Below are 116324 nucleotides of genomic sequence, written 5' to 3' on the forward strand. Positions count from 1 at the left end.
CAACAAAGGAGTTCTGAGACTAACTAAATCAAGTGCATTTAATTCGTTACAAATACAGCAATAATCTAAATCATATCCATCCAATACCCAGTCACAGAATTTTGTATTGAGCCAAATTGCAAATGTAGTGAGTTTTAGCAGTCTAGTAAATGCACACAAAAAATATACCATAAAAAGCGGCTCAAAGGCCAAACGTCTAAGACCAGTAGAATTGTATAACCAATAATTTCATTGAAACATGATTAATGCAACCCTAAATAAGACCATGGTATAATGTGACAAAAATCATGAAAACAAAAAATCATAATTTGCAGAACTGAGGCCTAAACTACACACCATTAAAACTTTTTCCCACCCGAACTAAGTCCTGTACTTTCCCCCAAAACTGCTCAATTTGTCGACAATGTCTCGTCTTCTCAATATTCTCAACGGTTTATTAAACTCCGCAATTCCACGCTTGTAACCTGTTTTCCTTCTCGCAATCCTACCTCGATATTCTGTGCATTCAGCCGAAGCTCAAACTCATTCGCCAGTCGAAGCATAACTTCGATACCGAATTCACAGAAAACTCAATGCCAATTAAAACCAAAACACACAGTTACATAATCAATCACCTAAAACAAATTGAGCCAGCAGAAGCTAAATTCCCAAATCATTCACGATATAAAGTACACGAACGTAAAAACCAAAGAATAATGATAATAAATGTGAAACCGTCGCGCAAATTAATTAACCCGATCACAAGGCTAAGCATTCCAACGAGGTCTGGACCTAAACTAACTTTCCATAAGATGCACAATTATTTTTTTTACATAATCGATATTAATAAATAATGGAAGAAATCGAAAATGGAAGAGTGGAACGAAGAATGAAGTCCGAACCTCGATCAGCTATGAATGTGCGACACTGTTATGTACTTGTTTGTGTTTTCCACCGCTGAAGCTTCAACAGAGAGAGCTTTTCTCTCCCAAAGAGAGAGTGAAGGGAGAAAGAAGAGAGTGAGGAATGTTGCAAATGTAAATGGGTTTCGATTTTATTGTGGCAGGTTATTTGACTTGGTTCGGGTTTTTCAATCGAGGGCAAAATTGTCTTTTCATTGCAAAGATAAACCTTCACAGCTGGCTTTGAAAGCTTGTTGCCTTATTTACCGCGTTACCGTTTTATGATCAATTTAACACGTTTCATTATTACCTTTTAATTGCAACTTTTTTGCTTAGAATCTGTTAGGAGGGTTTAACAGCTTTCTAGTAGAATATCCTTTTTCATTTTACTTTTTACTTTATTTTTTCTTGAACCTCTTGATTACTATTCTTCTAGATACAACACTAACTATATACATTTCCTCCATCCCAATCTTGTCTAATGTATTAGAGGAGAATAATCCAATTCAAATTTTTATTACTGAACTAATCTATTATCCATTACTACTATTTGCTAATATAAAGAAGGTTTTGTTGTCTAAGCTCATGTCATGTAGTACTTACCTTTCGAGATATTTAAATTTTTGCTTACATCTTTTTCAATTTTCACACATTTTTTAATAAAATAATAATAATATATAATTACATTAGCTTTGGTATATATTATGATAGTTGAGGGATCATCTTATATTAGTGTCACATTGGGTGAAAGTTAATTAAGAAATTGTTCTATAACTCAAGCAGGGGATTATGGGTTTTGTTCATGACCTTTATTTGGCCACAAGGTTTTGGGTTTACTCACAACATTGTTGAGTTGGCTTCTTCAGCAATCATTGACCTTTTTCAGAGAGGTTGTTCAACTAGGCATAAACGTTTCTCCATTGTTAACAAAATTTGTCTTCTTGCATCGACCATTGATGGGTTGGCTAGACAGTTTTAATTTGTCATTGCCTTTTGATGTTTTAACTTTTCTTCTTAACTTTATTGTCTAAACATTTTAGGTAACCAATTCAAGAAGACTTTTTTGCATGGATTATAGTCTAGTTGTAAATTCCTTTTTCTCGTAAAAAAAAAACAACTATATATCAACTCATACTATCAACAATTTTGTATAAAATGTGATTTTCAACTTTTGGATGTTAAATTTAACTGCATATTATTAGGTTTTTTTTGTACTAACCATATTAATGACTAATATTTGTCAATAAATCTAACCAATTATTTCCAGTTTGATGTAATTTTTAACCATATTTTTTTTTCATCATGAGAATTAAATCCAAGGAATTATTTAATGAAATCAATTTCATTACCATTTAGACCAATAACTTTTTTGGTTAAATTATTTGTGTCAAAAATTGAACATAATTAAGGAAAAAAAAAGACTTAGATAATTCTTATTTCCATATATTTCAAAAGTACAAACTACATTAATTTCAATGCACATTAACAAAGTATTAATTAATTTTGAGTTAATTAATTTCAATGCACATTAATAAAGTATTAATTAATTTTGAATTAATTTGAACTTACGCATGCATCATCTACATGACAAAAACTTTCAAATCAGTGAATTTAGATGGTAAAATTATTTATTAAAAACTAACACACCATTATAGTTGCATTGAAAATTGTAACATCAATAACTATAAAAAACTTAACTAGTTTAATTATATTTTTAGTTGTTTATATTTAGAGTAATTATTTTTTTCCTTTAAATTTAAAATTTATTTTTTAATTCTTATAATTTTAAAAATATAATTTTAATTTTTACATATATTTTTTGTCTTTCAAATTTAAAACATGTATTTTAAATCTCTAAAATATAAAAATTATTATTTTAGTCTTTATAAATTTTTTTATTTCTCTTCTACTTCGCCGTAAAATTTCCATGTAATTTTCTCACATTCTTTTAAGTTAATATCTATTGTATTATCCATTTTTTTATTGTTTTTTAAATAAGCTCTTTGTCCCTGTATTTTTTTTTTATATAAACAAAACGAATTTTATGAATATAAACGCTTGCCTGAGCCCAAGATATGCTAACCGCAAGGTAAGCAACAGAAAGGCAAGCATAAAATGCTTAAGAGCATCTCTAATAGGTTGTTTATAAGTAACTTTCTGAGTCACATTACTGTTACATCAGTTCTTTATAAATTGCTTAAATTTTAACTGAGTTAATTATTGCTTAATAATACACCACTAGCATTAATCGGTGGGAGTTAGGAATACTCATGAATACATTGTACTAATGACCTACATGACGTACCACATTTTCAGAGAATTCGTACAATTGTCAACGTACCTATGACCTACACGACGTACCACAATTTAAAATTTCACAAAATCCCTCACACCAATGTTAAGTACCATTATCAGAGAGTCTGTCAAAAACTTGCACTAGCAAAGTCCACAATTAATACAGTATATTCAAACCCTAAACCCTATGCTTTTAGTCCCATGTTGCACCATCTATTGCCTCGTTTCAACCTGCTATCTATTTATTCCAGCCCCACACCTATATATGTAAGTTCTTCAAAATCGAATCAACCTTACAAAAAAATCGAAAACTAATCTAAAAATATCACAAACTGATAAAAAGTCGTAAACTCGTTATTTAGTTGATAAAATATACTAAATAAAAGTTTTCACTTAAATAATAAAATAAGAATGAATACTAAATATATTATTAAGTGATCGAACATTTTTATATATTTGTATATTTTTTATATATATGATTCTTAAATAAATAACATAATATTATATAATTTTAGTTAAATTTTAAAGTCATAAAAATCAAATTAAATCAAACCGTCAAAAATTAATTTGATTTGATTAAAATACATTTAGATCAAATTAAACTAAATTACACTTAATTTTATTATTTGATTCAAGTGACATTTAAGTAAAAAAACTGAACTAAATGAAGATACAGACATTTTTACATATATGTCATAAAGAACTTTTAATTCAACATGAATGATGTGATAAAATCATGTTATATAAAATTATTAATGGTATATTTTTATAAGTTGTAGTGTTGTATAGTTTCTCCTCCCTCTCTGTAAAGAAAGAGGAGGAATTAACTTGTTTAAAAAGTAATTTTTGTTAAAGTTAGTGATGGATTGTGTTTTTTAAAATTTGTGCAATACATTAATGTGTAAGTATGAACCAAAAGATAAAAATAGTAAAAGCATAGATTGAAAGAAAAAATAATATGTATAGAAACAAAATTATAAAGCCTTACGTGAGTGCACCGTATCATCAATTATGAACAATCTTAAGTTTTATTAATAACAGGAATATATATATATATATATATATATATAAATTAATGATTCTCGTATAAAATAAACCAGATGATTTTAAGTGTAGGAACTAATATGTAAAATTGTACATAACTAAATGGGTAATTAAAACTATGGAGACTTTTGTTCATATCGAAAACAATTAAATAATAACTCATATTATTTTATAAAACTAGAGACCTTGTTTTAAACTAAAATTATTACTCTCATCATTCTTATATATACTAGAGAGGTCAAAATATTTCGTACATTTAATAGTTATACATAAATAAAATATTAAAAAGTTATATATATGTAGTTATTTAAAAAGTATAATAGTCCATTAAATAAATTAGAAGAATCGAAACATTTCCTAATTTTAATAGTATATTAATTGTTTATTTTTTATATCCTTAATTCATGATTTTTTTTAAATGAAATGCACATTTATTTTTCATGCAAGGAAATATATTTATTATTCCATTAATGATGTAGGTCATATTTTCTTTTGACAGCATATTGTAGGTCATACTTATTGAAAGGGAAAAATATTTCTTAAATTACGTATAATGTTATTAAACTAACTAATAATTAAATTGTTTATTATATAATTTTTTTAAAATAAAATTTAAATTATGAAATTACTATTTAAAATCACTATTTTACTTATTTTTATTAATTTTGATGAACTCGTTATTTTTTATTCAACGTGGCCATTATAACGTGCGCTTAGACACGACTAGAATATCTGTTAAAAAAAATTTGAAAAAATGATAGATAGTACGAAATGACGTTCTGAAAATCATTCTTAGTCATTAAAAAAATTAATTCAAATTATGAAATATTAAAGTAATAATTAATTTATAATAAATATATTAAAAAAATCAATATTTTAATGTTTTCGAATTTATAAACCATTTAGGATATCGAAATCCTCAAAAAAATATAAAAAGGCACAAGTTCCGAGGTCTCAAAAACGAAAAATTAAAATGCGTGTTTGGTTTCACGTTTGAAACGTGAAAAATCACGTTTAACATGAAAGCTACACATTACGTTAAACGTGATTTTTCACGTTTCAAACGTGAAACCAAACAAAGGCAAAGTTTCCTGTCTGCTGAAGCTCGGAATTTTAATCCTGCGGTTATTTATTGCCTTTTTATTTTTTTTATTTATCTATATTGTCTTTTCAATGTTTGCCAACATGCGTAATAAAGCAATTATAAAAAAAATATTAAACCATTAAATTAATTTAAAAATATGTGACGGTTATAATTCCATACATAGAAGATTAAAAATTGAAAAGAAAAGAAAAATTCTCAAATAGTTTTAATTAAAAGTTATTGTCTGTGAACTTATATATAAATTAAAAAAAATTGAGATAAAATATAAATAAATTTTAATTAAGTTAACCTTATTTAATGCTTTTACTTAAAAAATATTCTTATGATAATAAATGATACTATTGTCTATCTTTAATGTGAGACATTTTAAAAATTAGTGTATATTTTATGTTAAATTATAAAAATTAAATGTGTTGAATAATTTTTTTCAATTTTATGAAATTAGTTATTTTTGTTTATATGTAAATTTGGAGGAGATATTTTATAGGTGGATAGAAGTTACTAGTCATTGTGTCATATTAATATTCATTATGTGATCAAGTGAATTAACACATCACAAATACTAAATTAAAATATTATTATCTTACATGAATAATATTGAAAAATTGTTTATCCTACTTAAAACATTGAAAAATATCACTTTGAAAGTGACAATCTTCTAAATGATTACATTGACAATAACACCACAAATGATGAGTAATTTAAACAATTTTTAGAAATTGATCTCTATGACATGACAATTCACATGAATACATAACGAATGTTGATGTGACATTTAGTGTGTCGTGTTAACTAGATTAACATTATTTATTATAAGTTATTTTTAAAAACTTTATTTTGTTCTTGTAGTTTTTCATCTTTTGTGGACCAAATTATAAAAATCATGTATTTTGACGGACCAATTTGATAGTTCAACCTAAAAATAAATACTTCCCATCTCATTCATTTAATATTTGACATGAGATAAAGAGGAAAAACAATAAGAGAGAAATGAGAATATAAGTAATTTGTATTTTTTCTAATCACTATTTTGTTAGTGTAAACTAACCCTATTCATGACCAATCTTTATAAAAAAAAAATAGTTAAAACTATCTTTTACCGAGTATTTTCTTCCAATCATTTTTTTTTGTTTTCTATAAATTTTGAACTCATTATCTTATTTAAGAGTTTTGAGTTGATTTTTATTTAGATTTTGTTTGAATACAAATTTAAAAATGCATTTGAATGTTTTTTTACTAAAAAATACTCTTTATTTATAGTAGAGAAATTTTTTAAAACATTTTTAACTTATATTCAAATAGACATTTAGACTAATAACTTATTGACAAAATCAATGCTTTTAATGATGAAAAATAAGAGAAATAAATAAATAAATAAATAAGTGTGAGACAATTAATTATTTTGGCTCTATTTATAATTATTTTAATTCACTTATTTTGTTTCTTCCTTTTTTTTTAATAAATCAATATCATTATTTTTCTTTATTTCTCAACTTTTTTCACCATCTTCCGTTAAATAAGATATAGTTAATTAGTATCTAATTATATTTTAGGCTACACCCAAAATTTCTCATTAATTTCATTATTTTTTAAATTGTTTGGTAAATCCACAATTTATTATTATTATTTTTAAAATTTCGGGACAAGAGTTGGTACAGCCAGAATTTCTCATTTTCTTAGCAGACTTCAAAACAGGACCGTACACAAAATAAACCAATCCAATGACATCTCATTTGACGTGGCAGCACTAAATCCACATTCATGTATCATTTATTTATTTTCTTTATACTATATAATAGAAAGCAAATGTTTCTGATACCTTAAAATTAAATAATTAGTTTTCATCTCTACATTTGTTAAATTATTGTATCATTAAGTTATAAGTAAAAAATATATAATTGTTATTGTTTTTTTTGTCCTATTGTTTTTTATTTTTTAAAATAAATATTAACTCACACATAATGTCTTTTTTTATTATATGTAAATAATAAAAAACAAAATTCTTATATTCTATAGAAAAGAAATTTAGAAACATACTTACTCATGCACTCTTTTGAAAATATTATTTTTAATTAGTTAAAATTTATTGAAAAGACATAAAATTGGTTAATGACATATATTATTTCATGTCTTTCTATCCTAATTTTGTGATTTTAATAAATTATGATCAATATAAAATACTTCCTCTAAATTTATATATAAATAAAAACAACTAATTTCACATATATTAAAAAAGTTCATTAAATATATTTAATTTTTACAATTTCTCATAAAATATACACTACATTTCTCAAAATATCATTTTCTACATTCATGATATTTTTAAATTGAAAATATTAAATAAAGTTGACTTAATTAAAATTTACTTAAGAATTTTTTTCTTATATATAAGTAGGAATAGTATATTAAGAATAATATATTAAAATATGTTAGAATATATTATTTACACTCTTCTCAATAAAAATATATTTATTTAAATCATCTTTCATCCCTGTATTTACTAAACTATTATATTTTTAAGTTATTAAGAAAAAATTAAAAATATTTTTATAATAGCTAATTAATTACTTCATCTGATCTTTATTATAAAACAAATAAATAATTCATCAAAATTAGAAAAGTTAATTTGACTAGATCAAATTAGTAAACATGTCTTAATTTTTTTTTCATTTTTTTGACACCATATTTTTTTTTCTTTTTAAAACTACTCCTAAATTGAGGATACACGTTTTCTAAGTTTTTACATTTCAAGAAAAAAATGAGACTATTTATATTTGGAATAAATAAGTTTTACTTAATTTTTTTAACTCAATAAATACATTTAATAAGGATATAAAAAATAAATTAATGCTTGAGTCTCATAAAAAAAATAAACTAATTTAAAAATTTTGATCTTATCATAAAAATTAGAAAGAGTATTTCTTTTAATAATCATCTAATTTATTATTTATTAAAAAATATTAAGAGGCACAAAAGAGAGGCTTTTTTTTTTTTTTTTTACGAAGTATAATGAAAATAAGAAACATGCAACGGATATTAAATGTCAATTCTTATTTATTAAATGTCCATGAGTGAAATAAATTAAGAAATTATGTGAAACACAGGCAGAACAGAGAACCAACCACGTTCCCAGTTGCTTCTAGTCAAAGCTTAACTCAAAAGCACTGTCACTGACACCAAACAGTGAGTTTTCGTAACCGAAAGGAACATCTTTTTCCCTTTAATTTCAACTTTGCCACTCCGCTCCTCACGCTCCCATGACTTTACATTACAAAATTGAAGCTGAAGATCTGAACCAACAAAAAAGATTCTTACGCCACCATTATTATTACTATTGTTTTTCTTATCATTGTATTTCAAACACCTTTTTTCACTCCTAATAACACAGTGTTCAATCATTGAAAATAACAAACTCGATCAACTCCTTGGGGGAGTTGAAAAATCAAAATCCGTGCTTGCTTTGTGTCTTTTGAATTTTGATCCCACTTCTTCTTCTTCAAACAGTTCCCTTTTTTTTTTTTTTTTTTTTCATTTTTACTTGTTTTTTTGGGTTTATGGTTTACGCTTCGTGAATCATGGCAAATGTTTCTTTCTTCTACATTACATTACAGTTTCATTATAAGGCGTGTTTCATTGAGGTTAAGGGGTTTAATCTATAGCGAGTGTTTAGAAGCTTCGCCTCGTTTATCGCTGTTTTTTTTTTGTTTCTCGGTTGAATTGCGTTTTTAGCTAATAGGAACAAAAAATAAATAAATAAAAAGAAAAGAAGAGATCTCTGTGTAGTACTAGGTAGCAGTGATAGCTTTCATTACTTTCCAATCCGAGTCTTATATAAGGTTTTTCTAGGTTACCGTACTAGGTGGCTTGGTTGCGTTTCATGTTCTTAGTTGGTGAATGAAAAAATGCCTGTTCCTAACGGAGAAGAGCAGAATCTGTTGTTGCCTTCAGAAAATGCAAGTGAGGTTTCAAAGTCAGATTCAGGTGATGGGTCCCCACTTGTTTCCACCGATTACACTGATGTGGGTGTCGTGCCAGAACACCAAAGGAACGAGCTTGACCACTTGATATCCAATTTAGAAAGTATGAATAAATTAAGTCAAACCCTTTTTTTTTTTGGACTATGGATTTAAATCTGGGAAAGAAATGTTGCTATTGTTTTTGGCTTGTGCTGAATTGAATGTTTGTGTAGGAGAAATTGAGGAGCTGAGGGTCAATCAGAAGAATTTGGATAAAAAGAGGAGAGAAGCATTGAGCAAGATATTGGACATCAAAGGTAGGAATAGACTAGTAGTATATGGACTTAAAAGCATTATTTGTAAGGTTAATATTAATTGTTTACGAATTGTTGAAGAATTGCAACTTGCTATCCAGGGAGCATTCGATTATTTTGTAGAATTCGACCAAATCTGATTGAGGAGAAGAGAAGAATTTCTGAACCGGTATCAACTGGACCAGAGAAAATTCGGGTAAAGTTGGGGGGAACAAGGAAAGATTTTGAGTTTGATAAGGTTTTTACTCAAGAAGCAAGCCAAGGCTAGTATTAAATGTCGTTTTGTTTCCCAATTTTGATTATCCGATTGTAGTTCCAAGTTTTACTTAAGAGGGGTGTGTGCCCTTGTTTGAACATCTGCAGAAAGTGTTTTTGTTGAGGTTGAGCCAATTCTGAGATCTGCAATGGACGGACACAATGTGTGTGTTTTTGCCTACGGCCAAACAGGCACAGGCAAGACATTCACCATGGTTAGTCAATTCAACATTTTGTTGCTATTTGTGTGCATGTGCTAGACATTCTTATCATTCTGTATATGTGGAAGCATTGCTAGTGTATGATGCCATGCAATAATTGTTTCTAGGATGGTACAAACGAGCAGCCAGGAATTATTCCGCGCGCTCTTGAAGAGCTCTTTCGTCAAGCCTCTTTGGATAATTCATCTTCTTTTTCATTTTCAATGAGCATGCTGGAAGTTTATATGGGCAATCTCAGGGATCTGCTAGTTCCAAGACCATCTAGTAAACCACATGAATCTTCAACAAAGTGGTAACATTTTTTGTGCCTTTCTTTTCACTCTAAAATGTCGAAGATTGAATTCCAAATGATAATATGTGACTGAGACTTTTGCTCACTAACCCCTTTTATAGCAATCTCAACATCCAAACAGATCCAAAGGGATTGATTGAAATTGAGGGTCTCTCAGAAGTGCAAATCAGTGATTATGCTAAAGCCAAATGGTGGTACAACAAGGGCAGACGGTTCAGGTCCACCTCATGGACTAATGTGAATGAGGCATCAAGCAGGTCCCACTGGTGGGTTGTAGGTCTAATTAGATAATTCAAAGCATTTTAATCGGTTTCTCAGCTTGATAGTTACGTTATCTGTTTAGCTTCATATATCTAGCTTGACGAGGATAATCATATATCGACGTGGGGATGCTTTGGAAGCCAAGAGCGAAATAAGTAAATTGTGGATGATTGATCTTGGAGGCAGTGAACGGTTGCTTAAAACTGGAGCCAGAGGACTAACACTTGATGAGGGCCGAGCCATTAATCTTTCTCTTTCAGCTTTAGCTGATGTTGTTGCAGCTTTGAAGAGGAAGAGGGGACATGTGCCTTACAGGCAAGTATTCTGTTAGATGTTTGAAAAAGCAATTTAGCTACATAGTTGAGTCCTTTTTAGTTTTACTCTGCTAGTTTTTTTCTACTATCATTGTTTCTTGCTGAACAATCAAAGTATCTATAGTTAGTGATTTTATGCTACTTTGCTTGCAGAAATAGCAAGCTGACTCAAATACTGAAAGATTCTCTTGGTATGACACTATTTCTTCTCTAGATTGCATACACTACCAACTTTTGCACAGGAAATATAGTGATAAATTTTGGGTGTTTAGCTTATTTTGACTAGAGTAAGAACAGGGAGACACAAATCCGTTTTTCTTGCTAATATGTCAACATCAGTATGAACTGTGCATGTTTCATGATTTATGTACAGATTCTTTTGTTGTTTCTTATCTAAAGTACAAATGTCTAATCTTTATAATCAAATACTTAAGGGTATGGCTCCAAAGTCTTGATGCTCGTGCATATAAGCCCTTCTGAAGAAGACGTCTGTGAGACAATTTGTTCCTTGAACTTTGCAAAGAGAGCAAGAGCAATAGAGTCCAATAAAGAAGTGCCAGTGGTAATTTTACTGAACATTTTTCTTAAGCAAGTTCCTCAGTGGAAACTGTTTGGAGATTGCTAACTACATGCATATATTGTAGAAAGTGAAGAAGCAAAGGGAGAAAAAGATTATGGAGCTAGAGGAAGACATCAAGGAAGCTGAAAAACAGCGCCAGGTTTTAAGGGAACAAATACAGAAGATTGAGTTGAAGTTAAGTGATAGTAAGAAGCTTTTATCAACCACATACAGTATAGTGGAAAGTGATGACATGGAAACCTCAATTAGCCCCAAAGATGGTGTGAAAGAGGTCATTGAAACCCCTAAAGCATCCAAGAAGTCCATCAAAAGAAATTTCTCCAATTCAATGCCTCGATTCATGACTTCAACTGTTGCAAGTCGCCAAAGGCAAAGTGCGGCAGAACGAGACATTGGTGTGAGATTGAAAAGTTTAAGATCAATGGTCTCTAGAAGTTCCATCCATTTTTCATATTCCCAATCATTGAGTTATTCAGATATTCGCATCAAAGCAATACTGCGAAGTTCAACTGGAAAATCTCGGCATGCTGAGACAGATAGTGTTCCAATTCCAAATACTGTTCTCACGGAAAAGCCTAAATGCAATGATTTGGAATCGAAAGTCCCAACACCTCGAAGCAAGATGGTTACATCTTCAGATCCAAACTTGAGAGTTTCATTGTGTCGTCATAGAAGAAGGATGTCTGATCTGATCTAAGGGTTGAAAGACATTGGTTGCAGATTTTTTAATGTGGTGAAGTGATTGCATGTTTAACATTTTTCATTTTATATTTGTCTATAACAACTTGTATTGTAGCGGGTGGTATATTAATAGGTGTGTTTTCTTGGTGTGTTGCGGGTTTGGATCTGTTAATTAATTCATTAACATGATCATTCTCTGTTTTTGAGCTTGCTGGGCCCTATAGTCATTTATTTATGTGATTCGTGTAACTATTTGTTTTGGGGCGACTAACTCTCATTGAAGTTTGTCTTCATGACCTTTATATGAATACAACAGTTATGTATTTAGCCTTGACTAGCGGGAGTATAGATCATTTATAGAAAAACTTTTAAACAAATAGGGAAACAATTTTCTACTATTCCTATTTTCTCTCGCAACAAATGACTAAATACACATTTAGGTATAGGTATATCTCTTCTTATAGAGTTTAAAAAAATATTTTAACCTTTTCTTTTTTAATCATTCGTTTACAATAATTTATGCATCATGTGCAGCTAATTATTCAATTAGTTTTAATCGATTAATTAATTTATGCACGAAGGGATAGTACTGAAATGACGTGGAGAGGGATTTGTTTTTCTTCGGTTCAGCTTGTGAAAAGGAATAGTTGGATACTTTCTTCCCTGAGATTTTTACTTTTTTATATTTTATAATAATCCAGTGTGTATTATAATAAGCTCCTGATGGATCTAAGGGTATGTGCAGTGATAAGATAATTTTGTTTTAGGCTTTGAGAGGCCTAAGGGTAGGTGTAGGGATAGGATAATTTTATTCTAGGCTAAGGTATGGTTTACTATTTACAAGTATATAATACTAATGTTGTACTTGAGTGTTAACTTTGGTAAGAAGAAAGTTAGTCACATTGCTTTTAACACTCTTTCTAATGTTTACTCTACTATTGACCTTGAAAACAACAAAATTTAGTCAATCTTGTATTTTATTTAACAAGTCTTTTTCTTCTGTCTTTTTTTTTTTTTTCCTTTTCTTTTTCTTGAGAAGTATGGATATATCTCTTAATAGTTGGAGACCAATTCATTTTTAGGGGTAAATATTATTAGAGTGGGTTTTGCTTCTCCCAAAAGAATAATCTATTTTTTTATATTTAATATTAAAATTCATTAAAATTTGTGTTTTTTTTATTAAATTTTAACAAATAGTAAAGATTGTGCAAAAAAGGAAAATATTGAAGAAAATGTTACTAGTATTTCTCACTTTGGTTAATATTATTGGGCCTCAAGTCTAGTTTAAAAAAATGACAAGGTCAATCACTAATTTAGTAAATCAAAACAGGTAAATCAACTAGTTATATCATGCCCACATTTAATCTAGAAACATCTTAGTAAACAAGTTTTTTTTTATACATTTGGTAGGTTGCATCATCATTGTTGACAAGAGTGTCACATTAGTTGATATGTCATTGTTGGAGTTTTTTTGCGACTTGGATTGATGCCTCAAGTATGCATGGGGTGATTTTTCTTTGGCATATTTATTCAATTAGTTTAGTACAACCAACATGCATCATATAAAGTAGTTTGGAGGATATATGACTCTCATACAGATACTAATTATTTTATTTGACTTTCACATTTTCTGGATTTACAACAATTAATCATCTTAATGATCACAAGCTTAAATCTTTGGTCATTTTTTGACTATTGACTATTTGTCAATTAGTTGATGAATATATTGAGCAGTCTTTCTGTGCCTATTAATGGGAGGTTGTGAGGGCTCTAATAACATGTTCACCATTCTATATTTCTATTGCACTAGATGTGTTGCACCCAAAGGAAGTCATCTAAATGCCTTGTGGAGTCCATAAAGAGGAGTGAATTTTCTAGGACATCTCAAACTTCTTAGGCTTCATTATATTAGGTTCAATTGGAAATGGTGCTATGGCCCATGTATAGGGGAATCCTTGCTCACCATGTGCCATCATTACTTGTGTCCATCATCAAGGAATATGATGAGAGATTTCTTTAGTATATTTATCACATTATAGACAATATCACTAAAGGAGCATGTGTAACTAATCCAACTCACCAAATGGATGAATACATTCCTTAGTTTCATCGCATTTCCCATCCATACATCATACCCACGTGAGAAGGATATCCCTCAAGAAGCTCTTTAAGACTAACTGTTAAACATAGGTAGTCAAGTAGTGTTTAGTTCAAGTAACTTCCATGTTTTTCTGGTAAGCATATGTTTGTGTTTATTATGTATTGAATAACAAGCTTTCATGGTACTTGATTATGTCAAATTACTTTTTGTAGGAACAAATTAAGAGAATTTTTGAGTTATTGTTGATTATACTTAATCAGAGAATGCTTATTAATAGAATTGACGCATGAAATTTTATACAAAACACGTTGAGTCACATTAGATAATATTGGAATAAGATTACAAATAAAGAGAAAGATTCACAAATGATCATCATTTTTTTATATATATTTTATTTCTATTGTATCATTTTATATTTGACTTATGTATTATATTTAATTTTTTTTTACTTATTTTAATGTCTAATATCTTCACTCTATATTTTAATAGATTTAATGTTCTTGCATTATTGACCAATGGAAAAACATTATTGGTATGAATCATAAATAATTATTGTAAAAGTTTACAAGCTAACTATAAAAAATAACTTGTAATTAGATAATATTGTAAAATTATTTTACACGGCTAGTTTTATTTTTCTATTTAATCGTCAAGTTATTCACCTTATAAAGTTATTTAAAATAAATACAATTAAACGTAAAAGGGAACTAAATTAAATTCATTGACGTTGATATTTTATATATCAAGTTATAGAACTCAAAAATTATTATTTGTCCAAAAAATAAATGAAACATATACATTAACTAATATATGAATAATAAATTCAGATGTAAATATTAAAATGTTAAAAACTTAATAGTAGTATAAACTCATGTACTCTACCAAAAACGATGTAAATATCACAGTTTCACTCACATGATACAAGTTTGGACAAGGAATTTTTTCAAGTGCGAATGTCAATACAAGTTTTGAGAACCATATGGCAGAATTGGACTATCAACAACGGTGCTAGATAAACACGGTTGAGGTGAGCGATCATACAGGATCCTATTTTTAAAAGTGCACCAATTTATTTTATTTTAATTAATAAAATAATTTTAAAAAATTACACAATTAAATTATATAAAAATACTATAAAAAATAAATTAATCAATTAATATGTAATATTTCTATTTCTCAATGAAACTTAATTGTAATTTTGAGAAAATAAATTGAAGATATTAATTATAAAGACGAAAATGTGATACATAATATAATATATTATTAATTTATTTCTTTTAATTTATCCTATTCTATGTGTATTTTATTGTTAATAAATAAGGACCATCTTAAAATTTCTCTCTTTCTTCTTTATATATATATATATATATATATATATATATATATAATTCCTTAATTATCTCTATATTCTCTTAATCATAATCCCTTATATTCTATTAAAATCTTAAAATCAAATTAAAAATGTATATTTATTAGTCACTATAAATTTCTTGATAACATGACACCATTATTAATTTTTTTCTTCTTGATAACATGACACCATTATTAATTTTTTTCTTCTATTACAATAAATTGAAAGTGAAGGTTTACAAATAAGCAATAAAATACTATTATTTCATCGCATTATCATTTATTCATTAAAATGCATAATATAAATCATAGATTGTCATATAATTTTTTTATCTATACTTATCTAATTATTTGAATTTGAACATGTTACAAAAAGCAACCTTCTAAATTCTAATCATATAAAATGAAAAATAAATAAAAAAATTAAAATTAATAATGATTCTCAAAATAGTACTTTGATAAATTTTTTTTTTGTTAAACATCCTATAATTTTTTTTCTTCGCAAATCTAAATAATTTAGATCCCAAAACTAAAACTTTTGAGAATGAAAAATTATATAATTAACATATAGTTAAAAATAGTACAAATAAAGATTATCATGATAAAATTGAATATATTAATAATAAAAATTAGCATATTCATACTAAATAATCTAATCAATATAATTCATTAGACATTTATAATCTAATAACATGAAATAATATTATAAATGATTCATAAGATAAATGACTAAAAAATAATAATGAATGAGATATATATATATTGTAAATGATCCTAACAATACTTTTAATATCTTAATAGTTTTGCAATAAGAAATACAAGAACAATAGTTAAATAAATAAAGGCATTATATTTTTAACTCGTCTAGAACCTTTAAAAAACTCAGAACCGACCAAGACCAACGTTATACCGCAACGAAGTCTAATATGCTTTTGTCGCCGCAGAGAAGGAGGGTCCCCTTATGGTCATTGAAAGGGATGGGATTTTTGGGGAGGTATTGAGAAAAAAAATGCGTATGGCTAATTATTGTAAGTTGCTAACAGAAAACTCCTGATATAAATATTTACCACGAAGAAACATAAAAAGCTTGTGCCAAAATACTTATTTCTTCATGGTAACCTAACCTTGACTGAAAAAATGTTGAAGGCCTTTCCTGTAGTATACAATTACAAGCTACGTCACCACATTAAGCCTTGAGCACACACTCTTTAGCAAGTATAGATTAATAGATATTGCTGCTTGTGAAGTACAGTAATTTACACATTACCGAGTTTTGGTTCCTCGGACAAGCTATCACCACAATACAAAATGGCTCTGCAGTTGTTTGGCTGCAGTAGCAGTTGATATTTTTCTCAACACAAACATTTGCCGTTACAAGTTTTGATATGATTTTTTTTCCCTTTTATTTGTTCTTGTTACCTTTATACGCACATAACTATGCAGAATGCCTACTTATTCACACTTGAAGCGAGACATTTCATGGAGAGGAATTTACAGAAATTTCCTGCGACACAGGTGGAGCTACCTGATCTTGATGAGATGGAATAACCAGTCGCTGCAGAGGCTTTAGAGCCGATGTGAGTTGTCCAAACGAGGGCCGCAAATTTGGATCCCTGAAAAGGGGAGGGGGCAAAAAAACATTCATAAACCAGAAAATCTGAAGTCAAGTTGCAAAATTTCCAGAAATCATTATCATTTAATGGTATGTGGAAGAAAAAATCAAACTTTAAGTTAGTTGAAAATGCATACTGTTGCCAACACTCCCAGATTATTCTTGCAACTATAGGATCGACTTCCTTAGGAATATCAAGTCTACGGTTTTGGAAACCAACGGCACCAACAACTTGCATAGGATTCATTCCACTCCACGGCAACTTTAAAGTGGCAAGCTCCCATAGGATGACTCCAAAACTATAGACATCGCATCTGTATTTGAAATGATGATTATAGTTAGAGATGCACTCACTCGATAGACACAGCACAGTTATTTTGGCATTGCAAGAAAAGTAGAAACTAGCACATTTTGAATCTAAGTATAGTTCATATGTTCAATTGCCAATGTTTATAAATTTCAAGCATTGTGCTTCTCAAACTGCTGTAACCTAGTCTGCCAAGCATAATTTTTTTACCACGTGCAAATAAAAATAAAAATCCTTTTATGATTGGAGAAAAAGAAATTTGATAATAGCACACACCAATGAAATAGGGTTAACTATTAATTACCAAATGATAAAAAAAATGTTGGCAATTTACGAGCCTATTTTACTTGGGGTATGAATTTGATGCAAGTATTGTTTTAACAGGAGCAGGTCAGCTGCTGTGACTAGCTCAATACCATCCACATTTTTAGAGATCTGGTAGAGTTAAGCAATTACAGACAAAATGACAATGAATAACAATATTAAAAAACTTTATCTTAAATTAATAACTCACTTCTCATTTGAGGGTTCATTACGGAGAACCTCAGGAGCCATCCATTCCGGCTAACAAATTGAACAAATCATGTCAGTGAAATGGAGAGAAGGCAGTTGAGACACATGCTGCATGTGCCTAGACAAATGAGCTACATAATAAGACATTTTCTCAAGTTCTCACCGTTCCAGCAGTTGACTTGGATGACAAAAAAGTGTTGTGCTTCAAGCGTGACAACCCAAAATCACACACCTGTAGAAAAAGTGGCTTACTTTTAACTAACATGCAGCAAAAACATAATTTATGTATAAAATACACATAGCTAAGAAATTGACGTATACATATTTCAAAAATATGTTCAGAAAAATAAAAAAAGAAAAAACCACAAAAATATCCTTCACATAGGAGACACACATTTGCCAAGTGATTACAACTGTTCAAAGCCAAAGCATGCATGACCAAAAATTGGCCATTTAGGTGAATGTCAACTTCTGCATCTGAATCTCTCCAAGTTCACAGAAAGTTACAGTCAGCAGCAAAAACATAATGCAGTAACCCGTGTTTACATCATCATTTGTATGATATACCAAGACCAGGCATACAAAATATCATGAAAATAAAAGTTTTAAGTAAATCATGATCAGAAATGAAATTCAACAAAATATGGATATGCAAGTTGCACAAAAAAGCAGATAACCATATTCAACACCATGTTTTTCAAAATCAACCTGGCTTACTTCACTAAACTAACAAATATATACATTTAATGTAGAAGAAAAAGAATTCAGCAGCCTGTATAAATGAAAGAAATTACAAATGATGCATGTGACAGCATGAGTTTTCAATCATATACCTTTACATTCCAGTTCTTATCAACCAAAAGATTTGGAGACTTTAAATCGCGGTGAACAATTGTAGGTGAGCTGGTGTGTAAGCAATTCATGCCCCTAGCCTGTAAATTGGAGTGTTCAAAATGTAAAGTTTATTGATATTATAGAATTGCTGAGAAAATGCGTTTTTAATACCCCTATTTATAATGAATAAGGATACAAAATATGGAAATAAAAAATAACAGATAATAATGAGTAGAATCTCTAATTTCCACTATACAAGTTTCTCTAATTACAAATGAATAAATCATATATTTAACAGATATAAATGGTTAAAAAGGAAGAAGTGTAATTATTTCATACCACATCCTGAGCCATTTTTATTCTTCGTTTCTCATCGATCAGACAATTAGGGCGATGAAGAATTCGGTACAAGCTTCCTCTGTAAAATGTTACATCAGTAAAGCCAGTGAGACACAAATATTAAAAAAGCATCATGGAACAGAGACAAGTTGCAAAGATCAATATGGCTGACAAGAAGTTATCATTATTTTGTGAAAATAATAATGAAAAAAGGGAAATTGCTATATACCTTGGTAGATACTCTGAAATGATTGAGAGATTGGGAGGACGGGTAACAGCACCCATAAAAAGAACAATATTTGGATGACGAAGCCTACGCATTATCCGTACCTTGTAGCACAAGGATGAAAAACAGATTAATTTTGGCCTTTAAGAAAGTAACGATGGTGGACCCTTACCCATGAAACAACTGCCTATCAAGTTAGCTTATAATTTTTCCCCACTGGTACTTCTGCTTTCTGACCAAATCTTCTTAGCTTTAAAGTTTAAGTAACAAGATGAATTTGTTGAAATTCACAAGCTTACACCATTTCTTTCCATTTTTCTTATACAAATAAGAATAATAAATTGTTCTATATGCAAAAAATATATAAAAATTAATACTTACTTCTCTTTTGAATTCAGACAATGCAGCGCCTGAAAAGTCCTGATCCAAAAATTTCTTCACAGCAACCTCCTGATATTTCAACAGCAGATCATTGATAAGAAAATCAGAGACTAGAAATCCATGTATATTGGGTAAAACTTCTGAAACTAAGAAACTGAAAAATGAATTTGAAAAATTTACTAATCTAGTAAGAGATAATAAGCTTTTTCAACTTTATTTTCCCTTTCTTTTTCTTCAGAATTTTCTGGCAATTTAACAAGGGTGTAGTAAATAAATTCCCCAAACGCTTCAATTAGTAGGCTTGGTACACATTGAATCAACTAGTTATAATGTTATAGGCCCATAATAAGAGTAGGTTATCAAGTGTTATAGAAGGGTTTCATGGCTAGAGAACTTAAAAAAGGGCCTTCAAGACCTTCAACAGGCTAAAGCTTCCTGAGTGTTGATCTTGTGTTTCTCAGCTTTTACACGTCTTAAATTGAGTCATTAACAAATCAGCAATTATAGTAATTAGTAATGCCATCATTTTCATTAAATTATGATAATTGATGACACTATAAATGAAGACAAATTATATGAAAATAAAAAATTCCAACTTAATAATACTATATTAATTTTTAACACATTAATTGTATTAACCATTCATCTCACTTCACTAGAATGAAGAGTCAGTAGGCTCATTCACAACTATGAAGAATGCATAACATCTATCCAATCACGAAGAAGGTTATCCAAATGATCTGAACAGGAAATATCTTTGTATTATCATCATCATTTTTTACATTTGAATCGTGCAGATAGACAGAATTACAAGTACCATCACTCAGAATATTACAATATAAACATTTTCCAAATCAATCTACAACAATAATCTTCACAGCAAGTATGAAAAGGAATCAAAGAACTCACTGTGCCATTCCAGTCAGCCTGGTATACCTCGCCATATGAACCTGTTGAAAGAAAGCATGATCTTACATATTTAAAAAATAATAATGCTCCCGCAAATATATACAATCATGCAATACTTAAAATACACTAGGAGCCTCCCCGACTACCACTAAACATACTTTTGAATTCTTGAAAATATATATCACATGTAAAAATAAGAAATTTTGAATAGGTAAATGAAGTCAACACAACCTTGGGACCATTCTTGCACAAATAGAAATGAAAACTAATTTAATCAATTAAAAAATAAGGTAGAAATTAATGCTAGATAAAGGTCATTAATGATTGTTTGCATCTATGGTGAGCTCCACTAAATCTAATAGTAAATCAGGGCACTGACAACCTTTCAGTAAATATGAATCACGTTTCAACAAGAAAATAAAGACAAATCATGTACATTACCTATTCCAATTCTTTCACCAAGAACCAGATCCTCCCATGGAATCTCACATTCACCAACATCTACATCATCCAATATTTGATCAACCCTGTTTGTGATGGAATCAATTGATGAGCTAGGACTCTCTGGATCTTTTAATTTCAAATTGTTTCCCATGAATCTGTCATTTGTGCCCTTCCTCCAGTCATGATGCCGGATTTCAGAATTTCCTGGCTCTTTAACTGCCTCTACCATGATATTTTGAGAATTATCCAAATCCCCCTGGTTAAAATCAGCATTGAGATCCTCAGCCCTGTTCAATTCAGGTACTGAAGGTGGTGAAACTGAACCAGTAACTTGCGCCAAAATTCGAGCATTTACATCATTATTTATATTTGAATTATACAATGGTTTGGAACTACTAAGGTCAATATTTTCAGATGTAGATGAACCATTGGAAACAAATAAGGGAGGGTTGTACTCATTAGGGTTATGACTAGTTTTCCTGGGGTCTTGATTGTAAGCATGACGATTCTTCCACATCAATGGCACTGGGGGTCGACCAGAAACAGTATTGGTTTTAGCACTTTTAAGCTCAGGAAGCTTATTTTCCACAGGTTTGTTATGCACAGAGGCCTTCCCCATTCCTATTATTTGGAATGGATTAAGATCTGCAAAAAGGTTCCGAGAGTCGTTGGGGCTGTTATTATGAGTATATGGTACAACATTGACATTCAATCTTGTCCCATCACCAACTGTATTCATTCCAAGAGTCCCTTTGTACAGAGAAGTACCAGACAAGGCTGGCGAATTTTCTAGTTGGTTAGGAGTCCCTCTATTAGGAATTTTAGAAGGACCAACACCAGTGTCTCTGCTCAAACCTAAGTTTGAAGGCTCTGAATTCTCAAAATATGATTTTCCATTCCAGGGCGGTGAATGATCTTTTATCACAGAATTTTGACTACTACCTTCACCATGAGATGGTTGGATAGGTTTTGAGTAAGAAAATTCAGTATCATCAGTGGAAGGTAAACTTGGAAAAATCTTGGGATTGCACTTAAGGGCACTATCCTTGGTGCTTAAAATATCAGCTGGGATAAGTGTCCCTGGAGCAGCCATGAGATCAACCAAAAACTCCCTGAAAGCAGAATAGAAGAATCAGTACCACAGGACCTGAGCAGCAACATAAACCTTCCGAGCAAACATATGGTGACGTCCAATCATCACATTTAAGTTCAACCATTGCCTATACATAGGCATGCATATGAGATGCACTTGAACGCACAAATTAGCAAGTTAAGAAATACATGAAAAATATAAAGATGTAAAAGCCTTAACCTTTCACCCTCCAACTTTATAATGTTGACAGCATCATCCTCAACACCAGTGTAATGACTACCTTTTACAAGTCTACAAGGCATATTAATGTTGTCAGCTAATACCTGAATGCAGAAAAAACAAGTATATTACATAACCAATAGATCAATAAGAAAAGTTAAGCAAATCCTGATAAAATTCATAATTAACCTTAATAAGATATCTAAAAATGCACACAAATAATACTAAATTGAACTGGAAGGTCTATTCTGAAATCTCAATATGCAAAACTAGCTTTGCAACTACATCACAGCTAAAAATCCTAAGGTTAAAAACCTGCAGAAGTTTTACAAGTATTGATGAGCACAGTCAACCATAAGTTTGATGGCTCAATCTTGATAAATTTAGTAGAATTTCTCATTTTTCCAGTTAAGCACACTTGCATCAAATATATTTCTCAATGCAAGCCCAGGCAGATTACCAGGGAATATTTACTTGGCATGAATAATTCTGAAGAAAACTATCTGAATTACTTTTATTAATACTTTAATTAATGTATTGATAATTTCTTTTCAAAAATGTTTTCAAGTGATCTAAATATTTAATAGTTAATGCAGATATAATGTTACACTGTTTTTTTTTTTGTTTTTTTCTTATGTAGTTTTGTTTAAACTTTTAGTGAAGATTATAACTGGAGTAACCTAACAATAAATTACATTATGGCTAACAAGACTTTAATTACCAATAAAAGCCATAATACTAACCTTGAAAAGCAAAGCACGATGCCTAGAAAGCCCAATATTTAAGGATCCAAGAGGCAATACAATTGTGTGAAGTGATGTCCTTAACTCTGCTCTTGTTTCTGTCCATTTGGCTAACATAATATTAGCATCCCTTACAGGACCACCCATATGATTTGTAACAAGTTCAGCAAGCCTTTGTACTAAAATAGCGACAGGGCAGTCTAATGCAATACATTGTGCAATTTGTATCAATTCTTCCAAAGCAGGATCAATTGTTCGATTAGCAATGACCACCTCAGAGCCTCCAGGGTTTGCTTCAAGATCTGTTCGAGATGGCATCTTTCCTTGCATTACCGAATCATTATATTGCCCATATACATCATAAAAACCATCTACCACCTTCTCTTCATAGTCAAGCACATTATATTCCTGGTCAACAAAATAGAAATGCAAGATAATCAAAACAGGTATGGATCAAGAAGCGAGCAATAAATGGAAAAGGTGAAAAAAAATCAATGAAGTAGAAACAAGTGGTCAGCATTCCATTTTCAACAATAATAATAATAAAAAAAAGAAAATAATATCCACACAGAAAGCCAATCAATCACAGACACAGCAACTATAAAGCAATCAAACGCTGATTATGGCAGAAAATTCATCTCATCATATAGTAAAAACGTAAAACAGTCTTAACAAATGTTTGCCAGTGCACCAGTTTCACAATTCAGTCATAAGCATTTCATCTTGCTTTTTTTTTTTTCAACATCAAACAAGAACCCCTGATTCTAAGTGATCCACATTTCTAATTTCTAGGGATATATTGCACTTCCAAAAACGCACCTAAATCTTCAACATCGCATAACCTCAGTTTGCCCAATCAATCACTCCATACTATAAACAGAGAGATATTCACATAACTCTTAAGATCAAACTGGGCAAACAGCTTCTGCTAAGAGGCAATAAATCAAAATTGAGACTCTATTTGAGTTCCGTCTGCTTTCAGCATAAACCAAATTTTACCTAACTGATCAAAAGCCGATTTCGAACTTCACCCGAGTAGCTAGCCCTAGACACATATAAAGCCCCGAATCTAAGTTCCAAAACACAACTGAACTCACTACAAGCACAAATTAACAACAATTTAATGCAAAACACACTCTGCATAAACCTCTACAATTAACCACGACGAAAGAGCAACATTGCCAGAAGCGGAATTCAACAATTGAGCAAGGGCTTACCCAGTACTGCCTGGACAGCGCCTCCGCCACGTCATCCCTGTTCCTCGTCGAATCGATTCGGTGGCCTCCCAAACTCAACAGCGTCGCCGCGTGGATCTGATCCTTCTCAGGATCGTCGCGGAACTCCGAATTGGAGGCGCTAATAGCTAGGGCTAGCTGTACCTGAAACTCCTCCTCCGACGAGAAATAGTCCTGCCGATTCACCACCGGGCTGGCGCCGCCGCCGCCGCCGCCTCCTCCGGGAGTGACCACCGCGGTAGACGGCGACGAAGTCGAAGGACTCGGCGGAGCGGCGGAGGAAGAGCTCGGAGAGTGGTCGGCGGCGCATGACGGCGAGGGCACAGGCGGCGAAACCTCGTTGGATCGATGAGGATCGTGGTTGCCACCTATGTGAAGCTTCTTGAAGATGTTTTTCATCCTCTCCTTTTTCTCCGTTTGCTTTTCCTTCTTCACTCTCTCACTCATCAAAGCGAAATTGCAATCTGAATGAATGAATCTATTTGAGTGGTTCCTTTTCTCTTCAATTTTGTGTTCTCCCCTTTTTCTGTGCGGAGGGTCAAGGGAAGTGTTGCGAGGGAAAATAACTTGGCCGAGTAGAAGAAGCGTTGGAATGGCCGGTAAACAAATGCCCTCTCACTTTCGCTAAATAACGAAAATGCCACGCACACTTGGATACGCTACGATCACCGCGCTACATGAACGCGTCGATTCGATGTTGACATGGGAACCTACGTGTCTCATGAATAGTCTACGTGGAACTCATGTACACTTTTTTTCATCATCCATGATTTTCTCATTAACTTTCTTTTATCCATTACTTACTTAATTAATAATGCTTCAATTCTAATATTTAATTCTCTCTTTCAATAATAAATTATGTCCCTTATACCATAAATTTCTCTCAATTTCACAAACTTTTTTTTTAATTGTAATCACCTCTTTCAGGTTTAATTAAATGACTAATATCTTTCTTACAATAATATCTCTTCTTTAATTATTAAAAATCATTTATCTTTCTAAGAATAATAACATTAATTAAAGTGAGAGAGAAATAAAATAAAGTCAATTCATAGTCTATCAATCATACGTGTATCTATTTTTTCGATTGTGTACGATACTTTATTTTCTTTTTGAAAATTTTTATTATTATTCAATTTTGAAAATAATAATTTTTATATTTGTTCTTTGAAATTTTTTCTTGGAGTTAATATATTTTTTAAATTACAATATGCATGATATTTATAACATGTTTTGTGAGTTAAAATTGAGTAAGAGATTAAATCTCATTTAAATGTTGTCACTTGCATTAATAATTTGTTTTCTCTTAAATAATGTACAAATGATGTTATCTTATACAAAAGATTGTATGTGTCACTTAAATAAATAAATAAGAGAGATTAGTGCTTGCTAAAAATTAGAGGAGAGGAATGTGTCATTTGAAAAGACACTAAGGGAGATTAGTGTAATTTTTTTTTTTTTAATCTCTAATTCTAATTATGAACAATGTAAAATGTAATGATCTGTCATGATCCTTACACTGTCAACTCAATAACTAGCAGTTAAAAACAACTATTCATTTTGGGTTATATATTTGCAAATACCTAGATATATACCATATAACATGCATATAAATGTAAAACAACTATACAAATATAAAATATTATAAATATAATAATCCAGTAAATGTCTAATATACAACCTATGTTGTTAGTCAAGCAACATCTATACAAAGGCTACACAAAAGTAGTGCAAAAATAACATTAAATGCCACTATTTGTCAAATGGTCTTCTCTACACACCTCCTTATATATATTTCTACTTTGATCTCATGCTAGGTATGATCATCTCAATCTAATTACATGAAAACAAGCAAGGGTAAGCTAAAGCTTAAAGAGTTAACATATGCAACATAAACTATAAACAATAAATTGTATCATCATGTCTTAGGTTTAACTCAACAATCCAACTAAAATCCACATCATCATCATAACATACTTATCACACAACAAACCAAGTCAACCACATATGCACAACAATCTCTTGATCAAGTTTAAAATGAAGATCTTATTTGTTTTGATGATTACAAATGTATTATAAGTAACCTTTTGAGAAATAAAAGTGCAAGTTGTAATTTGTTGTATGTTTTACTTTGTGTATGTTTTATTTTGTACTTGGTTAAGTGCTAAATCATTATTAGTTTATGATTCTTCATTTATATTAATGGTTGATGTTTTATGTAAGGTTTAAAATTGATTTAAAAAAGATCTAATATGAAAAATCAAAGTGTAAAGCTTATATTCAAAATAATTTATTATCTCTAATAATCAATTAATTATTCTATTTTCTAGTAATTTGAAAATTGTTATAGTAATAATCAATTATCTAGTTAAATAATTAATTATTTCAAAAGTGACTTATAAAATAATCGATTATCCTAAAAAAATAATTGGTACATAATAAAGTTAAAGGACTAAAATAATTTTTAATAATGTAATAAAAGACCAAAAATATATTTTAATTAAAAAAGTACCAAAATGAGTATCATTATCATCGCAATACATGTTATCATACAAAACATAAATACTTTTTTAATAGTTAATAATTTATAATGTTACTTTGTAATAAAAATACACATCTTCTTTGATAGTTGAGAAAATAAAATGGTTTAAAAAAAATTAAACACTAGACATGTTTTTATTAAGAAAAAACAACCCACAAATATGTAATAAAAATGTATCTTTTACCCAAAGTTTAATTGACATTCTCAATATTTTCATAGTGAAATAGAGAAAATTTTTAAATTAAGACTAAATAAATTAAGAATAAAATGATATTTTAATTTTTAACCGAATATCACATTAATAAATATGTAATCTTCATGACAATGTACTTTAATCCATATGTAATCTTCATGGTAATTAAAACCAGATCAATTAAAGTTACTAATCGCATTAAAACAAATTTTATATCATTTTTTTTATTGTTAAAGAATATTCCTGTTAAACATATAAACTAATCTCTATAAAATTTGATAGACACCTAGAGTCAAAATTTGAACAGTAATCATTTAATTAAATAAAGTGATCTTTTTTTTGTAATATTGTCAACTCAAGTATGTGAATCTTATATCATATAACTTGTATAATGTATTTAGTATTCACCCAAAAATAAAACTACCAATGTGGACTAGCTCATCCCCTGTCAGGTCAACTCTTCTTCAACATATACGCAATACCCTGTGCTGTTTTAGATGAACATAATTACTTTAATATCAACGACTAAAATTATATTCTTCATTTTAGAAGAGGGTAGTCCTCTTCTACTACCTATATGTAACACCCGATCCTGATTTTACACTAATTTACCCCTTTTTCTTTAAGGTGTAAATGCAATTGACAGCGGAGCGAGAGGTAAAACTATTAGCTCTTCGTCGTCATCACTAATCCAGCCATAGCAGGGTTTACGCTTACGGTGACTACGCTTCGTCACTAGTTGTTGGGACTTTGATCCATGGTTTTCGACCAAAGACAAATTTCCTGCTGAATGACACTCTGCAAGACAGCAATACACAAGATAATTAATCACAATTACGTTTAATTATGTTCTGAACCTTTGCTTCTGACCGAACTTAGAGAAGGATTATATATATTTTTAAGTAGATGATCTTTTGTCAATATTTGTTTTTAATCTCTAAACCATTTTTTTAATATTAATTTTAGACTCTAAACATTTACTAATTTTAACTTGTCCTTAAATTTTTCTTTCCATTTGATCCTTTCGTCATATTTTTTTATTCATGAAGAAAAGTTTTAGAGACTAAAACTAAATAAAATTTGATCAAAAACTAAAAAAAAATGACAAAAGTTCAGGAAATAAAAAAAAAATGACAAACGTTTAGGGATTAAAAACATAATAAGGAAAATAGAAGTTGATAACCATATTCTTTTTCTTCTTTGATGGCAGCCTTGATAAAAGGTTAACTACCAAGGTCACTGGTTACTGATGAAATGTCTACAGACTTGAGGGGAAGTAGACTACCAAGTTCACTTGTTGCTGATACAGTTTCCACACCCTTGCTGGGGAGTTCAGTACCAAGTTCACTTGTTGCTGCTGATACAGTATACACACCGTTGCTGGAAAGTTCATAATCACTTTCACTGGCTGCCGATGCAGTGTCCATGGCCTGATTAGTTAATGGTGTATCATCAGAAATTTGTGTTTTAAAGCAAGGCATAAGGGCACTTTCTGAGCATCGGGCAGGTGTTACCTCATCGGGACCATCTCCTGGATTAGCCTCTATCATATTATCCTTCACACAGAACAATACAAGACCACAGAACTAGCCATTGTTAATACAAAATTTACAAGAATATATAAGCCATAAGAACAAAGATCCACCAGTGGATTTTCATAGAACTGCAGGCCATGCTTCCCAAAAGTTTTCATTGGATTACTCGGGAAAATTAAATGTCTCTCAATCATTATAAAAATATTATATGAATCTCTCAAAATTATAGCCCATGATCAACCATTTTTGGGGGATATTGAACTTTTAAACAAGGAAATATTCTAATTTACAAGTAGCATTAGAATTATAAAGAAGGAACCACGGAGGAATTTCAATATAGAATCCTATTATATTAACGAGTATCTTAAGGTCATTAGTTAGAGTGTAAAAAACTTTGATAATGTATTTAACAAATCAATAAAAGTACAATATTCAAATATTTAATACACTGAGAACTCGTAAAACATTACTTCTCAGTTCTCAATTAATACATACAATAAGAAATTATAATCTATGGCCTTTGCAAACGTGTATGTAGAACAAAATTTGCTCCAACAGGGGAAGTTGAATTACATAATAGGCAAATTTAAAGAACTATGAATAAATAATTTGAGTCTCAGGTCTTAATTCCATAAGGTAATATGCTTTTGGAGACACAGCAGCTCATTGCTGCCGATAACATCATCTTGAAATTGAAACAATATGGAATTTAGGAAGACATGACCCAATCAAAGCCGAAACAATGAAAAAGTGAAGAACATATATATTGTTTGAGTTAATCACCTATTCACTACCACTATAAAGTTTTTTTTACACTGGCAACCAATTATATCTCTTAATTGTGTCATGTCACTGTAAATATATTTACTTTTAACAGTGACATGACACAATTAAAAGATATAATTGGTTGCCAGTGTAAAAAAACTTTACACTGACAGTGTATAGGTAATTAACTCATATTGTTTTAGGTGAAACTGGAGTATCCCTAGCCATGAGTAAAAAACTAATCTTGAGGTAATTTTATTTATTTAAGGGGATAAACCAAGATTATCAATAACAGATAACGGTGGTGGTGAGCAAAATTTTGTCATGAACATATGGTGGATGGCGTGGTGGAGAAAAATAATATATAATATATATATATATAAATTAAAAACAAAAAAATTTAAAAATTAAAAATATTTTTAGGATGCATGACTTTAATGTTGGGTGCTTATTGCTTAATATTGTGCTATAAGTGAAGAAGAGTTGGGGACAACATTATAGGTTTAATAAAGAAGGAAGAGAACAACATAACCGAGAACATGATTATAAAATTCTAGAAACCAGAGAACAAAATTCCAAAATTTTGTAAAAAAAGAGCACAAAAACATTGAATAGATGAAGAACAAGAACAGTCGCACAGAGAATAAGAGAGAAAAAGTGATGAGGAGCATTTGAAGAAATGAAGAAAAGATTAAAAGCAAACAGAGATAAAGAAAGAAATTGAAGGAATAAGAAAAAACAAACATGAAGAAAAAAAACTACTGTGGGTCACCGGATTTGTTTCCTGAAAATATTTCCGGAGCTCAGGCAAACCATGGTTCAGGTTACCAATGAGGATGGTGGCCTGAGAAGGCTCGCCGGAGTTATTTGGTCGCAACTTAGGAGTTTCACAAGAGGGAAGACAAGAGAAGAAAAGAAAAGATGAGAAGTTCAGCCATGAGTGCCACAAAGTCATGGCAGATATGGCAGGTGCTATGGCGAATATGGCAGACGGTGCCACATAATGGAAAATAACGGGTAGCAAATGGCAAAAGGGTTAAAAAATGGCATGTAATACCTTTATTTGATAATATTGGGCTAAACTCTCCCTATAGATGTTATTCCATATATACGCGAGGATCCAACTCTTAACCACATGCATAAAAGGCATAATTATCTACCAACTACACCACACTATGTTGGTGAAGGACATATATAAAAACCAATTCATTGCTACCCATAACATCATCCAAAAAGATTGAATTTGGGAAAACATGATCTGCTATCTGTTTCTATTCTCTTTCAGCTAAGTAAACTTCAGTCTGAAACCCCCAATTGGTAGGTTAGTTCAATGAAAAGAAGCAAAAAGGAACTTTAAAACAGAAAAATATCAAGAAACATCATACGCTAAGAACTAATGAAGCTTACAAAAGGCAAAAATAAAAATGTAACTCTCCTGTGAAAGCCCCGACGTATTACATACCATTCAACTGTGGATTAAATGAACTAATGACTGAAACTGGGTGTTGGATATGCTCAAAGGTGTGTATGATAACACCAAGTACAAAACAAGGAATGTAAATGCTCAAGTTACTAACAACAAATGACACAAACAAAATAGGCCTTTTGGCCATGACAAATAAAAAATAAATAAAAATTACTGAAATAAATTAAAAAAAACAATTTACCAAAATAAATTATTTTAGACATGTCGGAGAGAGATAGATCAGAAGAAAACGTCAACACTAATGGCGAATTCGATGTACAATAAAAGACACCAATAGCATTAACGTCATTCATGCAAAAATTTTTAAACATAAAACATGAAACCAAATGCAAACAACATCACAACACGGAGCACATGCAGAGACACCGCACAACACATGCAGAGAGAACAGATATTGCGGAATGTGAGAGAGATGTATGCAAAACGTCCAAGTTATTGACGTTTTATGTTTAAATTTTTTTTGCATGAATGACGTTAATGCTATTGACGTCTTCTATTGCACATTGCATTCGCCATCGGTATTGACATTTTCTTCTGATTTATCTCTCTCCGACGTGTCCAAAATAATTTATTTTGGTAAATAGTTTTTTTTTTAAAATTTATTTCAGTAATTTTTATTTATTTTTTATTTATCATGGCCAAAAGGCCAACAAAATAATATAAAATTTATACTAGTTTTCTTCTTAATATTAATTAGCAGTTTCCTTATTTTAATAAGATGACATTACAATTGTGGTAATAGCGGGTGATAGTGGTGATGTTAACAACAATGATGATGATAGTAATGATGGTAGTTTCAAAAACGACGACATCAATAATGAAGGTTGCGGTGACGACACTAGTAATGGGGACTCAGGGTGTGTTTGTTTTATCATTTAAAGCGTGTTTGGAAAACCGTCTTTCTAACGAAAACATAAAAACAAACTTTCCAAAGCACTAAAATACAAAGTAACTATTTATATCTTTTCCGTTCAACGTACGTTCGTCAAATTTTAACAATAAAACAAACACACACTTAAACCTTCATTGCAGACATTCCTAGAAACAAAAAGTGACTGAAAAAGTTTGATAGGTTGACGTTCAAAGGAAATTGAGTGTGTACACAAACACACCCTTAGTAGTCATCGGTGGTGCGCAATGAGAAGGGTTTTTTTTCTTACTTTTGAGTATCTTGTACTTGGTCAAAATGTTGTTCTGTGATTTATTGAGTGACAAAAATTAGTTCTTTTGTCGTGTCTATCTTGTTATATGATATTTTGCTAAATCAAACACAGAACAATTGTACTTCTGTTGTCCCATTTTTTAGCGGACCTCAATTGTTTCTAGATAGAGAATAAATAAACATTTTAATTTCCAAGAGGCAGAGTGTGGTTAAATTTTCGTGAGGTCCGCTGGACAAAGTCTAACTCAGTTTATCACAGCAAGCAAGTCCAAAAAAAAAGCATAAAACACATCCAGATAAACCATAAACAATTGAAGCAATATAAAACGAGATAAGAACAGAAGCAAATGAAAATGCATAAAAATGGCAAAAATGATTTATGTGCGTCTTTGTTTGCGGCAGTTACTTGGAGGATAAGGAACAACAACAGTAGGTTACCCGGGGTGAAGAATTGGCTTGTTTCTCAAGAAGCGTGTCGATAAGGAGAGCGTAACCAGAGTCTTCGATGAAGACCCAGCCTTCGGTGCTGCCCCCATAAACCTGAACAAGTAAACATTAAATAGTATGGTAGCGTTAGGATCGAACGGAATGAAACAAAATTAGATGATTTAGGTTGAAAGGAAGGAACTTTGAGGAGGGTGTGAACGGTGCTTTGGATGAGGTTGCGAGAGAAGCCGAAGGGCTCCATGGCGTCGAGGGCTGCGTCCATTCGCGTTTCGCCTTTCTGTTAACGAGAAAGACACAACACAGAAGGATTGAGTTGAAGGAGTGGGGAGTGGGGAGTGGAGAGTGGAGAAGAAAGTGAAAGTGAGAAAAAGGGAAAGTGAAACGACCTTGATAGAGCGTCGTCTCGGAGCCATTGGAAAAGAAGAGGAATGTTGGTACGAGGGTTAGAAATTGGAATGCGGGAGCAGGAGGATCTGTTTAAATTTTATGTTTGCAAGCAGTTTCAGTGAAGCTGAGGGGAGAACAAATTGCATCATTTCAATTGGGCCCGAATGAGTCTACATAAAATTAGATAACAAGTTATTTTTTTATTTTATCTTTAACTTTGTCAATTTCGTAGTTATTTATTTATTTATCATAATCAAATTCCACAAGGTTTATAAATTAAATAATTTGACATTAGTTGTATCATTTTTTTATGTATAGAATGCGTGAAAAATCAGATTTAATTTTAAATTTTAACTCCTCTCAAATTTTTTTTAAAAATTTTAACCGGTAGAAGTGAAATGATTTAAGGGTTTGACAGAAATGATATCGGTAACGATTATCATGATCAAATTTGACCTAGAGCAAGATAGAAACATGTTACAAATAATGATCCTAAATAAATTTTGACCACTAGTTGACGGTGCAAACGTGGAGGTGGTATTGATATGCGTAACAATTATCATATCAAAATCAGACCAAATTTTCATTTACATCTACAAGTAAAGGGATACATTATTATAACTGTTTTTTTTTTATTCCCCGTTTACAAGTGGTACAGTTAACCTTATATTACAACCTTGAATATTGCTATGGTGGAAAGAATAACGAACATCCGATCTGCATTTTCTATTCGTGCTATCAAAGAAATTTGATATTTAGGAAATTATGTTCCAAATAACAAATGGCTAAGACCTTTAAGAAAATATAATAAAAATTGAGTATTGTGTGAACAAAGAATTGTGTTCTATATCTTCGGTTTCCACCCTCGCACAGCATGTTAAATATTAAGTTTGTTTTTGTTTTTTGATTGAAAGGTTTATATTTCAGTTTTTTTTAGTTATTCTTTATTTTGTGGTATCCTCAATTTGGGTGATACAAAATATATTTTTCTCTCAATCTCTATTGGGTGAGTGACTTTTAATACAACAAGCTTCATGAACCCATTTAGCTGCTTCAGCAATGTCATCAAGGGGTGGATAACTCTAATTTTTTTATATCTGAAAAATTAAGGAAATATATACCTATAAAAATATGAATACTTTTTCAGCTCCATCTTCTCCGTGCGACAAGCAATCTTTTCTGTAGGGTGAGGAGTGAACTACAGTATCACGTGGATAGTTCTTAACGTGAATACGTGATGGTCATCTACCAATCCCTATAGTAAAACACCTCTTCCTATCTCCATGTTTTAAATGATTTTATCTTTAAAATTTTAAATAATAAATTATAATATTAAAATTAATTATTTTTATCAAATTCAAAATTTAAATTTGAGATTTTAATATTTAAAGATCAATTACAATATTAATTAATTTAATAAATATTAATAATTTTTAAATATTTTTATTAAATAAAATATAAAGACATAAAATGTCTAAATTTCACTGGGAGACTATAACAAAAACGAATTTTTTTGTAGGGAAGTAAGTTCTTATTTCATCCACTATAATACGGACAATTTTTTGTAATAAATTCGTATCAAAATGCTTAGTGCAGAACACTTTTTTACAGTGTTTAAAAAACCGGACCGAACCGGCCGGTCGGACCGGTTGGACCGGGAACCGGTGGTCCAGCCGGTCCGAACCTTAAGTTGGATCGGTTATGCAGTCAACCCGTTTCAAACTAGATTGAACCGGTTAATTTTCCGGTTCAACCGGTGAACCGGTGGGTCAAACCGGTTCAACCACTTTTTTTATTTTTTATTTTTTTTTATTTTTTAAGGGACCATAAACCACAAAAATAATAATGAAAATTGAATCTTTTAATAGAAAAACAAAGATTCTTATTAAATATAACAATAACTACTTGTTCTAATGTATTTGTTTATATAATATACAACTTAAATAACTTTTATAGTATATTATTAATTTTATATTATATATTTAATAATATAATATATATGTAAATATTACATATATTATTTTGTGATATCAATTGCAAGCATATTATATATGTACATATTATTTATATTTTTAATTTGTATTAATATACAGTTTAATATGTAATTTTTTATATATTTTTTACAAAATAAAAATAAAAATTATTTTAAATAAAATAGAAAAATTGAAATTTAAAATAAGATATAAATTTATTAAAATTTATAAGTATAAAATATATTTAATATGAATATTTTTTTAATAAAAATAAATAAAAATCGAGTCATGCGGTTCAACTAGTGACCCACCGGTTCAACCTTTGACCCACTGACCCAGTACTTTAACCGGTTCGATGACCGGTCCGGTTTTTAAAACTATGCTTTTTTAAATCAGCTATAAAAAAAAAAAAAAATCAAAGTTAGAATTTCCCATGTCTTTAGAGGATAATGTAGTTGCAAATTTGGTTCATTTGTGATATTTTAGTTTACATTTACTTGATACACCTCCTAGAGATTGTGTTAAATGTGTATTTAACTAAAGATGTTATGGGGTTATCTAATGCCCCCGTAGTGTTGATTATTTAGTTTGTAGGGGTTGGGCTTAGCCCTCCTTCACCATAAAAATAAATGAAGACCAGTTGCTTGGAAGACGTAAAAGTTATAAAAACATAAATTTTGTCTCTTTCTTTAAAGTCTTCATTTTATAAACGATGATAACGTACTTAAAAAAAAAAAAAAACTCGTATCTTCCGATTGTATTGAAATTTAATGGAAAAAATAAATAAATTATACAATCTAATAAATTTTGAAAACTACTTAACCCATAAATAAATCAACTAAGTTAGATATCTCAAGATTGACTCCTTAAAAAAAGGGCATTTTAATTTTTTTAATGTCTCAAATTTGAATTTTAAATATATAATTACGTTAAATACGATGAAAAAGAATTGTACTATCATAATAAATAAATGATTAATAAAAAAATATTAGTCACACTTTCCTTAACACTTTTGTTAATATTAGTCATATTACTAAATAAAAAAAAACATATAAAACCTAAATTTCTTTTTTTATAGTTTTAATAAATTTAAGTTAATAATTAAAAAAATATTAAAATAGAATGTTGCTAATATTCCTCCAACCAATAATCCAAAGCCACCTAATAACCATGATATTAGTCAACTATTATGACTAGCTTGAGAATATATAATTTCTTTGCATAGAAATAATGTGAGCTACTCATCATGTGCCGTAAACAGCTACCCACAAATCCACAATCACCCATTAAATTATATTTCGTTAATTTTTCTTTTTTAATTCAGAGGCTTTAGCTCTTTACTATTAATAATAATAAATAAAAAAGGCAGATATATGAATAGACTCGGTCATCGCGGAGACGCTGTAAAGGACATTTGTCTTGGGTTTCTCAAAGAAACGTCAAAAACCAATTAATGGCGGAGTCGCAGCTAGTTTCACGCCAAGTGTTGCTCTCAAGCTCGCCATGTTTCTCTCTAACTCTGCCACGTGTCGACCCCATGCACTAACTCCATGCCCCCATGCACGCACGAATGTATCTTTAAACTTTGCACATCACATAAACAAAAAACAGAAGAATCGTTGGAAGAAGATGAGTCAGCAACAGTCTCAGAAGGAGGACCACCACGTGCTCAACAAGCAGGGGACTCTCACAAACAACAAAGTGGCGCCCGTCGACGCTGCCACCGTGCAGAAGGCGGAGACCCAAAAGCCCGCCGCCGCCGACGGTGGCGTGAGTGCCACTGAGACCGATAATGTTTCGGTGCAGGAGTCCGTTGGTGGACAGGTTCTCTATACATATATAAGCTTTTTCACCCTTTTTTTTTGGGATTGGCGTTTTCTTTTTGATTCTCATTTGGTTAATCGGTTTCGTAGGTTGTTCACAGACCAGACGAAAAGGAAAAGGAGAAGAAAGTTAATCAATTAGTTGAGGTATATTTATATTAAAGGCTGAAGAATTATATAATATGTATCCATATATCTTTTTCCTATATATAATTATTAAATTGTTACTTAGTCTTTTGATTTTAATCGGTGTTCTGTTCGAAAACTTAGATTTAGATTAATCTGATTCTGTCTGATATAAGTAAAGTGTGGTTAAAGATTATTTGTGATTGTGATAAGATTGAGATTCTGTTCGAACGGATTCGATATATTTGAATTTAATAGTAATTATTTGTGTTGAACATGAAATTATTACTCAGTCTCTATAGATTTGTTATTGAAAACTGGTTTAACCTAGCAAATATATATGAATATATAATACGAAGCGAATTACCGACAGGCGGTGGAGCAATTTAGCCAAAAGGCTGCACTGAATACGATGACGCCACCATCTCTCGTCCAAGACAAGGGCGCGGGAGGCGGAGGCGGCGGCGGGATCACCATAGGCGAAGCGCTGGAGGCGACGGTGTTGACGGCGGGAAAGAAGGCGGTGGAGTGGAGCGACGCGGCGGCGATTCAAGCGGCCGAAGTGAGAGCCACCGGACGCACGAACATCGTCCCCGGAGGCGTGGCGGCGGCGGCACAATCAGCGGCGACACTGAATGCTCGAGCGACGAAGGAGGAGGAGAAGACGAAACTGGGAGATATTCTGGCGGTAGGGAATTGGAAGCGAATTAAAGAGATTATATATAATAAATTTAGAGTTTAGAGAGAAATTAAGAGAGTGTTGTTGGAACTTGCATTGCAGGGTGCGACTTCGAAGTTACCGGCGGATAGAGCAGCGACACGGAGAGACGCTGAAGGAGTGACGGGTGCGGAAATGAGAAATGATCCGAATCTCACCACTCATCCCGGAGGCGTGTCCGCTTCCGTTGCTGCTGCTGCTAGGATTAACCAAACCCAAACCCATAATAATAACTGATTCTAACTCATACCAACCTCAACCTATATATATGTATATATATTAGTACTTTTTCGTGGACTCAACATGCCTCAGCCTCACCAACTGCCACTGCCACCATCACTTTACTATATATGTAATGCTTGTAGCTTCATCAAATTCTTATTTTAAAGATACACTTTCGAATTAATTCAAAAACAAGAAACATGCCTTAACTTAATTAATTTTCCCCCCCTTCTTTGACTAGAATAGTAATAAAAATGTTTAGTGATAAAAACAAGTCTTTTAACTAAGTTGTATGTAAAAATCAATTTGTATAAATTTTATGAATTTTGTTACTATGAAATAAAATAATTTTTCTTGTAAACATACAAGTGATATATAGTTTTACTATTATAATTCATGGAAATGTTCGATTGAGTGTATGTTTTCATCGTACACGGATTTTGGTAAACGTACTGCCTTTTACATGTAGTTTCTCATAGAATGGAGGGTTTCACATAAAATTCATGCTTGGACAGATATTCAGATGGGGTTTGACTTGATTTTTTTGGGTATGTTTTGTTTATCAATCTATTGATATCAAAAAGATATTTATGTTAAAATGTATCATTCTAACTATTATTATTGTAGATATAATGCTAATTTATTCGCTTGATGAACTCTAATATATAAAACGCAAATCCTATTTTACTGTAAGAATTTTTTTTACAAGAAGATTTTTTTAAAAAGTTTAATTTCATATCTAATTTAATTTGTATTAATAATAATTATTTATAAATTAAATTTTAATATTTTTAAAATAAAATATTAATAAATAAAATAATATTATGATAAAATATAATTTATATATCTAAAAATATCTACTTTTTCAAATTATATATATATATATATATATATATATATATAAATTAGTTATATATAATAAATATATAACTTATACATTCTCAAATCTAAAACACTAATTTTAAGTTAAAGAGAAATCTACACTAAAATACTAGTTTAAGTTAAAAAATAATTCATTTATTCGTGTTTGTCCCTTTAAACACAACCAAAATTAAGTTATTATTCATGTGTATTATATTTTGAAGTTCATTGGTTAAAATTCTTTATTATTCTAGAATTGTTATGATTAAATAGATTATGAAAATTTTTATAGGTAGAATAAAATTCGCTAAACATGTATGATGATGCAATAATAATCTGATATGACTTTACAAATACAGAGATATTAAAAAAAATGTTACATTTTGCAAAATGTAAACATGTATCTAGTCTTAAGGACTAAATTACAAAAAAAAAAATGAAAAGTTAAATGACTCAATTACAATTATTTTTAGTTTAGAGACCTAATTAAAAATTTCCAAGTAGTTCATAGAATAAATAATGCATTAAAGTTTTAATAGAAAATAAGATGCTTTATTGCATTAAAGGAATAACAAAGGTAACAATCTAAAACAGATATACTATATTTTTTTATTCAATTTACTTTTATACCATTATTTATTATAAATTATTATATAAATAATTTTAAGAATCAAAAGTAATGCATCTCCAAATTAGAAGGACAAAAATAAATTAAAAAATTAGAATCATATTTGAAATTTTTTAGAGAAATTAAAAACATATTTTATAAATGTAATACATAAAAAAATTAGCAATAAAGATAACAAGACATTGTAATTATATCATTTTATATTTAAATATAAAAAAGAATATATATATATATATAAATAATTTTTTTTTATACAAACTAAAATACTTTTTTTTATTTTAAATATGTTATATCTTTTCTTTTAATTGTCAATTTCCCCCTATTTTTTTTATCCATTTTATTTCCTAAAATACATAAATAAAAATAATTTCTAATTTCTCTATATTTATATTTTATTTTTCATAATTAATTATCTTATATAAATTACTTCTTATTTTTCTATTGTGAAAAATATCTATTACTTTCATTTCCCAAAAATTACATTTCCTATGTCTTTGATATTCTATTTTTTTTTTATAATTATTTTAACATATATACCAGAAATTTTTATTTATGTATTAAAAAATAAAAGAATAAAAATTTAACAATTGAAAGATGAATATATTTATTATCGTACTTATAATATTAGGTTAATTATCTATTTTATTGTATAAATATTTAAGTCATAATTATTTGATTAAAATAAAATTATGATAATATTTGAGAAATAAAGTGACATCAAATTAAAATTTTAAAAATTAAAATGACATTAAATTACAATTTTAAGAATTAAACTGAAATAATATTATGATTTCAGAGATTAAAATGATAGTATTATAATTATGTCATGTGGTACATATACATCATGTACCATATAATATACTAATGTGTCACTTCACATATATACTAAATTTATGTCACATAACACTATTGTGTCATATAGACACTTTCGTTTCAAAAAATGAAACTTATTTAATGAACAGACTTAAATGAATGAAAAATTTTATTTATGATTTTTTTAAAATTTTATTAAAATTGGAGGCTAAATTAAGAATAATATACAATTACAAAGACTAATTTAACCATTTACTCATTTTTAAATCCTAAATACTCATAAAAAAAATACATTTAACGACACTGAAAAGGCCTTTGTTTTAGCACACCCTAAATCTGACAATTTTTTTCTCCAACCATTGGCTTTGATTTTTTTCATTAACTTCTTCAGTTTTTTAATTAATTATTGAAAACCATCTTTATTAAGAAAACTGATATACTCCTTTAGTTTAATTTTCCTATATAATATAAGATTTAATAATAGTATATTATCAATGTCAAATAATTTTACAATCAATTTAAGATAACTATAACTTCAAATTATTTTACATTTTACACAATCAATTAGAGATCATTTAATGACTTTTAAGATAATATAAAAGTCAACAGGTTACGTTAAATGATTATAAAATTATTTTACACGGTCACTGACTAAATAAAATTATTTTCTACTGTCAATATATTACTTTTATTCTACATGAGCTAATGATAAGGAGCTAAACCCTAAACTGTCAATATATTACTTTTATTCTACATAGAATAACTTCTTAACAACCATAATTTATGAGTATTATGTTGGAAAATGTTTTTATTCTTCAAAAGTGACTAGGAACATAAATATACTTCTAAAATCACTGAGATAATATCTGCAGGCTCCGTTAGAACTAGCATGTCAAAAGTTTATAAGTTAACTATCTTCGTATCTGATTATTAAGGAGAATTTACTATGTATATAAATTACAATCACTATAAATAATAATGAGTGAGTATATAAAGAATAAAGAATTACAATTTCCCAAATACATTTTTTTGTTCTGCATTTACCAAATACTTTGATCTTTCCTCTCTTTAACACATTATTAAAAAAAAAAAAAAGTATAATTATTCTCCAAAAGATAACCATCTATATTCAAACGTCATTGTTTTGACATCTCAAATGTTTCTCAAACAAACAACGAATTTGAAAACAAATGTAGCGCTAAAGATACTAGCATTAAGAGGAATCCTGCAATAATTTTCTCAATAACAGCAATTAGGAATGCGGATGGGATTCAGACTATTTCTCCAGTAGACACGTTCAAATCTAATTCAAGAATTCCGTAATACAGTGCCCGTTTGTTTCAGTCTACAATCAATAAGATATTATACACATCATTGAGCATTTAAAGGAGCAAGAAAGGTTAGCATTAAGAAACCAAAAAAAAAAGGCCTGGACCCGAGTTAAAAAATTGGGCACAACGTCAGACTCATTTCAGTGTGATTTGGTACAACAAAATTGGCAAGGCAAGGGGCATATAAATCCTCCAGGACCATATAGGTTTCTTCCTCTTTCTTTGCTGTTCCTGCCTTCAGAATATCTGGGTGTGTAAACCACACAATTCTCTCAGCTGATCCATCGTTTTCCCCGAATTTATGGTTCTCCAAGTTTGGCCCCAAATAAGTACTAGTATTTGAGCTGGGGAATCTCAAATAACTTATAAATGGACTATGGAAAACTTTGATCTGTCGTAACAACTTGAGTTAGGCCAATCATGGCATGGGCACGTAGCAGATGGAGCTGAGAATGCATGGTTGACCATAATTTATGACAGGTAGTAGAAGAGAAGACTGGAAAAACCTCCTATAGGTGGTTCTAGTCTAATCTAGTCTACAGAAAAGAAAATATACAATCCTAGACAGGGTATCACACATCCTAAAAGATTTCCAAGTAGACAACTTATAAAATGGGCTTATCTGGAAGTATTCTTTTAACTCGCTAAGCTGAGCTTTTCCAGAGACAATTCCTTGCTGACTAATCGAAGCAGTATTTGCACTAGCTCCCGTATTCTTAATTCTCTGTCCATCAAAAGAACAAAATTTAGAAACAGAAAAGCAAGAAGAAATAGAAGAGGAAAAAGAGGGGAAAAAATTCCAGATTCCTTGGTGTTCTCTCATTTTTTTTCTAGAAATGAAGGTCCCTTCAATGATTATATAGTCTTCGTTTGGACAAAAACACTGGATACCATTAAGAAAAAGACATGTTGGACACAGGCCAAACTATGCTTTCTACCAGGCATTTATTTTACATCATGAAGTGGCCTAGCATATTTTAAGCTAGCTTGTGAAGTTTTGAGATTGTTTCAACTACTTTAGAGAAGATTTAGTGCTCGTTATGAAGTTTTTGTAAAAGGCTTGGATAGGATACAAACACGAGAGAACTGTGCACCTTTTGTTTATATTTGGTGTATATCAAGTTTCTGAGAAGTCTGTTTTCAATGCTTTTTGTGACTCGACTTTTGAGACATAGTTGTATCTTCACCTCCTTAAGGGTTAAAATTAATGACATCTTCTGGGGTTTTCTTCATTTGTTAGACTTTTTTAGTGGATGTATTTTTTTCCTTGCTATATTATTAGTATTTTGTGCTGTGCTTTACAGTTCCCGGAGAATATCTTTATTCAGCATCCTTTTAGTGTCTAATTTTTCCCACTCTTTTTTTTTTTTAAAAACGAGAGAAAAATAGAATTGCCGATGTTAAGAAAATAGAACATTAATGAATATTATGATATCTCATTTCAAATCTATTACAGATATTGTGGATACATATATTATGGTTATTATCCTCACTATCAATTAGGGATATGATTAGATTAGTTTCCATAATATAAGAGATTAGTATCTCTATCATTTATTGTATTCACTCTATAAATAAGATTGGTGTGTGTACAACAATACATACAATTCCTGAATCACAACATGGTATCTAGAGCTTAGGTTCTATTCCTTTAGATTTTTTTTTCTTCTTGCAGAGGCCTTAACCCACCGTCACCGGCTGCTGCCTCCGACCACCGGCCCCAACCTTCGCCGCCGCTTGCCGGCCGACCACCACCGCCGTCCGCCGGCTAACCACCGCCGATCACCGACCGCTGCCTGCCGATCGCCGCCGCTGGCCGCCACCGCCGATCGCCGCCCTCACCCACTCCGACCGTCGTCCATATCAACGACCTCCGGTCGCCACTGATATTCGTCTTTCATGGCTGCTTCTACTTCAACTACGACATTTACCAACATCCCTCCGATTCCGTGTGAAAAGTTGACCGGAGCAGCCAATTATACCACTTGGGCAGCTGCGGTTCAACTTTGGTTTCGTGGTCAAGGACGTGCCGACCACTTAACCACTCATTTTTCTGCAATTGCTACCGATAACCGTGAGCAGTGGCAACAAATTGATGTCTCACTGTGTACGGTTCTTTGGTTTTCTATTGCTCCGAACCTTCAACATTCTTATCAAGCATTCGACACATGTTACGATGTTTGGCACAAGGCCAAGAAAGTTTACGCTAATAATATTCAAAGTCTTTACAATGTCATCACCACTATGATGACCACTAAGTTTGAGAATAGGGACATACAGACATATTTGAGTAAGCTTGACCGTTTGATTGCTGATTACAATAATTTAATGCCTTACCCCTCTGATGTGGCGAGTTCTGAGAAACAGCGAAACCAGTTCTTCATGATTCTTGCACTTGCTGGTCTTCCTCCTAAGCTTGAGTCTATCCGTAATCAGATTTTGTCTGCCCCTATTATTCCTACATACGACATTGTTAGTGAACAATTGTTTCGTCTCTCCATCTCTCATATTGTGCCTACTCTTTCTGCAACTGCTGCAGACTCCTCTGCTCTTGTTTCTCACTCATCTAATCGTGGTAGTGGACGTAACGAAGGTCGTGGAAAACAGAATCGTCGTTGCAATTATTGCCACCTCTTTGGTCATCTTGAAGTCAACTGTCGCAAAAAGGCCCGAGAACAGTCATCATCAGCGAATGTTGCTCATGTGCCCAATACTACCTCCTCTGCCGGCTCTTCCTCTCTTACAGATGTCACTATTTCTGCCTCTGACTATCAAGATCTTCTTCAGCTTCGAGCAGCCCAACAATCTGCCTCGCCTGCCACTACCGTGGCTCACTCTGGTAATCCTGTAGCCTTTATGTCTCAGTCTCCTTCTCTTGGACCTTGGATTCTTGACTCCGGTGCATCTGATCATATGACTGGTAATCAATCTTATTTCTCTAAATTGTCTTTCTCCGACTCCTTGCCACCTGTTACTCTTGCCGATGGTTCTCAAATTAAAGTTCATGGCATTGGTCAAATTCACCCACTCCCTCACCTCCCTTTACACTCTGTTCTGTTTGTTCATGGTTGTCCTTTTAATTTAATTTCCATTAGCAAACTCACCAATACCCTTGATTTCTCTGTGTTGTTTGTTAATAATTATGTTCTTATTCAGGATCGGCGTACTGGACAGACGATTGAAGCAGGACATGAGTCTGGGGGATTGTATCGTCTCTCATCACCGATTGCGTGTGTTTCCACCTCTGCCGATCTTGCTCATCAACGTCTTGGTCATCCCAGTTTGGAGAAATTACGACTTTTAGTTCCTAGCCTTTCTACCGTTAAAAACATCCAGTGTGAGTCATGTCAATTAGGGAAACATGTCCATCAGTCTTATCAATCTAGTGTCCATAAATGTGTTGTGTCACCATTTACCCTGGTTCACTCCGATATTTGGGGACCTAGTCGAGTCTGTTCAACTTTAGGTTATTCTTATTTTGTTACCTTCATTGATGATTTTTCGCGTTGTACTTGGGTTTTCTTAATGAAACACCGTTTTGATGTTTTTCACATTTTTCAAAGTTTTTTCACTGAAATTACTTCTCAATTTGGTCAATCTATTAAAATCTTACGCACTGATAATGAAAAAGAGTATTTATCTTCAAAATTCTAGTCTTTTCTTTCCTCCCAAGGTATTCTTCATCAGACCTCTTGTGCTCACACACCACAGCAAAATGGTGTAGCTAAACGCAAAAATCGTTATTTGGTTGAGACAGCTCGTACTATTCTCCTTCATCAAAGTTCCAATTCGATTATGGGGTGATGCGATTCTTACTGCCTGTTACTTGATTAATCGCATGTCCTCCTCTGTTCTCAGCAATCAAATCCCATACACCATCTTGTATCCACAAAAAGATCTCTATCCTGTTCCACTTCGTGTCTTTGGTTGTACATGTTTTGTCCATGATCTCACTCCAGGTAAAGATAAATTTTCTACTAAGTCTCTCAAGTGTATATTTCTTGGTTATTCTAGACTCCAAAAAGGGTATCATTGTTTTTGTCCACAACTTCAACGCTATATTGTTTCCGCTGATGTTTCCTTCTTTGAGTCATCCTCTCCTTTCTTTTCTGAGGATATTACTAGTCATACTTCTTTGGATGATCAACCTACTATTCCAACTCCGGCTCCGGCTGTAGTAACTGATCCACCACCATTACTTGTCTATCAGCGTAGGACACGTCATCCACAGGTGGTTCCATCTACAACTCCCCTAGCTTCATCTTCTGCTCCAACCGACTCTCTGGCAACGCCTCCTGCACTTGAACATCCTTTGCCTAAGTTACCCATTGCCATTCATAAAGGTATTCGAACTACCCGCAATCCTCATCCTTTATATGCTTGTACTCTTTCCTGTCATCGATTGTCTCCTTCCTACTTTTCTTTTGTTTCCTCTTTGGATTCTGTGTCTATTCCCAAGTCTACAGGTGAAGCTATGGCTAATTCTCGGTGGAGACAGGCGATGCTGGATGAAATGGATGCTTTGCAGACTAGTGGCACGTTGGAGTTGGTACCTTTACCACCTGACAAGTCTACCGTTGGTTGTCGATGGGTGTACACAGTGAAAGTTGCACCAGATGGTAGCATTGACCGCTTTAAACCGAGATTGGTTGCAAAGGGCTATACTCAAATCTATGGCCTCGATCATGGGGATACTTTCTCCCCTGTCGCCAAGATGACGTCTGTTCGCTTGTTTCTTGCTATGGCTGCAATTCGTCATTGGTCACTACACCAATTGGATATTAAAAATGCCTTTTTAAATGGTGAATTGCAAGAAGAGGTTTATATGGATCAGCCCCCTGGCTTTATTGCTTCCGTTGAGACTCACCTTGTTTGTTGTCTTCGTCGTTCTCTTTATGGCTTGAAGCAATCTCCTCGTGCTTGGTTTGGACGCTTCAGCTCCGCCTTGATTGAGTTTGGTATGACTCGTTGTGAGGCTAACCACTCTGTTTTCTTCCTTCACTCCTCATCTGGAATTTGTATTTATTTAGTGGTATATGTTGATGACATTGTCATTACTGGTGATAACTCCGATGGTATTTGTCGCCTCAAATCTCATCTTCAACGCCAATTTCAGATGAAAGACCTTGGTCCACTTAGATATTTTTTGGGGATCGAGGTTGCTCACTCCACTTCTGGTATTGCAATTTATTAGAGAATAGAATAATAAACACCTTTATTAAGTGTACTGAAGTTAGTTAACTGATATAGTTAGTTAGAAGTTGGTTATGTCTATATATACGCTTATTGTAATCCTTGCAGATATCTTTTCATTCAATTAATAATACAATTTACTGAATTCTCTAAAACTCTCTTTCATCTCTCTCTCTCATATGGTATCATCGTGAGCTAGGGTCCGGATAGTCTTCTTGCATACGACGATTTGTTGTTCTTCGTACCTGCTTCCGCATCGCGCTACGACTGCGATTGATTGCAATTTTTGTTAGTTCATTGTTTCCGACGGCAAACCTTGGGCGTTTGTGTCGTCCTCTTTTTCTGTGTTCGGAATCGTTTCGTTGATGCTCGTTCATCGTGTTTTGGCTGATTCCTTGTTCCTAATTGCGCCGTTCTTGCTTGATCGTGTCGCGCTTGGCTGCGTCTCTTTTCCTCTCTTCGTCGTCTCTGTTCTTTGTTGATTCTTGAAGAATCTTGCGCGTTTGTCTCCATCTCTGTTTTCGTTTGTTCAATGGCTTCCGTTTCTGCTCAGGCTTCCTCAACTGTCTCGCACACTTTTTCTCAAAGTGTAACTTGTAAACTTGATGAGAAAAATTTCATGACCTGGCAGCAACAGGTCACAGCTGTAATTCGTGCTCATGACCTTGAGCGGTTTGTTGTTAATCCGAAAATTCCGATGAAATTCCTCACCAGTGAAGACCGTGATGCAAATAATGTTAACCCTGAATACACCACGTGGGATCGCAAGGACTCTCTTCTGTTCTCTTGGCTTTTGACTACCCTGTCTGATTCCATCCAAGCAAGAGTGGTCTCCTGTCGTCATTCATACCAGGTCTGGGATATGGTGTTTCAGCATTTTCACTCTCTCACCAAAATTAAAGCCACACAGCTCCGACTTGAACTTCGTACTATCAAGAAAGGCACCAGGACCTGTTCTGAGTATCTCCTTCGAATAAGCACTATAATTGAAATTCTTGCTTCAATTGGAAGTCCTATTTCTTCCAGAGAGCATGCTGAATGCATTCTTGGAGGTCTTCCAAGTGACTATGATTCGTTAATCTCCACAATCACAGCGTTTGTCAGTCGTGATGATGCCCTCTCCCCTGGTGAAATTGAAACCATGATTCTTGCTCAAGAAGCGCGGTTGGAACAAGTCAAAACATCTGTAATTCAAGAACCTTTGACAATAAATCTGGCTCAAACTACCTCAGCTGTCAATGGAACTCCAAGTGCGAATCTGGCATTCCAGCAGTCCCAAATGCCAAGCTCTCAGCAGAATATGTTTCAGAACCCAGCTTTTGATTCTCAGGGTGGCTACAATACGGGTTTGTCTGGTCAAAACCGTGATGGAGGACGTGGTCGTGGTGGTTCACGTGGTGGCAGAAACCGTGGATCATCAATTCAGTGTCAGATTTGTCATAAAAGAGGACATGAAGCTTCAACTTGCTATCAACGATTTGGTCCTAATGTTTCTCCTTTCACTTCTTTTGGATTTGGATCTCCGAATGGTTATGCTCCTCAGAATTTTGGCTTTGGTCTTGGACCTCAAACCGGCTATGGCTCTCACAACTTTGGCTTTCTTCCTAATACTGGAATTCAACCTTTTTCTGGATCTTCCAATGTTTTTGGACATCCAGGATCATCACAGTGGCCTACATATCCATCAGGTGGCTCTTTTGGGTCGACTTTTGGGTCGACTTTTCCCAATTCTGGCTTCATACCACCTGGTTTTGCATTTCAAGCTACTCCATCTGCCACTCAGCAAGCTCGTTCAAACTCTGCCTCTTCTTCACAGCGACCTGTTCCTGTCCTGAACACAGCCACAGCTTGGATTCCTGATTCAGGAGCATCACACCATGCTACTCCCGATCCACAACATTTACTTCAAAGTGCTCAATTTACTGGAGCTGAGCACATTGTTATGGCTAATGGCCAAGGTACATCCATTACCTCAATTGGTTCTAATGTGTTTCGGTCCCCTATTCGTTCCTCTACTCTTTTGTCCTTAAAAGATCTTCTCCTTGTTCCCAATTTAACCAAAAATCTAATGAGTGTTTCCAAATTTTCCAAAGACAATAATGTCTATTTTGTATTCTATCCTCACTATTGTGTTGTCAAATCACAGGATTTGAACGAGACTCTTCTTGAAGGAAAACTTGGTGAAGATGGGCTTTATCGGTTTCATCCATCTTTAGCAAAAAGTGAATCACCAAAAGATGATATTCCAGAAAATTCTATTTCCAGTGTTTCTAAACCTTGTATTTTTCTGTCTGAAACATGTAAAGGGGCTGTTCCCACAGTTTACAAACAATGGCACTTGCGGTTAGGGCATCCTCATCATGATGCACTAACTAAAGCTTTAAAATCTTGTAATATTCATGTTCCTCATATTAATAAAAATTCTGATTTTTGTGATTCATGTTGTGTTGCAAAATCTCATAGACTTCCATCTCAATCTTCAACAACTATCTATTCTAAACCGCTTGAACTTGTTTTTCTTGATGTTTGGGGACCTGCATCATTAGAATCTAGTTGTGGTTATTCTTATTTTTTAACGTGCGTGGATGCGTGTACACGTTATATGTGGATCTACCTTCTTCACAAGAAATCAGATGTGTTCTCTCATTTTCTGAATTTTAAGGCTCTTGCGGAAAAACAGTTTCAACATCCTTTGAAATCTGTCCAAACTGATGGTGGTGGTGAATTTCGTCCTATGGTTTCCTATCTTCAACAACAAGGGATTATTCATAGGCTCACATGTCCGTATGCTCATCACCAAAATGGCATGGTTGAGAGGAGACATAGACATGTTGTTGAACTTGGATTAGCTATGATTCATCATGCCTCACTTCCATTAAAATTTTGGGATCATGCATTTTTGACTGCTACCTATCTAATCAATAGGTTACCATCTTCCTCAATTGATTTTCAATCACCCTACCAAATGATTTACCACAAGAATCCTGATTACCAATTTCTCAAGATCTTTGGCTGCTCTTGTTTTCCCCTACTTAGACCTTATAATCAATACAAAATTCAACCTAGATCCGAGGAGTGTGTCTTTTTGGGATACTCTCCTAGTCACAAAGGTTATAAGTGCTTAAGTAAGTCTGACCGAATTTACATCAGCAAGGATGTTATTTTTAATGAAATGCGGTTTCCCTATCATGATCTGTTTTCTCTCAAGACCAAAATTACCAACCCTGCAACTTCGGTGTCAACAATTCCTTCTTTAATTGGTGCTCACAATCCTTCTTTGTCAATACCAACTCAGTCTGCATTCAACACCAACTCAGACTCCTCAAGTTTCAACACTTTGCATTCTGATTCGAGTGCTGGTACTGCTACCTCACCTTCACCTTCAGTTTCTCAGCACCAATCATCTGCTGCTCCTGCTTATCCCTTCAACTCATCTTCTGCCAGGCAGCTCAATGTTCATCCAATGATTACTCGCTCTAAGAATGGAATTGTTCAACCTCGAATCACTCCCACACTGTTACTGTCTAATGCAGAACCAAAGACAGTGAAAGCTGCTCTCACTGACCCTAACTGGTTAAATGCCATGAAAGCTGAAATTAAAGCTCTTCATGACAATCAAACATGGACTTTAGTTGATCTCCCTCCTGGAAGGAAACCCATTGGTTGCAAATGGGTTTTCCGAATTAAGGAAAATCCTGATGGTTCTATCAACAAATACAAAGCCAGACTTGTTGCAAAAGGTTTCCATCAACAACCTGGTATTGATTTTTCAGAGACTTTTTCTCCAGTTGTGAAACCAGTCACCATTCGGACTATTCTCTCTTTGGCAGTTTCCTTTCGATGGCCTCTTCGGCAACTGGACATTAACAATGCATTCCTCAATGGAGTGCTTGAGGAAGACATTTATATGTCTCAGCCTCCTGGTTTTGTTCAATCTGGAAACAAAACCCTTGTTTGTAAGTTAAAAAAGGCACTTTATGGTCTAAAGCAAGCCCCTCGTGCTTGGTTTGACAGACTAACCTCTGTTTTACTTCAATTGGGTTTTACCAAAAGCAAATGTGATCCAAGTCTGTTTATTCTCTCTCAGTCCACAGCCACTGTCTACATGTTAGTCTATGTAGATGATATCATTCTTACAGGTACTTCGTCAGACTTGTTGCAAAAATTGGTTAATGAGCTTCATGCCAATTTTTCTCTAAAGGATCTTGGTTCCTTGGACTATTTTTTGGGTATTGAAGTTAAAGCTACTCCTCAAGGTGGACTGTTGTTATCTCAAGACAAATATATTACGGATCTTCTCACTCGAGTTAAAATGGAGGATTGTAAAGGAATATCTACTCCTATGATTGGTGGTCAACAACTCTCTAAGGATGGCACTTTATTTGATGATCCAACCTTATACAGATCCATTGTTGGTGCTCTGCAATATGCCACAATTACAAGGCCAGAAATTGCTTTTAGTGTTAATAAAGTAAGTCAGTTTATGTGCTTACCAATGGAGGAGCATTGGAAAGTGGTTAAACGGATACTTCGATATCTCAAAGGCACTCTTGGTCATGGTCTGCTGTTCACACCTGCTACATCTATTAATTCCTTTAATCTCACTGCATTCACTGATGCTGACTGGGCAGCTGATCCTAATGATAGACGATCTACCTCAGCTGCGTGCATTTATCTTGGTCCTAATCTTGTATCTTGGTGGTCAAAGAAGCAACTACTTGTTGCACGATCAAGTACTGAAGCTGAATACAGAGCCTTGGCTCAAGCTGTTACGGAAGTTTTATGGCTTCAATCCCTTCTAAAGGAATTGCAAGTCAAATTTAATACTCCCAAAGTACTTTGTGACAATCAAAGTACTGTTTCTTTATCTCACAATCCTGTGCTACACTCAAGGTCTAAGCATATGGAACTTGACATCTTTTTTGTTCGAGAGAAGGTGTTAAGCAAAGCTCTTATTGTCTCCCACATACCTGCTCAGCATCAATATGCAGATGTTTTAACTAAAGCACTGTCGCCCAAGAGGTTCCTGTTTCTTAGGTCCAAGCTCAATGTGACTGACTCGTCCACTATCTTTCATCCCCCTTGAGCTTGTGGGGGGTATATTAGAGAATAGAATAATAAACACCTTTATTAAGTGTACTGAAGTTAGTTAACTGATATAGTTAGTTAGAAGTTGGTTATGTCTATATATACGCTTATTGTAATCCTTGCAGATATCTTTTCATTCAATTAATAATACAATTTACTGAATTCTCTAAAACTCTCTTTCATCTCTCTCTCTCATACAATTTCCCAAAGAAAATATGCTCTGGACATTCTCACCGAGACTGGTATGGTTGACTGCCGCCCTAGTGATACTCCGATGGATCCCAACATCAAGCTTCTTCCTGGTCAAGGGGAGCCATTGGATGACCCAGAAAGATATCGTAGACTTGTTGGCATTCTTAACTATCTTACTGTGGTAAGCCAATTCATTAACGATCCTCGTGATAGTCATTGGACTGCAGCAATGCGGATACTCAGATATATCAAGAAGGCACCGGGCCGAGGACTACTATACGAGGACAAAGGCAATTCTAAAATTGTCTTTTATTCAGATGCTGATTGGGCAGGATCACCATCAGACAGAAGGTCTACCTCTGGCTATTGTGTTCTAATTGAAGGCAACCTATTTCATGGAAAAGCAAGAAGCAAACTACAGTTGCTAGATCCACTGCGGAAGCTGAATATCATGCTATGGCAGCAGCTGCAAGTGAAGTTACATGGCTACAACAACTTCTCAAGCAACTTCAAATTGGAGACACTCAGGGAAATAAACTCATCTGTGATAATGAAACTGCTCTCTACATTGCCTCCAATCCAGTCTTCCATGAGCGGACTAAACACATAGAAATAGATTGTCATTTTATAAGAGAGAAAGTGCTCTCACGAGAAATCACCACTGAATTTGTCCACTCTAGTGACCAGTTAGTAGATGTGTTCACAAAATCTCTTAAAGGGCCTTGGGTTGATTATATTTGTAACAAGCTTGGTGCATATGATATATATGCTCCAGCTTGAGGGGGAGTGTTACAGATATTGTGAATATATTATAGATATTGTGGATACATATATTATGGTTATTATCCTCACTATCAATTAGGGATATGATTAGATTAGTTTCCATAATATAAGAGATTAGTATCTCTATCATTTATTGTATTCACTCTATAAATAAGATTGGTGTGTGTACAACAATACACACAATTCCTGAATCACAACAAAATCAACAACCAACCCAATTACATATACTTGCAAAAATATTCCACAAGTTTGCATGCCAAATATATAGCAAGTTTGCTAAAATTTATAATTACTTTACCTTGATGTAACAAGCTCACAAAATGAAGGTAATAGCACAAACAGATGGTGACGGTTGTCATGCTTATCCTTGTCCTCTGCTAGGCCTGTTCTCAACAATGGGCATAAAGGGAGGACGGATGCTGCATCTGGATGAATTACAAGATGTGCCAGTTCTTCGAGAACATAAATAATTTCTTCAAGTCTTGCTTTTGGTAATGGACAGTCCCCTGTAGGAAAAAGAAAACAGTTAAGTGGTAAAAAAGTGGGAGATGAAATGATTATGGATGTTGATTATCTTTCCTAAAAAAAGAAACACACCTAAGCCATTTTCATCTGTCAGAAACCTGCTCAAAATGTATTCACATCTGGTCATGAGCATAGTAATTGAAATTTTGCTGACTTCAGATCTTGTCAAATTCCAATTGACTTCACTAGAATAACTAACGACAATATATATAATTGGTCAACATAATGAGATGATATATAATAAAACTATAAAGCAAAGAGAGAATAAAATGACTTAGATCAAAGCTGGTTAAAATAAACAATGAAGTATAACAAGGGGGGAAGTATGACATTGATGGCAAAGTCAGATTAGTTATTTGCTAGGGTGAATTGATCAGATCTCATCAATGGAAATTTTAGGAATTGAATAATGCCTTTATTTAGGTCTCTATTACAATGACATAGCAGGAGTTACTAATCAGGCGTCTAAATAATTCATAATATTTTTCTTCTAATGTGACTACATAAATCATGAATTTGTGAGGAAAAAAAAATTCCAGAAAAAGTAGGCAATTGTACACAAAAATGCATGATAAAGATAGATTACTAGAAGCATCCATGATATTTATTCACCATTTCACAGATGAGAATTTAATGGAATTCTTCCCAAAGGCGTATTGCCATCAAGTAAAATACAGTTTATGCTCCGGTATGTTATAGAAAATTTACTAATAATTAAATAAGCTTTCAAAGGATGGCACCTGCTCAAAGAAAATAACTTCTGTAAACAAGTCAAGGAAAATCTGCTGCAGTGAGGAGGCATAAGCTCTACAGTCTCAACAGGTAATGAGCAGGTGCGTGATGCACAACGATCCAATGTGGATATAAGTCGCTGCAGAATCTGAGAACATGCACATTGTTAGAACATATGAAAATTATCCAGCTGGATCTTTAATTATTTTGAATATTTTAGAGCATCTAAGATTATCTCTTAAGATTAATTACCTGTTTCCTTGGTTTGAATATCCATATATTTCATGATTTGTTTCCTTATTTAATTAGGATTAGAGTCTAGTATTAGTATAAATTAAGGTTATTGCTTTATGTTTTGTATCTCATGTACAACACATTACAATAACTAGAGTATATTATTCAAAAACCCAACTTGGTCTGACAAATTCAATCACCAAAACCAGAGAGAGGTAAGTAGTCATATTCATGAGAAATCCTTAAATATTGCCTGTGATCCTAATCTTGATCTACTCATTGCCTCAAGAAAAGAAAAGAGAGCCCATGTCAAGTATCTGATATGACAATATGTGTCTACTAAGCAAATTTCTGTGCAGCACCAGAGTTTCACTTTAGGCATTGATTCCAATGGAATTCCTAAACACAAGAAGAGATGAAAACTGGATTCAAGACAAGAATGAAGAGATGAATGCATTTGAAAGATACGAGACATGGGAGATCATAGAAAGACCAAAACCAAAGAAGGAGACAGGTTGCAACTTGCAAGTGGATACACACAGTGAAATATCAGTCTGATGGTGCATTGAACTGGTATAACTTTATAAAGCAAGATTAGAGACAAAAGGATACACCCAAACTTATGGGATTGATTATGATGGGAGACATTTGCTCCCATAGAACATATGAATACACTTGAATATGAATAATTTCTTATTATTGAATCTGAATAGGTACAATAAAATAAATAGGCAGAAAACATAATCAATCCCTAAAGTTTAGGGATTTAGATAAAACTAACTAAAGAGAAGATAAACTAGTATATCTAAACTATATCTTATAGAATTATCTTAACACTCCCCCTCAAGCTGGAGCATATATATCATATGCATCTAGCTTGTTACATATATATGTTATCCTAGGACCATGTAAAGATTTAGTAAAGATATCTGCAAGTTGATCCTTGGAGCAAACTGAGGAGGTCTTGATGATACCGGAGAGGATCTTTTCTTTGATGAAATGGCAGTCAACCTCTATATGCTTTGTTCTCTCATGAAAAACTGGATTAGAGGAGAGGTATAAAGCTGACTGGTTATCACAAACTAGTTCCATATGACCAACCTTGCAAAAATGCAACTCTTGAATTAAGAATTTTAGCCACAAGAGCTCACATGTGGTGTGAGCCATAGCACGATATTCTGCTTCTGTACTTGATCGTGCAACAACACTTTGCTTTTTACTCTTCCATGAGACAAGATTACCACCCATGAAGACACAATAGCCTGATGTTGACCGCCTATCACTTGCATCACCTGCCCAATCTGCATCTGAATATCCAACAATGTTTGTATGTCCTCTATCATTGTAAACAAGTCCTTTTCCTGGTGATCTTTTGATGTATCTAAGGATTCGAACAACTGCAAGCCAATGACTCTCACAGGGAGAGTTAAGAAACTGACTTACAACGCTGACAGGAAAGGATATATCAGGTCTGGTCATGGTGAGATAATTCAATTTGCCCACTAATCTCCGATATCTCCCTGGGTCAGGATAAGGCTCCCCCTGATTAGGCATAAGCTTCACATTAGGATCCATGGGAGTGTCAACTGGCTTACAATCTGTAAGTCCGGTCTCTTCTAGAATATCAAGGGCATATTTTCTCTGAGAAATAGCAATACCGGACTTTGACTGAGCGACCTCAATCCCGAGGAAATAACGTAGGGGACCTAAATCCTTAGTTTGAAAGTGTTTAAATAAGTGTTGCTTCAGTGCCTTGATGCCCTCCTGATCATCACCTGTAATCACAATATCATCTACATAAACAACAAGATAGATAAATCTATGTGTCGATGAGCGTCTAAAGAAAACAGAGTGGTCTGTCTCGCAGCGGATCATTCCAAATTCCTGTATAACTTTGCTAAACCGACCAAACCAAGCACGAGGTGATTGTTTGAGGCCATACAAGGACTTTTGTAATTTACATACAAGACCAGACCCCCCTTGAGCAACAAACCCAGGAGGTTGATCCATATAAATCTCCTCCTCCAAATCACCATGTAAGAAGGCATTTTTGATGTCTAATTGAAACAAAGGCCAATGCCTCATAGCAGCCATAGCTAAGAAGAGACGAACTGAGGCCATCTTCGCAACTGGAGAGAAGGTGTCGCTGTAATCCAAACCATATACTTGCGTGTATCCCTTAGCCACAAGACGAGCTTTCAATCTATCCACCTGTCCATCAGGGCCCACTTTAACATTAAATACCCACCGACAACCAACAACAGATTTTCCAGGCGGAGGTGGGACAAGTACCCAAGTGTGATTGGAGTCTAAAGCTGTCATCTCATCAATCATTGCTTGACGCCATCCTGGATGGGTTAAGGCCTCCTGTACAGTCTTGGGAATGGTAATAGAGGAAATAGCAGAGACAAAAACATAATAGGTAGGAGACAAACGATGATATGAAAGAAAGTTATAAATAAGATGAGGATTACAAGTAGAACGACTACCTTTACGAAGAGCAATGGGCAAGTCAACTGAGGTAGGTGGGGCCGGAGTAGGTGAGGAGACTGAAGCAGGAATAGAATCACATGGCTCAATTGAAGAATCATTGGGAGGAACAACAGTATGTGATCGACGCTCATAAGTTATCCCAAATCGGTGTAGAGGATGGTCAGACCCTGGTAGTGCGGGAGGATCTGGTGCCTCTAAAGTAGCAGGTGTGGTAGGAGGCACACTATGATCAAAATGAGGAATAGGCAATACCTGAGAGAGGAGATCTGAGTCAACCGGAGAAACATTTGTGGCAATAAAATATGGTGTATCTTCAAAGAAAGTGACATCTGCACTGGTGTAAAATCGATGCGTAGCAGGAGAGTAACAACGATACCCCTTTTGAACACGGGAGTATCCTAAGAAAACACATTTGATGGCCCGAGCAGACAACTTAGCACGTCTTGAGAAAAGATCATGGACAAAACAGGTACAACCAAAGACACGAGGATGAACAGAATAAAGGGGATCCAATGGGTATAATAGGGAATGAGGTACTTGATCATTCAAGACAGACGATGGCATTCGATTTATTAAATACCCTGCAGTGAGGACAGCATCGGCCCACAACTTTGGGGGTGCATTGGCATTCAATAAAAGAGTACGAGCAGTGTCCACAATATGTCTATGTTTTCGCTCAGCTACACCATTTTGTTGAGGTGTATGAGGGCAACTAGATTGATGTAGAATGCCATGGGAAGCCATAAATGATTTGAAGCAATCTGAAAAATATTCTTTAGCATTATCACTTCGTAAAATCCGAATTACTTTGACAAATTGAGTTTTGATCTCCGAATAGAAACTTAGGAAAATATTGAATAACTCAGAACGATTTTTCATTAAAAATATCCAAGTACATCTAGAAAAATCATCAATAAAGGTGACGTAATACCTATGTCCTAAAAGAGAAGGAACGCGACTAGGACCCCAAACATCAGAATGAATAACATCAAAAGGAGACATAGCTCGACTATTAATACTATTAGGAAAAGAAGCTCTAACATGCTTCCCTAATTGACACGACTCACACTCTAAGGACTCCAACCGTGAGAGATGAGGTACCATTTTCTTTAATTTATTCAAGCTTGGATGACCCAGGCGACGATGAATTAAACCAGGAGACTCAATAGATGCACATATGGTAGAGGTAGAAGGCTGAAGGTAGTAGAGACCATGTGATTCAGATCCGGCTCCAATCGTCTGTCCCGTACTCCGGTCCTGTATCAAGAAAGAATCAGAAGTGAAGGTTATGACACAGTTTAGTGACCGAGTCAACTTACTTATAGAAATCAAATTAAAGGGACATCCAGGAACTAGTAAAACAGATTTTAATGGTAGTGATGGGAGAGGTGATATTTGACCAATACCAGTGGCTTGGACTTTTGACCCATCTGCAAGAGTGATATGGTGTGGAGTTCTAGGTGATGATAGGTTAGGGAAAAGGGAGACATTACCAGTTAGGTGATCAGAAGCACCGGAGTCCAAAACCCAAGGTCCAATAGATGTAGAATGAGAGAGACAGACTGTAGAATTACCAGTATGAGAAACAGTGATGGAAGAAGAGGCCTGTTTAGTTGCCTTGAATTGAAGATACTCTTGGTAATCATCGGTAGATAATGTGATTGGATGATTGCCCTCCGGTTCAATCTTGAGCTCTGGAGCTGAAGTTGGAGATTGAGTCACATTAGCTGTCTTGCTTGGAAAGCCATGCAAGGAATAACACCTATCTCATGTATGTCCATCTCTCTGACAGTAGGTACAATGGAGGTTTCCTCTACCCCCTTTACCGCGACCACGACCTCGACCACGCCCTCGACTTCCACGGTCAGCTGTGCTAGAGATAAAAGTAGAGGACTCAGATTCTGTGTGAGGATCTGCCTCTGGTGAAGGGACCCGAATCAATCGATCTATGAGTTCTACTGTAGGAATGACAGGATTTGTCAAGATTTGATCTCGAACAGATCCGTAATCTTTGTGGAGTCCTTGAAGGATAAACACCATGAACATATTATCAAGTTTGTTTATTATTTGTTGAGGATCATCACTAACCAACATTAGCTTGAGCTCATCAATAGTGGATTGAGCACGATTCAAATACGTTGGCAAATCATTATCAACCATACGAAGAGTTTCCAGACCATGAACAGACTCGTATATTCTTTGGATATCATTGGCATAGACATTTCGAGCCTTCTTCCAAATATCATAGCATGTCTTGTACGGACGAAAATGCACCATTAATTTAGGCTCAATGGACTGCCACAATAGAGATACAAGTTGATAATCTGTCCGTTGCCATTCATCTCTCACCTCTTTATCAACTTCAGACGCCCTTTTAGTAAGATGATCATAAAGACCCTGACCTAAAAACTACATTTCAACCGCAGTGGACCAATCCAAATAATTTTTACCATTAAGCTTTTCAGATGTAATAGTAGGTGATCCAGAAAAGGCAAAGGAGACCAGGCCCCTTTTGGAAGATTCAATTTTTGGGTTCTCCTTGGGAATCTCTGCCATGAGGAGAAAAAGAAGAAAAACACCAAACAATCAACCACGAACAGATACCAAACAGCCACAGAACTTCAAGACAGCAACCAAACAACACCAAACGACCACGAAACTCCGAGGCCGCAACCAAACGACCTCCAACAGACCACCTAGAGTGTGACCCACTACCTGAAAAGGGTCAAAACGAGAAGAGGGAGGGCCGACGAGTCCAACGGAAGAAACCGCGTCGCAAACGGAGGCTGGTAGGGCGGCGCGTGAAGCCCACGCGCCGGCGAGCTTCCTCAACGAGAACCGCGCGTGGGAGCGCGTGAGGCGGCGGATGACGGTGGGTCGCGACGGAGAGGCCGATCGGCGACCTCTGAGTGTGCAGGCGGTGTCAACTCCGGCAGCCGCAGACAAAATTCGAAAACCCTAGAAACCCTAAATGTTGGCGGCTGGATTAGGGTTCCTGGACCAGAGTGCTCTGGTACCAACTTGAATATGAATAATTTCTTATTATTGAATCTGAATAGGTACAATAAAATAAATAGGCAGAAAACATAATCAATCCCTAAAGTTTAGGGATTTAGATAAAACTAACTAAAGAGAAGATAAACTAGTATATCTAAACTATATCTTATAGAATTATCTTAACAAATACAATATGGATCATCTTCTCCTTAGCATTGGCAATGCATTGTGGTTGGGAAATGCACTAATTTGATGTTAAAAATGCTTTCTTGCATGGAAATTTGGAGCAAGAAGTCTATATGGAGATCTCACTTGGATATGGTACGACTATCGAAGAAAAGAAGGTTTGCAAATTAAAGAAAACCATGTATGGCCTCAAGCAATCCCCCTGGGATTAGTTTGGAAGGTTCATACAGGCTATGGTATTACTTGCGTTTCAGGCAAAGTCAAGAAAATTGTACCCTTTGGGTAAAGCATCCTCAGGAAAGCAAACTTATAGTGCTTTTGGTTTATGTCTTTATGTAGATGATATAACTATTGCAGGTGATAATGAGCTCCAAAAACAAATTCTAAGGGAGAAGTTAATTGCTTGAAAAAATTCTCAGAAGGTATACTTACAGTGCTCTTGGGAAGTTGAAGTACTTCCTTGGGACACAAGGTGCCATTTTACAAAACCAGTTTGGTGCCATTTTATAAAAATGGTTCGGTTAATCGAACCATTTTTATAAAATGGATCAGTTCAGTTTGGATATTTGAAAAATCCATCCATGAACAGCCCAAGGAATGATAAATATTCATTCACCAACTTAAAGGGGAGTGTTGTAGAGTATAATTATTATAACTGATAGAATTTAATTTTAGTCTAACAGATTATTAGGCTATTGAGAATTGTAAAGTTTTTGTCTCGAGGTTCCTGAATTAAACGTGATAAAATCTCCATATATGAGTGATTTTCTTCATCTGTAATCATCACATTAGAAATAAAATTACTTTTCAATTTCCTCTAAAATCCTTTCAGTTTCAAGTTTAATAATATTATCTATCGGTGATGAACTTACATCCGTAGGAGTGTCAACTGGCAACTTAAGGATTGAGTCACCAAGAATATTTAAGATAGACATCTCAAGGGACTCATCAGCCTCTAGCACCTTTGCTGAAAGGGAATTTGAAGGAAGAGCTCGTCCACAATATCCTATAAGGAATATTTCATAAACATCTGCAATTTCTTTCCATATTCGTGTTCTGACAGGCTTACTAATGCTTGAATCTGGGCCTCCATTGGTTAATTTGGTGACATAGTCTATAAGAACACGATTGAATGCTTCAACAGCTAACCTCCAAAGTGCACTATCTTGATTGTCTCTTCTTGTAGTCATACACCTGAAAAGTTAACATAAATAGGACTATAGTGCAATACTCGTGAATCTATTGACAAAATGGAAGACATTAAAACGTATCAAGCAGGTGAATATCTTCAATCCATTAGAGTTGCATCGTTTATGGCATAAAAAAATATCAGACCAAATGGTAAAAAAATTTACAGTTGTCAATTCCAAGTGTAAAGATGTAGCTTTATGAAGAGACACTTCAGAAGTTGTTGGTGAGTGAAATGGAGTGTATTTCTCCTTTTTCTTTACCACTCTTCCCATAATTTGCTTTCAAATCAACTACTATCTTTTTTATTGTTTTCTTCTTCACTTTGAATCCACAAATAGAAGAGTTAAGTGAAACAAAAAATCCAAAATCTTTTTCGCTCTTTGAAGGCACGCAGATTTAAAAATAACTCAGAATTTAGGTTTAGAACCTAACTCAACCTCACAAAACATATGAAAAGAACCTCCAGAGACACACAAGAGTAGCATTCATCTCAAGCACAACATGCCGGGTCATTTGTCTTCTCCTCAGTTTCCAATTAAAACATTTTCAAAATCCTGTTTCAAGGTTATCAATAAAGGATAATGGTCTATGGCAGTGAGCCAAAAGATCAGATCTTTGTAGCTATAGTAACCTATAAACTCTGGAACCCACTCTCCACAGAAATTCAGTATTTCCTGGCTAGAGCCTACAGTATACAAATCTTCCAACAATAAATTTTAAATAACTCTCAAAGACTCCAACCCTTATGTGAGTTACCTATCCTAACCCTCAACAGTGAGTATCAAAACAAAATCAACATTAAGAACAATTACTACCTTCCAAGGCTTTGAATAATTTCAGGGTATATAATACACTTTTCAACTGCAGGTGCCTGCAAGAAAAGATCTACCAGAACAGGAACTAGCTTTTCTGCAAATATGTAACTAGGAATGCCTGTTATGGCTGTAGTTGATCCAGAACCTGGAGATGCTGCTACTTTATTGGGTGATATTGGAGTAGTGCCATTAGGCGCATCATAGTTAACCTGAGAATCTGCAAACCAAGCATAAATTTTACACTTTTACTAAAATGAGAATTTGAAAACTAGCTTAGATACAGCCAAATACTTCCATAACTAAAATAAGGTCAGAACCTCTTGCTTGATCTATTTTACCCTCCTCATTCTGTAAATGAGAATCCTGTCTTGGAAGATACTGCAGGAACTCTCGAAGAAGAACAGGCCACATAGAAGAAATATGCTCTGTTGGACGTAACATTGGTAAGATTTCCAGTACAGTCCGTAGCACAGGTGGGACATTCCCCTAGAAAAATAGGTGCTTCAGAAGAAAGTTTCTACTGAAAATGACAACTCTACTACAACAACTACTAAATAGGTTCTTTGAATTAAGCCGCAAGATTCTTGTTAGATGTAAAGCCATTCATATTCTTTCACCTAACAGCTCAAGTGTTTTGGGTAATTGGTTGGCGACAATTTTTTCTTTAAAAGCAAAGCAAGGTTTAAAATACCAAATGATTTTGTAAAACAAGACTACAAAGAAGTCACTTGGGATGGGACAGCACATGCTCATAAATCCTAATATGATTTTCAGTGAAGATCACATAATAATTTTGTATTATTTTCTCCCACTGTGTTAAGAACTAAATATGAAACCAAAAATGAACCACAACCTAGTGGTAGGGATTGGGATATTATACATAAAGTCATTGGTTTTAACCTCGGTTCTACCATTGTACACCAAAAAAAATAAAATGAAACAATGTATGGGGATACTTCAAGTTACTACTCCAAAGAATGCCTGAAGAGTTTTTACAACAACTACCTATGCTGCTATGTTTGTATAAACTATAAAGCAATACTAAAGATGACAATAAAGTCAAAGGAAAAAAAATTGAATGTACAACAAAGCAATTACAAGTACAAAATCCATTTTCACAACTTACTGTAACCTGTGTAAAATTTAAGCCGTAGGAATAGCATAACAGTTACAATTTAGTGACAACAGTGTTTGATTGTGTATTTTATTTAATTTCTTTTCTTAGCACACAATATGTTAGGTTCACAACGTTGAAATAACACATACTTTGTAAGCAATATAAATGTGATAAATGTAATGTGTTGTGGGTTAATATATTTTTTGTGTTACATATAGGATATTTGCTTGCTTCATATTCCCCGGTATTGGTGGAAAAACTAATGAACATAATAATAACAGTTCCAAGTTCCATCTTACAAGAGAATAAGATAGATAAGAAAGTTATCAGAATATGGACTTACAAATTCCGTTTCAAAGTTATCATTAGTTAACATGGCATGCTTCACAGCCAAATCTATTATAGCTATCAACTGTGGGTATAAAACATCATTGAACAATCCTTGGGCCTGCACATAAAGCTCTCCTGATAGATGATCAAAATATTAAGTAAAATCAGTCTCATCTGAATAATACTATCTGAAGCTAACTTGACTATGGGCATATGGAAGAAATAGAAGCCTAAAGGAATGACTGTTAATTCATAAGCAATGTATACAGAAAAATAAAACCTTCTTTAAATGAAAATCGATATATTACCAAGACCATGCAAAATCTCCTGTTTCACCTTATCACCAGCATTGCCACGGTAACTGGAAGGCTTTCTCAGAACAAGCTCATAAACATCAATTACTGAAATAAAGTAAGGCATCGGCATATTTCCCTAATTCATAAAATTCTGTCAGTACTTAAATGAGTAATTTTAACTATTTATGCTTTCTTGATTCTTATATTTATTAATTGATTAAAAGCCAACATGACTAGTGTAAAAAATGGTTGAGAATAAATTCAGCTGCCTATTCATCTACAAACAGAAGATCAGCTCTAATTGATGCCATTATCCTTACCTTCAATGAATGGGAGTTAACAGTTGTCTGTAAACAAGTTATTGCTGCAAGTGCTACCTCCTTACTACCATTCAAAATGCTATTTTCAACAAACTGAAGCAATGATTCCCAGCCTACATAGAATGAAATTAAATCAGGACAACTTGTAAATTACACCAAATGAAAATACCACATACATCATCTTTTAATAATGAACCCACCAGACCAGAAGTTACTTAAGCTTGTGAAAAAGGGAAAGAACAACCGTAATATACGTGCTATTCCACCAAAAACAAGCACAAGAGTTTCATCCCACTGCTTCTGAGCTGTGTTACGGCTGCAAAATTCATTAGAATGTACAGATATATCAAGCGATTTTGGATAGCGTATGAGATTAATGAAATATTTAACTACAGTACACCTATAGTATAAGGTTTATGTAGTCATAGAATCTGAATAAACATAGGTATACAAGTATAGGAGTAAGTATTATATACACTGTTTTGGGGTTTTTCAATCCTACTGCTCTCTAGCTTCTCTCCCTATATCTCTAGAGCTGTTATACCCGCCTCCCACAGTTTCTCTGCTGGTCTTGTGCATCAAAAAAACATATTGAAGGTCCGTTTGTTTAAACTTAAAAAAAGTATTTCTAAACAAGTGCTTTAAAAAAAAACAAATCTTTAGAAAACAGATAGGAGTTGTTTTTAAAAAAAAAAAACAGAAAACTGTTTTTTTAAATAGTGTTCTAAGTTTAAAGAAATGGACCCTATATCTTGTCTTTCTTGTGATAATGTGATTTAACACATCAGCCGTCATCAATTGATTGCATTGCAAGTTGTGGTCTGCCGAGCTAGTTAAGTTGTCATTCATTGATCTCTCTACAAGTTCTTTGTTGAGTTTGTTAGTTTATTGCTAATTGGTCTTGAAGCTCCTCCACGTAGATACTTTTTAAATTGCAAGTCTGATTCATTGGTATTGGCAGAGTTTAAGTCTTCAATTTGTCAGGTTTGGTATATTCAAAAGAAATCGAAAGCTTATGTAGCTTCAGCTTAAGATAGAGTGTCGATCAATGTTGGTAAACTAAAGTGTGCAAGTGTCATAATTTAGTCATATTTTGAAATTACCATCAGTATATTTTACTTCTTTTAAATTTCAATATGCAAAACAAAAGGTGTAGATAGTTAGTAAATACAGGATCAAAACTTCAGGGATCAGCATTATGTACACTGTTCCAGTTCATTTTCAGTGATTTTTTCTCCCTTGCTTTTTTCTCCACCTTTCATGCTCCCCATCTTCTCAAACAAATGTATCATGAGGCTACAAATAAAACAAAATAAGTAATACAGAGTAAACTTCAATTTTACATACCTATGATGAATGAGCATGTGAACTGCTTTTCCTCCTCGAGTTCCAAGTTCTTTCCCTTGCCATTCATCTTTTGATGAAGTAGCAGCCTACTTATCAAAAATCAGATTGAACATCAGCTTATACTGAAGAGAAGCTCATTTCAGCTTCCAGTAGTTTCATCTTACCATATGAGAAGCACGATCCAGTGTAGGAAATACATAATTCCAAAGACAATCTTCCCACATGCTCTTTGAAAGCTTTTGCCCATGAGTTCCTAAAGTTTGGAACAGTGTCCTGACAGCAGAATTCCTCACCTGCAAAGCAAAACTTTCAGTGCCAGAAAGCTTTCACATCCAGCAGCATAATAGAGAGCAATTTTATTTAGGAGTTAATGGGTTTTGCTTTATTGTTGAAATTTGACTAATTGGTAAAGTAATAGTAGAGAGAAATGAAAGTTTGAAGGTCTATTTAATTGGTCACACGTTGTAACATTGTATTTAGGAAGAAGATCAGCTTAATGATTTATGGTGTCTTGGCTATGCAATGTAATCGAAACCCTGTTGTGATGCACAAGAGACGCAACAAATGATGCCTAGATTTCTGCTACTTTACTGAGATTTCTTTAATTTTGTCTTCAACACTCTCATTTACTATGGGAGACAGCACTAAAAATTCAACTCATCAAACAATAGTTGTTCCCTCCTTGAGCTTCCCCAAAACCCATCAAAATCAGAAACTTAATCATACAGATAATATTCACTGCTCCCAATTTGACACTCACCCCTACTCTCACAGGGACCCTCCTAACCTTTAATTCTAATTTCCCACCCCTTCCATTTCCAATCCAAGAACTCCAATACTTTAAAAGTACCTTCATCTTCACTGTTCACCTTCTATAAATGCATGGGAGAAAACAATTAGAAACCACATTCCTTCTGAATATTCGTGGTAGAGGCAATGAATTCAAGATATAACTATCACATCTAACTGTAACTACATTCTAAGCAGCTGGGATAAAAAGCAAAAAAAACAATCAAATGAGTGATTTAAAACTTTCAACGCAGAAGTCAAATTCTAAAGCTATATCAAGCTGGGAAAAATATAACTCTGAACAGTAATGCTAGTACAAGACATCTTCCTTCTCACTGAGCTCATAAAACCCACCAGTTCTCACAAAGGATTCTGAAATACTGCTTGTTCTCTTTCATACAAAGAAAATAAGCATCCCAAGTACCTAGCCCTAGATGAAGCATGCCATTATATAAGAAAATATAACACTGGCATTTAGAAATAACCATTCATGTGCTTTCACCCATTAACTTGAGCTTTTGGGGTAGCTAATTCAAGACATGGTCACAAGGTATTAGAGCCTCTGCGGCATGTATTCTAGAGTTCAATCCTTGTTGCACATTCTTCAAGATAAAAGTTAAATTTCTGCATAAGGTAAGATAGGCCTATATATTGTCCTTGCCTTGTGTCCAAAAGATTATTATGTCTAGGGACATGTCATATATAAAAGCTATCACATGATTTCCTCCAATAGATTGAACTTTTGTGATGGTTAGATCATGACAGGAATCTTCGAAGAACCATCCACCAGGCTTAGCTTATCTTATAAGAAGAAAAAAATCATATTCACATAAGCCAAGGGAAAGAGAGATAAAAAACCACTGTTAGTTTGTCATCTCTAAAAATTGCTTATGACAATCCTTCAACCAATGTTCCCATCAATGCTATTTGTAAGTTCTCTTTCAAAGTGTATCAAAAACAGAAATGAGTGATACCAGTTAAGATTCAATTAAGAGGGGAACAGTAAGAGAGGGAGATTCATATGCACATACCAGGTAAACTAAAGGAAACTCCATTGTTAAATAGCAAGATGGCAATAACAAGATATCCATCTTTACACATAAGAAATGTTTCAACTTTCAACTTACAGCAAGGAAGCCATTGGCTTCCATAAATTCTCTTTCAAAGTGTATCAAAAACTGAAATGAGTGGTGCCAATTAAGATTCAATTAAGAAGGGAACAGTAAGAGAGGGAGATGCATATGCACGTACCAGTTACACTAAATGAAACTAAATTGTTAAATAGCAAGATGGCAACAAGGCAACCCATCTTTACACATAAGAAATGTTTCAACTTTCAAGAAGTACCTTCTGGTAGAAAGCAAGAAAAGTAGGAGGGGGAAAGTGGAAAATTAGAAAGTAAAAAAGGATTAGAAATTTATTAATTGTAATTTGTACCTCTGGTCTCTCATCTGCCCCAAGGTTTTGAAGTAACGAGAAAATGTAGAATAGAAGCTTCTCATAATCAACACCATGTCCAGAAGAAGCCTGGTCTCTCACATGATGAGAAATACTGTGTGTTTGATCCTCCATCTTTTTGCTGTCTATCTGCCTCACAGTGGAACTAACACCTGAAAGGTAGAACCATCATAGAAGACTCATAAGATTTCAGAATAATGACAGGTTACAAACAGATGGCTTGACAACAAAATATGAACCTGTTTCCTTTTCTTCAAAAGGTCCATTGAGAAGTCCCTTTGCAATGAAATCAGTCATAGTCCACAGAAGTCCAACTGCTGTCAAGCTTATGTTCAATTCAGTCTTCTGAGCACTGTATGCTCCTGTCACATCAACACACCTGTAATATTTGTAATAATACATAATACATATTAGACAACAGAAGGAGCCCATCTAGGAGCTAATATATCTTCATATTCATGTGCACAGGTGACACATATATGCATGTCAGTATGTATGTGTAACATAAACACAACTTTTGAATTTGGGCTAGATCTAATTCAACCTCAAAAGACAGCTTATAAGAAGAGGATTGTTCAAGCCTTTATAAGCTTTTGATTAGCCATATCTATATTCTAAGAGAGATCTTAACACACCCATCACACCCAAGATTGAACATCTGAAGGTGGAGGTTTGCACTAGTAAAGTCGTGGGAGTCCAGACCAGGTAAATTTTTGGACAGTTAGGGTGGCCAATATCAGACCTATGATATCATCTTAAATTTGAGCTATGCCCAAGTCAACCACAAAAGTTAGTTCGTGAGATGAAGATCGCCCAAGCCGTCATAGGCTTTACTTTAGTTATATCTCTAATCAATGTCAGATCTCAACAATATATCAAGGAGGAAGTCAGAAGTTTTTTTTCTCTCAGGATTGCAGCTCACTATTGTCAGAAAATAAAAGAACTCGTATATACACATGTATGTATGCATGTAGGTAAGCTGGAACTAGAGATCTCACACTTGAAGGCAGCCTGTAGGTAAGGCAGACAGTCCATCGTTCATTATCACTCTAAGGTTCTAGAAAGAAACAAAAACAGGAAAATTAGTACATACAATAATGTTACAGAGAAAGGGTAATGCTAAAAACTTTTTAAAAAAAATGAAAGCATATGAATTATTAGATCAAATATGAAAATGAAACCACAGAAAGTCTTTGACAGAAAACTTAAAAAGTAAGCATAAAGCATCAAAAATTGAGATTCAAGAAATGGATACATGACTACGGAATAGAATAAATTCATAACTGATGCTATTTCAAAATGATTCCTAAGTTAACTTGTAGATTGTAAAGTAATGAGAACTGACATGTATCAAACACTTAATAGGCATGCACTGATCAAATGACAGTTTAGATTCGTGTTTTGAAAACTCCATATGTAACATGAATATTAAATTCATGCCTTGAAAATGACATATTACCAAAAAAACTCATGATTATGACACGTGTGCCCTTAATTTTTTTTGCTTCAAAAAACATCAGGGGAAAAAAAGATGAATCAAAAGTACACCAGAGTTTGGTGCAAGAGATATAAAAAGGAAAAAAAGAAAAAGTCCAAAAGAAAATAAAACCATACTTATCAGCTAGATCTGTATATAAACAGACTGAGGGGAGGAAATCCAACAGACACAAATCATGGCAGAACAGCTCTAAAGATGACATTTGTTTGATTTAGAAGTAGAATTCAGAATTCATAATCCTTTTTTGGTAATTTTAATTAATTAAATTTTCCTGAGTTATCTGTATCCGTAGATTAAAAAAAAGAAAAATCTACAGCACACCATCATCTTCAAAACCAACACCAAGCTTACTCATACACTTGAAGTTTATGAGAGAGAGAGTTGAGAGAAAATCAATAGACTGTATTATGATTAGAAAATAAGATAATGATATCTGTGGGATATCACTTACATATATAGACCTAACAATCTAGCCAACTTGATGAGTTGGTAACAGTAAACAGAAAAACAGAAAAACAGAAAAGATACAGAAAAGATATGCAATATTAAAACAGAACTAATAAAGGTATTTATTAATATAATCTCTTCTCTAATACACCCCCCACAAGCTCAAGGAGGATGAGACAGATCTGATGGATCAGCAACATTGAGCTTGGAACGCAGCGACAGAAAACGCTTGGGAGACAGTGCCTTGGTTAAAAGATCTGCATATTGATGCTGAGCAGGAATATGTGAGACAACCAGAGCTTTACTGATGACTTTTTCTCGAACAAAGAAGATGTCAAGTTCCATATGCTTAGATCTTGCGTGTAGAACAGGATTGTGAGACAGTGCTACTGTGCTTTGATTATCACAGAGCACTGTAGGAGTGTTTAGATGAACTTTCAGTTCCTTTAGAAGGGATTGGATCCACAAGACCTCAGTGACGGCTTGAGCTAAAGCACGATATTCAGCTTCAGTGCTTGACCTTGCAACAAGCAGTTGTTTCTTAGACCACCAAGACACCAGATTAGGGCCAAGATAAATGCAGGCAGCCGAGGTAGATCTCCTGTCATTGGGATCAGATGCCCAATCAGCATCAGTGAAGGCAGTAAGATTGAAGAAGGAGGATGACCGAGCAGGAGTAAAAACAAGACCATATTTAAGAGTCCCTTTGAGATACCTAAGTATCCTTTTGACCACTTTCCAATGCTCCTCCATTGGAGAGCACATGAACTGACTTACCTTATTGACACTAAAGGCAATTTCAGGTCGTGTAATTGTTGCATATTGCAATGCACCAACTACAGATCTATACAAAGTAGGATCATCAAACGAGATTCCTGTTTTAGCAAGTTGCTGACCACCAATCATAGGAGTGGAGATTCCCTTAGAGTCTTCCATTTTAACTCTGGTAAGAAGATCTGAAATGTATTTGTGTTGAGATAGTAGTAACTGCCCAGTAGAGAGTGTTTTAACTTCAATACCCAAGAAGTAGTCTAGACTACCAAGATCTTTGAGAGAGAAAGTTTCATTGAGATGATCAATGAACTTTTGCAACAAGGAGGGGGAATTGCCAGTGAGGATAATGTCATCCACGTAAACAAGCATGTAAATAGTGGCAGATGGAGTAGAAAAAATGAACAAGCTAGGATCACACTTACTCTTGTGAAAACCAAGCTTTAGCAAGACAGAAGTTAATCTGTCAAACCAGGCACGGGGGGCCTGTTTGAGACCATAGAGAGACTTTTGTAGTTTACAAACAAGATGCTTATTGCTGGGTTCAATGAAGCCGGGAGGCTGAGACATGTAAATGTCTTCTTCAAGCATTCCATTGAGGAATGCATTATTAATATCAAGTTGTCGAAGTGGCCACTGAAAGGTTACAGCAAGGGAGAGAACAATCCGGATGGTGACAGGCTTAACCACAGGAGAGAAGGTTTCAGAAAAATCAACACCAGGTTGCTGATGAAAGCCCTTGGCCACAAGTCTGGCCTTGTACTTGTTAATGGAGCCATCAGGATTCTCTTTAATACGAAAGACCCATCTGCAGCCTATGGGTTTTCGGCCAGGAGGTAACTCAACTAAGGTCCATGTACGGTTGGCATGTAGAGCAGTGATTTCAGCTTGCATGGCAGCAAGCCAATTGGGATCAGTAAGAGCAGTTTTGACAGTTTTTGGTTCAACATTGGACAGCAAAAGTGTAGGGTTAATTCTGGGTTGAACAATCCCATTTTTTGAGCGAGTAGTCATAGGGTGAACATTAAGAGTTGTGGCTGGAGGTGAATTTGAAGAGGATGAAACAGTAAGGGAAGTAGTGCTGTCAGGTGTAGAAGAGGGAAAAGAATTAGACTCAGAGGAACCAGAACTGGCAGAGATGGCAGGTGATATCACAGGAGAGGAAGGTGGGTTGTGTGAACAAACAAGAGAGGGAAGAATAGAGACAGAGGTGGCAGGGGTAGAGGTTTGATTTTTTGAAATAAAGAGATCAGTATAGGGAAATCTGTCTTCATTGAAGATCACATCTTTGCTGATATAGATTCGGCCAGATCTGCTTAAACACTTGTAACCTTTATGACTAGGTGAGTATCCTAAGAATAGACACTCTTCGGACCGGGGTTGAATTTTGTGTTGATTATAGGGTCTGAGTAATGGAAAACAGGAACAGCCGAAAACCTTGAGAAACTTATAGTCTGGATCCTTGTTATGAATCAATTTATAGGGTGATTGAAATTCAATAGAGGAGGAAGGTAGTCTGTTGATTAAGTAAGTAGCAGTTAAAAAGGCATGATCCCAAAATTTTAGTGGCAAGGCCGAATGATGAAGCATTGCCAATCCAAGTTCAACGACATGTCTGTGTCTTCGTTCAACAGTGCCGTTTTGATGATGAGCATAGGGACAAGTGAGTCTGTGAATAATGCCTTCTTGTTGAAGAAATGGAATTAGAGTGCGAAATTCACCTCCACCATCCGTTTGAACAGATTTGAGAGGTGTTTGGAATTGTTTCTCAGCCAGGACCTTAAAATTTTGAAAATTGGAATACACATCTGATTTTCTACGAAGGAGATAAATCCACATGTATTTGGTGCAGGCGTCTACACACGTTAGAAAATACAAATAACCACAACTAGATTCTAATGATGCAGGTCCCCAAACATCTAGAAAAACAAGTTCAAGTGGATTGGAATAAACAGTAGTAGATAGTTGAGAAGGAAGTCTATGAGACTTGGCAATACAGCATGAGTCACAAAAATCAGAAATTTTATTAATAGTTGGAAGATGAATATTACAAGTTTGTAAAGCTTTAGTTAGGGAATCATGATGAGGATGCCCTAACCGTAAGTGCCACTGTTTATAGGTATTTGAAACACCATGATTACATTTTGCAGAAAGAAAAATACAAGGATCAGATTTTGGAAAGGCTGAGTTCTGCTCAATGTCAACAGTGAAGGATTTCTTCTTTGCCAGATGCGGGTGAAAATGATAGAGACCATCTTCACCAAGTTTCCCTTCAAGAAGAGTCTCGTTCAAATCCTGTGATTTGACAAAACAGGAATGAGGATAGAAAACGAAGTAGACATTGTTGTCTTTAGCAAATTTTGAAACACTTATTAGATTTTTGGTTAAACTGGGAACAAGTAAAAGGTCTTTGAGGGACAAAATTTTGGAGGGATGCATAGGGGACTGAAACATATTAGAACCTATTGAGGCAATAGATGTACCTTGGCCATTGGCCATCGCAATGTGTTCTGCACCAGTGAATTGAGCGCTCTGTAGAAGGTATTGAGGGTCTGGGGTTGCATGGTGAGAAGCACCAGAATCTGGGATCCATGCGGTGGCAGTGTTAAGAGTTGGAGGAGCATGAACATGTTGAGCAGGAGGAGCAGTGCGTGAATGGCTAGACTGATTGGAGGTTACTGCAGGAAAGGTGAATCCAGGAGGTGGAATACCAGGACCAGAAAAGGAGCCACCCAAAGGATAAGAGGGCCATGGGACAGGACCAGACTGTCCAAGCATATTAACAGTTCCATAGTATGGAGCAGCACTAGGACCAGGGTGCTGAGGCACATACCCAGATTGAGAATTGGGACCATAGGTGGGGTAAGGAGTAAACAAAGAATGAAAAGGCAACCGAAAACCACCCATGGATAGACTATGGGAAAGCTGATAGCACGTGGAGGCTTCATGTCCACGTTTGTGACAAATTTGGCATTGAACAGTGGACCCACGATTTCGTCCTCCACGAGATCCACGACCACGTCCTCCATGATTATTGAAGCCAGCTTGGGGCTGAGGTGAAAAATTCTGAACAGTATTAGGTGAAAGGTTTGACATCTGGGGTTGCTGGAAAGCCAAATTGACGTTAGGAACACCAGTTGGGACAGAAGTGGCTTGAGCAAGATTGATGGATAGGGGTTCTTGGACGACAGCAGCTTTTGCTTGTTCAAGTCTTGCTTCCTGAGCAAGAATCATGTTCTCAATTTCAGTAGGAGAAAGGATGTCATCACGGCTGATAAACGCAGTGACAGTTGAAATCAGAGAGTCATATTCAGGTGGGAGACCACCAAGAATGCACTCAGCATGTTCTCTAGGCGAAACGGGACTGCCAATCGAAGCAAGAGTCTCAACAATAGTACTGATGCGAAGGAGATAATCTGAACATGATCTTGTGCCTTTCTTGATGGTGCGAAGCTCTAAACGTAACTGTGTGGCTTTGATTTTGGTGAGTGACTGAAAATGCTGAAACACCATGTCCCAAATCTGATATGAATGACGACATGAGACAACACGAGCCTGAATTGGTTCGGAGAGTGTTGTGAGAAGCCAGGAAAACAGCAGAGAATCCTTGCGATCCCAGACAGTGTATTCAGGATTGATGGCATTGGCATCACGATCCTCAGCAGTAAGAAACTTCAGCGGGATTTTGGGATTGACAACAAATCGTTCCAGATCGTGTGCGCGAATTACCGCGGTAACCTGTTGCTGCCAAGTTAAAAAATTCCTGTCATCTAGTTTGCATGTGACAGACTGCGAGAAGGTGTGCGAGACAGAATTGTTGGAGGTTGCGGAAGCGGAGGCCATTGGAGCAAATCAGAGAGAAAGATCACAAGAAGACGCGCAAGACCAGTGCGAGCAGAAATCAAACGAAGCAGCGCTGCGAAGTCGAACAGAGAGGACGCGAGCAAACAGGGAATCGCGCGAATCAGAAAACAGAACGCGCGAAGGAGGCGCGAGATATAGAGGCAGCGCGCAAAGAGGGCGCGAAAGGCAAAGCCACACAAACTGGGAGAGAAGAAACCCGGATCTCACCGTGCTCACGATGATACCATATGAAAGAGAGAGTTGAGAGAAAATCAATAGACTGTATTATGATTAGAAAATAAGATAATGATATCTGTGGGATATCACTTACATATATAGACCTAACAATCTAGCCAACTTGATGAGTTGGTAACAGTAAACAGAAAAACAGAAAAACAGAAAAGATACAGAAAAGATATGCAATATTAAAACAGAACTAATAAAGGTATTTATTAATATAATCTCTTCTCTAATAAAGTTTGTAAGAGTCTATTTGGATAAAAAATTTCAAAGGCACTTGTAAGAAAAAAATAAAATTAGCTTCTCCATAGTGGGTATAGACAAAATTAATTGTCTTGAAAAGGTCACCAATTAATAATGGGTATTTTTCACAATCAAGATCACAAGTAAATAGAGAAGTACTAATAATCAACTCAATATACCAATAGCCTCATTGTAACAACAAATACTGCAAATTAACTGAATATACCTGGAAGCCAAGGGTAACAAGATCCTTCTCCGAAACATCTGCTACAAACCTTACAGTATGACAAAGATACTAGATTAACCAAAGGATTACCAATAGAAAGGTGCATTACGGGCATAAGAAGGCCAACCTCAACATTTCAAGTATATTAGGCCAGCTGTAATGAAGTTTTTCTCCATATCTCTGGAAGAATTTATAAAAATTGATATCATGTAAGCAAACAATGAGGAAATAAAATTAAAAAACAAAAAAACAAAAAAAAAAAAACTTGACCAATCAGCAATAGCATTACCTCTAAGACATGCAAAAGAATTTTCAAAGATCCAACACGAACATCTACACTTTGAGTAGAAAAATAAAGAACCTTTAGAGGAGATATGACAGAACACTCGAGAGACCTCAACTTATCGATATTGACTTCCATCTGCATAACATGGTGTTGTAAATAAAAATATCTTAGAAGATTTGATATTATTTTAGGAGATTTGATATGATTTTTTCTTATTTCTTTTATATTTATTTATTTTCATAGTTACCTGTTTTAGGGACAAATGTATCTCTATAATAGGGGAAGAGGAGACTGTAATGAGCAAGATACAAATTAATAATATCCTCTCTTTCAACTCATGGACACACATTAAGTTCTCTTAATAAATTATGGGTTGTTACTTGTTAGTAAAGTATTTTAAATAAGGATATTTATTACTTGTAAAAATATGTTTGTACAAATTAGGAATTTAGATTGATTCTTTGTATCCATGATTGATTCTCTTGTGCCTGTTATGTGATTATAAATAGAGAGGATGTGTGTGGGAGTTTAGATATCCTTTTTCCACTCTGCTCTGCCACAAGTGGTCCCCATTAACGGCTGAACAATACATACAACCACTGTGCATCTCAATTCCCTTTCCATCATGAATCCTTTGTCCAAGGTGCCTAGCCAATTTGCATCACCGTTTTCAGACAATCACCACAATCACCTTGATCTGCCATTGCACACACTATCACACATTGCCAGTCTCCAATGCATGTGTATAGGCCGGCTGCACAGTTGAACAACCACATCTTAAAATGTGGGTTATGGGCCTAACTCAACCCTTTAAAACCTACTCATAAGACGAGGATTACCCCCCACTTATATACTTTTTGTTTGCCATATCTTTAGTCGATGTAAGACTTGGGTTTTTCCCAATATCACCAAATTGATGTGTGAGGCCTTTTCCACCAACACTTACCTCACAACAGCTGTTGAAGATCTCACATTCACTAAAGATATAATCAAAATATAGTATATAAATGGAGAGCAATTTTCATCTAACAATCCGATTTTATAGAGTTAAGTTAGGCCCAATTCTAAATTCTTAAGATGGTATGAGAACTATAAAAAATCCATTAAAAAGGTCACCTACTATTTGTACATGCACCAAGCCCAATAGTATTGAGCATATGAGGGGATGTATTGGAAAAAAAACCAATCCACATGAGCGTATCCTAGATCCATCAAAAGAGTCACTCATTATTTATCCACGCATCAAGTCTAATAGTACTAAGCGTGAGGGATGTATTGGAAAAAACTTAAGTCCCACATTGGCTAAATATATGGCCACAATAAAGTATATAAATAAGGACAATCCTTATCATACAAGTCAATTTCGTAGAGTTGAATTAGGCCCAATCCCAAATTTTGAGATGGTATCATAGTCAATCTTAGTGAGTGTCATGGCTTATCAAGCCACCCGTTATTGGACTGCTATCGAATAACCTGTAAATGTCCAATCCTACAAACTTCAAGTTCAAGAATCAAGATGTCTAGTCTTCGACGAGAGAGGAGTATGTTGGAGATCTCACACCAACTAGGGATATGGCTAAAATATAGTATATAAGTGGGGAGCAATTCTCAATTTATAATTTGGTTTTGTAAGGGTAAGCCTAAACTCACATTCTCAAAATAACCCTCCAGTTGTCTGCTCTCTTCAGCAATCCTTTCTGACCTTTTTTTTTTGTTGATTCCTCATGGCCTAGAAGGATCCTCCATAGACTTTGGTGCTTTCATGACCCTTGCTATTTCTACTGCTGATTATAATGATCTTCACCAATTGTATTTATTCCCAAGTCTATAAGTTAGCCATGGTTGTGTACCTAGCAATATTTAATGAGATGACAACTTTACACGCCAATGGGACTTAGCTTGTCCCAATAACTACAAACAAGATTATAGTTGGTTATCATTGGGTTTATATAGTTAAGATTGGACCAAGTGGTCATATTGATCGATTTAAAGCTCGCTTGGTAACTACAATCTATACGCAAATATTTGGTCTTGATTGTGGGAATACCTTTTCCATGTGGCCAAAAATACTTTTGTTCATCTCTTTCTCGCTATGGATGTCATACGTCATTGGTATCTTCACCAACTAGGATATTAAGAATGTTGAATTGCACAGTGAACTAGAGGAAGTTTATATCGATCAACCCCCAAGTTTTAATATCTTGTGACCTATGAAGCACGGATACTTCAATTTGCTTCACGTATCCATATCCAATACGTATCCGACATGATACTCTTGGATACTTCACCGATACGTGTCAATGAAGTATCCTACTTGTCATCCCGTCGTGATCCCGGTTACAACACTACTAGCCTTTAAAAATAGTATAAAATTTTATTCAATTTCGATACTTTCAGATACTTCACCGATACTTATTAGTGATACGTATCGATAAAGTGTTCAAATTTTTGAAAAATTATGAAATATCCATTACAGCTAAATAAGATATAGAAACATAGAACTATTGATCCTTGCTGAACTATAAATGAAAATTGTCTTCTATATAGATAATTTTAAGAAAGGAATGAAATTGGTAATATTAATTCTATTTGTAAATAATAAAAAGTAATTTATGATGAAATGATTTATAATTTATTTACTTTTAGTAATGTACAATAAGTATGTTTTTAATTTGGATTTGCAAAATAGTTATTATATATTTAGTGTTTATGAATTTTGATCAAAATTACAAGTACACATTTATTATATTGTATGAACATTGATATATATGATGACACGTATCTTACAAGTATCGTATCCTATATATTTTTAAATAATCGTATCGCCGGTATCGTATCGATGCATCATAGCAAGGTAATCTTAGACTTGTATATCAATTTTAATATGGATTTTAGGCTTGTATGTAATTTGGTAATACTTATTTCACTAATTTAATCTGTTTTCTTCTTTGCAGGCCTGCATAATGAATCTGGACGAAAATGAGGTTTTTAGGCAACTCATGGTTGCTAGATCTGGTCATCCTCCATATGACCAATATACATCTTGGAATGATAGAAATTTATGGCATGAAATTTCTAGGAAAATTTTTGAATCGAATTCTTATTCCCTTAAACCTTCATTTTCGGACATACTTGCAACTGTGCATAAATATCATGCTATCTATATAGAAGACCCGATGTTGAGCGGAATGCATGCTAGTTCCCTCAAGACATCTATTCAACTTGTGTTTGGGAGCTCATTATCAGACCACAAAGGCGCTTTAAAATTTCAAGACATAGAAACATTGGAAAATGATGTCTTTTTAACCTGTTCTGAAGCTTACATTGAACTTGAAGATGTTGGATTTGCTAAAAGCTTCAAAGTGCAACAATCGAGGCCCATTATTCCTCTCACAGCATGTGTCCAGGAAATGGAAAACTTGCAGAAGCAGATGGGTTATAGGGGGCCTTTAGCAGTCCAGTATGCTGAAGATTTGAAGCTTCTATCAACTACTGATGAACAAAAGTAGTGGTTGCTCCAACATCATGGCCCAACATCTAGTAGATATATTGCCGTATCAAATGAAGCACCAAAATTCAGAACAGGTTTTCTTCTTAGAGTTTTAAATGATAATACACAAAGTTCTCAACACTCTATCTCTTCAAGTAGCTCTCATAAAAGAAGAAAACAATGAGTAAGTGAAGGTACGCAAGTTACGCATTTCCTTTGCAATTTAAAAATTATTCACAACTAGTTCTAAAGCAAATTAATTTAGTGTGTACCTACTGTCACATATCCTTTAGATGTATGTGTAGAGTTGAGGACTAATATGCTTATACAATATAAAAATAGTGAAGACCGCTACCTAGGGTAACATATCCTTTAAATGTATGTGTAGAGATGGGGACTAATATGTTTATACAAAAATTTCAACTCAAATATCACCGGATGAAATTAGCTGTTCAGACTTAAATATGCTCATCTATTTTTTGACTTCATAGGTTATTGGATCAACATGATAATTTTAATATCAATAAACGATTATTCTACTTTACCTACTGTAACATATTCTTTAGATGTATGTGTAGAGTTGAGGACTAATATGCTTATACAATATAAAAATAGTGAAGACCGCTACCTAGTGTAACATATCCTTTAGATGTATGTGTAGAGATGGGGACTAATATGTTTATACAAAAATTTCAACTCAAATATCACAGGATGAAATTAGTTGTTCAGACTTAAAATATGCTCATCTATTTTTTGACTCCACAGGTTATTAGATCAACATGATAATTTTAATATCAGTAAACGATTATTCTACTTTATACTAATACAGATTGCTGCTGTCTCAGGTGCTGCTTCTCCACCTGCTGCCCCAACTTCCTACTATTGTTATTTTGTAAAGGATGTTTAATTATTATATGTTTGAATGTAACAATTATTATTTTGGATTAATATATTGAATTAATGATAATTAAACATCCTTTACAAAATAACAATAGTAGGAAGTTGGGGCAGCAGGTGGAGAAGTAACATCCTTTACACTAAATATATAATAACTATTTTGCAAATCCAAATTAAAAACATACTTATTGTGCATTACTAAAAGTAAATAAATTATAAATCATTTCATCATAAATTACTTTTTATTATTTACAAATAGAATTAATATTACCAATTTCATTCCTTTCTTAAAATTATCTATATAGAAGACAATTTTCATTTATAGTTCAGCAAGGATCAATAGTTCTATGTTTCTATATCTTATTTAGCTGTAATGGATATTTCATAATTTTTAAAAAATTTGAACACTTTATCGATATGTATCACTAATAAGTATCGGTGAAGTATCTGAAAGTATCGAAATTGAATAAAAATTTTATACTATTTTTAAAGGCTAGTAGTGTCGTAACCGGGATCACGACGGGATGACAAGTAGGATACTTCATTGACACGTATCGATGAAGTATCCAAGAGTATCGTGTCAGATACGTATTGGATACGGATACGTGAAGCAAATTGAAGTATCCGTGCTTCATAGCTTGTGACTTTTGCCTTGTTTGTTAGCTTTGTTCTCTCTATGGTTTGAAGTAGTCTCCCCATGCCTATTTTAGCTCTGGCTTGATAAGTTTTGGCATGACTCATTGCGAGGTTGATGACTATGTGTTTTTCATTAACTCTTTGTCTGGCGAATTCATTTATTTTTTTTGTCCATGTTGATGGCATTGTTATCACTAGTGATGACACGAATAATATTATGTAGCTAAAGTCCCACCTCTTGAGTTAGTTTCAAACGAAAGACTTGAGACCTCTTGAATACTTCTTAAGTATTGAAGTTTCACGATCCTCCTCTAGAATTGTCATTTCCCAACTAACTAAAATATGCTCTGGACATTATGAGTTTTGACTAAGATTGGTATGCTTGATTATTGTCCCCGTGATACTCCCATGTATCCCAATATCAAGCTTTTTCTGAGTTAGAGGGAACAATTAAAAAACCTGAATAGATATCAACGTCTTATGGGAAGACTTAACTATCTCATTGCACTAGATTTGACATAACGTTTGCAATTAACGCCAATGGGATGTTGTCAGACACATTCTTTGGTACTTGTAAAATGCACTAGGACATGGACAATAACATAAATGCAACACCAAAATCATTTGTTACTCTGATGCTAATTATGTAGGATCACCATTAGATAGGAGATCCACTTTTGGGTATTGATTTCTTATAGGAGGAATTATGATCTCATAGAGAAACAAGTAGAATATAGGTGTTGAAGTTGAATACCATACTATAGCAACAGCTACATGTGAGAGTAAATGGCTTAGGCAAATCCTCAAACAACTAAAATTTGGAGACATTCAAGATATTAAACTTATATGTGACAATCAAGCCACTCACCACAGTGCATCAAGTCTGATCATTCCATGAACGAATTGATGGAGTTGATTGTCACTTTGTAAAAGAGGTGTTGCCAGGGAAAATCACAATTGAATTTGTCAGCTCTAGTTACCATTTGGCTGACATGTTCACCTAGTCACTCAAAGGCTCTTGTGTAAACAATATTTATAACAAGCTTGGTTTATTGACGTACACACTTCAACTTGAGTGGAAGTGTTAGAAAAGTATTTTAAATAAGGACATTTATTATAGGTAAATGTGGAAATGTAGATTAGTATCAGTTAGGGATTTAGATTGATTTTTTGTATCAATGACCATGATTGATTCTCTTGTATCTATATTTGATTATAAAGAGCATGTGTGGTGTGGGTATAACACAACACTTAGTAAACACTTTCTATAGCTTTTCCAGCAATAAAAATGGTTAGAAGGTCTTACTACCTGTGATGGTTCAAGAGACTTGGATTGTTTGTAGTCTTGGAACTGATCAGAACCTAAGACCGCAGAAATAGACTGATCAAGCGCATCAAGTGCCATATTTTTCAAATGTGGATTAGAATTATCAGCTAGCTGCAAAATCATGGCAAAATATCAAGTGGGATGAAAAAGAAACTATCATTGCCACATAAAAGAAACAAAAAGAGAGAAAAGGAAACCTCAAGAAAGTGACTAACAACTTGATCCCAAAATGGCTCAACTCCTGTGGTGAAAAAGGATAACATAACAATTTAACACCTTCACTCAACCAAAATTTCAAGAATGAATATTCATAAAATCCAAACAAGTAAATAGAACCTAAATATCACAACTCACGAGTATCTACTCAGGAAAATATACGATGTGATAATGAACAATTAAACAACATCTAGCATAAATGATTTACTATCATGCTTATGAAGCTACATACGGTGAACATTATTCACAATGATGGATATCATTCTTTCCACTGAAAAGCTGATGCTTCCAATTTTTTGACTAGTTGTTGGTCCCAAACTGCTTGAAGTACCAGACATGCATTGATGTGAAAGTTGACATAATGCAGAGAGGAGAGACTTTACAGCAGATATATGCATAAGAGCGGAGCTTTCAAAGAGCTTTCAAACAGAAAATAATACCAGGTTAGATCAATTAGCTAATATATTCCCAACAGAAAAATGCAGAAAGAAACAGAATTAATGCTTAGGTTGCCACACAAAAATAATGAATGAAACAAAATAAAAACTTAGATGGCAATAAAATATAACTTTCATTCTCAACAAGAAAAAGGATTTCCAAGAAAAAAAGAGTTATAAGAAGGAAAACATATTTTGGAAAGGACACATCAGATGACAAACCCACGAGCACAAAAAGATTATCATTAGGACAATTTTAGTGACATTCATGCTCATCATAAGTTGGGTGTAGTACTTGAAAGACATCTTTTATGCTGACAACCTAATAAAACTAAAATTGGTTTGTTCACCTGAGAGTTCAAAGAAGAGAGTATATTGAAGTCGCTGTATTGGGCAGACAACTCCCTTGTGAACTTTGGAACAGGGGTGGAGACCTCCTGCAGATTTAATGGTCATGAACTCTGTAAATTTGCATACAAGACACGCCCAAAAGAAATTTCCAACAAACTATGCAGAATATGAAATTTAATTTGAAGAATATTTTAAGAAAAAGTCACATTAGATGTGAGAAGAAATAGAGTACGTGACAAGAGAAAACCTCTTTAGCAGATGCACAAAAAAAAGAAACAAACATATCAGAAAGAATAAAGATCTCAAATCCCTTCATGTATTATTTGCTAGGGACAAAAAGAGACCTTTTACCAAGCAGTAGAGAGGCCAAAAGGAAAATATGTCCCAAAACAGAGTTGTTACTTATTAGCTGAAAAGCCTCCTTGCCACTTCACAAAACAGCCCAGATAGCACATTATTATAAAGATATTCCATGTTGTACAAAATCCCTGAAGTTTAGCTTAGGAAACTGATCTGGATGGACCATGCAATAGGACAGCATCACATGGTATATGCAAAGAGAAAGAGCGAGCTTTGTAGGCCTCCTAATTTGAAGCAGATCATTAGAAAGTAGAGCCAGGGATATCAAGAGTCCACACTCATCTATCAAAGTTTGAGGACAAATGAAAAGATTCTAGTGTTAGCAGTGCCCATGCCTCCTTTAGGACAATTGTATCCAGCACCAAAAAGAAAGAGTTTAACCTGTAACTTCTCTATCACACAAATTCTTAAGGAAATAGAGATTCCAGGCATTGTTATTGTATTGGGAATTGACAAAGAAAGGAAAGGCTATAAAAGGCAATGGTGATGATGGAGGAATCCCTGATCCAACAGTCCTCACAATTTTATTCAAGAACAATCACCCATGAAAAAGATGAGCAGAATAAAAAAGGAACTTGTATTATGCTACTGCAAATACAAAGTTACAAACAGGCGCACTATATGAGGAAGTGAAAATCTAACACTAATTTGAGCTCATTACAAATATTTAATTTCAATATTGATAGCCAGTAGAGGGAAGTCAAAGCCAAAATCAAACTCCTAACCACTTGATTAAAAAACTCAAGAACCGATTATACAGAAAGCTTTGACCTATATGGAGAAGGGAATGACATGGTTTTGACCAATATCCGTAGCAACAAGCCAACAATGACAATGGGACTAAAAAGTTCTCTCTGTATTCTACTGTTACAGCTTTCTTGTCACTAATTCATGTTTTCTGCAAATATCTTGTGTGGCAATTGAATCCAATATTCACTGAATAATAGAATAGATAAAATTACCTGAGTAGTGGCATGTGGAGAATGAATTGCTCGATCTAAAGCTGACAGAGTTTCCAACACCTACAGGTATTAAACATAACCACTCATTCAGAAGGGAGGGAAATGTACATAATTACAGTCGATAAACGAAATAATAACATACCAAAACCCAGGACGGGCCCAGAACATTATGCAATCGATGAGCGATGTTGAAAAGAGTTCTCAAGGCCTAATTCACATGATCAGTGTGAATGAAATATGAGTAGTTGCAATGAGACAATGAAATATACAAATCCATGGAGAAAAATGAACAGGAAAAAAACAAAACTACAGTCAATGGGGAAAAACTACACATTGCCATACACAGAACCAGAAGGACCACCTGTACATTCTTGGGAGTAAGCACAATGCTATCCCTCTGGTCAATTGATAATTCTGACCGTTTTGATACAGGAGACGGCAAAGCACTGCTAAAACATCAGATTTAAGCCAAAGTTACAGTGCTGTAAGCTTGGATTCTCGAAAATCACCTTCATAAATGATAAATAGAAAGTACTAACAAAAGATAAAAAAAAGGTCATACCTCCTTTTTTCTGTTTCAACAGGAAAATTGATAGTAAATTTGCAAAGGGATGCAAGAAATGAGTTTAAAGGTTCTACAGCTTGAAGGATCCCACAAGCCTGAGAAATCATACAATCCATATATCATTATAATTTATAAGTTCAAAGTTGATTTCAAATGCCATGCAAATAAATACAGGGAGTTGAAGGTCAAAACTGAGTTACCTGAGTAAATGCCTGGTACCCCTTTAATATTTCCAACACAATGGCCTCTCCTTGTGACCTTCAAATTAACCACAAGTTAAACATTGAGGAGTATATTGAAATCATAGCAAACAACATAGGGTTAAGATTAATTGCACCAGTATAGTGCAAAAAAAATCTTAGATCACTGAACAATACTTTATAGAACAAATTACTCGCAAAATCCAGCAAATTATTAAAGCCCCACCATGCTGTTCAAATTCAAAGTTTCAGATTAATCAGAATCAGAAAGAAGTTTATGCTCTCAATCTGCATGACTCGATACTAACATAATACCAATCAGGCTTATTCATATCCAATTGTTCTAAGAATTAACAAGCAATATAAACATGATTACTTAATAATCAAAATGCTGAGATAGAAGAAAGCTAAATGCTATGATAGGTTATTGAATGGTGCAAAAGCCTTTCACCAGTGTCATTTTTTTATTTTTATAACGTGCATGTAGAAAAACAAACCTTGATAGAATAAGGGATAACGCATCAAGTATCGTCAACCACAGTGAGTCAACCATTGAGATGCAGAGAACTGTTGTTTTACCAGTCCATTTCACGGGCGGATCATTATCACATCTAGGAGACTCAAGCTGAATGGACATAAGATAATGCAGGCCATAAAGCAACATAACCAAAAGAAAATACAAAATGGAAATGGAAGAACAACGGAAAATATATAAATTACCTCTCCAATGTCTATGGCTTCATCTGTTAAAGTTGCAACAGTGAAGACAACCCCTAACAGGCCTTCCACTGCCAAAGTTATGGCATGTGCTTCGCTGGCAACCAAAACTGCAGCATTGGAGGCATCATTATCTAGACTCCATTCAACACCTGCAGGAGGAATAATATCTCATTCATGAGTCATTCAAATACCACCATGTCCCATACCACTGCTAAACTTAAATAACCACTAGGTTAAGACAGGACTACTGGTAACTTTCAAGGTTACAATGAGGTATTTGGTAACGGCAGAATTTTTGTATCTTTAAGGAGGTTACTTTGGCTCATTACTTGACTTCAAATATAATTAGACAGTCGCCATCTGTTTGGTGCAAAACACATGGGATCGGGAAGCTTTATTACATAGAAATTCCCTTTTTCCATGTTTGTTTTATGTTTTGCTTTTCTGTGCAGGAGAATTTTTTATCCTCCTTGCTTTTTAAAATTCTCTCTTACTAATATCATCTTTTATAAAAATAAAAATAAAAATACATTAACAAAAATACTGTTCCAGCAAACTAAACTAACCTAAAGGCAACCACATCTGATCTCTGAACCATTAGGTCAAATAAGTGTTGATAGCTTTATTAATTTTTCAAATATAAAATAAGAATTCAAAAGAATTGAAAGAGTAGAGAAATAGAGAAAAATGGCATCCTCCTTGAAGATGCCAAACAACAAATAATACAAAGAACAGAAAATATACAGCCCCAGCACATAAGAGCTATCAGCTAAAATGTGTTAAAGATACAAAACACCACAACTCTAAAATAAAACCTAAGGAACAGAAAAACCTAAGAGTTGGCACTTGGCATAATATCTTACAAGCCATTTATGGAAACAAGAAATGATATTAACAATCTATCACACAAAATAGACAGAACAAGATAAACCTGCCAGACTTCCCATCGAGTTCAATATGAAACTCTGGGTAAATAAGGGCGTCAAAACAAATATTTGACTTTGAAAAGTAGATGTAGATAACAAAAATGTACTTGTTCAACCTAAATTATGAAAATCAATACCTTTGGCTTTGCTACTAAACATTCCGGCAACAGCTGCCAGGCTCTCCTCACTTGATTCTTGAACCTACAGAATCATTTGAAGTTTCTTTTAACCATAAAAGTTATTTTCGAACGTAGACAAAAGATAGAGACCCCCCCTAAACCACAAGCATATGGATGTTATGCAAGAGTGGGATGAAAAGAAAAAGATGTACTAATTACTGTCTACTGAAGAAAGTGGCAATATTCAAAGCAAAACAATCAGAGTTATACCATTCAATTTTTCTTTGTAGCTTGTAACATGACCAAAAACATGAATCAGAATTCAGAAATGAATGGAAACATAGTAAAAATCATACCTGTACATTTGAAACAACCCTAGCAAGAGCTTTGACCATTCCCTCCACAACATTTGTATTCTTGGGGTGCCTATGATGCCAATGATAGCAGCAATGAATATATAATATAAGTTATGTTCTCGTAATCCATATATCTTTATTACACTAGAATTTTGTCAAATCCTATTATTATAAACATGGTAAACATGGCTTTATCAATGCTCAATCAGAATTTAAGGTTTGGATATGGTACTAAACTTCCAAAACATTTGCCCAGGATCAAATTTCCAGGACTGACTACAAATTTCAGAATACATGACAGAAAGCACAATTAAAGATTTACTGATGCCCATAGTACTGAATCTACTCTAATACTATATGAAAGTTTAATATGAATAAAGGTTCCTATAAGAATCATTCACTAATAAATTATTGATAAGTGATGAACTGCCAACAACTGGGCCTTCAATTTGGCATTTGCACTTACCCTAGAATGAATAAAGGGAGGGTCAGGGTTTGAAATGATAATGAGTCAAAAATGGTTCAGAAGGATTCTGTTGTGAAGGGTTGGGGTCTAACTGAATGCACACATGGCAGCTACGTTTGGTGGGGAAAGTGCTGGAATCTTGGTTTGGAATGTGCGGTGTTGGGGAGTAGAACATTAGAGCATCTGGGATGTTTGAGTGGCTTAGGCCATTCAGGAATAATAATAATAATAATAATAATAATAATGAGAAATAACAAGTGTAATAAAAACCAGCTCAGACTGGTTGGTCGGACTATTGGAACCAAGAGCCTAACCAGTCCAAGCTCTTAATTCGATGGTAGATGCTTTCAACTTGGTGTGAACCGGTGTGACCTAGCCGGTTTTCTGGACAAACCAGCAAACCCGATTTATTTAGTTTCTGTTTTTTAACGTTTGAATGTGCACGCGCTTCCATGTTTGTCCATTTCATGTCTTGTCAGCTGCTTTTCCATGTTCTTTCCCATGTGCACGTACGCCACACCCTTAAAATTTAAATGACGCCCATTTCAGAAAAATGAAAAAATGTTTGGCAGAGATGGAACTCAAACTTCAGCCTTTGGATATTTAAAGGTTTAGCAACCACTAAACCAAGATATCTAATTGATACTACCTTCGTTCCTATTTTATAAGACCCAACTTAGAACAATAATTTGTTTCTTTATATAAGACCCAATTCATAGTATCTAATGTATTAATTATTTTTATAGACTAAAACATGTTCTCTTAATTTGATAGAATACATAAGTATATACTCTTTAAAAGCCATACATTCTAATTGGTTAGGAGAGTAAGCAGTATTAATTATGAAAGAGAAGTAGTATAGAGCTTACACTCTAAATTGGTAAAGAGAAAGATGAGTATTAAGAGAGAAAAGTAGTACATGAGTAGTTTTGGAAAAAAAATATATATATAAAAATAGGACAAATTTATTGTTATCAACCGGATTAACTACTTTTCTTAATCTTAATGAATTAATTATTTGGGTCATATATATGGAAACAGAAGTAGTATAAATGTTGTTTAAATAATTTTTATAGTATATTTTTAGTTTAAAATTATATATTTTATTATACATCAATTTATGAGATTCAACTAGTGACTCACTCGTTCAATACCTTGACTGAGTCGATTACCGGTCTGAATTTTGTAACACTAATAACAAAAATAACAATGATATAAAATGGAGCAAGGCTGGCCAACCTCTCTATATGTCAGAAATGGTAACTCCTTCAAAACAACACCAAAGAAAAGCCAAACATATAATCTATCTCTTAATGCCATAACAATTATAGGGGCAAAAATATAACCATAAAGACTGGGTCCAATCATTCAACTCCAGTCACATGGACAAAAGAATTGCACAAACATTAAGCAGAACTTTGCCATGAAGGCTTCACAATGTACATTTCGTCATCTATGTATTGCACTCTTCTACAAAAGCTCTATCAGTTTTTACATAAACATGGTAGATACAGTTATATATCTTCTACAGAATCCCCAAATCTATATAAATCTACAAAGACAATTAAGCCTTTATCATTTGTAGGGATTGGTTACATAGATCACACAACACAATCAAATTTTATCCTATATAAAGTGCAAAGATAGACTTTTTACTTCTAAATCTCTCAAGGGTTTGACTTTGACCTATAATTGTCTTTGGTTCAGTTCAGTTATAATTTTCTTCTATCTTCCTCTACTCTACCTCTAACTATTGAACTATCTTCCATCTGGTCAACCCTCCTTACTGATGTATCTACGAGTCTTCTATACACAACTCAAAACCATGTAAGATAAGATTCTGTCATTTTTCTACAATGGGGGCTATCCCACTTTCTCTCTGATAACTGTATTCCTAATCTTATCTTGTCATGAGTACCCACTCGTCCACATTCTCATTTCTGCGACATCAAGCGTACTCTTTTAGCTGGCTCTTCACTGCCCAACATTGTCCCATATATATAGTATTGCATATCTTATAATTGTGCAGTAAAAATTTTGTCCCATATAAGCATTGCAGGTCTTATATAATAACTAGGCAGTAAATTCTTCCTTTGAGTGTTACTTTTCTATCACATATCACACCCCAAGCAATCTTCCATTTCATCCATGTTGCTTGATTCTTGGGTTGACATCACTCACTATGTCCCTGTTAATTTTATATAAATCTAAATCTTGAAATTTTCAATGGGGCCACTAAGCAATAAGCTATCTTGGCACAGTTCATAAGACACATACTATTTGGACAGAACACGAGAGTTATCAATTATAAGGCATACCAATACCAATGTGTCCTAGCATTATGCACTATATCATTATAATGAGGGAGGAATTTGAACTTACATATCAAAATTTTGGAAAAGAATCCGCATTGTACGTGCCTCAACACAAAACCCCTACAAACCACCATTTCAGGTTGTTAGGTTTAAGACTTGCTTAGTAAATCCACAACTAATGGAAAAAATTTAAAGAGAATAATACATACAACACAACTACATTACCCTCAAAATCTCAAGAACAAGAATACGATGCCATAGTGGCAAATCAAGAAAAGTAACCTTCAGTAACATACTGAGAAAAACCTGAAAATTAAAAGAAAAGGATTGACACCAAAGGTCAACACAATATAAGGTTGGAATCATAAATTATTAAAAAAAAATTAGCTGAGTTGGGAAGCAACTCTTCACATGTTTTATGCTTATTAGTTATTGAACATTACATCATGCTACAATTATCACATTATTAGTTATTGTACATTACATCATACTACAATTATCAAATTTATCTGTGACTCAACCCAAAAAAGAAATGTGCACCGTAAAGAAAATAGGAAACTTACCTCACATTCAGTTATAAGAGAAGAACTGTAAAGTCTTATAATATGAGCAACTGAACGCATGACCAAACGACGAAAGCTAGGTTCACCAGTTTCTCCTTCAAGCTAATTAACATATTAAAGAATTATTAAAATAATCATTTTTACATTTTCAATACAGGGAAAAAGAATCTAAATGGTGAAATAGCGTCATCATACTATGTGTTTCAGGGCACCACTTACCTCAGCATTGGTACGAAGTGAAGTCATAAGAAGTGAACAAATTTGCCTTCTTAAAGCCTGATCAATTTTGAACAAATATATTAACATAAAAGAATAAAAGATATGTTGGTATGTTACGATTCAAGCAAAGACCAGAAACAGCATTCAGAATTATAATGAACATATTCACCTGTTCATAGGGTAACAAGGTTCTGAAGACAGACACATAATTGGACAAAATGAACCTGCAAAAAATGTTTGGAATATTATAATGAAAATTGAATAGCATCGCAAACTCATGTATTGTTTCAGTACAACAATTAAATAGAATTCACCATACTGGTGAAGCCAATTCAAAAAGCATTAGGATGACCTAATTTGTAGAATATATGTGTCTGTGTATCAATGTCCTTCACTTAAATGACATTTTAGGTTAAGAGAACAAAGGAATATATCACCAAATTCCAGGTATCTCAATCAAATATCCGATTGCAAATAATCTGCAAAATGACATGAACCAATAAACCAGGTGTTGCAAAAATATTTCTTACTCAAGAATATCAAGTGCAAATGTCCTCTGAAGAATATTGACACGTAACCAAATTGCCTGTAGAATAGACAGAGGTTAGTGTCATCCAGAATGGCTTTTACTCCATATCAGCATAATCACTAATGATGTGAATAAAAATAAGAGAACCTAAATGAGTCTCTAAATGCACCCAGACAAGAAATTCCAACAAAATGGATCTAATGCTACAGGGAGAAAAAAATGGTTCCAAATAAGCACATACAGATCCACCTGCGGCAAGAGATGTAAGGTCTTCCAGCAAGCGCAGCCCAAGTTTTCCAGTTTCAGTTAAAGTCTCCCTCATCACAGGGGGGCCTCCAGAAACAGATTCATTATCTAATGAGCTGTGCATGATTACAAACATGGCAAAACCATAAGTTCAAATCCTGAGAATTAAGAAGTCAACTTGAGACAACACCATTAAGCAAGTTTCTATTAGCAATCCCCTCTAATAAAAAGCAAAAAAATTGAGTTACATACTCACTTTCATATTAGGAAAAAGAATAAACGAACAGTGATCAGGAATTGTGTTCACAAGGGGGGAAGAAACATACTCAGACAAATTGATGCTACGGTTAACATCACCAGTAACTGAACTTGTCCGAGAGAGCTGACCTCCAAAACCAAATTTGCCAGCAGGAAGAGACTCGGCCAAAACTACACGATCGAAAACCAGGGCAACTGCTTGCCTGAATGTAGCTGCTGCAGTACTGCAAAGTAATTGCAGCACACATACAGATAAAAAAGGATAAATATATACATCTTAAGAAACATAAAGCAACTAATGAAGTATATAAAATTAATATAGAGTCACGGACAAAAGGTCACCACAGAGAAAAGTTAGCTGCATCACAACATTATATATATATTATTATATTATTATATATATCTTACTTCCGCACACTATCAGAAGATCGAGTGTTTTCAAGAAGCCTGAGACAGATACCAAGAGCTTGAGACATGGTATCCTGAAATTAACAAGATACAGTTATAACAAATCAGACATGCATCCAAAGGTAATTCCAGTCTGTTTATCTTTCAGATAAAAGATTGAAATTGAACAACACTAGTACAGCATAATAAAATGAAACCACCCTTCATATCCTTTTCTTAACAGTATTTTCTTTGAGTAATGACATAATAATCGGGGCCATTTAGCATAGGGGTGTTCACAAGTACAAGTATCCATGAACCTGAGTGTACACGGATACCAGTATCCATGTACCCAAACCTATCCAACCCAAACACTTTAGTTTGGATTTTTAGATTGCTAAAGTAGAATCCAATCAAACTCATTATTCTTCAGGATGGGTATCGAGTTTTAATGTTAAAAACCCAAGTCATTAACATATTTTAAATTTTAATTTCTTATATTATATTATATATATATATATATATATGAAAATATAAAATTTGATAATGTAAAGTTCTTCACTTCTCTTCCTCTCTTGACCCTAGCCCATCAATTGCTTGCTCCTAAACTTGGCATAGGTTGATTGTTCATTATATTGGGTTATGTTCCAATATAATGATACAATTTTCTATTTGTTGATTAGTACATTTGATACAGGCTAATTGTTCATTATATTGGGTAGTGTTCAATAAACATGTTGATTTTGGATATTGCTTATTGTTTGAAAAAAAGCTTTATAATGAGATTCACAGGATGTGAGATTCTATTAGTTCTTCAGGTGTATGACATTGATTTGTAAAGTGCGAACAAATATCAAAATGCATGTTGTTATATTTTAAGAAAAAATTGACTTAAAAGAAGAAAAGTCGTATACACCATTTGTCCCTGTTTGTAAGAAAAGTAGCTAATTTAGTTTGTAGCATTTAATTTGTCTACAATTATAACTATTTTTCCAAAATTACCCCTAAAATTATTGGGACTAACTATTTTACTTTTATCCACCTAATTAACTAATAAGTGGAGAGAGAATAATAATGGGCAGTCATCTTCTCCAATACTCATAGGAGAGAGAAAGAGACAATTTACACCAGTTCATATTTATGGATGAAAATTGTTAAATAATTAAGGATATTTTGGTCAAAAATAATTAATGAAAAGGAGAGATAAAAAAAATGTCTTATATAAAGGGACAAACAAATATATATATATATATATATATATATATATAAATAAATAAATAAAAGTGTCTTATAAATAGGGATGGAGGGAAAACAAATAACTATCCGAAAGACAAAAATTAAATTGCACATACAATACAGCTATTAGAAACTCGTCAAAATGCAATTTGAAAATTAAGGAGAAGAATATTTTTTTTTTTAAATTATTTTTCAGACCAAACGACTCACAAACCAAACCAACCCAAAATCGACTTGGTTGCTTTAATTCAGATTTGAAAGAAAAATTACACAAATTCAACCCAAACCAACCCAAACTATTTTAATCAATTCATGTAACAGATTTGATGAAACTCAACCCAAACTAACTTGTGAACACCTTTGGTTTGAAAAATCAACACATAGTTTGTCCCACCCCAATTCCCTAAAAACCACGGTGTATAAAAAATTTAACCTTAAAATCAAATGATATATCTTTTAATAATGATGTTATACCATCATATTTGTCTTTCTATGCATAGATGCATACAGAATCAATGAACAAAAAACAACAATGAATTACCATTCAACCTATACCACTTATGTTGGGAAATTTGTGCGATAAATCTATCTTTTTATCCTATTTCTGGTCCAGTCCTTTCAGACTTTAGCTAAGGCTTAGTCCTTGAGAATGGGGAAGGAGTTTGAAGATGGAATTTCCACTACTAAAATGTGGCTTTGGGGTGGAAGATAGACTCTAGATGCTTCCCTAATTGCTATAGTTACAATGCATAATGGTATATATTTTAAGAAAGCATGTTACAGTGTAAGTCTCTGGATTTAGGATAAAGTAATGAAATGCAAAGGATTTCAACTTTTCAACACATGCAAAACAGAGAATCTTCAGGGTCATTCCTGGAAATCTTTGAGAAAATATTAGTTCATAATCCTTCAAGCCATAATTAAGTTCCTTTCTAAAGTGAAGGTCCCTCCCAGGCTAAAGTTGTTGTTCTGTCTACAATACTTACAAGATTTGACACAAATAATCTATCAAATGCATGGAGACCACATAAAATCAACATTTGTTTGATATGGTTTTGGAATTTAGATGCACATATCATATCTATGCCTCCTAGGTGTTAACTGTATCACACATTCCATGTCACACTATCCTTATTTTAGTCTATTACACTCTTAATTGAATAAGATCAATCTTATCAGAGTACAGTCAGCTTACTAGACAACTTTCAGGTCCAGCTTTAATTCAGTCAATATACAGTAAAATAGCACTCATAGTTCATGTAGTTGAAACTTGCCTCATTTTCTGGATGCAAACGTGATTGAAATATTATTGATATTGTTTGAAGAGTCTTAAGCTGAACACCCTCATCCACCATTTCAGCGTGCTGCAAAGGCCACAGGACAAGAAAAAGAAAGATTGGCAGGTTATTGATACATGAGTTAGCCTTCCCACTAGAATAAAACTTAAACATAATGTACTAGCTCTTGCATAAATCTACAAGTAAAAAATTTGATAGTATCTATAAATAAACATGGCTTGGCCAACAAAACAAACACTGCGTTACAATCAACATGGTCAAAGGGTAGAGCCAAAAGTAAGGTCCAGCTGAATGCTTTTAGATCATCATCATATTATCTAACTAGTTATCTAAGCTTACATCTTTCAGAGTAGATAAAATCTCCCTTAGGGCAGATGGAGAAACAGCATCATGAGATATCAGTTTCTGCAAACACGAAAGTCCAATAATGCTAAGCTTGACTGTTCGGACCTCACACGCCATCAAAAAGATTCGTAATATGTCATCATTATGTGCAATTTCACTAGGACTTGACAATGAACGAAGCTGCAAGTGAAAAATAAGAAGTGTAAAGATTTTATAATAGCCATTTCCTTATCTAGAAAATAAAATGGACAAAACGTGCATACAGAGTGTCCTTCGAAAACTGCTTATTTTTAGTATTACACTTCTGCATCTAACAGAATAAATTCAGAAAGCCGCTTCCTTAAATATTGATTCAAGCATCATTAAAATTAAAAAAATATAAAATATAAAATATCACACGCTCCTCATTTTCCGAGTAACCAAGCGTCAAGCATCGAGGTTACTTCAAACTAAAGCGAAAACTCAATCCAGTAACGCCATTTCAATAGTTGCGATGATCTACTAGCCGATAAGTAGAAATTGAGATTCCTACGGTCACATTTTCTTCCCACAAAATCAGTTCCTTAAAATAACCAAACACCGCGGCACAACCTTCTTATTTCCAAAATCGAATCGCAATGCAGCAGAATCTCGGAGGTCACAAACAGCTAAAACCAGATACAATTGAAAAGCACTAATGCGAAACGGAACATGAGCATCGAAGAGTAACCTTGAGGATGGCATGCTCTGCGCCGTCTTTAACAGCGGGATAGCGACGGCGAGCTTCGGCGGAGAGAGCGCGGAGGTCGGATTCCAAGACCGCCATGAAAGCCATCTCGGAAGTGCGTAGATGGAGTGAAGACTCTTGTCACTGTGATCGGTTGTTATGAAGTTTCACCACACGGGGAGGGAAGTGCAGTGCTCGTAGATCTTGAGCCCGGGAGAAAGGCATAGATCCGCTACGCTTCGAGACACACGTGTGGAGGACATGGATCGATGGAAGAAAACTAGAGGAGCAGCTTTGGGCTAAACGGTGTTCAAAGCCCGTTAATAAATCCATAAAGTTCAAAAAAAAACTTTAAAATGTTGCTATTCACACCCCCAAATTATTATTTAAATTTTCAACTTTTAAAAAGAAATTCATTTTACAAAAATATTTACAACACTAAGTTTGTTTATGTTATAAGCACCGTATCATTTATTTAGAAGTATCCAAAAAAATATTATTTTCTAATTTCATTTATTTAAAAAATATATTTATATAGATCACTATAATATGTACATATTGTATTTGTTGAAAAGTAAAAGCAAGAAGTCTTCTATTAAATGTCCTTGATTTTCGGTCTTCAAGTGTCAAATATTGGTTGTATTCACAAAAAGGACTATAATGTCAAAGTTATCAAGTATTCGAGACTGTTCTGATGTATTATGTAAGATTATATACTTTATGTCCGATGCAAGTATATTTATAAGTAGAGTTAATCACTTATATATTGTTAGTGTATAATTTTTTTACACTAACAACTAATTATATCTTTTAATTGTGTCATGTTACTATAAACACATTTATTTTTAACAATGACATGACACAATTAAAAGATATAATTGGTTGTCAGTCTAAACAAACTTTAGACTGACAGTGTATAGGTGATTAACTCTTATAAGTAAAAGTAAAATAATGTTTGGTCATTAAGTGTATTCAATGGTTTTTTGTCTTGCAACAATTGAACGTTATTCTTTGTCATAATTACGATGAGATGTTTGGTCAGGTCGAATACTTATCGACCTCATAAATTGTTATTTGATATCTTTATTGGAATAGTAATCGATAATGGGTTATTTGCGACTCAAATTCAGAATTAGCCAGGTGAAGTAGATGAATTTTTTTATGGTGTGTTTGGATGAGAAATTTTACAAATTCAAGGAATTTTAAATTATTGGTATTTGAATTACTTTGATTTCAATTTCCATCATTCTTAAAATATTTTGTTTGGATAAGTCAATTCAAATTTCTCAAATTTTAAATTGTTGGGTTGGATATGATAATTTGATTCCACCATGGTAAATTTAATTTTAAAAATATATTTATATGTTGAGATTCTTAAATTAAATTTTATAAAAATAAATATTAGATAATTTTTAAATATTTAATAATTTTAAAAATTAATATTAGATAATATTTAATAATTTTAAAAATATTTTTGAATATTCAGTAATTAAAAATATGAAGAGATAAGAGATAATATAAAATATATAAGGGAAATAAAAAAGAAAAAAAGATGAGGAATTTCAAATTCTTATTTTTTTGGGAGAATTTGAAATTCTACTATTTCAATGAATTTCACAAATGCTTGAATTTCAAATTCCTTATAAATTCTTCATCCAAACAAGGTATTTTACTTCAAAGAATTTGAAATTCTTCAAATAAATGAATTACTCCATTTAAATTCCTCATCCAAACACACTATTAATGAAATTCAACAAGAAAAACAAGAAAAAATCTATATCCAAATCATGCTTACATTTTTCATTAGGCACGACTTTCCTCTACATACATCTAAACTTGAATTACTTTTATAAGAAAAGAAAGACTCTGAGCATTTGAAAATCCTATAAATATTAGATATCATTGAATACTAATAAAAAAATAAGAATAGTTTTTTTTTATCTTTTTAATATTTAATAAACATTTTGATTTACCTATCTACATTGGTTTACAAAGTATTTTAATATATTTTATATTATAATTATATATTATAAATTATTGATAAAATTATTTTTGAAAAAAATACCAATCTCACCCGGCCTCCTCTCTCTCTATTTATCTATCTATCTATCTATCTATCTATCTATCTATTTATCTATATATATATATATATATATATATGACTTCTGCAAAGTAAAAGAAACTTTTGTAAAAATAAAATAAAAATATCATCTTTTTCTATAAAACAAATCTTCCAATAATTTTTTTAAAGATAGTTTTTTCAAGAGTGTGCACAATATTTTTGTGATTACGAGTCAAAGTTTTCATTAAAAAAAAGTCAAAGTATATACAAACTTTTTTTTTTTTTCATATCCATTGTAATAATGAGAAAATTTTTCACATATACATAAAGACCGGTCAATAATATCAATATTAGATAAATTGACCCAAACTAACTTACTAATAGAATGATCCAACATTTAACAAATTTTACTTTTAATGATCTAATTATTATTTAAGCTTTTTTATAACAATTTTTATTAGAAATAAATTTTGCAACATTTGATTTCATACTACTAAATATTTGGCCGAATATTTAAAAAAAAATCCCAAAAAGGGAAATGAATACATCAACTCAAGTCATTAATTAAATTGATAAATTATAGATTACTAAATTTGTGAGTCATTGATTAAATTAATGAATTGCATAAATTAGTATTTATTTTATATATATATATATATATAAAGAGCATATCAAGTGAGAGGAAATTTATTATAAACGATGAGATGGTTAAAATATAATCCTTAAATTAATTAAGTGAGAGAAAATTTAGGGTTTAATCAAGTGAGAAGAAATTAATCTAAAAGTTATATTTTAACTCTTTCATCTCTCATAATAAATTATCTCTCACTTGACTTTCTCTATATATATATATATATATATATATATAGTTATTAGGATATAAATATGAAAATATTTTGAGAAGAACTCGAAGTATGCAAAACGCCGATCCAAGTGATCAGCAACGACAAATTTAATTATATTGTTTAATTACAGACAAATTTATTTGGTACAATAATGATAACAATCCAAATTCAAGTAACTTGATATCACTCGCAATGAGTTGATTGTACACAACAGAACATATTACATATATAATTCACCCAGACACAGCGCGAAACTTAATTTATAGTAAATTTAAAAGTCTTTTAAGCTTAAGCACACATTTGTTGGTCTCAAGGGTGAAGCATGTTGTGATCCAACTCTTTGGCAAAGGCTTTGGTAACTTGCTTAGGCAAGCAAACCAAAACCAGTATACCTTCTTCTCCCTTTGCATTCTGACTCGGCACGTGAAAGTTCACAGCAGGAAAAGCCCCAGCGCCAGCAATAGCCATCCCACCATACACGGCCTTCCCCCACCCAAAATCCACATCCCTAAACCCAGCTTCAGTTGTATCCAACACAAGACACGACCGCACCACCGTGAACAACGGTCGTCCCTCACTCACCATTAGATCCGCCACTGACTGCATGTATTCCTCGCTCACTTTCTCCCTCGCTTTTTGTACCAGCCCCACCGCGTACTCTAGCGGCTTCTCGCACAGCTCTCCGGCGCCGCTCACCGCCGCCGGGAACGCGAAGCAGCTGCCGTAATACCCCGCCGGGAAGGGAGGGTTGAACTTGCCGCGCGCGTCCACGATGCACATCATTCGGACGTCTTCCTCTGGATCGATTTGCAGCGCTCTCGTGCGGCAGCGCCACACGTATGATGTCAGCACCTCGAACGTCGTGGCGTGTTGCTCGAGGTCGCTGGGAAGCAGGCTGCGGATGGCGGCTATTTCGGTGGCTCCGAAGAAGAACGAACGTTGTTCCAAGTCCGTGGGAACGACGTCGTTGGAGTCTGATAGTTGTTCGTACTCGCGGTGGTTAAACGTGACACGTGGTGGATCTCTCGCGTTTAAAAGCTCCCTGCGCCACTCGGCTTGAATCGAAGGTTGTTTCGCTCCCCGTGCTATCTCCGCCACGGTAGATAAGAAACGAATCAAGCCAACTCCGTCAACCATAGCATGGTTAAAACGGAGTGCGAATATGAAACCACCGCACTTCAAACGCGTCACCTATATGATATATATAGAATATAAAAGTCAAACTGTGATTTAAAGAAAAACTATCAGAAAAAAAAAAATATAGATATATATGTTGGACCTGTATGAGAAAAATGGGGGTATCTGTGATTCCTTGTGAAGCGGGAGGTTGGTAAAGGAGTTCTTGGAAGCATGGGAAGGGTGGTTTAAGAGCATGACCAAATTGGAGGAGTGTGACATCTGCGTCGGCCTCAATGAACATGACACCTTGCTGGTTACAATCCACGGCGAGTTTGCCATCTGAAGCTTCCTTAAGTCTACCTGCCAATGGATAGAAAAACACAAGAGTTTGTGCGAGAGCGTGTTTAATGGTTTGAACCGGATCCTTCCCTACCATTGATGGATGGTGACGATAGAATTGTATGATTGGGATTTGGACACGCAAACCCGCTTGACAGTCTATGTCAGATAGGAGCTTGATTTCGCGGGGAGTGGGCTTGGCCGGAGCCACCAGCTCCGGTTCACTCCTCCGCACTGAAAACACCAGGGAGGGAGAAGATGATTCTATCTCCAAGTCTTGAGAAAAAGCCATTGATGATGAAGGAAGAGTTAAGAGTATTAGCTAGAAGTAGGTTGTGTGCATATTGAGTGGGTTTGCCCTTAATATGTAGGGAAAGTTTGCAGATAATTTTCATGGACCACTCCATTTTTCTATTTAACACCTATCATTCAATTTTAGATAATGAGATGACGGTACACCTATCATGACAAATTTTTTATTTTAAATTTATTAATTAACTTATAAAATTTGCATTTTTTTTTTCGTCTCTAAAATATTCATCGTCGATAGTGGGTGGGATAGCTGATCCTAAAATTGAATGCAGTTATATACACAAGACAGAATTTTAATCACTAACCTTATTTAAGTGTGGATCAACCCCTACTATTTAATTTCAGGATTTATAAAATTTGCACTTGATGTCGTCATTATCATAAGTCGCTTCTTTGAATTCTATCGTTTAGCAATGCTCTTGTATAGTTATATAATTATTCGGAAATGGTCTTTTTTCTTTCTTTATTTGTTTGAGTAATTTCATTTCTCGTGCCATTTTGCTTATAAATACAAACTAAATTTTTTAGTAATTTACTGGAGAAAAAAACACACACACATAATTGATAAAAGAAATACAATAAATACAATCGATCTTTCTCTCTATTCTAACAAATCTCTTATGAGAAGTATAATTAATAACCGTAAAAATAAAATAGAGTGAATATTTATTTTAGAATATTAAATATTATCACATTAGCAAAATGTAAGAAAAAGACATACATATAATTGATAATAAAGACTGGAAAATGAAAAGTACTTTCCATGTTTGAACGTATATTTATCATATTATTCTCGCTTTAAGCTAATTTTTCAATTGTTTAAAACTGTTTTATTTTTCAACATTAAAAATAATAACCACACCAAATTATATATATATATATATATATATATATATATATGTAACTGATTATCTTTATTAATTTACATTTTTATCTTTATGTTTAAATTATATTTTAAATTTTGTTAAAATAAACGTTAGTAGTTAAAAATAGCTTTATATTGCAATTTAAAATATTTTATTAATTTAAATATAATTTATATATTAAATATATTTATTTAATATTAATTTAAATTATATATAAATAAAATGAAAAAATATTATTTTTATATTAAGAATCAATTTATTTTTTCATAATTATTTTTAGTATAAATTTGTAATTAAAATTATTCTAAATGCAGGTTTTAACTATATTAGTTTATATAATATTTTAAAGTTAGTTTAAACTAAATAAGCTTACTATAAAATTGCTCCGAAACACATGCGTGATTGGTTTGGAAAATAATAGTGAGAGAGTTAAATGCGACCGGAAAAAGATTGTTTCTATAAGAACATTTATAATAATGGAAGTTGTTTATAAGCAACTCTCATCCACTTTAAATAGATCTCATACTGATATGTCACTTATAGGCAATTTATATTATATTTTTATAATTTTTATTTCAATAAAAATTGTTTATAAGCACTTTCACTTTTTAATCACTCATACTTCTTTTTTAATAAATTTTAAAAATTTAATTATTATAGTTGTTAGCATCAATAAAAGAAGAAAATATTCAATTATTTTTTTATTCTTAGGCAACCGTCTTTTATATAAGCAACGATGCTTAAATTTTAGCAATTTGACATGCCATGTCAGCATGTTCCGATGCAGGTTTCTTATAAATAATGGGAGCTTAAATTTAAAAACTGGATAAGAACCTAGCATTGAAGATGCTCTAAATAATGTATATAATTTATTAAAAAAAATGGATAAATGAAATGATAAATAGTATTTAGATGGATTGCTACACTCAACAACTATAAGTGGTTAATTACGCGTAGAAATATAAATAATTTTATTTTGTAAGTAATTAGAGATAAGTAAGGGTAATTAATTGTTTATTAAAAATAGAACTAATTTTATATTATTGTTAATATGTGATTTTTATTAACAAGTTGTTATTTTGAGGAATACTAAAATCTTTAGGAAAGATATTAAGTTTGAGTTCTTTAAGTTAAAAGTGATGTACTTACTAGTTTCATGATATTATTTAAATATTAAATAATGGTTAATTTCACTTCAAGTTATTTATATTGTTACGAAGTTATTGATTGTCATGCATAATTATTTATGTGGAAAATTAATTAATTTTTTTACAGTAATTAATAATAAATAAATATAATTATATAAATTATTAACATTTAATTAATTTTTGGACACAGAGATTATTAATGACAAAAGTTATTAAAAATTTTAAGCAATATTTTTTTTTTAAATTTTAGAAAGTATATTATATTAGAATTTTAATGGAATTTAAATGTTTTTTTACTATAAAATAATTTTGTGGTATTTAATCAATATATTTTTTAATATAAAAAAGTTTTGTAATATTTAATTTAGATAATTATAATTCATTTAGGAGTCCTTCACAATTTAGTATTATTTAATTAAGACATTTTTTATTAAAAAAAGTTTGTTGATACTTAAAAAAAGTAGAGGTTCTTTTTGAATAATTAATTAATGAGATTTTTTAATTAAAATTTAAATATAATTCACTTATTGAACAATTTTACAAGAATTTTTGAAATTTTACATGACATTTTTTTCCTTCTATTTTTCTTATTTCTTTCTTTTCTCTCTTTTTTGAATCTCCTCTCCTCCCTTACTTGTTTTTCTCTCATGTTCTCTTTTTTTCTCTCATCTTTCTTGTTCCTCTCTTTCTTCATATCTTAGCTTCTCTTCTCTCTCCCTCTCTCACTTTTCTCAGTCTTATTTCATTATAGTTTTAAAAATTGGATAGGTAATCAAATCGATTAGAATAATGAATTATTGGGTTAAAGGTTGAACAGGTAGATCATTAATTAAATCGCATGACCCGATTTTTATTAATTTTTAAAAAAAATTTCGTGTTAAATATATTTTATACTTATAAAATATTCCTAGTTTAAATTTTAATTTTCACCTTATTTAAAAATATCTTTATTTTTATTTTATATAAATAAACATATATAAAAAAAGTTATTTAAATTTTTTTTAGTTGAATCGGTTTGACCTACCAGTTCAACCTACCTATTCACTAGTTGAATCGAAAAACTAATTAGTTCACTTTGATTTAAAAATGAGAAGAATGCATAATCGATCCAATTCAAGATTCGGACTAACTAGACTACCGGTTCCTAGTTTAACCGATCCAATCTGATTTTTAAAACACTTTCATCTTTCTCCTTTTATTCATCTTTTTCATTTATTATTTTTAAGATTTGGCAAATTATGGTAACGAAATAAAGTGTTCAATTTACGTAATATACACGTACTGTAGTTAATAGTTTTAGGACAGATGGTACTGTAGTTAATAGTTTTAGGACAGATGGCTGCTGATGGAGTTCCATTTAGTCAGACTCTGTTCGAGAATTACTTGTCATTCTTAATTATTCATATTGCCACGAGCTAAATATTTTTTTAGCAGTTCCCCGCGTGACACGTTTTGCAAATAATAATTATCTATATACGTCATTCTTTCCGTCACATGGACGGATGCGATTCATTCATAAAATTTGAAAGATTTAATTAATCTTTTGAGATTATATTTTTATGAATTTTAATTTTTATAATTAAAAATATTTTTATTTTAATTTTTATAATCTTATAAACTTTACCATTTTAATTTTTATAAGAATAGACGATAAAAACTAAAATAAATTAAAAAATGATATATATAGACTAAAATATATATTTTTAATTATAATAATTAAAAAATAAAATATATGAAAATATAAGAACCAAATAGATAATTTAAAAAATTGAAATAAATATTAGAAAATAAAATAGCTAAATTAGTATTTTATTTCTTTGAATCCACATTTCTGTAATATTATGAGTTGTAATAGTTATATTACTCTTAATTGTATTGTAAGGTAAAGTTGAAATGATTATGTTAAGAGGGCACGTGGGGTTTGAGGATCCCTATTGAACTTCAGTAGTATTAGAAGAGAATTTTTTGGCCATACACCTAGTGTGACCTCGAAGAAAAAAGTATATAAAATTTTTATTTGAATGGATTCTCATAAACTCATTTACCTTACCTTTTTAGAGAGAGGATTCTAGAGAGAATGTATTTGATTTGTGAGTTTTTTTCTCTCAATCTTCTTCTTGATTCCTTTCTAAGTTATGTTGCATGTGATTTAGATGGTGAAAACCTTAAATCAAGTCGTTGATTTCATTGTGGGGCCTAATCATTCTTCTTCTTCTACCTCAGAGCCGAGTTACCCGATGTAAGGGAAGCTAGACTCTCATTTTGTGAAGTTTCCATTTGTGGATGTGTGTGGATTAAGTTTGAGTGGATTGAGGTGGAAGGGTTCCTTGTGAAGAATGAGATGGATTGAGTTTATTTGAAGTTGCATGTTGAGTTTGTGTACATTTTAAGATGATTGTGATGTATATGTTTATGTGTTGGATTTCAGGTTGTAGCTCAAAATCTAGTTTTGCATATGCAAAATTTTGATATCGCGTCGAGCACACCTTCAAGGCCCCAGACATTGTTCTAACTTAAGGCTCTTTGTTTTGATTACACTAGGCATAGGGTCGATGGCGTCAGACTAATCAGAGAGACTTGTTTTGAGTTGGGATTGCGCAAGACGTGGTGTCAGGTGAGGATGCCTAAAGAGCTCTCTAACTTGATGATGTTGGACCCAATGTTGTGTGGTGTTCAATAACGTGGCCAAGCTAGAACTCATTGTTTGGATTTCACTAGGCATTGAGGTGATGATGTCGGATGAGGCTTAGGTAGAGACTTTATGCTTGTGGTGGAGTTAGGTGTGGTGTTTTATCATGCCAAGTATGAGGTGCTAGGGCCCCTGCCTTAGCCACGTTTAGCGTAGGTTGTGTAGCGTTAGGCGTGGGTGAGGTAAAGAACTCCTTGATTGAATGATGTCGAGCGTAAGGTGAGTAGCGTCAAACGTGAGTTGTTGAAGTAAAACATGATGGTATGGTTGATGAAGTGTTGTTTTCTTATTGGTTTGAGTTTTATATGATAATATGATGAACGAGTTGTGGTGATCATGTAGTATATGATGAAGTAAACATGAGTTGTAAGTTTTGTGTTGGCTATGTTGTGCGTTGACTATGTTGTGGGTTGGCCGTGTAATTATGTTGAAAGCATGATGTATTGTTAAGATGCATGTTGATAAAAAGTTGAGTTGTATTGACCACTTAGAACTAGGGGAGATATTTTTGAAAGTTGCATATCCCTTTATATGTGAATATTGTGTTGTGGTGTTCCAAAAGCTTAACTTGTTAAAAAATCTTTATTGGGAAGTTGACCCTTGAAATGGATGTTGTGTCGTTCTCCTTCAAGAATTTGTTAGTGTCGTTTATGGGCAATGTCGAAACACACATGTATAAAGTGATCATAGTATAGGAGTCAGGTCGAGCTATACTGATTACAAGTGACCAATCAAATAAAGTACGAAGTTAAAAGCTTAGTTTCTAACCAAGAATCAGAAGGTTATAGTACTTGGAAGATAATCCATGGACTAATCCCATATGAGACTTGGTTAAGCTAGCTAATGTCGTGGTAGGCCTGCACCCAACTATTTTATCTTGACATTAGTACTATACTTCTTGTTTAAGTGACAACATTTGAGAAACTGAGTTGTTGTGTTGTGGATTTATATCCAATTTGTTGTTGATCTAGCAAGTCCAAAAAAAACATTTTGTGTTATCAGTTTGGTAGGATCAAGCCACTTAAACTGCTCACCTTGTGTTGTAGGAGATCTTCTAATTGAAATGAATAACGACGCATATGAGTTGTTGTGTTAATCACGTGATGTGTGTTGAGTTGGCTATATTGTTCATATGTTGAGTTGAGTTAAGATGATATGTGATGTTGTGTTGATATTGAGAGTTGCATTGTGTTGATTGGTGTTGTTCATTTGCTATGTTGTTCATGATGAGTGATGATGTAATGTAATTACATTATTTCTTTTTTACTCTAACTTAACCATATGTGTTTTTATGTGACATGTATTGCGATAATTATGCATGGTGTGAGTGTAAGACAGGGATAAGGCTAGAGTGTGATAGTAGAGGCCATATAGTGGCATTAGAGTTGGATGTGTTAAGGACTACCTGTGAGTGGTAGTTTTCTAGTTATACTGTAGTTGCTTGACTGAGAACTTAGGATATATAAGTTACCTTATTGGATTACTGTATTTATATTACATATATTTTCTTATATACTTGCAGTATAATACAAGTTCAAGTATTTGCATATTTACAGTCTTAAGTTACATCGATAATTGTTGTATTGTACAATATATAAATGGGTTGTTACAACTTCAAAACATATAAAGACTTATAATCTTATAATTATATAACTTGTAATTTTAAAATGATTTTTAACACTTACATAAATATTGGTATTTTAATTTATACATTATACAAAATATATGTTTGTTTTTTATGTAGTTAATATTAAAATTAAGAAAAATTACTATTGTTTTTCCTTTAACAAACTTCTCTTAAAAAGGTGGTAACTTTTTTTTTAAAAAGAAAGTAAACTAAAATTTACAAATGTTTATTTCAGTACACGTTTTCGAAACATTTAAAAGTATTTATAATCTTTTTTTTTATCAAGAAAAGTATTTGGAATCTATAATGAGTCATTCTACCTATTAGCTAGAAATAGCAACAAAAAAAAAAAAATCTGTTTTGATAAAAAAAATTAAAATATAGTACATATAATCTTTTAAATATAATAATATGACAAATCATCGTGACTAAGAAATATAATTAATATGATTACTTTTAATTAGTTATACTATAAATTTAAATTTTATTCGGAACACACTTGTTATTATAAATGATTTTTATATTTAATGTTAATTATAAATATAAGAAATAAAATTCACAATAAATAAAAGATATAAAAAAAATTAATTCTAAGTAATTTTAAAAATTAATAATTATTATTTATAATTAGGATAAAAAAAATTTAATTTGTTGCATATGTCGTTGCTTACAATACAAAGTCAACATATACATTGAGATTAACTCAAATTGGCCTAGTGATAATATGTTGGAGTAGTGTGTGCATAATTTTAAATCAAAATTTAAATTTTATTGCTGTTATTGTAATTAATAAAAAACGTTATTTTCTATTTCACAACTCAACTCTCAAACGAATTACTTAAAACAACACAGTTAATCAAATATGTTAAGATTTTGAGTAAACAGCAAAACTTTGACGATTTTGAATATAAGATGTAGGAAATGACCAATTTTTCATAAACTTAAAAACAGAAGAATTTAATTTGCTTACAAATTATTGAGAGAATACAATTTCATACAATCTAAGCTAAAATAATTTACTTATAAATTTAAATCCATGGAAAATATTAAATATGATTAGACAAATTTTAAGGAATTCTTTATAAGAAAAGTGCTTTTAGATGTGTTGGCTCCAAATAAGAAAGAAAACAAACAAGAACATATTCAATATAAAAACAAATCAAAAAATGTAGAAAAAAGAAAATCACAAGAGCAAAACAAAAAAAAAAAAATCAGAAAAGAGAATACAATAAATTTATGTAGTTCAACCAATTTCAGGCTGCATCTACGAGAGAGAATAAATTTCACTATCTAAAAATCAAGATGAGTCTTCACAACAAAGTAACCTCTCTTTATCACTCTAACTAATTCTCCATTTTTCTTTACATATTTTCTTCCTAACTCTTTGCTCATATTTAGCACTTTACTCTCTTGCTTTCTCTCTAGGTCACACTAAACAAAGGATTCACACACACACACACATATATATAAAAGGATCAAAGGCACTAAGATTAAGTCTCTTAAAACATGATAGACTAAATCCATCGTACTAATAAAGACAAATTAAACTCATCAAACTAATGAAGATAGTCTGAATTCATCAGACTAATGGAGACAGACAATATGTATAGTTTGAACCCATTAAATAAATGAAGACAGACTGAACCTATAAGACTATACAGATGAAAGACTTTATAGAATATATAAATGATATATTAAATTTTGAGTCATAATCAACAAAAACATTTTTCTTTGATAAGAAGATTCTTAACAATTTTTCAATTGTTATCTAACTTAATTTATAATTATCATATTTATAAATTAAATTTAATAATTTTAAAATAAATTATCAATAACTAAAATAATCTTGTAATATAATATTAATTAAATATAAAATATAATTTATATTGTAATAAAACATACGGAGATTTCGCAATAAAAAATAAAAAAAACTTGTATCGATAAAAAAAGACATATGGAGATTTCTTAGTGTTCTGAATAAGGGATCACCAGAGGCTTTTCCTATAAAATTCTTATGAATTATTGATGTTAAATACATGGATCGATCGTCCTGAACAGGGGATCAGTAAACAAAAACTATAAATACTATAAAATTCGTAGAGCACAATTACATTGAGATTAATCAAATGTCATTTGTTGAGCTTCATGCCTAATGGATTCAAACAATGGTGAAGATAAATAACGCTCCCCATAACTGGGAAATACCACCTGCATAGCAACAGAAGAAAATGACAAGATTTAGCATATGCAAATCATCTGTACCTCTATCACAAATTCACACACAATTTGGAACATTCAATAGAGTAGAGTATCTGGTTGTAACTTCGTATCCGAGAAAGGTTGAAAGTAATAATCACTCAAAGATGAATCTCTCAACAACAACAAAAATCTCAAACCCAAATATTTCAGCTGAAGAATGCTAGCAACACATAATACACTTTCTCAAGATTTGTCATGTAATATTTTTCACAATTGTTGTGTGTTTTAGGATAGAGATTTGAGGAGGATAATTGGACATGCTCAAGAATGAATCACATTTATTGTCTAGAAGATCCAAATCTTCCCAACAGGACTAGCCTTTTTCACTCCATATATGAATCTATGATGACCAACAAAGAAAATATCCTAATTTATCATTATATGTGAAGTGCTCTGCTTTGAAATCATTGGAGACAAAGGGAAAAAAACTTGTCTGAAGATATAATACAAATATTTTTTGGGTAAATTTTTAGAGTATAATCATCTCATAGTTATTGCCAAACATACTTGCCAAAGATTAGAAACTCACAACGATGAGTTTTCCAGTATTTTCTGGTCTTTTCCCCAATTTTATGGCAGCTGCTGCTGCAGCTCCTGATGAAATTCCCATCTGCAAAAAGAAACAATAGTATAATCAACATGAAAACTAATAATTTAAATACCTGGAATTAGAGAACTATAGAGTAATTTTCAGGAATAAGTGTATAGAAACAACTGTGAAATCATTAAGAAGAGCCACAAATTATCATTGCCATACCAACAAACCTTCTTTTAAAGCAAGCAGCTTAGCAGTTTCTATAGCTTCTTCACTTGATATCTGCAGTTTACAAAACTTTGTTACTCTTGAGGGAATGCCTTGTAATAGTAGTTACCAGAGCAAACATTTTGTGTGTGTGTGCTGAATAACTTTCTTGTACTATTTGTAGAACCTTTTACAGTCTTAGCCCGCAACTAAGGCCATGATTGTGATTCTTTGCTTTTAAATGCACAAGGTTGGGGGGATTTTCTTGCTAGCAATTCAGTGATACTTCTATTTTTTCAAGCATGTATCAATTTATATATAACTATAAAATCTAAACATGTTTTCAGAAACATGGATGCAAAATCACCATGTCTCACTGTGAAATGTCAAATAGTAGGCTATACATGTCCAAATATCTAATTTAACCCATTTGGTTATAGAAACACATGCTATGAATCGGAGTTCAAGAAAATGGGAAAACAAACTTTTGACAAGGATTAGACATTATTGAATATTGAGTGACAATAGTGTTGAGAGCTACCTGAATAACTTCATCTAGGAGATTAATATCCAGTACGCTCGGAATGAGACCATTACCAATGCCTTGAATTAGGTGATCACCTGAACATGTGTACAAATGTACAAACACAGTCAGTAAACAGTCTCACTGTTGTCTAATGTCTTGCCAAATTTAAAGGACAAATTTTCAGAGTTGATGTTTGCCATCCTAATGAAAAACTCGATTTTACAATTCAACTAATAACAACATTTAGCAGCTGATGACTTTAATTCTAATCTAGCTTAACCTAAAGAATAATGGGTTCAAGGCCTTCTCTTTGTTGCATATATGGTTGAATAATTCAAAAAGTTCCAACTGCATTACTTGATTTTACATGTTTTCAAGCATTATGAATCCTTTGTGCTTTGATTTTAAAAATAACCTAAAAAGAGATGTGGATTTGCACAAATACTCGGTTTAATACAAATCAGGCTTCTACTTTTTTCACCATACTATTGCTTCCTTTTCACCCTTCTAAAATCTTAAAATTTAAAAACTACCCCTAAAACCTATTCCCAAATATGTTTTCGATCACTCAATTTGAAATGTTAAAGATGTTTTTGGAACAACTATTGGGGAATGTTAAAAATTGTGTTCCGAAACACCTATTTTAAAATGAAAAAAATATATATGTTCTGGAACACGGTCTAAATTCTAAAAAGTTAAAATGGGTTTTGGATTGGACTTTCATTCACTCAGGGCATAAGTGTATAATAGTAAAATTACCTGGAGGTCCTCCACTCAAGACTGCACTTTCTACTGGTTCTATGCCGTACAGCTGGGTCCAAAAGAGCAACGCAAACGTGGCTTTAGCTTAAGATATTAATAAGGTCAAAACTTACGAATACTATCATAATACATGGTAACATATAGTAAAATCCACTCTTTCATATATTATTACGGTGATGCTACTGAAAAATATCCCCAGCTATATCATATATTGCATGTAAGTTTTATCCAACTAGTAAAGCAAACTTGGTTCCATCTCATTTATCCATTTTAGCTCGAAAAGACTTAGCACAGTCCTTTTAGGTGTAGCTAGCTAGTACTGAAGTCGCACCTAAGGAACTCTACGTAAATATAGTCCAAAATAAAATGATGTTTGGTAAGGTAAAGAGTAAAACCTTGATATGGGGGTTTCTCTCCTTGAGGAATCTGCCAGCACCCGTTATGGTACCCCCAGTTCCTATCCCTGCAACCAAAGCATCAACTTTCCCTCCCGAGTCTCTCCAAATCTCAGGGCCAGTGGTCTCATAATGAATCTATCACATAAGTGATCATAGTCAATGTCTAAATGATAGCATATAATATGTATGAATTACATAAGTGATTAATATATACTTTTGGATTGGCAGGATTATCAATCTGCTTGAGCATGTAACTCCCGGGCGTCTTATTTACTATCTCATGGGCCTTCCTAATAACTGCATCGGTTCCTTTGGCAGGATCCGTTAGATACACTTCAGCTCCAAAGGCTCGCAGTACTATTTTTCTCTCGAGACTTACAGAAGCTGGCATAGCCACTATCACTTTATAACCCTTCAACGTTGCTACGAATGCCATTCCAATGCCCGTGTTCCCACTTGTAGCCTCAACAAGAACGCTCTAATTTTCAACCATTATTATGAAAACACAGTAAGACTCACCAATCATGAAAGAGCATGTAATGGAATTAATTTTAACAAAAATAAGATTATTATCGCACGTCATTGTTAGCGGTTGGATTGGGTTTTATTTGTCTCCTTCGTATAAGTAGGGATCGGTTGTTTTACCTTTATACATAATCCAACCAAGCGGTTTGGTCAAAATATCATATCAGTTTCCTTTTTTACCGTTCTATTTGGCTCAATTATTCAGTTTTATTTAACATTCTGATTTTTTTAATATATTTTTTATTAGATAACTAACAAAATAGTTTAACACCAAAAGATATTTGTTTCAAGAAATGATATTATATTTTCAGGAATTATATTTCTAAGAACAATATAACCTGAAATGTTATTCTAAAAAATATTATAAAAAAAATGTTTAGCTCATTTTAATATTTTTTGGAATACTTTCTAAAATTTAAAACAATTTAAATAAAAATGGAAGTTACAAGGACTATAACATATAACTTCCAATATATTCTTAGGGAAATATCATTTATCCACCTCTCCATCATTAGAATAAAACTATTCTACTCATAAAAATATTACCTTTTCATAAATAGAAGATATATATCCGAAAATGTTATTACATGATCTTTATAAATGTTGAAATAAATATTCTTACTTTCATATTTTCTAAAAATAACTCAAAACAACTACCTCTTTAACATTACTAGTAAATATTTATAGTTGAATGATCATACCAATGTTAGAAATTTATAATTTATCGATACGAATTAACTGATGAGATAACATCAAAACTTGAAATAGCTGATTAAGATAGAACAATCCAATACATTCGATAGTAGATGACTGAAATACCTAACATATATGATATTGTACTATTATTATCAAAAGTTCAAAATACTACTGCGCTAGAGTTACAAGATGATATATATACACTGGTTGTCTTTTAATTACTTGTTATCATGTATGATAAATATGTTAACTTTGATAATTAATAATTATTGAAAATTTGATCATTCATGATCGATTGAGAATGTATTACCATTAAAATCTTAAAAATTAAATTTTATGAAGTATAACAGGAAAAATATAAATATATTAAAAGTGTGTTTTGATTCATATCGAAAAAAAAGTGATTTTTTTTTACTAGTTTGATCAGTTTTAAGTTTTTTCTGTCAATAGATTTGACATTCTTTTTATTGGTAGAAAAAAATAATAATAATAACGAGGGTCGAATATAACAACAATAACGGTCAAATATAAGTCCTTCTGCATGCCACTAGATTTTAATCCATGTGACATTTTTTGATTGGTTTTAAACAATAAGTGGACGTAAGTTTCTTTCTTTTCTTTCTTTTTTTTTTTTTAAAGAATTTTTGGGCACAATCCTTTTCCCTAAAATTTACACCCCCCCAAAAAAAATCTAGTTACTACTTACTAGATACCTAAAGTCAATCGTGACTGACTAACCTTTCCCGGAGTAATGAGGCCTTTTTCCTCAGCATCTTTAATCATGCTAAATGCTGTCCTGAGTGCAAAAAAGAGGATTATAATTAAAAATTCTGATATTTGAAATTCCCATATCTTTAGTTTGTAAAGGATTGTCATGCCTATCTTTGATACTGAAGCACGGTTGCATGGACTCTAACTTAGCAGCGATGCGTGCTACACACCCCTCCACTATATTGTTCAGATATACCATTGGGGTATTACCTATTAACTGCACAACACAACCCAAAGATGATAATTACTAAACTTCTTACTATACATATTATTGATGGAAATATGGAGAAAAGTTTGATACAATATTATTTAAGTGTTAATTATAGTATTCTTCAATCGAAATTGAAACTTTATGTTAATAATTCCTATTACTGAAGCAAAATTTCTTATTAAAAACAACAGTACAATTGGTTTTGGCAGAATGAGTAAGATGGTAAGGGTAGGTGGAAAAGAAAAAAAGATTATTATGACAAAATATATTACTTCAGTGGCATCTTTCTTGATTGCACACTGTGGCTCCATGTTAACTACTCCAGAAATCCTGCAAGCTGAAGAAATTAAAGAGAGCTTTAGGTAAGAAAACAATTCAATATGCAAAGAGATATTTAAGTAGACCTTATAGTTCTTCTCCGATTGGTATATATGCAGAATAACAATGATTAGCTCTGCTTGTTTGGCACCCTTTACAATTTACAGTTTATAAACAACCCTGTCCAAGTCTCTTCCTTAGGAAATACTAAAAAATTCAATTATTGTGCATGTGCAAAACCAAATACCGAATGCAGTAAACCAGAAAACCAATCCCTATGGGCAGAGTGGGACAAGTTATTCATTAAAATATATATTATCTTCATTTTAAGGACGATTGCTGATTCTCATGGACATGGGTTGTTTCAGATAAGGACTTATCTATGGATCCAAAAAATAAAGAAATAAAAAAATGGATCAAAAAAAGATAAGGACTTATCGTAGTGGCTAATAAGTGGCTATGAAATGCCTCGAAGGGAGTGGCAGGACTTGTTTTGTCAAATTAATTTACTTTCTTTTGATGACATGAATGACATGGTTCACCAATAATCTTGTTTTTTAAATATATGATCACAAGGTTAAATTCTTAAATATGTATATATGAAAAATAATTTTTTAAGAGATATTAATACTAAATAGATCTAAATACTTTGAAGATTTAGGATATGTTTAGAAACTTGTATGCATCACTACAAATGAAAATTCACACATTTAAATGTACAATCACACCTTAGAAGTATTTTTTTTAAATTAATTTACATTCTCTTAGTGACATGAATGATATGGTTAATGAATAATGTTGTTACTTGAATATATGTCATTAATTTAACTTTTAAATATGTATTCGAAGAGATTAATCTTTAAATAGATTTAAATATTTTGAGGAATTAAGGTGTATTTATATATTTATATATATATATATATATATATATATATATATATAAATTCACACATTTCAATGTATTTAATTACATTTGAGAAATATGAATTTTTGTCTTTTTTATTTACTGTGAATTTATAAATTCTGAACAATAAACAAAACATGCACTTAGTCATTAGTTTTTTTCCTAAGAGATATTTAAATTAATAAAAGTAGAAAATTGACATTCTTTCTTTGCCTTATTAGGAAACTTCACTTGCTATGTTCTTAATGGGAAACTAAAAAAATGTTAGAAGCAAGGAATGATGAGATAGATAACCCAATTCAGAAATTTCGAAAACCAAGAAGTCTTCTTATCCAAGAAAAAGGTTCCCTCATTTTAAGGCATGAAGGAGAGTGACATGATAAAGGTTTTTTTATTTAATACTAATAAATAGTAGTAGCAATACACAGAGCACGGTGAAACCAAGACGAAGTTTATGTATTTGATGTTTGGAGTTTTGCTGGTGGAACATATTTGATGAGCACAAGAATCCAATCTGTACTTGAAAGATAATCTTTTCTTTGTCGCGCAAGCACGGACGGGAACAAGACAAGACGAACGAGTGAAATAAGTGAACCAAACGAAATTTGTGGACCTTTGAAATAGCATTGGATGTGTCCCACATCGTAGAGATATAAAAGGAGAGCGAGAGTTCGTGATTATAAAAATAATTAGCCAAAATAGGTTTGGCAACCTTTCTTGTACCTTGGGGTCCAATGTTTGAGCATTGTTGTCCATTCCAAATTCCAATATTTTCTTGTTTGAATTAGCCGACCAACCGCCAACATGAAGATTGAAGAGACAGATTCAATAAAAATTGGGATGAAGCAAAATCGATTCTGATTGGTAACAGAAATATATAAAAACTAATACAGAAAAATACAAAAACATGAAAGGGTCTTCACCATTAATTTCTTTTTTAATAAAGAATAGTGGAGAGTGTCATGTCAATTCATAATTTTGGTCATATTTTAAAATAAAAATATTTAATTTTTTATTTTTAAAATAAAATTTTAGACTTTCTATTAATTAATGTTTGTTAATGTTAACGTAATATTTGATCACATGTTATGTAGTTATTAAAAATTAAACGAAAAATAACTTATAAAATATCTTTATTTATATTTATTTTAATGAGTAATTAATATTTATTTTTTAAAAAAATTTGTACGATTTTTTTAGTTTTTTTTTTTGTTAATTTTAAATATTATGTTACTAAATATTATATCATTTAAGTATGATTAAATATTTTAATTTAATAATTAATAGATGTTAATCTGACAAAAAAACTAAAATTTCATATTTTTAAAATTAGGAATATTAAGTGTTTTTATTTTATTTCATATTTTTAAAATTAGGAATATTAAGTGTTTTTATTTTAAAATAGATAATCAAAATTGTAGATGAAAGAAAATAGAATGACCAAAAGTACAATTTGGTCATTAAGTTTACAAATTATAATAATTAGGCTAAATTATATTTTTGTCTCTTTATTTTATTTTTAAAATTTATTTTAGCCATTTATCTCTTAAAAATTTTAATATTTTAATTTTTAATTTTGAGTCAATTTAGTCCTTTTGAAATAATGATTATTTTTATTTTTGAGACACGATTTTAAATATTTCTTAACTGATTTAAGACGAAAAATTCATTAAATTTAATTATATGAAAACAAATGCAATTCAATAAAAAAAAATGCAATTCAACACAAAAAAAACTATTGTAAACATAGTAAAAATCACATAAAAATAAATTTATAAAACAATTGAAAATTTTTTAAAATCTAATTTCACATTATTTTGATATCAAAATTATATTCTTATATTTGTTTTAGTTAAATTATTTGAGAACCATGATATAATATATTGTTTTATTATTATTACTATTATATTATTATTAT

The 116324-nt window shown here is 33.0% G+C and overlaps 8 protein-coding genes across 26 annotated transcripts in view; 2 read left to right on the forward strand and 6 right to left on the reverse strand.

Annotated features, from left to right (window-relative positions):
* LOC109813979 (uncharacterized) overlaps positions 1 to 1034 on the reverse strand; it is a 19467-nt gene extending 18433 nt beyond the window's left edge. For 3 of the 8 annotated variants that reach the window (XR_014427879.1, XM_083059788.1, XM_083059789.1), the window contains exon 1: positions 882 to 1034. The gene's annotated coding sequence lies outside the window, so the exon portion shown is untranslated. The other 5 variants (XR_014427881.1, XR_014427880.1, XR_014427882.1 and 2 more) reach the window with 4 other exon arrangements.
* A 7538-nt stretch (positions 1035 to 8572) lies between these two features.
* LOC109813969 (P-loop containing nucleoside triphosphate hydrolases superfamily protein) lies at positions 8573 to 12533 on the forward strand. Of its 2 annotated transcripts, XM_020378279.3 has the most exons (10): positions 8573 to 9405; positions 9515 to 9598; positions 9697 to 9858; positions 9959 to 10065; positions 10179 to 10363; positions 10465 to 10629; positions 10721 to 10939; positions 11092 to 11129; positions 11373 to 11500; positions 11583 to 12533. In XM_020378279.3, exons 1-10 carry the CDS (start codon positions 9228 to 9230, stop codon positions 12213 to 12215), a joined length of 1899 nt encoding a protein of 632 aa, XP_020233868.2. In that variant the 5' UTR covers positions 8573 to 9227; the 3' UTR covers positions 12216 to 12533. The 2 variants fall into 2 exon arrangements, with proteins under 2 accessions (XP_020233868.2, XP_029125841.2); XM_029270008.2 differs by lacking the exon at positions 8573 to 9405 and having other exon boundaries at positions 9516 to 9598; positions 9677 to 9858.
* A 4324-nt stretch (positions 12534 to 16857) lies between these two features.
* EDR1 (Protein kinase superfamily protein) lies at positions 16858 to 25074 on the reverse strand. Its single transcript, XM_020369413.3, has 13 exons — positions 24488 to 25074; positions 23271 to 23678; positions 22528 to 22631; positions 21213 to 22327; positions 20772 to 20812; positions 19863 to 19931; positions 19485 to 19585; positions 19256 to 19334; positions 18916 to 19014; positions 18246 to 18314; positions 18084 to 18133; positions 17400 to 17576; positions 16858 to 17263 (listed from the first exon to the last, which is right to left on the reverse strand). Exons 1-13 carry the CDS (start codon positions 24950 to 24952, stop codon positions 17128 to 17130), a joined length of 2913 nt encoding a protein of 970 aa, XP_020225002.1. The 5' UTR covers positions 24953 to 25074; the 3' UTR covers positions 16858 to 17127.
* Positions 25075 to 27553: 2479 nt separating this feature from the next.
* On the reverse strand, positions 27554 to 33184 carry LOC109794678 (uncharacterized). Of its 3 annotated transcripts, XM_083059791.1 has the most exons (6): positions 33022 to 33183; positions 32817 to 32912; positions 32627 to 32728; positions 28755 to 28796; positions 28526 to 28670; positions 27554 to 28038 (listed from the first exon to the last, which is right to left on the reverse strand). In XM_083059791.1, the coding sequence occupies exons 1-6, from the start codon at positions 33046 to 33048 to the stop codon at positions 27863 to 27865; spliced, it is 588 nt and encodes a 195-aa protein (XP_082915917.1). In that variant the 5' UTR covers positions 33049 to 33183; the 3' UTR covers positions 27554 to 27862. The 3 variants fall into 3 exon arrangements, with proteins under 3 accessions (XP_082915917.1, XP_082915916.1, XP_082915918.1); XM_083059790.1 differs by having other exon boundaries at positions 28526 to 28796; XM_083059792.1 differs by having other exon boundaries at positions 27900 to 28038; positions 28424 to 28796; positions 33022 to 33184.
* A 3299-nt stretch (positions 33185 to 36483) lies between these two features.
* Positions 36484 to 38102, forward strand: LOC109795489 (Seed maturation protein). Its single transcript, XM_020355013.3, has 4 exons — positions 36484 to 36819; positions 36909 to 36965; positions 37318 to 37632; positions 37726 to 38102. The coding sequence occupies exons 1-4, from the start codon at positions 36499 to 36501 to the stop codon at positions 37897 to 37899; spliced, it is 867 nt and encodes a 288-aa protein (XP_020210602.2). The 5' UTR covers positions 36484 to 36498; the 3' UTR covers positions 37900 to 38102.
* A 3277-nt stretch (positions 38103 to 41379) lies between these two features.
* LOC109793567 (ARM repeat superfamily protein) lies at positions 41380 to 95572 on the reverse strand. 4 transcript variants are annotated; one of them, XM_020353045.3, is made up of 44 exons: positions 95291 to 95568; positions 94576 to 94761; positions 94213 to 94302; positions 91724 to 91797; positions 91384 to 91539; positions 91053 to 91173; positions 90813 to 90868; positions 90452 to 90506; positions 90283 to 90339; positions 90064 to 90165; positions 89726 to 89806; positions 89568 to 89620; positions 86720 to 86789; positions 86382 to 86445; positions 85319 to 85467; positions 85096 to 85223; positions 84599 to 84656; positions 84396 to 84493; positions 84195 to 84279; positions 83976 to 84041; positions 83834 to 83893; positions 82511 to 82597; positions 81956 to 82142; positions 81705 to 81748; positions 81490 to 81618; positions 75161 to 75292; positions 74999 to 75051; positions 74872 to 74920; positions 68602 to 68660; positions 67843 to 67982; positions 67583 to 67755; positions 65521 to 65649; positions 65357 to 65442; positions 64210 to 64325; positions 64010 to 64122; positions 63702 to 63825; positions 63407 to 63528; positions 62264 to 62432; positions 61947 to 62163; positions 60813 to 61134; positions 54039 to 54178; positions 53371 to 53492; positions 53072 to 53279; positions 41380 to 42241 (listed from the first exon to the last, which is right to left on the reverse strand). In XM_020353045.3, exons 1-44 carry the CDS (start codon positions 95393 to 95395, stop codon positions 42154 to 42156), a joined length of 4923 nt encoding a protein of 1640 aa, XP_020208634.2. In that variant the 5' UTR covers positions 95396 to 95568; the 3' UTR covers positions 41380 to 42153. The 4 variants fall into 4 exon arrangements, with proteins under 4 accessions (XP_020208634.2, XP_020208627.2, XP_082915919.1 ...); XM_020353038.3 differs by having other exon boundaries at positions 84195 to 84282; XM_083059793.1 differs by lacking the exons at positions 41380 to 42241; positions 53371 to 53492 and having other exon boundaries at positions 53098 to 53279; positions 84195 to 84282; positions 95291 to 95571.
* A 2690-nt stretch (positions 95573 to 98262) lies between these two features.
* Positions 98263 to 100007, reverse strand: LOC109818534 (benzyl alcohol O-benzoyltransferase). Its single transcript, XM_020384029.3, has 2 exons — positions 99474 to 100007; positions 98263 to 99385 (listed from the first exon to the last, which is right to left on the reverse strand). The coding sequence occupies exons 1-2, from the start codon at positions 99942 to 99944 to the stop codon at positions 98504 to 98506; spliced, it is 1353 nt and encodes a 450-aa protein (XP_020239618.1). The 5' UTR covers positions 99945 to 100007; the 3' UTR covers positions 98263 to 98503.
* Positions 100008 to 108263: 8256 nt separating this feature from the next.
* On the reverse strand, positions 108264 to 113856 carry LOC109794291 (cysteine synthase). Of its 6 annotated transcripts, none has more exons than XM_029270020.2 (11): positions 113589 to 113856; positions 113457 to 113514; positions 113081 to 113190; positions 112941 to 112998; positions 111196 to 111459; positions 110979 to 111116; positions 110581 to 110632; positions 109837 to 109916; positions 109319 to 109370; positions 109061 to 109163; positions 108264 to 108502 (listed from the first exon to the last, which is right to left on the reverse strand). In XM_029270020.2, the coding sequence occupies exons 2-11, from the start codon at positions 113493 to 113495 to the stop codon at positions 108424 to 108426; spliced, it is 975 nt and encodes a 324-aa protein (XP_029125853.1). In that variant the 5' UTR covers positions 113496 to 113514; positions 113589 to 113856; the 3' UTR covers positions 108264 to 108423. The 6 variants fall into 6 exon arrangements, with proteins under 6 accessions (XP_029125853.1, XP_029125850.1, XP_029125858.1 ...); XM_029270017.2 differs by having other exon boundaries at positions 113457 to 113521; XM_029270025.2 differs by having other exon boundaries at positions 109311 to 109370; positions 113457 to 113521; positions 113589 to 113852.
* Between the last annotated feature and the right edge of the window lie 2468 nt (positions 113857 to 116324).

The sequence above is a fragment of the Cajanus cajan genome, chromosome 7, assembly GCF_000230855.2.
Source record: "Cajanus cajan strain Asha chromosome 7, NIPB_CcT2T_4, whole genome shotgun sequence".
NCBI lineage: Eukaryota > Viridiplantae > Streptophyta > Magnoliopsida > Fabales > Fabaceae > Cajanus > Cajanus cajan.

Coding starts and splice junctions, on each gene's coding strand:
- LOC109793567 (XM_020353038.3), bottom strand. CDS start 95,395: ATGGCTTTCATGGCGGTCTTGGAATCCGACCTCCGCGCTCTCTCCGCC. Junction 68,661..74,871: donor TTGTTACCCTTGGCTTCCAG/GTATATTCAGTT, acceptor GTTTCTTTCTAG/AACCTTAGAGTGATAATGAA. Junction 62,164..62,263: donor TAAAATAGATCAAGCAAGAG/GTTCTGACCTTA, acceptor CTTGGTTTGCAG/ATTCTCAGGTTAACTATGAT.
- EDR1 (XM_020369413.3), bottom strand. CDS start 24,952: ATGAGTGAGAGAGTGAAGAAGGAAAAGCAAACGGAGAAAAAGGAGAGG. Junction 22,328..22,527: donor ATAAAGTTGGAGGGTGAAAG/GTTAAGGCTTTT, acceptor TTCTGCTTTCAG/GGAGTTTTTGGTTGATCTCA. Junction 18,315..18,915: donor ATAAGAACTGGAATGTAAAG/GTATATGATTGA, acceptor CTTTTTCTACAG/GTGTGTGATTTTGGGTTGTC.
- LOC109794678 (XM_083059790.1), bottom strand. CDS start 33,048: ATGGCTCCGAGACGACGCTCTATCAAG. Junction 28,797..32,626: donor AAGCCAATTCTTCACCCCGG/GTAACCTACTGT, acceptor TTCTGTGTGAAG/GATAATATGATAGAGGCTAA. Junction 28,039..28,525: donor ATCAGCAACAAGTGAACTTG/GTAGTCTACTTC, acceptor GCTGTCTTGCAG/AGTGTCATTCAGCAGGAAAT.
- LOC109795489 (XM_020355013.3), top strand. CDS start 36,499: ATGTTTCTCTCTAACTCTGCCACGTGTCGACCCCATGCACTAACTCCA. Junction 36,820..36,908: donor AGGAGTCCGTTGGTGGACAG/GTTCTCTATACA, acceptor TCGGTTTCGTAG/GTTGTTCACAGACCAGACGA. Junction 36,966..37,317: donor AAGTTAATCAATTAGTTGAG/GTATATTTATAT, acceptor AATTACCGACAG/GCGGTGGAGCAATTTAGCCA.
- LOC109794291 (XM_029270020.2), bottom strand. CDS start 113,495: ATGGAGCCACAGTGTGCAATCAAGAAAGATGCCACTGAA. Junction 111,460..112,940: donor GCCTCATTACTCCGGGAAAG/GTTAGTCAGTCA, acceptor GTTGAAAATTAG/AGCGTTCTTGTTGAGGCTAC. Junction 109,371..109,836: donor TCCTAGATGAAGTTATTCAG/GTAGCTCTCAAC, acceptor TGTAAACTGCAG/ATATCAAGTGAAGAAGCTAT.
- LOC109818534 (XM_020384029.3), bottom strand. CDS start 99,944: ATGGCTTTTTCTCAAGACTTGGAGATAGAATCATCTTCTCCCTCCCTG. Junction 99,386..99,473: donor CCCCCATTTTTCTCATACAG/GTCCAACATATA, acceptor TATATCATATAG/GTGACGCGTTTGAAGTGCGG.
- LOC109813969 (XM_020378279.3), top strand. CDS start 9,228: ATGCCTGTTCCTAACGGAGAAGAGCAGAATCTGTTGTTGCCTTCAGAA. Junction 10,066..10,178: donor CAGGCAAGACATTCACCATG/GTTAGTCAATTC, acceptor AATTGTTTCTAG/GATGGTACAAACGAGCAGCC. Junction 10,940..11,091: donor AGGGGACATGTGCCTTACAG/GCAAGTATTCTG, acceptor CTTTGCTTGCAG/AAATAGCAAGCTGACTCAAA.